This window comes from Mugil cephalus, chromosome 6, assembly GCF_022458985.1.
Source record: "Mugil cephalus isolate CIBA_MC_2020 chromosome 6, CIBA_Mcephalus_1.1, whole genome shotgun sequence".
NCBI classification, from domain to species: Eukaryota; Metazoa; Chordata; class Actinopteri; order Mugiliformes; family Mugilidae; genus Mugil; species Mugil cephalus.
In genome coordinates this window covers 20,653,574-20,774,802 of record NC_061775.1, presented here as the reverse complement: position 1 = coordinate 20,774,802, position 121,229 = coordinate 20,653,574, and the positions used below count along the sequence as shown (strand labels likewise).

At 40.6% G+C, this 121,229-nt stretch overlaps 2 protein-coding genes across 4 annotated transcripts; both read right to left on the bottom strand.

Annotated features, from left to right (window-relative positions):
- Positions 1-6,356: 6,356 nt before the first annotated feature.
- Positions 6,357-37,423, bottom strand: znhit6 (zinc finger HIT-type containing 6). 3 transcript variants are annotated; one of them, XM_047588323.1, is made up of 11 exons: positions 37,209-37,419; positions 36,961-37,026; positions 34,248-34,354; positions 34,027-34,112; positions 31,812-31,915; positions 20,295-20,363; positions 20,070-20,150; positions 17,858-17,938; positions 10,932-11,056; positions 8,449-8,724; positions 7,967-8,410 (listed from the first exon to the last, which is right to left on the bottom strand). In XM_047588323.1, the coding sequence occupies exons 1-11, from the start codon at positions 37,319-37,321 to the stop codon at positions 8,391-8,393; spliced, it is 1,128 nt and encodes a 375-aa protein (XP_047444279.1). In that variant the 5' UTR covers positions 37,322-37,419; the 3' UTR covers positions 7,967-8,390. The 3 variants fall into 3 exon arrangements, with proteins under 3 accessions (XP_047444280.1, XP_047444279.1, XP_047444278.1); XM_047588324.1 differs by lacking the exons at positions 7,967-8,410; positions 8,449-8,724 and adding an exon at positions 6,357-6,535 and having other exon boundaries at positions 37,209-37,423; XM_047588322.1 differs by having other exon boundaries at positions 7,967-8,724; positions 37,209-37,418.
- Positions 37,424-38,535: 1,112 nt separating this feature from the next.
- On the bottom strand, positions 38,536-111,483 carry LOC125009606 (collagen alpha-1(XXIV) chain). Its single transcript, XM_047587683.1, has 60 exons — positions 110,960-111,483; positions 102,662-102,732; positions 99,263-100,614; positions 95,291-95,344; positions 92,701-92,754; positions 89,069-89,122; positions 87,447-87,500; positions 85,759-85,803; positions 85,116-85,169; positions 84,661-84,705; positions 83,460-83,513; positions 83,303-83,347; positions 82,694-82,747; positions 82,265-82,309; positions 78,080-78,133; positions 77,741-77,785; positions 77,348-77,401; positions 76,861-76,914; positions 76,604-76,657; positions 74,471-74,524; positions 74,328-74,381; positions 73,187-73,231; positions 72,942-72,995; positions 72,070-72,114; positions 68,393-68,446; positions 67,082-67,135; positions 65,627-65,680; positions 64,804-64,857; positions 62,751-62,804; positions 62,543-62,587; positions 61,165-61,209; positions 58,393-58,446; positions 57,650-57,703; positions 57,488-57,541; positions 57,229-57,282; positions 56,143-56,196; positions 55,801-55,908; positions 55,119-55,172; positions 54,874-54,981; positions 54,379-54,432; positions 53,221-53,274; positions 53,023-53,079; positions 52,129-52,182; positions 51,063-51,116; positions 50,712-50,765; positions 49,319-49,372; positions 48,248-48,355; positions 46,098-46,205; positions 45,862-45,969; positions 44,579-44,632; positions 44,410-44,472; positions 43,856-43,909; positions 43,728-43,763; positions 42,771-42,806; positions 42,047-42,073; positions 41,204-41,269; positions 40,935-41,103; positions 40,714-40,823; positions 40,273-40,509; positions 38,536-39,899 (listed from the first exon to the last, which is right to left on the bottom strand). Exons 1-60 carry the CDS (start codon positions 111,010-111,012, stop codon positions 39,753-39,755), a joined length of 5,151 nt encoding a protein of 1,716 aa, XP_047443639.1. The 5' UTR covers positions 111,013-111,483; the 3' UTR covers positions 38,536-39,752.
- Between the last annotated feature and the right edge of the window lie 9,746 nt (positions 111,484-121,229).

Here is a 121,229-nt window from a genome sequence, read left to right as displayed (position 1 = left end):
CAAACCGAGTTTTATTACGGTCACATGAACCCTCGTTGACATGCTCCAGTTTGTGTTTGTTGCACGTTTACCTGAGTAACGGTGCTTTTTATAGGGTACATGAGATGCGTACAATATAAAATGTATGATTACAGAACACAATAAGTACCTGTCTGATAAGCACCTTGTGTTACTTTTTTTATTATTTTTTTTTTCACCACAGGCTCTGATGTTTGCACCTGGTACAAATACCGCCGGTACAGTCTGAACCGGGGTTCTGAGAGCAGAGCTCAGGGGCAACGACAGGGAAGGGTTTCTTTTTTTTGATCCAGGTAGAGGGAGCGGCTCAGGAATGCAGCAGTGGCTCAGAAAGCAGACATCCTGATGGGCGGCAGATGTTGGAAAATATTTCAGAGCAACATGTTCACTTTAGCTGAAGAGATTTTCCAAATATACACAAACACTCCCAAGTGCTCTCCTGTATCCACGAGACATTTTTATCTCCGCGCAACTATAAAAACGTGCCCGTCCGACACTACATGTGGCACTCCTGTGCGGCTTTTCCGCATAGCTGCTTGGAATAAGTCTTAATCGAGTGTGTTTAATAAGAGGTTCAGCAGGACACACAGCCTTTGATTGAGCTGAATACCGCACAGGATGTGCCCACTGAGGTTTTACAGATTGCTCACATGAAAGGCTTCTGAGGTTTACCTAATCACAAAGATGTGTGGCTGCCCCTTGCAGCCAGGGTTTACAGTCAAAACACTTTCAGGGAGCCCTGTTGTTACTCTTTCCCTTTCTGCTGCTTCCCTAAAGAAGAACATTCCCATCACAGCACAGAACCTGCCGTGTAATCAGATTCTCATTTATCTTGATAACAGAATAGTGCATCTCACACAGTTATGTAATGCCATCTGTATGTTATGTGAGCAATGCTTTCGGTCATCCATAGCATTCCTTTATAACGTCCAGACAAGCGCGGCGGCGAGGCTCTCAATCCCCCCGGCCTTAGCCGCCTCCCCCGAAAAGAAAATTAAGAAAATCCCTTTAAGAAATAAACTGCTTTGTTCAACAAACAGAACACAAACCTGTAAAAACCCTCAGACGCATGGGCAAACAAGGCTCTCACACACAGGCGCCCGTGCAATTAAATCACTCAACGACTACCTCATTCCCCCCGAACCCAAAGAGTGTTTATATGACAAAGACATTAGCATTAAAGCTTCATCAAGCCTTACGTAATGCAACCAGGAGCTAACAGGACTGCGAGCGTCCATTACGGCATGCTGGACGCCGCCGAGCGCTGATGTCAACTATTTTATAGCCCCCTCGTCTATAACTTCAGGTTAATATTCACTGTTATAAGGAACACAGTGGCGAGGAGAAAGAGAGCAGGGTTAGAGGCTGGCCACGGAGCAGAAATGCAGAGCATGTTTCATGAGGTACCATCTGCTGGAGAAAAGAGGATACAGCACTTCAGTGTGTGAGTTTCACCCTGACACACACCTGTTAACATTTGCACGTTTAAACGACTCCCCGCCATCAAATGTCTCGCTCCAGTTGACTTAACCATTTTTATGCGGATATATCTTTACATACCTCGCGTTAAATTTGGAAAGAGTGACGTAAAAAAAGACAACATGCACATGCCAAATCCTGGCAGGGTGTGGGACCCTTTCATAGCAATCACCATGAACACACACACACACTCAAGAGTGACAGTGATGCAAGTCTTCTCACACACCCATCAGATCCACATCTGCAATTACATAAGAATAACTGATGAGCAGGCTTAGGGGAAAATCAGACTCGGTTCCCTCCCAAGCTGTTGGATTGTTCCTGTTGTCCCCCGAGGGCTGCCGGCTACTGCAGTGATTACTTTTCTGAAACAAGCTGCGCATTGATGGGAGAGGCAGCGCTCGCTCGCTCCCTGGGCGTCTCGGCCCAACGTAGGCGACGCTGGCGCGAATAATCTCCAAAGGAGGCACACATACGTCAGCCGAGCTGCATGTCGGCCGGCACGTGTCGCTCTTCCTATTGTTTAACGATGGGAAAAGAAATGAGGTCACGCAATTAGAAGCTGCGCTCGCGTGTCTTTGATAGCTTTAAAATATTAATAAGCGGATTAACACAGTAATTCCTTTAACAAAAAACTAAATAAAAATTAAATTTGCCTCCCAAATATGGAACTGGATAATTTAGGGTTGTATGCATGATAATTAATGGCCTCTTTCCATTTCTGGTTTCTTTGCTACTATAAAAAACGTTAAAGAAAGAAACAATTCTGCAAAACTGATATGAGGTCCCTAAACGTTATAGAGAATCTGGCTACCAGGTAACACAAAGTGCCTGCAAAGACTCATCAGCTGAATCAGATTCAAGTGAAATACACAGAATCTGACCCACCTTTTCCAGGTACTTGCGCCCAGGTAAATCATCTTGTTTTTATAGAGCACTTGAACCAATTGCCTGTTGCCTTTCCACTTTGAAGAGCCCACTAAGGCCATCTGATCCCTGAATCTATTTGCAGAAATGCGTACTCAAACCTGCAGCCTTCACCATGCACCACTGTTGCTTGCTGATCCTCTGTACTGTTGTGGCGCTCTACATCCTTTTGACAAACAAACTGCTTTCTGTTAGAAGCACATACTTAAAACGTTGAATCATCAGCCTATAACAGCTTCTAACCATCCTCCTGGAAGTCGTCTTGGTTCCACATTGGAGGAACAGTGGTTTGAAAACAGGTCTTATAAAATGATTTCTGGTAATAATTATCTACTACAGATGGATATGCAAGGACCCTACAGGTTACAGACAGTTCTAAGCTGTTGGAAATGTTTGTGTTTGTTCAGGTGATGTGTTAGGTGGACTGTCGTTGCCTGTGTGCACACCTGAAAACACATGGCTGCCATGACATTTCTGTTTAGAGATTTTGCCTATATGCAAACTTCAACAGCAAGCCAAGCTTTTTCTGTGACCGTCTCACTTAATCCCCATAAGGAGCTATTTCTGTTGAAGTGTATACACCGTTGTTCATTTGAACCTGCTAACCATACTTGGAATATGGTTTGGTATGTTCTTTAACTGAATGCAGATATTTTAACGTCTTTGTCTGTCTTAATTTTTAAAGGAATACATGAATTAATCTTCCAAGAAACCCTATTTACAGCATTACATTTCTCCTGGAAAGTGACTCCCGAGGGCACGTGGACAGCATGTGCTGCGGCCTTTAATAATTCATACGGATATGCTTATAATTGACACTGAAACTTTTAGTGTGTGATGCATAATTGCGCAGAAAATCTATTTAATTTCTTCCAAACAATTTAAATCTCCACCACAATAATTGGAGTCCTAAAATACAATTTTCGTGGTTCGCATTTAAAGATGTGCTTTGAACCTCGGAGCCGGGCTGGGCCTCGGGGTTTCGCTGATGTTCCTATGGAACACTAAGTGACAGGAGTGATGTATTTTCCAAGTCTTTTGTCTCCCCCATGCTGGGTAATTGCAGCTTGGTTTCCACTATTGTGAAGGGATAAGGGCTAGTAAGCCTTAGTCATTATATCGCCACCCACTTTCCCCCTGTTATACAGTTTCTGAGTCCTCCTGCATCTTGAGAACTCTGGGACTGACGGTAGTTGTACCATGGAAAAGTGGCTAATGAGTGGCAAGTATGACTTTGGGTTTTATGCACTAAAATGAGCTCCTTTTTGTCACAAATTAGTAATTAAGAAAACTCATAAAAAGATATAAATGTAAGGAAAATGGACAAAAGCCTGACCTTGTATTTTCTACGGTAGTAGATGGAACAACACTGGAGATGTCGCAGGGGAATGAAAGTTGGCGTGGTATTTTTATCTCATAAGGGCATCCTAGTGCATGATTAAGAAAGTTGTAGAGGTTTTCAGCATGTTATCAATCAATAACATGTAATTAAAAAGCAACCTGGTCACTTTTTTAAAAAAATTCTTCAACTTTAAATGCAAACAGGCAGATGCTTCACCCTGGGATTCTTCACATTGTGTGAGCTCTACATACCATGACTGAATTCATGACTATAAACGGGCTCTGATATGTAGATAGATTTTAATAAAACACCAGCATCACTGCCAGTGCGAGCCCTGCACCAGTCTTCCTGTCAAACTCATGCTCCATCTTGCCTTCACTGACTTCCAAATATTTGATCAGAGAAGAAGCTGGGACACTGAGAGGTATTGAGACTCATTGCTTCACACTCAGTAACACATTAATTCAGGGCATGACCAGACTCTCTGACTAAACTTCAACATCCACACCAGCCAAAAAGGAGGATCAAACATGCCCAGATTATGCAACTATAAGTCAGTCACTAGTGAATTTTTTTTCTTTTGGTATTGGAAGGTACATGAGGTGCAACCAACAACTCCCGAAAGACTATACACTGATCAGGAATAACATTATGACCACCCTCCTAATATTGTGTAGGTCTCCCTTGTGGCTCCAAAACAGATGCGACTCATCAGTTTTGTTAGTGGGGGCCTCTGGGTCCTATGGGTTGAGGGGAGGGGCCTCTGAGGATCAGGCTTGTTCCATTGCATCCCACAGATACTTGATCAGTTTGGGATCTAGTGAATTTGGAGGACTGGTCAACCCCTTGAGCTGTTTTCGTGTTTTTGTTTTTTTTTCTTTAGTTTTTAGTTGTTCCTAAACCATTTTTGTGTGTTTGTCTGTGTCAGGCTGCATCCTGCTGGGGATGACTGCTGCCATCAAGAGGTGTCATCGGTGTGGGGTGGGGCTGCCTGGTCTGGACTAGGTGGTTGGTACATGTTTAAATCCACATGAATTCCAGATACAAAAGTTTCCCAGCAGAACACTGAATCATCACAAGATGGTCAGTGTTATGTACTTCTCCTCTCAGTGGTGTTAAGTCAGTGGTTAACTCAGTGGTGTGATCTTAACCCCGCGCCAATCGTCCATGTCCATGATGTGTAAAGTAAAAATTACAACGCAAACTACCTACCATAATTCACATAACACTGAGCTCCTCTCTCTGTGTTTTTACTTTTTTACGATATTGGGGCACAAAGTCGAGATGTCGCTGAACTATTCATCCATTTAGACGCATGAAATCATTAACCGGCAAAAGTGGGTCTCATTTAAATACTGCCAGGTTGTTGGTAATTTCTTCCGCGGGATAAATAGTATTAAAAATGTATTTTTATTATCCAAGGTCATTAAAACCGTCTCCGACACGGAGTGAAACGAGATGGAAAGTAGCAGAGCCACAACAACGGAATGTAAATTTGACTTTGTTTATCCCGTGTGAATCGGGCTACAAGAATAACACAGACATAACGGGGTTATATTTGAATCACAAATAAAAAGTAAAACCAATACCGTGCAAATAGGGTTAAAGGCAACTGAGCTTGTTCAGTTGAAGATGTTTCACCACTCAACAAAATAGTTTCTTCTATTCTAGATGACTGGCGTGAGGTGAAGGTTTTTTATGTCTCTTTGAAAAGATCAGATATATGGCAGGATAATGAGTTGAGGAGAACTCTGGGCTGAACTCAGACAGAATTCTTCTAGCTACACCAACGCTCAAAGAAAATCTGATCAGAAAGTATTCAACATGATTTCACTCCATTAACTGGAGCGTGAAAAAGAATAACAGACAACAAGGAGGCTCTGTTGGTGCACACCGACAGAAGACAGACAGACAGAAGGGAGCAAGTGAATCACCTCCTTTATACAACTGGGGATCAGTCTCCAGGGTGACTGCGGTGACAACATTGCTGACCTGTCTGTGTTGAAGCAACATTTCTCGAAAAGCAGGTTGAAAAGCAGTCACCTAAAGAGTGTATTTGCAGTATTTGACCTCAATCGCCACCAAAAAGTGGTTCTTTAAGTTGTACTGCACTGTTAGGAGTATTTATCTATCACCGGGGAAGGAAGATGAGATAAATACATTGGTTAAATTCCAATTCAGAATCCGAAATTGGAGAGTTGGTTACAGATGGAGCGTTTGATTTTGTACACTGAACATCATGTCCATGTATTTTGGATGATATGTCAGATGAATAATTCCCAGTGTGTCTAATGACTACCAGTCTGGGAAAATATGCTTTACAAATATGATTTTGTGCTTCAGTACCTGCCTTTCCAGTATCTGACTAAGCCCACCACAGCTGAGCTTTTGTCCCCAAAGCAGGTCTCATAAAATCCAGCTCTGCACGCAGCACAATTGAGTCACGCCCACCAAATCAAGACAAATTAAGTGTGAACCAACTTCAGATATTTCAAAGAACAATTTAGTTAAATTGGAGGCACTTATTTGCAATGTGTGTGACTAAAAACAGCCGTAATTCACTTTTAACAGCAAACAGAAACAAAAGCGCAGCTTTTGTGTGGTCGCATTGAGCAACTTTATTGAGACAGAAAATTAAGAGAACCGCTAAAATAAAATGGGTGGTAATTCAACGCAGGCGAGGTAATGACAAAAGAAGGAACAGATGTGCAGCCACCAGAGGTTTCTACTTTCTACTTTCATCCATTTTGTGACATGTTGCATCAGCCCCTACAAGAGAAAAAAAAAAGCGTCCGCTCAAGAGGTACCACTTGTTAAAGTACAGTGTGGTTTTGAATCGCTTCTAAAGTAATTGTAAGATGGTGCGCATAATATCAGTAATGGATTAAATACAAGGAAACTGTAGACATAAGAAGGGCTAACACAGCACCATCATGGCCGAGATGCTGGACGAGGCATTGCTTTTGCTGCCTGTCAGCATCCATGAAATGACATTTTGCACGGTCTGATGCGAGACAGTTTGTGGCACTGGTGGGTGGATATTGTCTCCCAGATGGCCATTTTCAGTTATGAAGCTAATGCGGTTACTGACAAAGAGACCAATAGTGATCATTGACAGATCCCAGTTAAAGCTTTTGAGTACGTTTTTTTTTTTTTCATTTGTCTAACAATTGTTACATAACATCCAATTCCAATTGCTGCAAGAAAGAACAAGACTGAGCCCAGCTGCATATGAGGATTTCATCCAAAACGCGTGGCATACAATTGAACATGTACGTTAAAATTGCGCTTATTTAGGACAAGCAGAGAGGGATGCGCAGTCAGATGTGAGATCATCGCCCTCCCCACCTGCGGCTGCAAAGGGCTGGAAAATGCGTCACCGGCGGCCAGACATCAAAGAGTGGCCGTCCGTAGGGTTAACATTCAAAAGAGGTTAGCAAGGGTTATAAAAACACATCTATAAACACAGGCCCCACCAATGGGCTACACTGTCAGTCATTGCTGGCACTCTGTTGTCGTAATAAACTAACATTAGGTAAGAGCATGCTACTTAGAGGCCCCCTGAATACGTAAGCATGTTCACACAGGGAGACACCCCAGAGGTGTCAGGGGGGAAAAAAAAAGTGCATGTCAACATGAACGTTTATTAGCCGATGGAAAAATGAGACTAATGATCTTACTGGAGCTTGACGGAGAGGGGAACTCAGCGGGGCTTCAAAGGTGATGGAGGCACGGTAAGCTCTGGGCTGGTTTCCATTAGTTTTCAATTAAAACAAAAAAGTCAGAGGGACACATGACCTAACGAGCGTTAAACGGAAACTTTGAGCGTTGTGTTTTTAGGAGTTCTCTTTTAAAAGTTGAGTTCACACTCAAACTATTTACTAAAAAAGCAAGTTCACGTCAAGATCGTTTATTATCAAGACTTATTCGCTTTGGAGGTTTATATCATATAATGTGACTTTGTTTCTTCGAAGTGCTTCCATTCGCTTTTTTGGTTCCAATGTTGATATAATATTTTTTTTTAGGCGTTCTGGGGCTCTAGATCATATCACATGATCTTCACGAACACTGAGTAAATAGATAAAAACGATCAAATGTTCCCAAACAGACATATAACATCATATTAAGTTTGACAATCACATGGAAGTGATCGGTAGCACAGAATGCACATATGGTCATAAAATTAAAAAAAAACAAAAATGTCCAAAAAGTAGTTTTATTAGAAAATCACAAACAACAATGAAATAATTTTGTATAAAATAATACATTTGGTAAACGATCTTAAAGAAATCTCCATGTAAATGCTGTTTAAAAAAAAAACAAAAAAACAAGTGTTGGTGCATTGTGACACATGATTGACGACTTCCTGTCACTCACTTCATCCTCAACATCTGGCTATTATCATTCCACTCTGCAGCTGTCAGCATCGTCAGCTGACTCATTTTCATCTCACCAGTGACGGGTAAGAACAGGCCCTGGCTCTTAAACAGCATCCTCCCAAGTCACGCTGAACTCAGCACTTTCTCTGGCAGCTGAATTGTCATCAGTGGAACCAACAATATCTTCACTTCTACACTGATCCCTGCTTCCATCACTGCATCATCCACACGGGCACAGCTAGCTACTAGTCCATCTTTAATCTGTGTTGCTACCAAGGCTTTTGGCAGCACCGCGGTTCTTATCAGATTGGCTAATTTCGTCGTCCTCCATCTCTTCATCACTACTGTCCGCAATCTCTCCCTCCTCTTGCTCTTCCTCCCCTGCTCCCCTCTTTGCCTTTTTCTGCTGCGGAGGTTCAGTTTCAGCAGTGGCCTCTTGGGTTATTGTCCAGATGTTGGTTCCTCCTGTGGAGCAAGATCCTAGTAGCGATGATGAAACCTGGGTCCCAACATCCTCCTCCCCAGGGTCCACCCCATCAGTTTTGGTTGCACAACTAGTGCAGGCTGATACTGGCTGAGCTGAAACAATATGACAACCGTTTCTGGATAACATGATTAAAACGCGGCCGTTGCCAGCAATAAAACTCTTACATGTCAAAACATTTGTCATTGGCGTGAACGGCGCAAAAATGGTAAGAGCACAGCTGGGGTCATGCTTTAACAGAGGTGGTGAGAAAGAAAGCGACAGTGCAGACAGTTTGGGAAAGATGACGGTATGGTTTGGCTCCCATGCTGGTTCCCAGGATGAGGCAACATGCCAAGCAATTAGTTATGCAATAAAGTTGGGTGGACATGTGTGAAAGAAAGGCAGGAGAATAAATGATTGTAAAACGATAATTGTGACTCAAGCAATTATTCCCCAGCATGATCTCCATGCAGTCTGGTGAGTTATAGAGCACATGCAACTGTGTGCATGAGCCCAGCGTAGAAGCCACTTTAAAATGATCGCCTGTATCCCGAAATAATGGTGATCTAATTGAGCCTTTATTATGAAGGATTAATGTAATTACCTTTTCCTCTGTGTGAAACACAATTAGAAGTTATGCCTGTCTCCTGTTAATATACTGTCTTTGGTACGGACCACTGACTTTAAAGACGGCACCATTTTTAACGTAAAAATCTGAGGGAGGTCCACATATATCACTTAAGTGTTAGAATGAACAGAGCTATATATACCTAGCATTTTTTATAATATTGGCAAGTAGACAAACATAAAAAATCAGAAAATATAAAAAAAAAACGATACATATATAACTGTGGTCTAGTGTTGATTACTGTTTGGTTCAAATACCATTCAAATGATCTCATGGTTACATCTGTAACTTAGGTTCTCCGAATACGATGTAGGATGGGTTCTCCTGCATTTTACACTTAAAAAACTTATGACATTCCTTCACTAGGTGACTAACAGTGACATATGATGTGACATGAGGTGACACTCGCCATTAAAACAACTCAGAAGCCAAACTGAATCTTTTCCAAATCTTTTTTTAGTCTGCTCTCAGCCTTAAAGGCATCATATCAGCAAGGGCCCCTCAATAGCTGAGCTTTAGTTTGTCTAGTCCACATTTCTTCATCATTTCTGCTATTAAACCAACTCAGGGTGCTCTGGCCAATACTGTGACTTTGTTTGCCAATTAGTATGCATGGATTTGGCAACGCCAATCAAGCTAGCAATCAGGACAAGCCTGCAACAAACACTCCAGGGGGTTTATCCCATAGCGAAGCAAACGCTGGGACACAGAACATTATGATGACTTATCATTTTAACCCTTTCCCTTTTTGTAGGGCACAGACTATAAACTAAAAGTTGGATATTTCTAGATCAGCAGCTATAGTTTGCGAGTGTTATTACCGATATGTTGGCTCTGGTTCAGTTAGGCCACAAATACTCAAACCTAACTGGTTGAAAGTAGTTTAAAACTGACTGGCTCCATGCTTAAGAGCCTGCCAGACCCTCAACTTTACTTTATCCTCGGCAGATACGCTGCTTCCACAGTGTCCGATTGCTTGTTATCACATCCTGCCCAGCTTCCCAGGCTGTGGCATGTGCAATTATCAGGATGTTTCTATGGCTAACATTATAGGAAAACAGTGTGGCACCAAGGCCTTATCTCTGAAAACACACATACACAGACTAAAATTACCTCATTCGTCATTCAGCCAGTCTGGGTCTGACAGTGTATTGATACTGGGACTGTGTGGTCTTTTGTGACTCTACCACACAGGGTACAGTTGACTGGGAACAAATCGATGAGCGGGATATTTCGTGATATGCTGTTTTGACACGACTGAAACACCCGACACTGGAAGCTACTAACAAACCGGTGACATGAAGATCGGACTGATGATGTTTTTTGACATCCTCTGTCATTTCATAACCCATGAGGTCAACGTTCAACCATGATCCACACTTGATCCTCTTTTTGGCCAGAGTTGCTGTCGAGGCGACGTCGGTGTGTGTGATGCTGAGCAGAACACGCTAATTTCTGTTGGGGTAGCATGTTGCCATAGTGAAAAATAAGGGAAGAGAGTGTCTTAGAGCCTCAGCTGGACAAAGCAGGACATGATACAATGATGTTGGAATCAGGGAAGCGGAGAAAAGTTGGCGTTTGGGGGCCACGTGGAGTTTTGACTCATGTCATAGCTTTAGTTGATGAAAGGTTATGGTTGAAAATCAGCAGAAACGTGTCTGAATGCAGTGATGAAGGTGTTTTTTTTTTTACCTGGACCTTTCAGTGGATACTCCCTCCAATGATCTTTGAGCACAACATGCAGCACAGGATATTCAATCAGTGTTTTGTAGCTCAGGTTATCCCTTAGGCTCTTCTGAATATCCAACTCATGGTACCTATTTCAGATGGCACAAAAAAAGACAAAAGAGGTGATTACAAAACAATTACACCATGCCGGGTAAATTATGTGGCATTAGGCTCATTATGGGCAATTTCAGGTCTACGAGTAGGTGCGCTGTAGCAACAAAGACACAGCGCAAATCTTAAATTGGCAAGCGAAGCTTTTAATTTCTCGCCGCCTTTGGCACATTGATTGCCAAGAATGATTAAATGATTCATAGAGATTTAAGTCTTGGCCAAATAAGGCCCCTTTCTTGGAGTTTGTCTGAAGAGATGGAAACTGACTTTACCAAGAATCAAAAACATCAAGCAACTCTCTTGCCCCTCCTTTAGCTCTTTGTACTCGATGACATCAGTCTAGTCTTGTCTCAGAGTAGTCCTGTCATGCATTAGATATGGTCATAAATCACTACACTAAATAGTTAAGTGGATTCTTGGGGGACACGGTCCACCTCCACACTTACCACCCAGGCTTAAGCTGCCACCTTCAAGACATCATACATGTACCGTAGTTTGAATAAGTACAGTAACTGGCACCGACCCCACTAACCGTCACACCCCTGACAGACTCAAGATTACTGCGCCATTGTTTGTTCTGCTAAAAGTACAAGGAGTCCGAGAACCGCCCGGGTAGACAACCACTCGGAGCCAATCATAGCACTCTGCATTAATGAGACATTTACAGGTTTTTACAGGAGGAACAGCCTTTAAGAAATCTTCCCTTGTGGAAGAGTTCCACTTAGGTGAGCTCAAGATCACAACAATATAAGTCAAAATAATGGAAGGAGATTGGTGAGAAATATGCCTAAGTATTTGACAAAGGGGTCAAAGGTGAAATGGGAAATGTTTGTAATCTTGCTAACTGCAAATTGAATAAAGAAAATCAAGCAAATGTAGCACATTCTTCCAAGCAAATATGGCTCCCGTGTCATTTCTTTTTATGTCCTACTTGTAATTAAGGAATGTTCACAGATGGCTTTTGTGAATTTTAAAAGCTAAACTAAAACATACGGGTTTGTAAACAACAGTCAAGGAAAGGGTACATGGTGCGGCTCCCTGCTGCGTCAATGGGATTGTTAAAAAAAAAAAAAAAAAAAACGAAAAAAGAACTCTGGCCATTTGTAGAAACACCACCGGCTCACTCGGCTAAGAACACGCACACATCTGGTCTCTATATAATGTTCTTGTGAATGAACAGAGCAGAGGGCAAGACTGATGTTCTCTTCAGGGAGGTTCCCATTGTTCCCATTCCTCTCTGCTGCCGAGACCAATCAGCGGGGAGGTCCAAAATAGAGGGTTCAAAAACACGACGCAGACGCTTTATGAACTGTGATAATATCATGGAAAAAAATGAACTAGACATGTCCACAGCTGTCTAGTAGTCATTTTATGGAACTAGTTAGATTTTTAGCCATTACAGATAGAGATGTACAGGAGGCAGGGAATGGTCAACGGGACACCAAGAATTTTGTCTTTATTTAGAGAAAAAATAAATAAAAATCCACAGAATTTGATGATTAATTATGATTTTTACTTGAGGTGCTGATGATTTTTAATATAACATGGATGATTTTCTGCGAGAACCATCCAAATTATAGTTGGCACGTTCGTCTTAGTCGTTTCTATGAACTATAAACAGTGTAAAACTCGTAAAAGAGACTTTTATCTCAGTGGAACTACCACCACCTACCAAACAAAGATTGATGGTGAAGATTCTTGGGATGGACATTGGAAATTATGTAATGAATAAGGAGATGCACTACATGAAATGACCTGCTGCTCCAGATCACATTAATACTCAGTTACTTTTCTTTCTTTTTTTACAACTAAGCTACGCCAACAGATTAAGCTTCTTAATAAGGTAACAAAGCTAAGACACAAAACTCACCTTTATATTATTTTGGTTGTTCTGTCAAGGACTGCACCAACCAGAGGGATCACAGCAACAAAAACAGCCCAACAACACCGATTCCCTAATGAACAAACTTACATGTCTGTGTGGCTTTTAATGTTTGGTCCAGTTGAATTTTCAGGCCCTCTGACAAAACTGAAAGGGCCATAAAGGGTTTTCCACCTGATTTCTACCTACTCGATTTTAATATAGATTGTTTTTTTTCTTCAACCAGTACACTCCAAAATGCACTTGGCATGTTGGTCTTAGCCAATTCTATGAACTATAATCGCAGAGCCTGATTAAAGGACAGCTGCACTCCCTTGTTTTAATAAAGGTTGATGATGATGATTCTTGGGATGGGCACTTGAAATTAACAATAGCTCTAAATGAGGACATACACTACATGAAATCACTGCTCGAGATCACAATAATATTCAACTTCTTAATATGGTAACACAGCTAAGACACAGAACTCTCCTTTATATTATATTGGGTGTTCCGTCACGGACTGCACCAAAAAGCAACCCAAAAAAAATGTATAAATGAGGTCCAGTTAAATTTTCAGGCCCATAAAAGGGCCATAAAGGTTTTTTTTTCCAATGACTACCAATGCTCCACTAGATTTTTCCAGCAAAGCAGCAGGGTTTCGCTAACTTCTCATGTTTGGTTATCTCTGACTACCAGCCCTCTGCTACTGCCAAAGTTACACTGAATGAGGCTAAGCTCGACTCCTCCCTGGACCGTCCATGAGTTCTTTCCTTTTAGATACATGCGGAAACTTTACCAAGGCTCGGTTACACAGCAACAAGAAGCCGCAGAAACCAGTTTCAGCACACACTTGAGGTCAAGCAGGGCCCCGGCCTTAAGTGGCACTTGTTTACCCATAAGGAGCACAGACCTCTCCACACATTCTCCAAAAAAGAAATATTGCGCATATCTTCAGATATGCACAACTTCCCGACGTTGATATTTTTCAACACCCAATTTTACCAGAAGTTCGACCGAGAGTTTGTTTTTGAAAAACACAGCACAGATTTGACAAATAAAATAAGGCTGGGTAGAACACACAAAACATGTTATACAGTATTGTCCGCTACTATTAATGTCGTACTATTTTAGGAACAATACCCAAAACCAGTCCAGCGCTGCAGGAGACCTGAGGAGGCATCTGTTTTGCAGAAACGAACTTGAACACGGCTTCAGGGCAAGCTGAGGGAGAGCAGATCGACGGACTTAGGACAAAGGAAAGGGTTTGCCACAAATATGTAAGGGAGAGCACTGTCCTACAAGGCCACTACACTGGTTAACACAAACACGAGGAGAAAAAAAAAAACTGTTCGTGACTTCTGTGTGTGTTCCTTTTTTCTCTACATGTGACACATCAAGAGGCGTAGATGTTCCGTGGGATTTGGCTGGCTGAGGGGAAAGGCAGAAGTAAGGGAAAAGAGGTGAGGGCATCCTCAGGATCACAGGAGTGGAAGGAATTAAAAACAAATATTAAAAAAAAATAACACAAACAAACAGGCAGAAATGTGTAAAAGGCTCTCTTGATGCACAGCCTCCCTTCCAGTAAGAGGATGCTGGTTACACAGCAGCTATGTTTAGTTTAGAACAAGAACTCTTTTACTAGACTGGGCTGATATTCCAGCAGTAAACATGCAGTCATAGCCTTTGTGTAAGACGTGGCAAACGACTTCTGTGCAGCCATGATTGCTGCTGTCCATGACTTCATAGCATTAATAATACAGCTGAAAATTAGGGGTTTATCCAAACAGTAGGAGCCTGTTTGCTGCGATCTTTTTCGGGAGCCTTAAAATCGGATGCGACCTCCATCTGGAGGGGCCCTTTCCCCTTAACGGCCACGTTATATAACTGTTCCTAGTTAATTTAAGGTCAAGCATGTTAATTTTGCCCCATTTATCCACCTTTATGGTAATGTTGACAGTAAACATTTACTAAAAACTGAAGTAAAGGCTGTAATTTAGCTTTCAGAAAAGCCATACAGACAGCTATTCCGGTATGACATGAAAAGCCATACAGAGGGACGAAAAGAATGGGGCAATGTGAAAGTGATTTATCCTGATGAATTGCTCGTTACCAAAGGCTTGACAAGACAGAGTCAACACATTCCTTCCACACTTGTCTGATTTACAGCGATGACTGAATCAGGTTTATAGCCGTTTGGATTCACTTGTAAAAAAAAAAAAAAACCTTTCTCCAAAAATGGACAGAGCTGTTATATACAAATGATATCAACTTGGAGGAAGGAGGAAATGCCTGTGGTTATGCAAGTCCTCACCTTGACATGACTATTTTTATGTGGTACAAACCCCACCCCACCTGGACCGAATGCCCCCAACAAAAAAAGGAAAAGAATTACCAGTGCCAACCCGTTTCAGCCTAAGTCTTTCTGTCTAGATTTAAAATATATATAGTGACAAAACGATTTAAACAGAAAATTACGATGGCAGACCAATGTGGACGTCTGACGTTTCAGATATACACCGATCAGCCACAACATTATGACCTCTGACAGGAGAAGTGAATGACACTGACCATCCTGTCACAGTACAGTGTTCTGACAGGAAACTTTTGGACCTGGCATTCATTCATGTGGATGTTACTTAGGCATGTAGCACCCACCTAGACCAGACCAGGCATCCCCACCCCATAGTAATGATACTCCTTAATGGTAGCAGCCATCCTCAGCAGGATGCACACACACACAAATCCTTTAGAAAGAACTCAAAAAACATGAAAAACAGCGCAAGGTGTTGACCTGGCCTCCAAATGGGACGCACCGAAACAAGCCTGATCCACAGAGGCCCCCTCCCCTCAACCTATAAGGCCCCCACTTACACCAAAGGACAGCCTCAGAAGGCCTATGTCCATTCTGATCATTCACAACTTTTTTGGCGTCACAAGGGAGACATTATTAGGAAGGTGGTCATAATGTTATGCCTGATCAGTCTATAATGTCTTGTTCGTCATATTTTGTGACTGCTAGCCTACAAGCAAACCAAGTAAAGGTCTTGAAGCTACAGTAACATGCGACATTAAAAATCATGTTTGAGTATAATAGATGGGAAAGAAACATAAATGCTCGACCTGTAATTATTATAATATAAATTAACTGGTAATAACCATCATTTACAGAGGTGACATTGTAAAGGTGTGTGTGGCATCAAAGATAATGCACATTTTAAGGCAACAGTCTGACAGCTCGTGGTAAATCCAGGCACATTTCCAAACCCCGTCTTTCAGTAATTCCTATCTATATGCTGTCATGAAGTATAATTTATATGGTTAAATAAAAGTGCGTAGCCCATCCCCTCTGGCTAAACAGGGGGAGAATGTGTGCGTTACAAGGATGAAGGATGGGATGGAAGATTTCATGACGCTTCATCTGAGCCAGGGGGGTAATGATTACGAGCCCTGAGGGACATCATTCAATTCCATGAGTAAGCGGAAATGGAAGACGGCCAAAGAATTCAAAAGTAGGAGAGGTAAATGCTTGGTCTCATCGCCACCCCCCCCAAACCTCCAACCCCCCAACCCCACCTAAAAATCCTCTCAAAAACATGTCAGTTGAGATAGGTGAGAAGAGAAATCAGACAGGAAACCGTGACAACGTCAGAGAAGGAAAGTGAAAGAAAGCAGGGGCTAATGGTAATGCTGGGACCAAAGTCAAAAGAGGAGGAGGAGAAAAATTGCCATCGAGGCCTTGTTGGCAAACGTCCGCCTGCAGGTTTGCAGGAATTAACAAGAAAGTGATGTCAGGCTCATAAACAAGTTTCATAAATACGGAATAAATCACTCATCGGACGGTCAAAGCGGTCACACCAAGAGCATGACAGGACTCTGACACACTTTTGGAGATTATAAAACCTAACTTATGCACTGAGGAAAGACATATTGGGTACAGCGTGAACAATAATTTGATTGCTGTATTAGTTTCTCAATAGAAAACAGGACAACTGTTAATGAATTACAGTCCCTTTTAAGCCAAAACAACATGATCTAGTCCCAGCTTCTCCAGTGTGAGGATGTGATGCTTTTCATTGCCTTACGCAAAGATAAACACACTTCAGTGGAAGCAATTGCAACAGCTGTTACACAAATTTTTCCAAATAACAGACTAACAGAAGGACACGGCTAAAGGTTCTCAGTCATCCAGGTCAAACTTTATGCAAAAAAACAAACACAAATACACCCATCAGCCAGAACATTATGACCTAATATTGTGTTGGTCTCTTTTGTGCCTCCAAAACAGTTGTGACTGGAGAATGGACATGGACCTTTTAGGGGGTGTCCTGTGATGTCTGACTACAGAATGTTGTTAGTGGAGGTCTTAGGGTCCGATGGGTTGAGGAGAGGGATCTCTGTGGACCAGGCTCGTCCCAGCGCATCCCACAGATACTTGATCAGTTTGGGGTCTAGTACATCTGGAGGCAAGGTCAACACCTTGAGATGTTTTCATGTTTTTTTTGTTTTTTTAGTTGTTTCTAAACCGTTTTGTGTCTCTGTCAGGCTGTATCCTGCTGGGGATGGCTGCTGCCATCAGGGAGTGTCACTGCATCCGGTCTAGGTGGGTGGTACACGTTGTAATGTCACAGCGTCAGTGTTACTCACTTCACCTGTCAGTGGTTTTAATGTTGTGGCTGATCGGTGTATGTGGGTCATGTTAAATAAAATACAGAAAGAAGTTAATTTAACCATTAATATGTTACTTGTTCAATTTGGAACATTAGTTCTCTGACAATGTGTTTCATACCAAAGCAAAACTTAGATATTATTTCTATTTATTAAAATCTTAACAATTTATCAATGAAAACTGAAACTGACCGAGGACTGAGCCCGTTTCCCTAACTGACTGAGACATCTACAATCGAGAAAATCTCACCGCACTGAGTTTGCCTTTCTCCCCTCTGCTTTCATGAAGACTTTCACGTGATCCAACGGAGCCTGCACATACATCTTCAACCTGAAAGAGAAAATTCACGTCAGTGCAGAAGACTCAAGAAAATCAAAAAACACATCAGTTCACTGACGGTTCGTTTTTAAGGTGTCACCCTTAGTGTAAAAACACAAAGAGCTCATTGACTGAGTGCAGCACAGCAGAGACCCTAATGTACACTAATGTATGCTGACGGATGTACGCAGACGCTCTGAGTGAGGTTTCTGTGCAGGGAACATCATCATCCATGCCACTGATGTAAACATGTAGCCAACGGGCCACGCAGAGTTAAACCTCACTCACTCGAATCTGGACAGAGTCTGTGTCTGAAAGCCTGGCACAGCGCCAAGTCTATTTAAAGTGGTACACCTGCTGACTGCTATCAGCATCGAGCTCAGGTCAGCGGAGTCAGGTCGCCGTTCAATTAGACGTTCAGATTAGAAATCCGGGGCGTTCTGCAATCAAAGGACCTGCCTTGTTAAAGGGCTGCAGTTCGTGCCGAGAGAAACATGAGCCCGGGGTATAAAAAAAAAAAAAAAAAGAAAGCGAAGCAGGAGCAAAATTAAAAAGATAAATAAAGTGGGAATTACAGGGAACAGGGAGAGGCCGCAAACATATCCCGTGCGACTGAAACTGGGATTGAGAGGGACGATAAGAAAGGACACAAGATTACGTTCGAATAACAGTTTGCACATTCACTAAATAAATGTTCTCCTGAGTTGCGGCGAGATAAATTAAACCTATTAAACTTATCTGCACCGGGAAGAACACGAGCGCGGTTGTTGCAAAGTGCGGTGGCAGAGCTCTTAAATGCAATCATGCACAGTCACACTTGACACTTGCTGTGTAGAGCAGGAGCAAAGCAAAATAAAACACTTAGCGTGACTCCATTAGGGCTGCTATATTTGCAGCTTGATTTATTCCTCCTTGTACATTCACACTCATCGGTACTCTGTCGATAACTCCTGCCAGAATCATAATTACGAAAGCTCTGGCCTGTTGTGTCGGTGACAGCAGGACCCGCTACAGGTCGTTATGACCCAAAACTGTGATCATGGAGACGAATGGCTGATATTTTTATAGAACCGAGGCGTGGGCCAAGAGCATAACTCTTTAGATCAGCAGTTTATTGTGTTCTACTGCTGTAGCCAAGGCAGGTGCTCAGTATGTTTTTGTACAGGACACTTTCAGTCAGTACAAAAAAAGCCTTTGGAGTAAGTAAAGTGCTGCACAAGAAGGTGTTGTATTGTGACTCCAGACGGTAGCCTTGCAACCAGAAATGGAGTGAGTAGGAGGAGAAATATTTGCAGAACACTGAAAGACTGGTGGTTTTGAGTTTAAACTGGGTTGTAAGGAAAAGGTGAGTAGGTAGCAAAGGGAGTAGCAGGGATATTGCTAGAGGACTCCACATCAAACTCTTTTAGACATCTAGCCCTGTAAAAACCTCACCCAAACACTAGTCGACGTTGTGTCTTTTTTGCCAGTCAGGTTCATTTTTGTTTTCACCTTCTGCTTCATTTTCACCAAAGACGAGTCATACAAATGTTGGCATCTCTGAACCTCCTCAGTTAGCGTTGCCTAGATGTGTTCCATCTTTATTGATCCAAAACAATCAATTCAAAAATTTTGGAGATGGAGAAGCACCCAGAAATACTAAAGCGGAAACGTGCTACTACCAAGCTCTTGTCATCTGCGTTGCTGCGGCATGTAGTTAAATTTCTGGGGAGGTGCACGTCCCTTAAAATGCTTATTAGTCAAGGAATCTACAAATGAAAGAAAAACTGTTGACGTACTTTAGACAATGCCAACAACAATGGACACAGCTTTTACTTCCACTAGTTGAGGAGTACATATCCTGCAGCTAATCCAACATGCACCATAGAGTTTTATTTTGGCGGCCATCTTAACTTGTTACAAGTGGAACTACATATGACTCAGTACTAATAAGTCTCTCGGGAGGTCATGAAAGTGAACCACCCTGAACGTTTTCTACCATGACAAGCCTTTAAAAAGGTCTATTCTAACCCTAACTCATCAATGTGTAGTCACTCCATGCACACTCCAAGGATTAGGGATGTTTAGGTGTTGCCACTGGAACAGGGCAGGGCTTGGTATCATCATATTACATGGAGCATAGTGTCGACAAAACAAAACTCACTTCTGACGCTTCACAGGGTCCGACTCTGTTGGGTGAATGTAACCTGTCAAGATCTGCTCCAAAGTTTGTTTGTCAGACACCCTACAACAACAGAAAGATTGTTAAGCAGGAGGCAAACGTGAGACAAAACATGTGCTCCGACATCAAAACTGTCATATTCTACTTTCAGAAGACATTTAAACAGTGAAGGTTTAGCAGAAAAGTGAGTGTTGTTGAGCAACTCACCTCCTTTGACTGAACTCTGAGCTGCTCTGAGGAAATATGAGCTTCAGATGCCACAGGAAGAGTTTTTCCCTAAATGACACACAGACAGAAATGCATTTTAAAGTTTCAGCTTATCAAAAAAATGTAACTGCTTGTTTGATGGGGTCATCTGAGCTCTCATGGCGTTCCCTTCACATTCAAACACAAATGCTATTGTTTGAAATCAGACCATAAAATGAATTCAGTCTTAATCTGTCCAAGACAACACGCCTGGCTGCCTCTGAGATCTTGTCCATCTGTGTGACTCTGTGTGCATGTGCAAATGAACAAAAAAAGAAAAGAAAAAAGCAACAGTGTAGCCATGGAGACTCTTTGACATATACACTCAATAGTAGGACAGCAGCTGGTGGATATCACATTATAATCACTTCGTCTGGGGTAATGCTTTGGGCCGTAACTGTTAAACGTGGTTGGGTTTTCTGGGTTGCTGGGCGTGCTCCACAACCAAACAGTTATTCCCTAAACAGCTGCAGTGTTCATACTGTATCTACTACTGTCGTCAGAAACAGCCAAGAAAAACTAATACAACAAAAAGGTTTGGAAGATAAGAACAACAAGAGGCGATTGAGCCTTCATTGAGCTTTATTAGGAACTCTATCTCTCACTGGCTCATACACCAGTTAGTCATGCAAAACATTATTTCAAACCACAGAGGAAAATTCTTATTGTCAAGACAAAACTACGTAGCAAAGACTACTTTTTGCTTTGCTGAAGGCGAGCAATAAACGCTCCTCTGAGTGCTGAACATGACTACAAGAACTTGAATTGACCAAAGCCGCTGAATTTACCATACACACAGGGTGGGGCTGATTCATCAATCACTTCTACAGCAGAGTAGAAGAACAGAGTCCTTGATGGATCTTACGGGTGAAGATGAAAAGTGCCCTCGGAAAGACGCAGAGCATAATTGTAAGGCACAAGCAAGAGAACTTGTTATTAGGGCTTTGGTTCTTGCCGAGAGAGATATTCAAAGCACAGCTCAGAAGTTTCTTTTGATATCTTTAATATAAAGAGTTTTGGGTCTTTTTTGGGCACTTATCTAAAACCGAAGTTTTGCTATAAGATGTCAAACTGGGCTAAAAATGAAAACCATCCCAGATACACCGATCAGGTTTAACATTTTAACCACCTTCTTAATACTGTGTAGGTCTTGTGCCTCCAGAAGGAGTTGTGACTCATCAGAGAATGGACATGGGCCTTTTGAGGGTGTCCTGTGGTGTCTGGAAACAGGATGTTGCTTGTTGGGGGCCTTTGGGTTTTGTGGGTTGAGGACTGTTTATGGGTTGTTGTGCTGTTTTTCATGTTTTTTTTTTTTTGAGTTGTTCCTAAACCGTTTTTGCGTGCCTGTTTCAGCTGCCATCAAGGAGTATCACTGCTATGGGGTGGGGGTGCCGCCTGGTCTGTTCTAGGTGGGTGGTACATGTCTAAGTAACATCCACACAAATGCCAGGGTCAAACATTTGCCAGCAGAACACTGAATTGTCACAAGATGGTCAATGGCATTCGCTTCTCCTCTCAGATGTCATGATGTTCTGCAGTACTGATGTAAATAGCGCTGATTATATGGAAGCAACAGCATATGTCAGGGTCTGGGATATTTTAGACTGAAAGTGAAAAGCTGTTTCTTGCAGAATTCTGTGCAGGATGAAGGAATAAACTGTTGCGTTTGGACAACTCATTTGATCAAGACGTGTTCTTAGTCAGCTGTGGTCAAAGAATAGATGAACCATGAACCGGTTCTTAAGTCCTAGATAGAGTATGATAAAATCCCATGGTTCAAACAGAATGAAGTGACAGAGGTTGCTGTATGATGTTTTCTGGATGAATTTGTCCACAGTTGTCTTGACCTTGATGTGTTCTAGAGTCTCACGCTAACAGCTTTGGGCCACGTACCATAAGGCTCCTTCAAAGGACTTATAGAGTCCATGCTTTGTTAGCATACCAAGACCTTGGATGGTCACAATATGTTGGCTTCTCTGTGTATATCCACATCAAACAAGTTAGTGTATTGTCTTCCAACACATACTGGAGTTTGCATTCATGCAACTAAACTTGGCTAACTGCCCAAGTATATGATTGCTGCAAAACTCTTGTCAAATACATCAGAAAATACCAAAAACCCAAAATGTATATTGAGAGACTAAAGCAGCTAAATTCAAGATCCATTTGTCATTTTTCAAACAGGCACATTACTGATGCTTGTGTTTTTGCAAATCCAGATGCTAGCATTACGATTATCTCTTCGCAAACACAAACTGTTTAGGCAGGAGGAGATAAAAGGTGAACAAATTTTTTGCAGACCACCCAATGAAATGGGGTTATGAGTTTCCGTTGTGAACAGAGGATGGGAGAAGGGTAAATCTGCAGGTAGTAACGATGGCAGCAAGTAAGGGAGGGGATTCCCTTTGTAGGAGGTACCTCACACTTCTAACCCCTTAGTCAGACAAATTTATGTGTTTGCTAGGTTTTTGGCCGAGTTTCGTCTTTGGTGCGTCAGTGTATGCACATGTATACGTGTGCCGGTATGTATGTGTTTGTACGTGCAAGCGAATGAGGGTGGAGCGCCAGGTGGGATGCCATTATTCTGTCATTACAGCACATGGAAACTATGTCTTTGAATGGAAAAAGGGCTTGCCCAAAGACGCATGCAATCATTTCGAGCAAGGCCGCGGCGCATACCTGGGATAAGTGCCATCATTCATTGTCAGGGGAAGAGAAGGCAGGAGCGGTATAAAAAATTCAAAACAGAAGCACCGGCAGTGGAGGACGGCTGCTGTAAATACCAGCTAAACACTACTAGGTCACACTGCCTAGTACTTCAGCAGTTTCAGCTGAAGGGCCTTCAGTGAGGCATTTGAGCTACTTGAGCTTTTACAGTTCTATACTGTGACATGCCCGTTAGACAAAGATTACGCACTTAAACTCTGCAAAGATTAAGTTCAAAGCTTTATAACTCCAACAGGATCAATAAGCTATCAGTTACCTTATACGGCCTGCATTAAAGAGCATTTTTCTTTTATGAGGGATTATTCATCTAACAGCCTGTTGGACAACACGAACTAAGCCTTACTAAATGAAATAGGATTGCTACGAAGCCAGCAACAACTGGTAAAATCTAAACACGCTTCCATGTTAATGCTGGGAAAATGACTAAATGTTTGTCTCCAGGAATAAAATCACCCTTTTTTTCTCATGAGTAATATACTGAAGACTCCCAGTTTTCTAGCCAGGATAGTTCACGAGCAGATCCGAAAATAAAACTGTATAATCTTAATTCAGATTCTGTTTATTTTGCTTCATTCCTAAACACTTGTAGTCTTGGCTAGACACTCATGGGGTTTTGAAATATTTTCTGCAACCTGAGTTTTAAAGAGGATGGAAGCGGTCGCCTCCTGGTTCTTCCCAAGTGGCTGATGTTTCTGCTTTCTCAAATTGGCAACACGAAAGTATTCTGTTACTCTTCGTAGCGCTACACAATATTTACACAATGAAAATAGCAACTAACACTTGAGTAAAAGTTTATGAAAATTAAAAGCGTTGATATTATTTTGAAGACAGCACCACCTTAAGGGAAAAAGTGAACATTAAAGCAGCGATATTCTAGGCGATCAACGTAAAGACAGATGTTAGCACGCAAACTAAACTGAAAAGAGTTGACTGATGATTCAAGACAAAGTTTTGTCTTTAGGATTAAGAGAGAAGTAGTGATTCCAGCAAAACGCTAAATGAGTCATCTTTGGCTTGAAGCGCTCCATAAATACAAGGCCTGGTGTTTAGGCTTCGGTGAGTACTATATCCCACAGATATGAATACAAAGCTGGAAGTGAACAAAAGGTGACATTTAGTTTAAAAATACATAACAAGAAGAGCATTACTCCCATTGGAGTTTGTCATTATTCATGATATTCATGAATGTCAATATTTATATTCAGTCTCCATCACTCCAACCTTTTTATTCCACTCGACTCTACATATTTGACTTTGGTTGGTTTCTCACCAAACTTTAAGTTAGTTAGTTACTCATGCGTTTCGAATCCGTAATACATTTACACGTATATAGTTTATTATCTAACTTAAAAGTCCTGCCCTGCCATCTGTAGAGGAGTGTATATCAAAGAGGTTGACGGGAAGTCTAGTTATCCAGTTATCCAGCTAATACGGTTAAGTTGACAAAAGAGAACTAAGGAGCTTTTCTAAAAATGCAGTTTGCTGAATTTACATTATTCCAGTGTATTATGGACATTTGCCAATCCCATTTTGTCATCCAACAAGCTTTTGGATTAATGAGACAAGCTCATTAATACAGCGCATGTAAATCAGAGGACAGGATTTACACCTATTAGAAATCAGAATTTTTATCTCTAAATTGTCGTTTTATACAGGCAATAAAGACACTGTTCACCATTAACACGATGACAGGCTGCATATGTATGCACAAACCATGTTATTTTAAGCAAAACGAACCCGTCGGCCTTCCTGGATGCAACTTTAGCCGCCTTTATAAAATATCGCCGAGTCCGAACAACTGTCTACGAGGAAGACATAAAGCAGACTCGGAGTAAGATGGATGAATTTATTAACGAGAACATACACCATTGATTAAGTAAGCAATTGGTGTTGCTTGTGCCATCGACACTAGACATCAGACAGACTGACTGGAAGTCTGGCAGTCGGAGCTGAAATCCATCTAGATGGATTAAGAACTGGACACATCCAACAAAGACATTACACTCGAAATGAAACCATGCGTCCTGCGTTTCTGCTCGTGAGAGGCAGATGCCAGGATTTGGGTGGCAAGATTTTAGGGCCTCTTTGCTGAGGCACGAAAAATACATTCAAAATCTGAAGCCATGTTGGGATCCACAAGCTCGAAGGGTGGAGTGGCAGAGGAGCTGATGGAAGAAACGGGGAAATAAGAGACAGATTACAGGCAGCTGCATCTTAAGACTTCTTATTCAAGTTCTGGCTTAAACACTGGTTGTTGGACAAATCCCGCGATCTGCAGTCATGGGTCTGCTTGTCCCGAAAACAAAGATGCTAACATGAGCAGGTTTAAGTGTGTGTGTGTGTGAACGTAGAAGATGACGACTTGTCTACAGCTGTGAAAAATTCTCCATGGGGATGTAACGATCCTTGAATTTGAGGGGAAGAAATTGGTGAAAGGCTGACAAATGGGGAGATATGTTTTCTAGTTTTAGATTAATACCACTAATGGGCCAAAAAAATGTTAATTTTGGCCTGTTCCAGCATGTCTGGTCCTTAGCTTTAGGTTTGTCACGTGTTGGACCGCTGGAAAGTTCAATCTGCCGGTCGTGCTAGATGAAAAGTCAAGGGATAACCCAAGTCATAAGAAGCAATATTCTGGGAAACATTTATGTCTGTACCAAATTATATGGTTATCTAAATATAGTCGTCGATATATTTCTTTCAGTGTAGCCACCTTTAGAGCCAAAGTATTCCTGCAGCTTTACAGCGATGAGAAGTCGAGCCATTTCAAGTCACGCTAAGGCTTAAGTTCGTCTGGCGGAGAACAAGACCATGAAATTAATTTCGAACAACACATGGAAACCTAATTACCAAAGTTTAGTCAACCAAATACAACACATGGCCAGTTTATGTTCTCGCTACTCCATGCGGCACCATCAAGTTTCTGGTTAATTTACAGTTTGAAATTTCACTCGGGGGCCAGAGAGCGGCGTGTTGGCCCACCGTTATGTGACCAATTGCGATGACAGTGTGTGCGACACTGATGCAACTGCTGGTTGGCATTCTGGCGTGAGGTTTGCCTCGGGCGGCGGCTGGACGCAGACCCTGCTCTGCGCCAGCAGGGGTTAATCACGCCAGATACGTCCAGGAGTCAGTCTGTTCGGGTATAAAAACCTATATTTGACTAAAGCTGCAGGTAATTGTTTCATTTGAACCTAATTTCTGGAAAGCAGAAGCGATAGAGCACACGAACGTGAAGTGATGAATATTCGCCCCCTTCCCCTGCATAAAACCTGAGGTAAAATAGGGCTCTCTCCGCTTTAATCCATTTGTGCATCCATTCATCACACGCAGTAGCTCATAAGCCACTCGGATTTCTGCAAACCTGTGATGAATACCGTTGCTACATTACAGCATTTTCAAAATTGCATTAATTGATCTAATGGAGCTACTTAAATTACACCACTTTTCCATGGTCTCAGGCTTTAGCTGTGGCATTCTGTGCATTTCGATTGCACCTTAATAGCAAAGGATGTCAGTGTATTTGTAGCACCAAGTAGCACATGATTCAATAGCACACCTTTCTCCTACCTCAAGTTATTTACAATCAAATAAGTGGAAGACCCTAATTAAGACTGTATTAAAAGAATAGTAGGTTTAATGTGGAGGATCCACATATTTAACACTTTCCAAATATTATGGTTTACATCTTGAACCCACTTTGCAACAGATGTTAGGAGGAGAAGGAGAACCATTAACTCCACCCTTAGTCATGAGGTTTAAATTTTTTAATGGTAACACTCTGTTTTGAGTTATGGGCAGAAGTGATCATTAGGTGTTGCAGATCAGTACAGGGCCACTAACAAAAACAGACTAAGAACATGTGTTTTCTCCGAGCAGCAACCTCCTGGGCTGAAAACAAAGCCAACGTGGCAACAAATCCCAAAACCTGTAGTTGCTCAAACGGCCTCTTGAGGCTGGCTCCAAAAAGGAAGCAGTCCCACAGACTGCAAAAAATAAAACATAAATAAAAACAGTGGACACCATGACAAATGTGAAGCCAAGGCAAGTAGAGCTCCACCTGGTGGTTGGCTGCAGTATAGGTCACGACATCAACCTCCTCCATGTTGGTGGAAAACACAAAAAGAAGATGGTTTCTGTCATTTTAGGATTAGGTAATATAATGCTGATGTATGTTTAAGTCCCGGCACAGTATAAATCAACAAAAAAATAAACAAAAATGCAATTGGGGTTAGCGGAAGTATGGGTGAGTCAGTAACACAGTCTGGACAGTAACACCCAGTCTGTGGTGGCGCTCGTATCCCCAAAATTGTAGCCTCATTTTGACCAACGGGAGGAAGTGGAGACACATGAGTTGAAACATGAAGTTTTCTGTCTCTATAGCTAAATCATTTATTTCTGCACCCCAACAACTGTACTTGGGTAAGTTTTTATAATAAATGTTTGAATTACATCAAGTTGTGCATAATTAAGGACCTGGCTGCTTTGAGTAACAGGTGGGTGCCCTCTCAATTTGCTGGCTGCCTGTTCAGGCATCAGCCACCCACTACAGCTTCACCTCTTAGACAATTTTTTTTATTAGCTTGAACTTAAGTCGAGTCAGGCACTGCCAAGATGGTGACGGTGAGATTTTAAACCCGCTCTTTAGGAAAGCAATGTCTTGGAGGGTTTGTCCATTTTTTTACATACAGTCTGTGGTGTTCTCTGATAACATGGAGAAATATTTTCATGGACTGAGCAACAACGAGGTAGTTGGTCGACGAGTTCCTTATTCACATGGAGCCTTTTCTACTCAGTCTGCAGAGGCTATAGAATCTGTACGTGGCTTATTAAAACTTTTAGTCTGCTACTATCAACAAGTAGCACTTCATTTTGGAGTCTGCTGCTCAACACCTGTCAATAACTGGAAACTTAGCTCTCCTCTAACCCAGAAAGCTGGGTTAATTGAGGCTGAAAGTGATATATGGGGCACAAAACCACAACGGCTCATATTACTAATTATCTCAAGTTATTACAGAAATATGCTCAGTTATTACCCACAGTAAATGCTCCTGCAATGTGTTGTCCAGTCCACTCAAGCCCGTCTATGAGGAAAATGCCCCACCATGCCAGGCTGAGGCTGTAGAAAACATAATTCCGCCCCAACACAGCTACTCTCAATGTTCTGCCAAATGCCAGCTATTATATACTTACCCTCCAAGGGCTGGACTTAGAGGCGGCCTGTAATTTTTTGTCAGTCTCCTTACTGTTGGTGCCTTGTTTTTTAAATTAGCCTTCGGTTAGAGGTGGAAAGAAAGAAGCTGCGCCGCTGCTGCTGCTGCTTCTGCTGCTGCTGCACGGCCATTACTTTGCGTACAAACATTTAATCAGCGAGACACGTGCTCGTGGACTCGTGCGCGAACACGCGCGCACCTACACACCATCGCCAGGCATGAAAGCCCTCCAGTCAGCTGTCTGCCAGTAATGATCCTTCTCTGGCAGCGCGAGTGCGTAGCATGAATATGTCGCTAACCAGCTGCAGTCACACTGCTCACACATCTGCTTTTTATATTATGTACTTGGTACATTCTGAAGCACATTCTCTCCGGATCCCTCGCTATTTTATTGTATACCTTTCATCCCATCCCCTGTGTCCATTTGCCGCTACGCGTACGGGACACTGCTGCGGTTAGTTGAAAAATCTTCACAGTGAGATTAACCAGACTAAACAAAGAAAGGCTGCGCAGCTGGCCGGTGACGCTTCCACAAATACCACAATAACAAAAGAATCTTGTATCTCGGCGCAGTTCGAGGGGATTCAACGCATTCCCCAGGTGGCAACGCGTTCCGACGTCCTACGAAACTTTCTGTCGCCATCTGGCAAATGCTGAGCTGGGGAAAGAGAGCGTGGGGGGGCTGGGAGCGTGCCGCTACAACCTGACATGGGGGGGCGCCTCAAACCCGGGATGTGCACATTTAAATCACCACCTGCAGGACGCCAGAGACAGACATGACAGAATGGTGGACTTTGAGGATGGAAAACAGGGTGGTGAGAGGGAGAGTGACAACATAAAACCCAGCTGGAGGACCGACAAAGGTTTCTTTTAGTGGCGATCCTGATTGGCATCTAATGCTGTCCCTGGGCATTTCAGGCTCGTTAAAATGTAATATGCAGTTCAATATAACCGTCCCCCTCCCAGCCCTCTTCTATTCTTCCACTGTGGGATTAGAGTGGCAGAGCTAAGGCTCAAATGAAACGGTAAAATGAGCGGCAGAAACCTGCTAGGAAAGACAAGACCACCAGTGGAATTTAGCAAATTGCAGATCTGAAATAATTATACATTGCTTCAAATTGCAATGCTGACTCAACAGAAACTTTTCTGATAGGTCACCTCCAACTTTATCAGCAAGCCACTGGCACCAAACATTCGTTCCAGAGAGTGATATTATATGATGTCTGTTTGTGGCGAGTGGAAAATACACCGACACATTTCACAAGGGCCAATGAAAACAGCTACAACTCATCACTTTTATATCTCGGACGTACAGTAAAAAACGCCCCCTGAGGATGCCCCCCCCCCCCCATATCTTCTGTAACATCATCTCAGGCCGGTGGGAAAACCAGCGATACCTAAACCTGCAGCGGGTGCACTGTAATTCATCGTGAGAGGTTCATGTTTCATCACCAAGTTTAAGACGGTGTCATGAGATAACCTGGAGAAATCCTGCACGGCACACAACTGCTGCTGTCAGGGCTTCACAAGAGTGCCATCCTGTGGCAAAGAAAACCATCACTAACCAGAAGCTCCTTTGTTTCTCCTGTAGATTAAGCCCTTTTCACACTGGACTTGTTTTATCTGGAGACCTCCAGTAATCTCCCTGCAGAAGTTTGTCTCTGATCTTAATCCTGTGCAAATCGACTGAGAATTACCCACCTTATTCCTTGTAACACATCGGTGATAGTACTAATCCAATGTAAATCGGCGTCTGTGATTTGGGGGTGAGTTTTTAATTTGTCAAGACTTTTTTTTCTGCCTCTTGTCATTTAATCTTTTATCATTTCACACTTTTTGCAAAACAAAAAAAAATCCTATTTAGGACTTATCCAAAGTAAACTGAATGCTGTTCATGAACATTTTGGGGCTCATGCATGGTCTTAGTCTCTATTGAAAGCCGAGACGTTTCTATCACATAAGCCAGAATCACTCTAAGTGGTATAGTTCCTGAGTAATCAAAGTTGGCACACAGTTAAAAAATAAGAAGTTGCTGAGTTCACCTGAATTATTTTGCTTTGAAAAAAATGTGTTGGTTGAATCCTATAATGACTTTTATCAAAGAAATCAGAAGAAAATGACACATTTCATGCAGCATTTACTCAAACGTCAAGTCGTTTACAGAGCTCTGATTGGTTCAAAAAGCTACTGCTGTCCCATATACCACCCAGCAGAACGTTAAAGGGTTAACAATTATGAAAACGTGCTATAAATCCAAGTTTAGAGAGACAGATTAAGCTGTCAAAGGTGTTAATTGACACAGTGGAGTGAGGCGGAAAGCACCAGACACATAACTATGGATGGTGAATATGAGTAAAACACAAATATATTTATCTCGTGCAAATGTGCCACATGAAACACAGACGTAGGGGGCGGAAATTATAAATCACAGGGCGTCCCCAGACAAAACTAACTGGGCTTAAATTCATCAGAAAACTGTTAATTAATGACAGAATGATCAACAGTCTTATAATGTTTGGGTAAGACTTATACTGGAAATTCAAGCACTCTTAGCGCTGTTTGTATTATATTACTGTTGTGTTGATTTACTTAAAACAGTAATTAGGTTTTAATAATTATCTCAAGATGGTGAGAACTAATTAAAAAGACTTGTTTCCCTTTTTGAAATAACACAGATATTAAATGTACTTATTTAATAGTGAAAACAGAGAAAACTCGCCTCTTTTTTAACGAGGATATCCAGGATATATCAGTGCTGAAGTTAATTATAGTCAATTGAGGCAATAAATTCCTCTGGTCCAGTATCAACAACAGGAATGTCATAATCAGTATCAGGAGACATTAGATATTATTGATATCGGGGTCAATCCAGGCATTTCTAAAGAGATCGGATCGTTATTTGGGCTCGATCTTTTGCAGTTATTTGATTTGTGTCTGCCATAAACCAAAACCACGTCCATGTCAGAGGTGTCAAAAAAATAAAAAGAATAAGAAAAGGAGACAACTTGTTCTTCTGTTTTAGTGGTGGCTGGCAAGCCTCAAAGCTGTCAAGAACCAAGAAGACGAACCAAAATTTTACTGCGTTGTACTCTAAAAGCCTTTATGAGGAAATATTGTTTATTTAAGATCAGATGGGGACCTGGATCGGCCGATGCAGAATATGAAAAGGTTGGTATTGGATTGGGGTCCTGGGGTCCTAAAAATCATTATCAGGACATCACTAATCAAATCAACATGTACCAGGATATATTGTAAGTATGTGTTGGAAGTTTAAAACCCAAAACTCAAAAACAGGCCACGCTGAAATGTCTTGGAAGCAGCTGTATATTCTTGCAATTCTACTGCAGCTGCAGCCTCAGCCTGTCTCCACTGGACTGCTAAATGTCCCTTTGCAGCACATCCTCAGAACTCATATTAATTAAAAGACACAATTTCTGCTGTTGAGAATGTAGTTACTTGTTTGATGAGTTACCTTTACCTAAGGACTGGGCATATTATATAAAGCAATAATTTCTGTTTTAAGAAACAGTTTTCTTACTTTGTGAGGAAGAAGGTGGAGTTCTCTCTGCTCTTGGTGAACGAGACGGGGAGGAACCTCAGCGTGATGTTCATCTTCCTGGCGCTGGCTGCCAACTTCTTCGCCTGGACGACATAAAATTAAAAGGTGGTTTTAGATGAGAAAAGGTTATTTCATGTATAAAATAGTAAATGGACAGAAAATCAATCAGGGCCGAGTTTAAAACAGAGTCATCACCATGTTCATATCATGGTATTTTTCTAAATTCTAATGGCATCACGGCATTTTTTTTCTTTCATGCATAATCACCTGTTCACAACATTTTCTACTGGTTGAGAGAGGAATTAATGCAGTAGATTGACTAAGGATGGACTATTTTACTGTGATGATGAATAAATATTGTAGAATAATCCCATATTAGTAGTAAAACGGGTTTGCATGGTCCCGTGTTAGCATTCCCTGCTGATGTGGAAATCTGGGCACATTCACAGCTCGGAGATAAACTAAATAAATAAATGTTACCAAGATGAAATGAAGAAACAGGGACAATTACTGTTTCATAGGTTTGTTTTGACATATTTATTCACAATTAAACATATTTAAACTGCTATGTCTGTAAAGTCAATAGCAGCGTTACCGGCTACTGTAATAACTGTAGTCTGCGCGCAATTTCTTTTTTTTCTCATTCACAAAAAGCTAAGACTGGGGACACTTTTGGGGACATCTTTAGCTGGGGTACAGGTCATCCAAAACGGGGACTGTCTCCAGAATTCAGGGACGTCTGGTCACTCTAAAAACACCCAAACAACCAACAGACAGACGGTCCTCTCGTTCTGCTGCTTTTTAACCCTACCTCTAACCCTAAGCCTTTTTCAGACCTTTCCATCTTCACCACGCCTCACAGTGATGCAGTCTCACCATGTGTGTTTAGAAGTGGTACATTGAAAATAGTCAGGTCTGAAACAGTGTGTTGCGATACACGCTGTGTAATCAAATACAACAATATGCCGGTATATTAAAAATTCATATCATAGCGAAAGAATTCCGGTATGAATCGGTAGACCACCCAGCCCTACGACTCATTATATTGAGTTTATGATTGTGTCACAAACTAAACTAATAGTAGAACAAAGAGCTCAACAAAGGCTCAAAAACAAAGTATAACCAAACAACCAGGAGACCTTTACCAAATATCTCACAGCAGCATACTTTGAAAAAAACAACAGGATGTAACAGGAAGTGTCTATTCTTAGCATTGAGGAGATTGGATGGGACCACAGACTGGCTGACATCTCAGCTCAGTGGAAAAGTCAGTGGGGGGAAAGAATAAATACGCCCAAATACCAGACATCTGTTCTGCATTAATAAAGCCGGCTGCGCAAGTTTCATCAACAATTAAACCGAAGACGGCCTGAACCTTCATCTAAATTTGAAAGGACAAGGGCCGTTTCTTTCTGGCTCCTTAATAACGTCAGACTTGCAGCCTGAGACGATAAAAGAGATTTATTAAAAAGGTAGGGCTATACGGGGCTAATAACAGATTACTGCACTTGCCACGTCCTGGAGGAAACCCAAAATCCCAAAGCTCATCATGCGCCAGGCCTTTATCTCCCTGCGAATAAACCTCATTATTTTGATTGATTTGCGATCGCTGAAGCAGGCGCTGCCTCTAAAAAATTCCATAAAAGGCACAGGTAATGGCTGGTATGATGTCTTACACAAACGAATGTCTGTGGTTTGGAGTGGCGGCGGTACGCGTTACATAACTGCAGCCACAAATTACACAAGAGAAGCTATAAAAAGAGAGAAATACTCTCATGATGATGAGTTCGTCTGCCTTGAAGTTTTCACAAATATGACGCCCAACACAGATCTTCAACATCTAGACACCACATGCAATATTATAGAGAAGATTCTGATGATCTGATAAGATATAAGTAGAGTCAGGTCAATGTAGAGATGTATCCCAACTTTACAGTCAGCAATAAATTCACTCAATACATAAAAATGACAAGTTTTCAATGTTGCAGCCCTGGTCGGTTCTTATCTGACATCACTGGCCTCTATTATTTATTCGTGCAGTATTTCCTTAATAGCTGATATTCTCCAGTATTTCTGTGGTAGTTTTATCTGCATTCTTTAATTCACATCAATCTAAAACTAATTTCAGCATATAGTCTTTGTCAAGCTTCTTAACATTAGGCACACGAGATGACAGGGCCAATTAATGACTCACTTTTAAAGTGATACGAGGAACTTGGATGAGGTTGTCTCTGGTGGCGCTGTCCGCAAATCGTCCGGTGTCTTCCAGAAACCTGTAATCTACAGCACACAGGACGAACACATATCATGAAAAGAGCAGCATTCATTTACACTATACCAAACACTGCTAATAAAGTCAACTATTTTTTATGGTTGAACAAATAAAAAAGTGCAGAAGAAAAAGGAGACGCTCACCACTGAGAAGATTCATTTCATCAAAGTGTGACAGGGTCACGAACGCAGTTTTATTTCTAACTCCACTGCATCCTGAATCTTCTTTGTGTTTCCTCACACACAACAAGCTGGTAAATATAAACACAACATGTTTTTTTTATTATGAGGCCAAACAGGAATTTGATTTGGTGGCATTTCAGCTTTGGTACCGACAGCACCGAAAAAATAGCACTAAGACAACTGGGAAAAGAGAGATTGATCCACTAATGTCTTTATGGACCTTGCTTTGTGCACTGGTGCCCACTCATGTTGGAACGGGAAGGGACCATCCCAAAAGGGCTCCCACAAATCAGGTATGGAATTGTCCAAAATCTCTTGGTACGCTGGATCATTCTCGAATCGAGGACCCTTTCACTGGAGCTGAGGGGCCAAACCCAAAACGCCAAAGTCAGATAAGAATTATTCTCCTGGCAACCGCCAAATCCAGATTGGTCCATCAGATTGCCAGATAGAGAGATGTGATTCGTCACTACAGAAAACACGTCTCCACTGCTCTAGAGTCCAGTGGCGGTGTACTTTACACCACTGCACCCGACACTTGGTGAAGTACGGCTTGGATGCAGCTGCTCGGCCATTGAAACCCATCCCATGAAGCTCTCTACGCACTGTTCTTGAGTTAATCTGAAGGTCACGTGCATTTTGAAGGTCCGTAGTGACTGACCCTGAAGAAAGTTGGCGACCTCTGCACAAAATGCACCTCTGACACCCGTTTGTCATCTTACATGGTCGGTCACTTTGTGCCGGAGCTGCTGTTGTTGTTCGCCTTATGAGGAGTGTTAGTGGTTATAATACCACTGACAGTTGACTGTGGAATATTTAATAGCGAGGAAATGTCACAACTTGAGCTGTTATTAAATGCAACTATCTAACCTCTAACTTATGAACAATTAACACACATTTCATCCATTATTTACATTCCAGTGAGTCTGTCCAATCAGAACAATTCACAGAAAACAATCTGGTCTTTCAAAACAACAACGTCCAACAACAATGTTTGTCCTCCACCTCAGACTGAAACACTTTTACTGTCTCAACGTATTTATTATGAGAAATGAGAAAACAGCTCCAGCAAAACGAAAACGAGAGCAGAAAATGATGCAACATTTAAGGGCTGGATGAATAAAAACATGCTACTTGCACGTAGTCTTGCCTGCACCTGAAAGTCATCCAGGATGGAAAGTTGGAATGTTTTACAACACACTACTACTGCGTTGGCAACAGTGAACGAAAACAGCCACCTGCCTCCAGAGCAAATGGTGGTTATACATTGTAACCCCGGATTCTATACATCTGTATAGAAGAAGTACATTGCGTTAAGTGGTATCAGCTGTTGTATTGCGTTTGTATAAGTGCATTAGCAAAATTCTGGACAACTGCCCGACGCTCCCTCCTTAAAAACCTATATTTTTCTAAAGTCATAATGATTTTTAGAAGTTTCAGCCAAATACAGAATAACTTCCATCAACTCAGTCCTGATGTTATCACAGCCACTAGCATGAGACGGACAACTCCGCAGAGGCATAAAAACACACACATTAAAAGAAAAGAAAACCTTGGGATTTAATCTGAAACCTGAAAAGGTTGATTCCCAGGCTCTTGCTGAGCGACAGGTATTTGGCCGGTCTCAGGCTGCAGCCTTGAAACTATGCAGGAGGAATGCCGAACGGAGCCCAAAACAACAGGCAACAATGAGGAAAAGGGGAAGGACGTTAACTCATGACTGTTGATAGGTCTTTACTGAATTTTTCAGTTATGACCTTTATTGTGCCATTTACTACCTGAAGGTTAAGCCGTAAAGAAGCGAGTCCTAGACGGCTGAGATTTCCAGTGGCATGTTGTTCCTGGCCATGAATCTAATGTACACTTCAGTCAAAAAGAACAAAAGCACGGCCGTGAGTCAGTCATAAATAAGTTTTTGCACGAAAAGGTGGAAGGGGAAAAAATATATCCGCACATAAATCTCAAGTGTTTGTTGCTTTTATTCTGCAAAAACACAAGTGCTTCTCTGTTTTTGGTACGATAAAACTGTCACGGACAAATATTAAGGGTAGAAAAAGGTTCAAATCCCAGGACTGATGTTGGGAAGAAATGTGCAAGCGTGGAGTGAATGAAAAGTTTCTCTTTAACCGCATGATTCCATCAAGATCACTAAATCTAAACTATCAAAAAGTCACGGGCAAAAGAAAACCAGGGAAAACGGCGAATGCACGGTGAGTCCTCCATGGATTGGACTTATTTGTCCAGCATATCCCACTAATGTTCGATTGGATTGAGATCTGGGGAATTTAGAGGCTGGGCCAACACCTTAAACTTATTGTTGTGCTCCTGCTTTGTGGCAGGGTGCAATATCCAGCTGAAAGAGGCTGCTGTTATCAAGGAATACCCTTCTTTCTCCCTTTCTCACAATGCATCCTGGTGTAAAGTGTTTCACAGGTACGAGATGTACAAGAAAACAGACCATGCCACCTTCATGTCCATCCTGTGGCCAGTAACTTCACCACTTTAACAGGTACTAACCACTGCAGCTTGTTGTTGTTGTTGATCCAAATCCTGCTCATTTTTTTCCTCCTTTGAGGACAACAACTTCCCCTGCTGCCTGTCAGTGGTCATAATGTGATGGCCGATGTGTGTGTTTGCTAATAAGATTTTACTGCTTTCTACTTGATGATCTCACCTGCACGAGTGTGTGAGGCACGCTGGACACCTGTACTTCGCCTCGTCTGAGCCACAAACGCCACAGCTGCGGGACAGACAGCACATCAGAGTACAGATTACAAACTGTCAAACAGGTTTACGCGGGAGCACACGAGAAATAAACTTCAGATGAAATGCAGCTGCGCGGAGCGATAAAACAAGCAGACATGAGGCAAACACGAACACGTTGACTCCACTTTTCTGCTCACGTCCGGCTCAATGACCCACCTGGAGAGAGAAATCTTCCTCTTCGTGCCTCTCTCGTCATGTTCGCTGTCGTCCACTCGGCTCTCCGCAGAAGACATCATCGTGTGCGCCGTCGGCACAATTATTGAGCACATAACACAGACGAGGAGTTGTCAGCTACACGTTTGACAAAACGGCCGGTGTGGGCACCAAAACAAACCCGTCTTCCGCTTGCAGGGACGGCACGTGGAGATGACTTCCGGTTAGACGTCTGCTCGCTGTCGCCCCCTGGTGTCAGACTGTAAGAACTACAGCGCTCTGCATCACTATGTACTAGAAGTAGCTCTATTGATAAAAAATGAAAAAATAAATAATAAATGCAGATCTGGTTTTTGTATGCTCAGCTAACCCTGCTTTATTTCCATCCTCTGTGAATACTGATTGATTGATTTCTTTATTTGAGTGCCATGCACATTATTGTGCCTAGCCTATAGGCTAACAGGGCACTATACAATATATGTTTAAACAATTCAAAGATGGCAAGCAATAAAAAAAGAAGAAATCTTATGCATTGAGCAGCTCATACAACAATAAAAAAAAACATAAAAATACAATAATAGCCTTGATATCCATGCTTTTTAAATAAATCTGTCTAAAACACAAGTCTCCTCCTTGAAGAACCTATTATTGAATAGAACCAACATATTGTACTCAGACATCTAAAATAAATAATAATAATGAGGAATGTAAAAGGAGGACTATACAGTGCCAGACCCTCTCCGTTCCTGGCCCATGGATATTAAACACGAGAACATATGAGGCGTGTTTATAGACATTTTAACGTGTCATAGCAGGAAAGGTGTAGGTGTATTAATGATGGTTCTATTCCAGTTTGCTGCTTTTCTTTCATAGCTTACTGGGACACCAAAGGAAATTCAGACATTATTTATGTTAGTGGTTCTTCCTGTGCTTTTCCAGTTTGTAAAAAACCCACTACTGTTGAGATTTCTTTGAGACATATTTTATCTTTCTCCGATGTACGCACATGCATTGATCAGCAGTTTGCATGTCTGAAACGGTCTAGTTCTGTATGAGATTAAGTTTTCTTTCTTAAGTGTGCGCGCTCACTTTCAAACCTGGAAACAGCCCCTAACGACTGTTGTCTTTAACTATCGGGTTACTCAGAGCAAATTAAAATGAGGGGTTGATAGATTTAAGACCAAGCTCCAGGGTACTTCAGTGGTGGTACTGAGTGAGGGGTAGGTGGGTGCACTACTTTCAATTTGCCCTTTTTAATTTATCTGCATCCAGGTCGAACCTTTCATTGTGCATTCAGTAGCATTCAGTCAGAAAAATAAGTACCAAACCATTTGTGGATAAAATGCTCCATTTATTTGTTTGTAAAATTATTTATTATTTACACATTTGCATCCCGTCCTATGCTCCACAGACTTAATATAATGACAATTTTCTGAAATTTAACTTAAGAGTATGACGATAGTTTTCTTTTTTTGTCAGACTCCGACCTAGTGCCAGTCCTTTGAATGAACTGAGAAATGAATGAACATACAGTCACAGGTATGAAACTCCTTTTAAACATAAATACTGTTGTTAGACTGAGTTGTGGCTGAGTTCTCTGAGAGTACAACTTACTGTGTTACAGTAATGCAAACAAAAAAAAAGGTTATAAATAAACATACAGTATGCTGTCAAAATATACACAGGAAATGTCACTGATGACTCTTCTTATTCTTTGTTGCAGCACCAATGATAGGTTTCCCATGAGGAACCCACCACATAGAAGGAAAAGCTACAAAAATATGTAGTGTATCAAAAAAAATGGTTCATAAATTAGAAATGACCAAATCAACATAAGTACTTATACAACATAACAAATCTCGATGTAACCGGTACATACAACACAAATGACTAACTTGACATTAGCAACTATTCTATAAAGTAAATAAGCAGGTAGAGGTAGAGGACCATCTGTCACGGTGTACGGGTCCGACTGAGACAAAGACAAAAACATTATGAAAACAATGTCAAATAAAGTCTCTGATAGGAAAATTAAGTATGAAAGCAGTCACACATTACCCACATGCTATTGCACTCATATTAACCTTTAGTTAGACAGTGCCCTATGCAGAGGCTTGGCACGACCTTCCGGGTTGGGCTCCTGCTCATGATGGCCTGGGTGTGTTTGGGTGAGAGGGGAGACTGAGTGTGGATAGGCTGCTGCATTATGAAGCCATACCCTGAGGTCAGGGAGTACTATGGGTTCATATGCAGGGAACCTAACCACCGCTCAACTAAAATGAAACTAAACGTTACACATTTATTTGATAAATATCTGCATATATTGTTCTCTTCTGGCCTCTCTGCGCTGATGTTCCACAAAGTTCTTCCACGTTAGTCTTGCACGCGATTGGACATTGGGCAATTGTTACTCTCAAAGTCCCAGCCAACACAAACTATCATGGACACTCGCTCAGGCTTGCCGTGCAAGGCTCTTTGGTAGGGAGGCATTTTTAAATGTCTGTAAGTGGTTTATGTAAGTGGGTTCTAGGAGGAGCAGTGTTGGTGTCAGAGGAAGCAGACCGGACCGGTTTCTATGTGACGCTGACTTCTGAGCTGTGAAGTGGGAAACTCCTGAAGTTCTACAATAGGTAGCTGACAACTGTCCTGAGTGTGGAAGAAGAAATGTGACTGGTGCCAGCTGCCATCTTGGATCTGAAACAAGAAAAGTCCAGGAGAGGAAAACAAACAGTGATTGATGTATTCCTCATCCAAACATTTAATAAATTCAGAAAGCATTTTAAAATTTGCTCATCTGTTTAAAAACAACTCACTGAATTTATTAGTTGACATCTTGTGTGACGTAACAAAAACAATGCTTCTCAGCTTTCTAAGCATGTGCTGAGTTGTATAGTCGAACTGTCAAATAACTACTAACTTTTTTCTATCCAATCAGCAATGACTGATAGTAGCCATACCCACTTCTGAAAGCCAACAAAACAAACGTTTTATCATCATGCCCGTTCAGTTCTGTTTCATTCAGTGATGCCAAGTAAAGTGATGGTGTCTCTGCTGTCTCATGTGTTACCTTGCACTCATCTTGTAGCACATGTGGTTCAAGTAGTGTGTCTTTCTCAAACATTTGTTTGTTCCAGCCACGAAACCGGATCCTGGTGTTGTCTCCGTGTATTGGTCCGGCAGAGCTGAAGCTGTCTGTGGTGCCGTAGGGTGGATCACTCAGGCAGTGGAGCGTGATGTTTTGGCTAGCCTCTGTGCTCAGTAAATGGAGAAACTTCATTTGGACTTTGCCTACACCAAACACCATCTGTGGGAGAAAGAACAGACAGTTTGTACTCTGATTATTGAGTCATCATAACCACACTGGATAATGACCTTTCATGTGACGCAACGTCTCCGGAATCTGAGCAAAAGTGTAAATTATTATTGAATTCCAAAGTTTAGGTCATAATGAATATTTAATTCTTCTGGATTAAACATGTGGGCCTGCTTTTGACTACTTCAGTATTACCTTATCAGATGTCACTGGATGTAAACAAGTCTGCCCCCCTGCAGTGAAGTTGCAGAATACTCTGAAAGCATCAGAAGTACAGCCCAGGTTTGGATCAACCCAGAACCAACCTAAAAGACAAGATTTAAACAGACAGAGGGAGACAGAGAGTGAGACCATCTACTTAATGACAGCACAGTCCTGTCATCCCACCGGTGCAGTATAATGGAGACAAAACTCACCGTCTTTGATCTTGTGCTGACAGTCCAGCAGGTCTTTACAGACCCGAGCCGGGTTCTCCCTCGTGCCCAGAGGCTCCTTGATGCTCTCAATCACACTGCTAAGGTAATGTAAGGTCTTAAGGATCTCTGTGTTCTGGTCCGGCAGGCTCATCTCCATGTTCTGGAAACTCTGGTTAAGGAAGGAAAGACAAAACAATCAAATAAGTCAAATAAACTGGAGGTGCCTCCATTACAGTTCCAACACATAGTGGCCTCAGTGAGAACTCTACCTCTGTCCTGAGGACGCCACTGGAGTCAGATAGACTGTAGACTGCTGAGTCATCATATATCTGCCTCTGTGGATTCAAAATCAACATATAATGTTCAGGGAATAACAGATTCAGTGCCTTGTTCATTATTAAAGATTTTAATCTGTAGGCTTGTTCACCGGTTATAGTCACATAACCGGTTTAATACACGTCCAGTTTAAAGAGAAAACTTTCATAGAATCAGAATACACATTAATTCCTACGAACAGCAGTAAAATAAGTCTTGTGTCAACAAACCGTCACATTCCTGACTTCAGTAGGGGAAAGAAAAACTCATTCAGCTCAGTGTAAACACCCCAGCTATCACCTAATGTGCGTAAACATATGGTCGTGTTTCTGCCTTCTTAGAACTGTTCAAACAGGAGAACGTTGCTCAGAAAAATGACACCTGATCGACAGCTACTGAAAAGGATCAAAGTTCCATTTAGTCAGTTTTCTTATCATTTTAGCAAATTATTTGTTGGCTCATCTACAGCAAGAAAGGAAACAGGTGCTCGCCCTGCTTTTATCATATCCCGGAAGAATTTTTCCTTTTTCTCTGAAAGTCTTTTAAAGCTTGGAATGGCACATATCTTAGGTTTCCGGAAAGAACAGAAATATAACACACCAACCAGAACGATATAAACATATAACTGGGTCAGGTCACTGGGCTGCATGAAAGAAGATATCTTTTTTAAAATTACGCAAGCGCTGTATATTTTTAGTATTTCTGGTCCAAATCCCCTGTATTTGAGAACAGAAACAAGACTCCTCTGTACAGCTGATCCTGCCTGTCTCTCTATGTTACTGACACTAAGTACTTACTGTTGGACCGGGAGCACCAGGGGGTCCCTATGGTGGGAGCAAAGAAGAAGACAAAATGAATAAGGCAGTGAAAAATGATCGTGCTGTGGTCAGTTCACTTCCTGGTCTGTCATGTACAGTGTGTGTCAATGGGTTCTGTGAGGCTATATTACAGGAACAAGTTTGAGTGTGCAAACCGCTGAACTGCCTTATCCTGGCTGAATGACTTTGGGGTGAAGTAGTTTCTTAATCCTGGTTTTTACTTGTGCATCCGCCCACAGGGCAATCAGATGTGGTGTGTTGATGTGTTGGTATCCTTCTGTAAAGGAGTTTTTCTTTGTACTGTCATCAGAGGTGACTAGAACTGAGAAGTCTGAATTGGAGCTAATGATGAACAGCAGTTACCTTTACTGAAATCACTGTAACAAAGAAAGGATGTCTGAGTGGGTGGTGAATGGGAGGCAGAAGAAAGGAGAAATATTCATGTGGCCGCTGAGAAATGAACTTCCAAGTAATTACAGCTGTTGTGGTGTGTGTGACATGTAGTCACAGTTCTGGGGAAGTATATGTAAGAACCGAGACAAGAATCATAAATCTGGTTCTAGCCTTGTAACGGTTTAATATAACTAATGACAGCAAACTGTTACATGCTTTCCCAGAGTCAAAAAAATAAAAGGTACCTCATCATAAGTTACAATTTAAAATGAAAAAACGCTGAAATGTGATAGTTAAAGCTGACACTTACTCTAGGTCCTGGACTTCCCTGTGGTCCTTGAGGCCCCTGAAAGTGTAAGACAAGTAAAAAAAAAAAAGCGTTGAAGTGATTCATAAATTACATTTTCTTTTATTCTGGTGAAGACGCCACTGCTTTCACTTTGCTTTAACTACACCTTACATGAACACACACAATAGATAGAGCTGAGATGTATTTGGATGGTTATGGATTTAACAATCTCTATGATGCTGTGAGGTTCAGTAGTAGTATTCTTCAGTATGTGGTCACCTAGTGCCCCCTCTGGCTGACCAGGCACCAAACACCTTTCTGTAGTGGCTACCAGGGAAGCTGGACTTTCTTAGTCTGTTGGTGGGATTTCATGTAGTTCCGGTCCATAAATGTGAAAGTAAGCACATATTTGACAACATCAATATTGAGAGAAAGGGTAGAATTAGGGGGCCACTCAGTGAGTGTGCGGTAGTGTGAATTGCGTAGGGGTTTCAGGCTGAACTAAGAACCTAACTAGAGTTTACATTACAGACTGGGAACAGGGATATAGAAGTGACTATGAGGACTGGTCTGTGGTTTGCCATGCTAACATTTTGACTAGGCCTTTCCTCAACGGTGTTTACACAAGAAGGTCTGAAAGTAGCGTTAGGCCCCACAGCAAGCTCCAGGAGATGGAACAGCTGTGACTCATCCAAAGTGATCTACAGATCACATAAACAGAACCACCACTAGACCCCAGCTTAAATTCATGCATCTGTTAAGCACAGTTGGCATCATCTACAGCATCTATTTCTTACAACCACAACCCGGCTGATAACCAGCTCAGCACTTCTTTCTCAGTAACTCTTTCTCAGTAACTCAGTGTTACTGTGATGTAGTTATAAAGTATATCTTTATGTAATTACACATGTGGAAAATTATTGCACTGATCTTAAGAGACTTTTTTGTTTGTGACTGTCGGCCTGAATTACATCTTACCATTTCGCCATTGTTTCCTTTTGGTCCCCTCGGCCCCTGCAGAAAAGAAAAAGAAAATATAAAGACATTATATCCCATAACAACCATCTTGTCGTATAATTCTCACAGGCAGACACATGGAAACCTACAGGTTTTCCCATTGGGCCCATTGTTCCTTCAGGTCCTACAGGTCCAGTGAATCCCTGAAACAAATAAGATTGAGAATCAACAAACAAGTTTGAATTTACACCTTCTAGACACTGATGCTGAAAAGTAGTAGTTACAATGTGCATAATCTCAAGTGTCCTGAGCTAATTAATAAATCTATTACATAAAGTCAGTTTGGTTTCTGCTGCTCCATTACTTTCATCACTTAACACACTGTCAAAATCAGTCTTAATTTCAACATCCTGACTCTTGTTCAATCATCTGTTCGCTGAAATCATCAATTCCAATGAGTCCCAAGTTCCTTTAAATTCAATGCAATATTGTCTCATATGTTCTCATCCTGGTTGTCCAGTGCAATCTCCACCCAGGGGCGTCCCGTCCCTTTCTGTCCCTATGAAGTCGCTTCTCACTGGAGACTAACTATTCGCACAAACTTCTGATGTGTGCCAGTGTGGGGTTTGACTTCCAGCTGTCCATCTGAAAACAGTACCATGGTGTGTCTACCTAATATTATTTTGAATTGTAATAAACTTACCAGAATCCCTACAGGGCCTTTAGGACCAGGGAAGCCTCTCAGTCCCAAATCACCAGTCGGCCCCTGTTTGAATGTAAAGAGTTCTTATAGATTGGCTGGGATTTTCATTTTTTTTTTTTTTTAATCATCTTTAATAGTTTAAACATTGGTTTGCTATTCAGTCTCTTACCTTTGGCCCTGGAAAGCCCAGCAAACCAACCATTCCCAGATCTCCAGATTCCCCCTTAAAGCAGAAAACAACATCACACAGCTGTCGTAATGATACTTAGTGATATTTAGTATGATTATCATATAATAAGATGATACAGTGTTTTATTTTACAGCTCCAGACACAGCAGGACTGAGAACTAAGGGATAATAGCCTTTATAAAAAGAATGGTCCTTTTCAAAGAACTAGGACACACACAAAGCTTATGTGTGGAAGTACAGTATCCCCAGCAAAAAACTCACATACCATTCCTAGACGAACATTTTGTGGGGATGGATATCTTTATTCTGTATCTGAGCACTGTCTGCGGTTCAGAGTTTCAGACACTGTGTTTGTACAGCCAGTCATTCACGTCCTTTAGACAGATCCACTTTCAAACCAGTGACTTTGGCTGGGAAACTCTATTCACTGCAAAGTGTAAAGGGATCCGACCCAAGAGCCTGAGTCTCCTCTCTGTTTCACGAGCATCAATGGAGATGACTAGAGGAGGGAGGTGAGAGTGAGGGATTGAACATATTTTCTTTTTTCTCATTCTTTGAGAAGTTACATAAGTAAAGTGGAGCACCTCTTTTCCAGGTCCCTGGAGTGTAAGGATCTTACATAACTTGGCCTTAACAGGCGGAATGTTTCCATTCCAGGTTTCGCCCAGATAATTTGTTACTCCACTCATGGTGGAAAAGTGTCAAGACGCTCACATTTCAAACCCCACCACAGAATGGCTACATGGGCCCCTGAAGCTATATTTAGAGAGGTATTCAAGAATGAATATAAGCTTATAAAACCCTATTTTAACAAGAACATTCTTAGGGATGAAAAAGAAAAGTGGGGACCTCCAGTGTTATGACTTGAGTAATTAAAAAATCATGTGGAAGATGCAACATTTAAAAACATTTTTTAACATAAAAACCATTAAAAAAATATATCAGTCCAATGGCAAAACAGGGACAGAACAGAAGGACAGCGTTTCATCAAAAGGAACATTTTTACATACATGCCTTTTTATGTTGCATTAAAATCCAACGGGACTACCCATTGATTTGCTGTTGATGCACAGTTTAGTTAGAAAATGCTGTTTACATATTTGAACCTCGAAGAGTTTCAGTCAAATTTCCAATAAAAAAAACACCTGCCACAACGTTCACAGCATTCTTACAGGAAAACGTGTTTTACAAACCATAGATAAAAGCTTATTTTAAGGTAGACTTTTGTTCTAAATCACAAATGCCTGGATTTAATGAACTCACTGGTTGTCCTTTAGGTCCTGGATCACCTTTTCTGCCCTGGTCACCTGTAGCTCCCTCCATGCCTTTTATTCCAGAGGCTCCTCTGTCCCCTGGGAGGCCGAGTTCTCCCTGAACCAACAAAGACAGAGGATAAAAAATATTCATGAAATATTTCTTCAGCTGAGATGTTTTTTTTTTTTTTTTTTCATCTGTCAAAACACACTGCAACAACATAAAACAGATTAGGTCATTTCCACCTTCTGGCCAGGCGGTCCTCTTTCTCCAGGTGGTCCAGGAAGTCCGAGCTCTCCTCTGGGACCTGGACGAGCAGCAGGTCCCTCCGCTCCCACCGAGCCTCTCTGGCCCTGAATGGAATAAAAAAATTTGTTTCCAATGTTAAACAACAACAAATAATTTACAGGATGGTTAGTTCAATTTATACACAAAGAGAATTAGTTTAATGGATTGATGGATTGTTTAAAAGACTGAAGCAAAATGGTTTTAAATGTAAAAGGTTTAAGGGTCATTAGAAAATCCAATTTTTAAATAATTGCCTCTGTGTTTACTGAGGTTTCCTGTGGTTACACTGTATTTGCTGATGCACTGCCGATTTCAATTATCTGCAGAGATAAATAATCTCCTTTGATGTTATTTGAGGCCAAGGTTTTTCATTGGTTTGAATCCCAAGAAGAAATGTGCAAGGGTGGAGTGAATGCATCCATGGCAGTTCTGGCCTTAAGTAAGGGTTCTCCCTGAACCAATAAAGACAAAGGACCAAAGGAACCAAATCCCCTGAGCTACCAGGACGCTGCATGTGGACCCACTGGTCCAAGTGAGCCTACTACCTTGCAGTGAGAATATTCCCTGTATACAAATGGATGGATAGAATGCTGAGGAAACAACTCCAAGCATTATATATAGCATTATATCTAGGTTATACCTATGCAATAGGCTAAGTACTGAAAAATAAAAAATGAAACCTGGAAATGTGATTTCACATTGTTCACTTGTTCATGTGTAAAAACAAATCTAAATGTGCGGTACATGACGGCCTGCTCTTAAAGTGTATCCATACAGCTCAGTGCCTGTTACTGAATGACTGCCTCTCATCGCAGACCTCAGCAGGTTTCTGCTCCATCAGCAGTGCGGTAAGGCAGAACGGAGTGAGTGATATTGGAATAACAGATTGAGGTTGTCGCCTCACATATAGCTTCTGTGCCTTAAAGTCAGTGAGGAAAGGAACCAAGTTGGAATTGCACCATTGTCGGTTTACAGGGTGAGACTAGCAACAATCTGCTGGTGCTGAGAATTAAATCAGAATAACCTATTCAACCCTCACACATGCTCTGACAAATGAGAGGAAAAACATGATGTTATAGGATTACAGAAATACTATGCAGTAGTTATGGATCATAATTAAATATTGTCACAGTTGATGAGATGGTGTTTGAAACACCTGTGTGATACCTGAATTTCAAAATAAGAGTGTGGATCTTAAAATGCAGCTTAATATGTTTGAAACCAGGGAGTGATTTTGTTGCTCACTATTTTCACACAGTCCAAATGTGGAAAAGAATGAATAAGATGACCATTGTTATGTGACTTATAACTACCAAGGAGAGAGGGGGTAAGGGCTGTAAAGCCTTCTGGTCTGGGAACTGTACACTTGTGGAAGTCTTCTAGTGAATAACAATATAATTCCACCCCAGCTGAAAAACATGTGTTGCCAAAATTGCTTGACTTTTATACCAAATTATTAATTTTGTAAATGAAAGACCTTGGCTTTCCAACTCTTGGCAGAAAAAGAAAAGACAGAGACATTCATGCAGGAAATCCCAGTTCATTCTGGTTTGCTTGAGTTAAGCCACTGCGTTGCAACCAGAGGAAGCCAATCAAATTAAACAAAGTATTTAATGATTAGTCAAACTAAAACTCCAAAAACAACAGATCGAAACAGCTGAGGCAGGCTGGGGAAACAGGCTACAAATGAAATACCTGTGCTAAGCGGACAATGTCGTAAAGGTTAGAATGACGAGTAAATGTTTAGTAAAGTTTGTATAGTGTCTCCTGAGACGTCAGTGCACTTGTGGACTGCTGCATTGCTGCATGAGCCTCCCTAAATCTTTCCAATACAAACCACAAGTCTGCTATAGAGATCTAAGGAAATGCCCTGTTGACAGTTTAGTTATGCAAGTTAAGCCCTGTCTCCTTCTGTGGCCTACATTTATGATGGTGAGAAAACCCCAATCAAAAACATTTGCCCTTTATATTTATAATAAATATATAGTTGTCAAAAAATGGAATGCAAACCAACCAGGTCAATATTTGCTGGTCATCCAAAAGTCAAATAAACAAATAATTATCTTAAGCGATGCACTGCTGTTGATGAGATAATGTCACCAATTACCTGCCGTCCTTTTATTCCTGGTAGTCCTGGTAAGCCAGTCAGTCCTGGGGGACCTTCTGGCCCTGGATAACCCCTCAGTCCCATGAGCCCAGGTAAACCAGTCAGGCCCTGGAAGATGACAATGTCAGTCAAATGCAATCTGATAAATATGGCTTAACCTGTATGTGGTAACTATCTTAACGTTAAAGTTTTTTTTTTTTCTTATTCAACTTTATCTCAGTTAACTGGTTGTTTACACACTATTCACAACTTTCATTTTAAAATCTTAATTAACTTCAGAATCCTATTTAACAGCCAGAAGTAGCTGCAGTTTCATTTGATTGCTGCAGTCCCTGTGATAATGCATGTGACAATTCAAAACTTTGAAAATCTGCCTCAGGCACATTTCCAGGCATGACCACCTCCACTCTTACTACTATACACGGTTTCTACACTCATATTCTTTGTCTGACATTTATCATGAGGCACCAAAGTTCAACATCTGGAATTCTGAGACTGAAACAACATCCGAATAATATCTGATTATCCTTTTCCTGACCCTAACCAACAGATGACGTGGTTTAGCAATATATATGTACAATATTGCTGAATGCGACAAACATTTTCTTCTTTACATTTTACTTTTACAGTCAACACATTTTATTTGACTTGTTCAAATGTAGTCAAACCTCATGCATAACTGTGTTGGTTGGGTTTTTAAATTAAGTGAGATTAGTGTTAAATGCTACGCTGTACCACTTAAGCATCGCATGACATAGAATACATGTAGCGTAGCATTTAGGAGGTAATCCAGCATTAAGAGTTGGTTCATTTTCTGGTTGTTGTGTTTTGTGTGCACTGAGATCATTCATCGCTACTATTTTTTCCCCCAATTACTCCCACCTATTGCACTTTTCAGTAGCTCTGTTGAATCTCTGTCCTTTTCATCTGCAGTGCTGGTAAATTGTAAACAGACAATACTTTGGTGAGGCTGAAATTACTCAGCTAACCACTGTGAAATGTTGCTTTCTGTTTTACTGAATCTTCTGTTTCTCTTAGCCATGCAGTTAGTTGAGATGGTGTGATACTCACTTCAGTGCCAGCAGCTCCAGTCAGACCCCTTGCTCCTTTCTTTCCAGCTGCACCCTACAACACAGAAAGAATAAAACATACATGGGTACTCAGAAAAAAAAAAACCCACTGAGAACTATATATCTTGTTCTTCACTTAAATTTTAAAGACAATGTCTAATACAAGTCTCATGGAGACTGGAATGTATTAGACCAGGCAGTCAAAGAGATATAGTGTACACATCTGTTATATATGCCAACTCAAAAGGTGTGTGTGGTGTAAAACTATCACAGGAAACTTCCACTATTTACATACATGTGCATACTTCAAAGACATAACAATAAAATAAAATAATATATATTTGGATGGTTATTTATCTACAGTCCCAATCAGATATCCTTCAAGGAACACTTTATTGAAGCCATCAGTCTGAAAGAGGAGTACTGCAGATCCAAAAATTTCCAGTGTTTCCTGGCAAGCTACAAACGTTTCTAAACAGATGGGTGTACATGCTGACATCCCGCACAAGTAGTGAGTAAAATTGTTCAATAAAGTTGTTCAATACTTTAATTACAATCAGATAAACAAATCATTACTAATTTTCTTGATTTTCTATCCTTCCTTAGCCATCATGCTAGCTAACTTCCCTGCCAAGTTGACACTGATTAATCTGAGGGCAGCTGATGATCACATGGCCACTGGGGTTCTACTTTTCAGGATCAATGTTCCAACTGCAAATGCTAAATTAAATAAATTAAAATCAGTCCTTTGTGATCAGTGTGTTGTCCATATGCACAGTAAAAAATCAAACTTACATGCTTTCTTAGTATGGGAACTAATCATCGATGCAATCTGTTTCATACGTGAAGGAATGTCAGAGATAACTATCTGGAAACTTGTGTTTCTTCACTATAAAAATGCTATATGTACCCTGGAGGAGGCTCAAAGTTATTTCACGGGGGAAATAAAGGTAATCAAATGCCTGAGACAAGTTTGAGGTCTTTGAGGAATAACAGACAAGACAAATAACCTGTTAGTTCAAGAAAGCACACATTACAGAAAGATGATATCTAAGGACCAAAGAACAAAAGGAACTTATCCTTCATAACATCAACAGAAACAAGGCTGTGACGAGTTGTATTTCCAGAGTGGCTGTCAAGTTCAAAGCGTTGAACTTAGCTCAGCAGAAATCATCAAGCATGACATGATGATCAATTAACACAATGAATGGTGGTGCTTTGCTAACAAATGCATGGTTGGTCTCATTCTGGCAGCAAACACAAACAGATTTCTTTTCACTTGTGTTAAGTATGAACCCGTCCCTCCATCTCATTAGCAGAGAGAAATATTACACTCTTTTATCTTTACTACACATGAGTGAAAAGATGAACATGCAATTTTCGCAGTGACTCACTGGCACTCCTATTTCTCCTTTTGGACCTGGTTCCCCAGCGAGGCCTGGTGACCCCTTCACAACAAGAGAACAAATAGAAAACACACAAAAACAAACATTACAAAATTAATGAATCCACAAAATTAACAACAACAATAAATGACAAAAGGGCAAATATACCTAAATACAAGAGAATGAATGGAATTACACTTTCTTCTCTTTCCAGTTAGTTCACTATTGGTTATTTCATGTGTATAAAAAAATGCTGATACAGTGATTTAAATACACTAACCAAACATACACAAAGACCAACGAGTATAGTATTATTATCCCATATTGTAGCAATTGTACTACAGGCATTGTCTGACTTACGGGGGGGCCTTGTGGTCCAACAGCCCCACGAGATCCAATGGTACCAACATGGCCCTGAAATATAAATTTAATATATGGTTATACACACCTGTCATTCTCTGTGTTTCGCTAAACTAGCAGGACCATACTCAAAGCCAAGTGACTGCATGCGTACTCTCAGGAGCACTATTTTCACATGAAGTAAAGGACTCAATTACAAGCTCGACAGCACTAAAACAATATACAACGGTTTCCAAGTCAGGTTTTTATGTATACCATTAAGACAGGCCACTGGTGGCTCATACTAAGACATCTATAAATTTGCCAACAGAAAGCCAAAAGTGACCTATTACGGTATTTAATTTAAGTGTAGAGGGGAATGGTGAAACAAATGCCAAGCTAAGTATTAGTTTTTATGGCTTTAACCTCCACTGGAGATGGAAATTGGTTGAGAATAACTTCGAGTGATTCCTTACAGAACTGTGCCTACGATGGTTATACAACTGTTACACAATTGTACTGTGGTATGAGATACAGGCTCAATTCTGGAACATATCAATCTAGAAAATAATGCTTGTACATGTACAGTATTCTGAATCTTTGAGTTGGTAATTTTATAGTTTTTGTTAACTGTCTTATGTATAAAATCAATCAAAAGAAGGACAAGACATTAAAAAGAACCTACAGAATAACACATCAAAAGACACGTGTATTCAAAACCCTCAAAAACTTGTCAAACTTGTTGCCCTCTCAACATGTTGCAGCCTCACATGTTGATAGATTAGACTAACATTACAAATGCCAACTTGTCAAAATAAAATAATTAAAACACAAACTCGCTTGTTTGTAGCGGTGAACGTTTGATTTGTCCGTACCCTCTCTGAGAGCCAAGAGTTCAGAGGCCTGAAAGGCATGAAGCAACAAAAACACCAGATTTTCCCAGCCTTATTGCTGGGGATCTGGTAATCCTCTCCAACATGTGTGGTCTGCCCTTATCTGAGCAGAGCAGTGTTTCAATAGAGCATCAAAAGCTGGCTGAGTGGTGTCTGTGCGATATGCCTGATGTTGACTTAATGGTTTTGTCTACCTGATATCCTTCATCCCCTGGTTCTCCACGCTCTCCTCGTTCACCTGGAGGCCCCTGTGTAGGCACAAACGCACGCACATGAGCACACGCATGGCTTCCTTTCACGTACCTTCAGCTGAGCTGTGACTTAAAGGCAGTAATTCCTCAGGCCAACACAAACAAAACATATTCTATAAATGTGACCTACAAGTCTTAGTTGGGGCTGCAACAAAACAGAGGCTGTCATTGTATTGCTCATACTTTCTACTGCATTTCTTCTGCGTTTCTTTGCCAACTTGATAATCTAATTTTACTCATAAGGAAGGTTCCTTTCTATACCTGAGCAGACAGCCAGTAACCCTGACTGTTCCTGTTTAGGGCAGTCTCAGTGGCCACATCCATCCTCAGAGAGTATTATGGTCATGTTACTGTATAGCCGTGAGCTTTCCCAAGCTGCTAAGACTCTTTGATATGTCCTGATCCTCTTTTGATATTAGTCTAAGACTTTGGTTTCTTGGTCACAGCAGAATAATTCTTGAGGTAATTTGGGGTGAATAATCACCTTCCCTGGCGCTTGTTCTCGTCTTAATTAAAACATTTAAAATTTTGAATAATGAGCTTTCAGTTTCAGTTTTATCAACATTTATGTTTATGACAGTGTTGTGATAAAACCTCCAACAAAGCTGGTTAATTGTTCCGTCTGCAAGTGCGACACACGGACTGATAATCGGATCCTTGTGCATGACAAATGAGGAAAAGAAACACCGACACAAAAAAGAGAGCGCATTTGGTGCTGAGCTCAAGAGCTAATAGGATTAACTTTTACTTCCAGTGTCAATCTGGTATTTAAATGTCTTGGGTTAAACAGAGCGAGGAGTGTTCAGAAAGGAGAGTTTAAAGGAAAGCAAGACCTACTGGTTCACCTAAGGGCCCTGGTGGTCCTGGGGTCTTATTGTCCTCGCCTGGATACCCCTGGAATGTACCAAAACACACACAATCACACACGTACAATCACAGGCGACCACACTGTACTTTGAAGTACTTTGCATTAATGTACCAAATCCAAGTATGCAAATATTTCTATTTCAAACACTACTTCAGGTATCGTATTACCTTTTCACCTTTGGGCCCTGGTGGTCCAATGGGCCCAGACTTGCCAAAGTGACCCTTAAAAAAAGAAAGAAATGTGATGACTGTATACAGTAAAGTTGCCATGCTTCCACCGGCTGCAGCATGTTTCTTTGAGGAACGCGAGTTCCTTGTGTAGGCTGTTAACATAGTAATCAGAACTGTTTGATGTAAACAAAATTCCATGTAGAGAAGCTCTTCTTATCTGTCACTTGAGGATTTATGTTCTTGGCACAGATTCAGAAATCACTCTGCAATCTGAGTCAATAATGAATGAGAATAGAAGCTCTGACATACACACAAATACACACTCACAAAAAGGGACAAAATGAGCTGTTCAAGTTATGCAACATAAACACTGTATTGTTGGCATGACCATGCTGTGAACCTGTCTGGAATAATACATTCGTAGACTTTCAGTTCAGTTCCACCTGCTCTGTGTAGTACTAACCAAGGTTTTTATTTTGTTCCTTGGATAACACTGAAGAGTAATGGGAGCTATAAAACGTCCCCAAGTTTCACACTCAGGATTTCCATTCCACATAGTTTATGGCATAACGCTAGAGAGGAGGCTACTTAGCCATGTTGATTTGAGATCCATCTCTCCAACTTTATGAATAAGAATCGAGTCTGATCAATATACAGTCCTTTATACTCCTTAAGGTTCTCCAATTTTAGGAGAAAGTGTATTTTTACATACCTAACTAAGGCCCTCTTCTGAACTGATATGAACAGGTATCCAGAGTGACACGATGATTGAACACGTGACGATTAAAAGTGGCTTGTTTTAAGTACAGGTGTGAACGAACCTAGAACACATGAGGAGACGTTTGAAATCCAATCACTTGTATCCCATTTGGGGGTGACCACTTGTGACCACTTCATTTAGCAGTGTGAACACACAATGTGTTGACAGACCACTCAGTCAGCTCACATCCTCTACATAAGCCTCATTTATTCAGAAAACACACACACACACACACACTATTATTGCAGCCGCTGGCATAATATTCTACTGCAAGTCAGAAACTTCCCAAGTTGTAGCTTGAGCCGCATGTGGACAGGTATTTTATGCTGTGTGTTTATGCCATGCCATGTAGTCCAAATAAATTGCAAATTGCCACCATGAAACCAGAAACTCACTGGGTATCCTGGGAGTCCTGGTTGCCCTTCCATCCCCATGACTCCAGGTTGACCCTAGAAGCAATGAAAAAAATGCACAAGCAATTAGGTGGTAAATCAGTCCTGGTGCTTTAGGCACCTTTTCTCATTGGTTCAGATACATATAACCTCGGTTTCAAACAGGAACACCAAGCGTGATGAAAGTTGTTTCATGACATCGATATAATCCTTTGTCCACGACTATAACAGCCATTAAGCTGCCTTTCTATGTACTTGTTGGCTTTCACTTCTCTGGACTTGGCCACTCTCAGAACTAGAAGTCGATAATAATTTGCTTCAGTTTTAAAGTTTCAAGACTTAAGAACTAAATCTGATTTGACTGTGTCCATGTTTCAGTTACCAATTACAACACAGAAATCATTGAGTCTTTGACAACAATCATCTTTGTCTTTGCGTTTTCATTTGATTCAGGGACAAGACTATGAGAGAGGAACAACATATAGAATGAGAACTAACAGGTGTGCCTCGAGTTCCTCTGGCGCCTTTCAGCCCCACTTCGCCCGGTAGGCCAATGTCTCCTCTTGCGCCAGTCTCACCAGCAACACCTGGAGGACCCCTCTCTCCCTGAAAAGATTGAACATCATTTCTATTGAACAGTTCTTCAGGAGGAAAAAAACAAATAATAATAATTTGTCTTTAATATTTTTTCTTAAAATGTTGAACACACTGTCCTGAAAAGTGATGATGAACAAGGTCCTCACCTTCTTTCCATGACGTCCTCTATTCCCTGGAGGGCCCAGTTTTCCTTCTGGCCCCTGAACAACAAAACAAAACAAGACAAGACACATGTATTTTATACTGAAAGGATTTGATTACTGTAACTGTAAAGTGCTGAATTTTGAATCCTGATTCTGTCGCTGACTTTCTCGCATTCTTAAGTTTCCTGCTGAGGACTTCATAACACGAACCGGCAGATCCTGACACTGCAAGATCTTTTCCGGGCCTTATCAGTTGGCCCATTTGTACTGCGATGTTAACAGCTCATAGGTCTTTAATGTTGTTCAAAATTTACTCACATTTATCAGCGTAAACCTTTTGGACAACTGGACTAAACAACTCTGCACACTCAGAGCTCTCTATCTGTGCCCTGAAGTGTCTCTCTTTCGTGACACCAGTGACCTTCTAGCTGCTCTTCACACAAGCCTAGACCTGAATCTGTATCCCAAAACAAAAAAGTACTTAGAAAACACTGAACACTGACAGCCATTGGGCAGTACTAAGCATCCAAAATCTATGACAAGGTACCTTTTACTGACCCCATAAAGAGTATTTGTTGAAGAGAAGGCTGACCCCTACTGGGATACATGGGTATTTAAAATTGTAAACTAGACAGTAAGAAATCATCAACATGAGACTGTTTTGTTATCTGGCAAACAAACTTACACGGAAGCCCTGTTTTCCAGGTTCTCCAGGAGGTCCTGGGGGCCCAGGGTCTCCTTCTTTCCCTTTGTCCCCAGGCTCCCCAAATGGGCCACGCTCACCAGGTTCGCCCTGACAGTGTGATAGGGACACAAACAAAATGTGTCACACTATTCAAAATATAGTAAGAGCTTGATTTTTACTTCTTTTATATATTAGAATGTGAATTAGACTCAGGTGTAGTGTAAAAGAGAGTGCGATGTGTGAGTGTTGTGGAAAGATTCCTTTCATGATTTAGGTTAACGTTTTGTTAAAAAGGCATATGAATAAGTTAACAAAAAGCTACAAGCTGTGTTTTCTGTTCACCTTAGCTCCGTCTTTCCCCTGAGGGCCATCTTCACCAGGAGGACCAGGAGGACCCTATTAACACAATTTACAACAAAATGTCTTCACTGAGAAAGTTTGTAGAAAGTGACAAACTGTTCACACCTTCTTTGTTGATATCACTGTATGAAAACCTAACACATGACTGAGGAGCCATGTGTCACTATCCTCTGTGGTTCAAAGCTAACCACATATATATATGGCTGCATGTGGTCAGAAGAGAGCTCTGTTGCACCTGTGCATTAGCAGTCAGTTAAAAATAGCATTTCAGATCCACCTAGATCGTAAAGACTGTTGTGAATAAATCATGTGCTGTTCAAAATAATATTCATGTATAAGCCCATCATCTCTCCTCACAATGGCATTTGACACTTAGTTGATTGACGGACGGCCAGTCTGAGATCTCCAAACACATGTGCAGTCTAACAAACTGCTGAAAAACAAATGTATTGAATCGCTTTGTGCCACGGGGGTTCATGTAGTTATGCAAGGTGTGCTAAATTTGTAATAAATACACTGCTAACAAGTGGTTTAGAAGAGTAATTAACAAAAGCTTCAATACTGGCTGAAAAAACACCAAAAAAAGACCAATTGTTGTATGGAAAACAATCTTGTAACACTATCTCAAACTAAATGTATGTATTGAGAAACTTGAAAGATGAACTTTGAACTTTCTTAGTGACCAAAACAAGACTCTTTCTTCAGAGTATTAATGAGACTATACATGCAGTCAGAGAGATGAATTTCACATCTGATCCATTTTTTTCCTTTTCCAGAATTCCTTGGAAAGCCTTGGTTATCCAGTCAGATGAAGCAAGTACAAAATGCACTGTGTCTGTGTAACCTTGTTAAATAATGATCCATCTAATTCTGTAGAAAGATGAGACTCTAGCAGTCCAAGGTCTGTTTGTTTAGTCCATCCAGCAAAAACAAATTCATCCTTCTTTTTTTCTGGTAAATGGATTCAGCATCATTCTGAAGAATGAGGGGGAGTATAAGTAACAACTGGGATAGGTCTACCCAAACACAGGAAAGGAAGGAATTAGTGGATTGTTTGCTGTCACTCACTCGAATTCCGTCCTGTCCTTGCTCCCCTTCAGCCCCTGGAGGCCCAATGTCACCCTATAGGAGAGAACGCACATTAATATTGCATCCTGCATTTGACTATAGTTTAGTCTACAGTTATGTCATATACACACTGGCTGAGCAAGTCCATGGATTTCCACATCACCACAGGGTGCTAGGAACCTAACTTGATCAATATAAGTTTACTAAGGGCAAATATGGCAGAGGCTGTTTTGAGCAAATGTAGTGAGGTTGTACTGGCCTTTAACCCTGGCTCTCCGACGGCACCTGGTTCCCCCTCTACACCTGGCACACCCTACAAAGATTTGGAAGGAGCAATGAACAGGAGTAGTAACCGGGTTATCAATCTATTATCCCTTAAAGGTGAATCGTTATATAGTTCTGAATATTTAATGTGAAATACTTCAGTTCCTTGCTCCCCATCAGGTCCCGCCTCTCCAGGAGGTCCTTTGGGTCCCTGAAAGAAAAATAACCATCATATGATGTCTTGATATAAAGATACAGTGCTCTCAATATTCTCACTAGAATAGACAAAATAGACCATTCAGGCATATGATGACAAGACAAACACACAATTAAACGTTTAAATCTGTAGAAAAAAGAAAGCTGAGAGCAAAGAATGTTGGAAGGAACGGTTGAAAATAAGACTGAAGACCAGCCAAACACAAGATGAGACCCATAACATAAACTGTGCCTCTGGCATTATTGGAAGCTCTCGCCCAAATAAAAATCTGGATCTGATTGTTTTACATTCTCTATGTCCCCGAGGGGCTGGCTGGTTTCCAGGAAAATCAAGAATTTGAAGTCTAATCTAAGACAGGAGGCAAAAGGCAGGTGTGTGTGTGATGAATGTGTAGGAACAAAAGCAATACACTGACACAAATTTAAAAATAATTACTTTTACTCAAACAGACTAATTTGTGGTAAAGATGAACATTGATAATGAGCATCTTAAGTGATACTTAAATAATTCATTCCTGACAGCTTCTGTCTCATGAAACCTTTCTAAGCAGTTATGATTCTGTGTGTTCTCCCCCACCACAGGCATGGCAGATTCAAAACAGACCAGTTCTCACAATAAGAGGTTTGCTTGCAGCTTCCTGAAACGACCACAATAACACTACAGTCAGAAGGTGTCATACTTACTGGTCCACCTTGGGGCCCCCTCTCCCCTGTGCTCCCTGCCGTTCCTGGTTTACCCTGGAAACACAATCAAAAGCTTGATCATTACTAGCAGTGTAACCACAAACATGATGAGTGAGTCTAGTGTTTCAGCATTCCTTCAAACAGGACATAAAAACTCTTTGATGCAGGACCAACACGTTAGATTTTCTGCAAAGTCAGGACTCTTTGGTGTAATCCAAACAATGTGTGCTAAGTTTAGACAAGACTCCAAACAGCAGACTGACTTCACCTGGGTAAAGCTTAGGCGCAGCCTGCCAGTCGGCACACTGTGCAAATCACAACCAAGTGGCTAGGATAGTGTACAGGAACATCTGTACCCAGTATTGAACAGAAGTACCAATGGGTCACACCACAGAAGGTGGTTTAGAACAACAGAGTCAAGGCTCTGTGGGACTTCAGCATGTGGACTGACAGCTCCTGGCTAACCAACCAGACATATTGGTGGTGGACAAAGAGCAAGAGAGGGTGGTGTTAATTCATGTGGTGATGCCACCTGAGGCCAATATCAGAAAGAAGTAACATGTAAAGGCTGAGAAGTATCAAGGGTTGAAAGAGCAGCTGGAATGGATGTAGAAGGTTAGGGCGAAACGTGGTCCCCAATGGTGGTAGCAACAGTCGGGGAAGTGGCCTCCAAACTGGGAAAGTGGCTCCAACAGATCCCAGGAACAACACCTGAAGCCTCAGTCCAGAAGAGCACAGTCCTACAAACAGCTGAGATACTGTGCAGACATTCAAACTCCAAGGACACTGGTAGAAAACCCAATCTTGAGGATGACAGATACCAACCCGTGAGGGTGAAAGGGACGTTTTATATATATATATATATATATATATATATATATATATATATATATATATATATATATATATACACACACGCTTATGATGACTGAAGCTCAAACAAGTGTTGCTTCTATTCACAGACACCACACAAAAGATAAGAAATTAGTATTTAAGTGTCTCTAGCTCTTACAGGCAGATCAGAACAAAAAGGAGAAAAAACGCTGTGTAAAAACTCTATTGTCTGCTGTATTAAGCTTAATGGGTTCCAAGATCAGGGATAATATTGTTGTCACACGAGGCATGATCAGGTTTGAGGGAGATTTTATTGGACACAAGATGGCACTATGAGGCCAGAATGGACAGTGGAAAAGTTGCTGCCTTCAGCAACCAAATATGCAGTATTTACAAAACATAGAGTGGCTTTCTCTGTCTTTGATTTCAATGGGCAAGTTCTGCGTTTGTGCAGATGCTCTTCATTTAACATCAGCCAGCAACAGAGAATCAACAGCTGCTCTAAGGATTAAGATCAAAAACTCAGAAACGTACTTCAGAATAAACTAATGCAAAAGACCTCAGCGAATCACAAACAGGTCACAACTAGTCCAAGGTGCATGTTGTCATGTCCAAAGAGAGCATGGATGCACTGTAAATGTTTGTGCCTGAGAGCAAGAACACAGGCCTGCGCGTGTCTTTGTGCGTCTGTTGAGAGTAATTACCAGCAATCTTGAAACATCAAATAGTTAGCCGATACATGGTGACTGAAAGTGGAAAGAAGCTCATTTGTCAGTGGAGAACAAGACAAGCCAAACAACTGTGTGAAAGTCCAACACTGTGTAAGCATGCATGTGAGAGATCATCTGTAAATCCAGACTTAGTAGTAGAAACTACCATGGATATGCTGAAGGGATCAGCACATGAATATTGGATGACCCATGTGGATCAGCTTTTGAATCTAGGTTTAATCTGTTTTTGTTTGCATGTCGCTACCATCTGTGCAGCATCAGTTATTTTATCCATTCACTGCTCAAAAGCGTTTCACAACCACAATCCATCATATTCTTAATGGCAGAGACGGCGGAAAAACAAAACAAAAATAATTTGCAGCCAAAACAGAAAATCAAAGCTGCCAAAAGTCTGTCTATGTAGTGGCACGAAAACATGACACTGCAGTCAGGGAGAGCTGTTGTTTTTATTATTAACATCCTCATCATTATCATTATTATTATTATTATTATTATTTGCTGCTAAAAGACAAAATTTAATCTATGAGGTTATTAAAGTCTTAAGTGGACTCTGACCTATAAATCCTCTAGCCAATATCATCCACCACTACCAGCAAGATAGATGGATATTGGCACACGCATATATATTGACAAATAGGTAGACAAACATATACGTAGAAAAAAATACAGACTAAAATAATAATAATTTAATTTCTATTATCTATCCGTGTTTGAGGAACGTGGAGGACCGGAGGGTATGTCACACACAGAATGATGCACTAACTCACACCCACAGCCAATTTACAGTTTTATACCATGAAAGCATGCATCTAGAGTACACTAGCACCTCACAGAAAGGCGTAAAAAACGTGTTATGTTATTACTGACTCTAAACTCACAGTGAACTGTTTTCAAATTATACACAAAAGATTTGAGGATTTACTATGTGCTCATCAATATTAAAATCATAAACTGAATTTATTTCTCACATTAGATGAAAAAAAAGGCTCAAAGCACCACTCATTTTTTTCTTTTATGCATGACAACTTCCTCTTGGGTAACTTTATTAGTTTATATTATATATATTCAGTTGGAAAAAGGATGTGGAAATCTTTTACAAGTCTGTTTTTTGTTTGTTTGTTTGTTTTGTTTTGTTTTTGCATGCCAAAGTGATGCTTTTTGGTGAAACAAAGTTGATAATTTAAACCAAAGTTTAAACATTACTCACAGGCTTTCCAGGAGGGCCTCTCTCTCCGGGACTGCCAGGCTTGCCCTTGAAAGAGAAAAAACAGTTCTTCAATAACCAACACGCAAACCAACCCAACTTATTTACATATTTATGAGGAGAATACTGAACACACAATACTCCTCTACTCCTGATAACAATGATGGTAACAAATATGTGTATTGTCTGAGATGATTACAACACGCAACCATTATAAATGTTAATAGAAAGGCTAATTTTGCATCTAGTGATACAGTATTAGAGAACACATGCTGTACGTGACAAAAGGCAGGGTGCAGATCTATGAGATCAATATTATGTAATAAACTCATAGTTTGAGTGATTGCAATTCAGTTTAAAAAGGTTCAATGTATTGGTTACAAATTACTGAAGTTAAGTCAAATCACACTGATTGACATAACCATGGCACCAACGACTGACATGCAATAGATGCACTAACAAGGACTTTCAATGAGTGCATTCACCAGACTTGGGGAGTATTTTCATCTCATGTTTTGTAGGTGTCACTTTAATTTGTCAGTCAAGAATAGTAAGAATAACTTTGTGGAGTTTTGTGGATTAGTTACGATTAGACTGTTTGTTAGCAACACTGAGCCAGGAGAAAACATTACACAGCCAAATCAATGCTTTAACAATCGATTTCAAAATATAAAAAAGTGGCAGTTAAATAGTATCCCTTACATAACAAGACATTTTTAAATCTTCACATTACAACACCAGGGTACATCAATAGCACATGTCCTTTTCCTTCAACCAGTCAACTAGTCAACCTAACTTGGCATCACATAAACACAACAGCACACAGTTAAATTCACATTACAGCCCCCAAAATGATTGCGTCTAGAGAGGTGATGCCAAACCCTCTCAATTAAAACACATCTGCAGACTCCATTTCACTCAGCTATGTCAGTTAAACACTTGCATCCTGCTATTCCTTATTTAGCTCTGGTTTCCTTTCCTTTCCTTCAGTAATCCTTACGGATGCATTTGCATTGCTTGCGTTTGGGTTTAACCTGAAACGGAAGATAAAGGCCTCTGGTGCAAATAAAAACTGATTAAAGACCAAGCTTTTACAGAGGCCAGAGGGTTGCTGGCATGATGTTTGAAATCACATGCGGGAATTACTTTTCCATGAAGTGAAAGCGATGCATGTTCAAAGTGGATATATGTACTTGTTAACGTCCTGCAGCTGGATGATGCCTTTTTATGAGAGACTATTTTTGGCTTGGGATAAATGAGGTTGCATATAAATGTTCCTTCGTATCAGAACCTAAAGCATTCATCCAGAACAGGTATGTGTTAGACATAAAACAGTTAAAGCATCTGAATTATAAATGGGCTGTATTATAAGACTACTTACTATGAATCCTGGCTCTCCATTTAGTCCAGTCTCACCCTTATCACCCTGCAAAGAATATCAGTACATTTCAATACAGCACATTATAGAGTTGAGTAGGTAATACCATAGCTAATATACATGGAAAGGAACTTATTTCATGCAAAATGACTGTATTTATTCTATACTCATAGACACATAATATTTTCCACAAAATGATGTGAATGTTTACCTTGGTGCCCTCAGGACCTGGTTCTCCCAAAGGGCCATCTGGACCCCGCGGTCCCTGTTCAACAGCAACATAACAACACACCTCTGAACAACATAGAATGAGCAGTACATTTGTTTCATTAAATATGGCAATGAAAAACAACAAGTTAATTAGTCTGTGTCCTTTCCTGCTTGAGGATTTTTCCGTCCTGATGATGCAGTCTACCACCCCCACAGACAATCTGTGATAAAGATCTGTAAAAACTGATGCACACCCTCCCCTTTCCCTCCTCATCTACTTGTCTTCAGGGCTTTTTCATTTTCAGTCAGTGGTTTCCATCTCATCTTTCCTCTTTTATATATCTTCCTCTGATGACTGGTCAGCTCCCTCAGTCAGACCACCATGCCTCTTGTGTCACTCCGCTCCCTTTGAGCTTCCAGACAAAGAAGTCTTTATCTTTCTATTTGTTCCTTTGTCCGATTTTGATTTAAAGGTCATTGTGGCATTAACTTCTGCCATACTTTTAAGATGAACAATGCCACTGTAACTTGTGGTAACTAATAGATTTATAAGAACTTCTGGTCACCGGCTGAGAATGTTCAGTTCATCATTGGGTACGTCAGCTTTTCCAAAACTGACTCCAAAGAATGACTCTTGAAAAGGCAACATCGTGTTTGTGTGTGTATTCAATAAACAGAGTATTTCCAATAAGATGACCTTATCCACTGTACTGTGATCACTCATTTTAAATGTCAATATCAAGTATCAGCTGCATGGTCCATTTCACTCTCACCAGATGCTGGCTGTGAAAGCAATGTTGCTTCCCCCAGGACAAAAAAAGAGGGCAAAGAATCAAATCAAACAATAATTCAGGATAAAGTTGCCATTTTTATGTTGTTAAGACATTTCACTGTGAACTTGCTTCAAAATAGATCAAACCAAAACTCATCTAAAAACAATGACACTCGTGAAAGACTACACGGGTTAAATATAATCAAAGGACACGCTACCTGTCTTTCCACAATGACAACTAATGCCAGTAAATACCAGCAACACTCACACATAATTCAGCTCCAGGTCATAAATCTGGTGTTGTATTTGGAACTTAATCTCTTTATGAATAAAACAGGATTAGGAGATACGCCTACCTACTTCTGACATTCCCTGCAATACCAGCTAAAATGGGATTATGAGACTTTGGTTCAAATGATTAGTTTTTGCAGTTTCCACTGGCCCATGGCAGCTCATACGCCTCGACAATCGAGGCAAAGCATGGATGAGGAACGAGGGGGGATTTAGGGATAACTACCGTATGTCTTACCTCAGCAAGAAAGGAAATGCAACCACAAACTGACACATGTGGATTACAGTAAACAACAAAGTCAGACCACATTAACTGCTGCCATGTGTTTTTTTTGTTTTTGACAAAATGTTGAGCTGGAGAAACGTAAAGTAACGGATGATAATAGGAGATGATTACAGATTAGTGATGGTGTGTGAGAAGCAGAGCAGTAGTAAGTTATTACTTGACTGACTTATTAGTGCTTCTCATCCGTTGTCTTGAATGACCTGAAATGGACACATAGACACTCAAATAGGGATCTCTGCCTGCCAGTACTGTTACTTTAACAGATTAACGTTGTATTGTATCATCAGTCAATACGAAATGGATTTCATATTTTAGCAACAAAAATCAAAACAAATCTGATGATGACAAATCTAGGGTGCTGCTGCTTTTCCATTGTCTGATTATTAATGATTAAATCATAATTATAATTAAACCTGTTATGTTCAGGTGGTGGTGTCATTCTCCTCTTAGCCACACGGTGTCCCACCAGTATCACCCCACATCATCCATTTGACATTATAAGGGATTCTTAGAGCTCATGAAACAGTTGTAACTGCATCTATAAAGAGCCTCAGGCCAAGTGGAAACACAGACATGTGTCTTTTAATTGCTTTAATCTCTGGTTTATGGGAATGGAGTCATGATGTGAAACAGACCAAAGGTCTGATAAATGAAGCCTTTGTGGGACTGGTAGAAATGATGCTCAATAGCAGAGACAGCTCTTACCATTCTACCCTTTGGCCCAGCAATGCCCGGTCCACCCCTCTGTCCCTGTGGACCCTGGGAGAAAAAAAGAAAATGAATACAAGACAGACGGCAAAAGAAAGAGGGAATCAAGATTAGGAACAGTTTGATATATCACTCTATATCAAACAGTTAGAATATTTAAACAAAACTAAGAAGGTTCTTGTTTGAATCCATCAGCCGTGATTCTAAATTGGCAGTAGGTGTGAGTGTGAATGGTTGTCTGTCTCTCTGTGTTAGGCCTGCGACTGGAGACCTGTCCTGGGTTTACCCCGCCTCCCACCCAATGATAACTGGAATAGGCTCTAGCCCCCCACAACCCTCCAGAAGATAAGCAGTAACAGATAATTAATGAATGATAAACATGGCCTAACCTCACTGTGCGTGAACACACATCATGACCAGTCATGTGACCTAAAGTACTCGAAGGATCCATCAAGAATAGAGACACACTGCTCACAGAAGTCTAGCTTAATAGAGGAAAACAGGACAACTGAATACGATGTGAGGTTTAGTGTTTACAAAAAAATCCTCTTTCTCAGTTTCAGGGCCAGTTTCAAATTAATTTTTCAATTTGTAATATCTAGCCAAGACACTGAAGATGAATGTGCATGTATGACTCATTCTAAAATGCAGAGTGAGCAAAGATTCAACAGAGAAGACAATAAAAAACGATTATCAAAGGGGTAAGTGTGTGTCTTTTCAACTCATGCTTAAACTATAGTTACAGGTCGTTTCATCTCAGTGCAAAGAAGAACTATTATTTGTTATGAACTGGTGGCAACGAGGGTACAACAACACTTACAGGTGCTCCTTGAAGGCCGATGTCCCCTGGACCTCCTGGCAACCCTGGATAACCCTTATACCAAAAATGACAAAAAAATATTGTCAATGTTTACCGCTATCTGTAACACATGAAACAAAGCAAAATGGGTTCTTTTTTTCAAATGACCAAACCATGCTGCATCAGTACTTCTGGATTTAATCGTGACTAATGTGGAACATCAGTGCAGCAGCAGTGCAAGACTGCAAGGTAAAAAAAAAAAAAAATGCAACTAGAAAGTATTTGAAGTGTCTTGTAGAGTTGTGTTTTATATTAGAATTGTGCCCCAAGCCTTCAAGAAAAAAGCTGGGTTTTGGCCACCTCTCTTTCCATTCTACTCCTATATTAGTCTATATAGGAGCCATAGCACAGTAACAAAGAAAGTCAGAAAATGCTAATCCCTGAAAACCATCTTTAAACAGAAACAGAACTTCAGGATCTGATCATTGTAATCTGTGATGCAACAGAACAAAGTATTCACATTAAACTGACACTCCTCCCTAAAGTGGCTACATTAGAGCTCTGCTTCTCTCTCTCTCTCTCTCTCTCTCTCTCTTTCAGTCAGACACACACACTGGCAGCGATTCAATCATCTTACTATTTAGCCAGCCACCAAATTAGTCATCCTCTCCTCTAGCCAGCCAATCAGTCAGCCTGCTTGCCACTCTGTCAGCCAGTTAGGTCAGGAATGAAGCCCAGATCCACAGACATGGAATTAATCCAAGGCTCTGGGACAGTGAGTGATCCAAGCCAGCCTCTCTCTAAGACTCACGCAGCACTACATCACTACAGCAGACAGCGGAAACACGGCTGAACTGGACGGCAGCATTTTTTTTTCTCCGGAGAATTAACACTGTCAAAAATGATGCTTATGCAAGCACATGTTTCACAGAAGAAAGTACAATAATATTTTAACCTATACCTATTAACTTACAAATATGCATACACAGGTAAGTTTGATACTACACTTTGTAGAGTTTGTAGGGGATATAGATACATGATCACACATGATCTTATTCATCCCGGCTCTAAGACTTGACTGATGGGCTTTTCCTGTTCCTGTTAAACATCTCAATTGATGAAACACTGAGTAATCCAAGAAAGGTTTTTGAATTCCAATTCTCAGCAACTGCGGAAAATCTAATCTGACTGAATTTTGCAAAGATTTTACAAAAGTTATAACATTCAGGAGTCTAGAGGCCTCTAGTGCCTTTGCTTTAATTTCCATGAACTAAATCATACAACTACAAATAATATCTGCAATAATACATAGCAAAAGTTGCTCAGAGGTTTACATTCATTATCCCTAGACATTAGTTTACTTAACGCCACATTCACACTCTGAATGGAAGCGTTGTAATATTGTGTATTTCTTGGGGAATTTCTTTCAGTGGACACTGTGGTGGCGCTGAGGTTTACCAACACTTCTGTGCTTACCCTCGGCCCCTTCTCCCCAGCTGGACCCGTTGGACCCGGTGGTCCCCGGTCGCCCTGGAGAAGGACAGTAAAACAGAAAGAGAGACAGAGAGCTGATCATTAAAATGTGACCTCAAACCTCCACACCGAGAAACCCAGTGCAGCTTCACATATGCTTTTTCTAATAAAAGCCAAGTAACTGGAGAGCAGCTTCTTAAATGCAGAAGGTTAGAGTGACAGCTGGCTGAGTGGAGTTTACAACAAGCAGGTACTTTGAAACCCCTTCGGTGGCGTACTGCACAGTGTGTTAAAGGCAAAGGTAACCTTGGGTGAGCAGTAAAAATGTCTATGTCTTTACTGAATCCTTCTAACAATTGTGTGACTGACGCATTAATCCTCTCTGACTGTATCGACTGAACTGTATTGGAAACACTAGAATCAGGGGATGGCACTGAATTAATATATATATAAATAATGTAAATAGAATTTGATGTTGTCAGAGTATAGCTGGAGGAGGATTTTGTTTTGTGTCATTGGCTATGGAGTTCAACGCAGCAGCCGTTGTGTCCAGTGGTTTATTCCTGCAATCAGTTGCTAGTGCTGTCCGTTTCCGCTGAGCTGCCCGGAGTGAGGCCTGAGATTCCCGCTGAACTTCAGAAGAAGTGCTGGGGTTGCCAGGCTGGAGTTGGAGCAGGATCGATGGACTGTGTGCGTGCTTGATGGGACCCAGAGGGAGTGTGTTATGAGAAGTGCTTTGGAGATCTGGTTCATAGGACCCGGTACATCTGTGCCCAGCTTCAGACTCTATGGGCGGACACACTCCAACTACTTCTTGTATATTTGTTCATAATGCTAATTCTGTATTTTTATTTATTTTGATTACACTGTTTATTTTTATTTTACTTTAATCTAATCTTATTTTATCTTTCTTGTGGTTTTTATGAGTGTTTTATGTGCAACCAAGCTACGGTGAAAAAGTAATTTCCCTCGTGGATCACTGAAGTCTGTCTAAGTCTAAGAATAAATAAAGAATTTAATCTGAGTGCATCTGCATGTGAATAAGCCGTATAATGTTTATAGAGGTTGGTCAGCTGCTTCGTTGAAATTTTCTCTTGAATTACCTACATCAGCAGAGATGTGAAGAGGGGGAGGCAGTCATGGTGCCATGATTCGACAAAATTGACATTTATGTGGACATGAGAGTTTTTGTACAGTGATGTTTTCCGGTGCCTCCGGGGCCTTAAGCCTTGACTGCTTAACACAGGTTTAATTACAGTGGTGCAGCAGCTGATGATGTTTGACAGCCTAATGATGGAGAAACACACTCCTTACCTTTTCACCAGGAACTCCAATCACCCCACCTATTCCAATCAGGCCTACCGGACCCTGAAGAGGAAAGGAAGTATTTAGTAAGACCTGATCTTCATCATCACTAAGTTACTTCTGCACCTGCCATGACACCTGGAATGTAAGAAAGAGGTCACACTCCACTATGTAACGCGCACATAAAAAGAAAGGAGGAGATTCTGACTTGAGGAGAAACGTGTAGAGATTCACATGTTGATTTTCATTTCCAAAAGTATTTTTTCTATATTTCACTGTCATAAAATGTATATAATGATTTTATACTTACCTAAGAGTAAGACAAAGAAAAACATTTGTCAGTATACTAATACTGATTCCTGATATTTTTTCAAGCTCATATGGAATTGAACCAAGAAAAGGTTGCAAATTGCTGAACTGAACAACTGTCAGTCAATAAAGAGGAATAGTATATTTATAGACTCACTTCACAGCACACATACTGTAGTACTTCAGTCTCTTCTAGTAATTACAGATGCTGCCAGGAGGAAGGTAATAATGGGAAAGAGTCACATGGTAATGGTTTAGATGTAGATGGGACGTTGGCAAGAATTGTATTGATAATTGGATAACTGGTCCAATGTGACCTGAAACTGGCATGACTGTTTTATCATCCAAATCCAAGTTTTAATTCTGCATTAATAGCATAGCATTAGCATAGATACCATAGCATAGATAGTATTAGCATGAGACAGAGCTTTTACCTGCTGCCACAACTTAGCCTCTAATATAACATCACAGAAAGCTACAAAATCAACCTCAGGATATATGCAGGAATCCTAAAGTTAATTTCAATACGTTTTAAGACTTTTTTAACACCTCCCAAAAAACCTTAAGACCTCATTGCCACTTCAAGCTGTCAGCAAAACTTTAACTTACTAAACAGTTGTAGTTTGCAATTAAATCTTTGAAGTACAAACATACAACTGAACGATGAGATGGAATACAGCTCAAAAGAATTAATTAATCTTGGCAGTAGTCTGCTTAACTCCATCTAACCCTTGGCTAATTAAAAAAAAAAAAAAGCAAAAAGTACAGTAGAGGCATGCATCCACTTCCTCAATACAGTTTAAATGCTTGATTTGTATAAAAACTGATACACCACCTCAAACCTAGTGATAAGCTAAAGAATCAACAACGGTTGTACTTGGCTATTAACACCTTCATGTCTGCTGGTTGGAGATTTTAACATAGAGATCTATGAGGACTGACTTACGTTTGAAGCCAGTCTCAAGTTTCCCAAAGAGAAGCTGCAGTTTTTGGTACTCCCAGGTAAACTCCATTATCACTCCTGTTGCCAAGTAAGTCACAACCAGCCCAGACACCTCAGAACTTGTGGAATATTGAATATCCCATTTGGACATTACTCACCTCCTACACAGAGTACTTGAACAAAAATATATTCAATGACGTAGGTCTCTTTTGCTGAAGACTATCGAGCCAACAAGTGATGGTAGGTGTTGAACATATACTTGGCCCATGTATGTAAATGTGACTCTAACTTGGAGACGTCTGAGATCCACTCCTGCTGCCAGAGGACTACTTGTGGGAAAAACACTCGCTAATGTAAATGTGGGAGTTATCAGAAGAGCTTAACCACTACCAGATCAGTCATCTGGGATCGAGGCTGTGGTTTGGACCAGTGCCAGCTCCTTCACCGGACAGTCTGGAGTTCAGGACCAACAGCAAGATGCTGCAGTAGTATTTTCTGCAGTACTAAATGCACTAAGCTCCCAGGATGCTGAACCTAAGTGTAAAAATTCATATGACTGACTGAGTGCAGACCACAGTGGTCAACCACTAAATCCAATGTGGTCAGGGTGCTGCCATCTTGGTTGTGTGGGCCAAATTCCAGTGTTGCATTTTGATATATTGACTTTTATTATAGATAACAGGTTATAAGACTACTTTTACATCTACTATTTAGTACAGATTCTTATTTACGTTTATTTTTCTCTACTCTTCCCAGTATCTAAAGAAAGAGAGCGAACACAAGAGCGAACGTGAGACAATGTCAAAGACAAGAAACAGACCACTAAGATAAACACTACGAGACCTTGTTCCATTTGCCATTTCCAGCCCAGCTACAAAGCCGACAGCCTGAAAGTGCTACTCATGTATCATCACCTTAAAGAGTATTATCCTGCTGAATTTAAGTAAAGCAGTTGTGTGTAAAGCAGTGGAAGGATGCAGCCTGCAGACATGGGAACAGGAGCTCTAAATTGACCTCAAATCCCTTAATTGGGAAATCAAGTGGTAACCCTGTATAGTTTAACAGGGGGAATGGTTTTAAAGGGTTTTCCACATGACAGGGTCTTGACATGGGAGCTTTAACAGTAATGTTTTGAAGGTGGTCTTGGATCTCAGCCAGAGGTCGGGTTGGAAAACTATTAACCATTAACCTTAATGTCATGGAGGAAACACAGCCCAGGTCACATGTTGTTAAGAGGTTCTCCCTTATATGTACGTGTAATTGCACAGCATATAGACACGTGAATTTCATTTAAAGCCCACCTGTAGGTGACTTTGGTCACCAGGGACCGATAAGTGTTTTATTAGACGTGGACTGCAGGGTGCTACAAAAATGGAACACTCAGCAGCTAATTCAATCAGCTAAAATACACAATGCTCCTAAAAACCTCCAGTAAAATTTGAGTTGGAACAGTTTATGAGAGACCTCATGGTGACACACGGGCACTAGGTGAAGACAGGTGGAGAAAGTCCTCATTGCATCAAAACCATGTAAACTGTGATTCTCAGTTTCTTACACATTTAATTTATCTAGAGAGTGATGTAATGGTATTTATTAGAACCTCCATATGTTTAGAGTTTTTTTTTTTCTGTGCACAGCCCCATGGTTCCTGTTTGGCTTCAAAGGCCTCTCTACTCAGTAACTGCTTAATGCCTCTCATATGTGCACTGCGGCAACACAGTACAACACGGCCCACTTCGTTGCCTCTACTATGCACAGAATGCAAATATTAACATTAAGGGGCCTCCGGGAAGCACAGACCTACTTTGGATCTTCACAGCAGTTGTGTACATCTAAGGGTTTAACAAAGGTGAAATTCAAATGACATTCAAACATATCTTTATGGTGAATGTGTTGATTATAAAGCTTTTACCCAAACATACAACAGACAATATAACAGTAATGATTGTTTTGGGACACTTGCAAAATGGACAAAAAACTGCATCTTTGTGGATCACCACCTCCCATCAAGTGACAATATGTAATGTGAGCATGAGTTCTTGGAAACAACAGACATCTAACAAACTTTCTCTAGTGTTTGACAGATATTGGGCCAAAAAGAGGTAACATCCACAAATCCCTGATTTGTGTTGCTTCGGTTCTACAGTGGTCTTCTGATAATGTTGAGAAGAGGATCCAAATGTTTCTTAGGATTAAAAGTGGGTCAGGAAAAAAAAACGAGCAGAGAGTGCTACTGTAACTTCCTCCACAACTGCCACACTTGAACAATTCTGGTAAACGCATCTTTATCTTAATGTGTTATCAGTAATAAAAGCTGACAACCCAGGCCCAGACTCAACACTGACACTGTTAAACAGGGCTTTAATGAAAAGCTACTAAGCCCACACCATTATGGCTGTTGGTTGATGTTATTACAAGTGTGAAAGCAACTTACTTGTGGTCCAATTTTTCCAACATTTCCCATGTCGCCTTTCTCTCCCTGCAAGCAGTAAACATCAAACAGTATGCTGGTTAGCTTCCTGTAATTAAATAGATCTCAACCACCACCCTGCCCTGCTACTCAGGATATTAAGTATAAAAAGGAACACACACACACAGACTGCATGGGAATGTGGATAACGTTGTGGTTTGCCATCATGTATGATGATGGAGCTGGAAGAAATAATATCCTCCCTTAATTAAGAGCGTGTTTACAACACATTAAGTCCAGGCAACAGTGGCAAACACCAAGACAATGGCGCTCAGATGTAAGCACTAGAATAATGAAATCCAGAAACACGTGACATGATGATTATGGCACTGTGGCAGGTTTGAAATCTTATCACAGCCAATAAGACGAGAATAAAACAAGCAACGAGTGCTAAAGAAAACACACTGACTGAAGATGAAGGTATTCAGTAATGTACACTGTTTATAGTAGTTTATTCTATTTTGCTATTGAAGCAGCGCAAAAAAAGAGCAGAAGTCTTAGTGCCTTTTTGTCACATTTTTCTCAATTTCTTCTACTGATTTTGATCAAAATGTCCAAATAGCTGGCCAATAGTCCTACTCTAGACAGTAATAAAAACACAAAATATGTCAGAAAAACGTTAATGTAAGTTTACCAGTGACAGCATTGACACTTCTATTCATAAATAATCTGTGTAAAAAATTATCTAACTTGTTCTTTCTACTGAATACAACTTAAGACATGCAGATATACAAAAATTATCACTGCCACAAATGTGTATATCTATAAATCTAGCAATACTGTAGTCACAGCAAAGCACTAACACAACAGTTAATACATATTGAAGGTGAACCCACCTCTAAACCCTCAGGGCCAGGTTCACCTATGTAGCCTTTCCTTCCAGATCTTCCCTACAAAGAAATGCGGAGAGACACGTGCACACACTTACAAGTACTGATCAAAAGATAGCAAAGCTCTTAACGTGCATATTGCAACAAATCACAGCTACTTCCTAATACAACATCCAATCAAATTGCTTCATTCTGACCACCTGCAACTGTGAGTCTTTTTATGTGTGCATATTCAAATTGTGAGTTCTTACAGTGGGTCCAATGCTGCCGGGTGGGCCGAGAGGTCCTTCATCACCCTGAGGAAACATAGCATAGTTTACTGAAACACAAATACTCAACATACACTCATGCAACAAAAGCCTTCTGTCAAGTAAATATGAGGGGCACAACGAACATGAACAACAGATGCATACATGAAAATGTTGATCTTGAAAAAGCTCATTGTTTACAGAGACCATACATTTACAAACAGTAATTCCTGCCTCTTCCTGACATGAATTTTCAACAACACAGAACAGAAGCAGTTAGACTGAATTCATTCACTACGAAGTGCAAATTGAGCTTAACTAATGTGATTAAAAAATGCATTTATTATCTGACAATTTAACTTCTTACACATCTAATGTTTAAGGATTAAAAGGGGCACCTGGTAGCTTTAGCTTAACGATGAGAAAAATACTGATTACATAATAACTACAGCATACCTGGTTCTAGTCTAACCAAGGGTCCTAAACTAAAGTGAAACAATTTCAAAGCTCTGCCTGTAAAGTATATTCTACAATAAACATATTAATTTCGTTTAAGAATATATAATTTACTCGACTCAAACAAAGAACCCTTGGCCAAAGTAATGATAAAAATTGACGTAAAAGTCTAATAAAATTAAATAAATAAACAAAATAGAAGAAAATAAATGAAGGTGCTTCATTACATTCCATCTATTTGCTTTGGGGTATTAAGATTTGTCCCTGTACTCTGATGTGACTCAAGTATGTGTCAGTTCACGAGGCAGCTCCACACCTTTGTGAATGGGTGCCAGGTTTTTGCTGTAATGTTCAACACAGTAGAAAACTGTATGTATTGTACACCATCTAAAGGCTTTGGTTCTTCTTTCCAGAGCTGGAAAAATATCAGTCCTGTTTCTTTAAGTGCTCAGTGGTGAATCATCACTTCACCTGGTGGAACGTGCCTCAAGAGATATCATAGAGGAAAAAAAAACTCCAACTTGGATCTGAGCTGCAACAGTTTGAAATATGACTTGATGCTACCTGAGAAGCACGAGGCAATGTGTTGACAGATCTTGATCAAATGAAGACACATTTTCCACCTCTACGTATCAGTGACTCAAAAACCTGAGCACACATGTTGAAATTAGGTGTTAAACTGCCTCACCTGTATTCCTTTTGGACCTGGTGGGCCTTGGGGACCTCTTGCACCAAGCAAACCCTGAAATGCAATCATATGCGTGAATTCAGCTGGATGCACAGGAGGAGTGGAAGAGTGCATGGACAGAAAGGGAGACAAAGAAGAATTACCTTTGGTCCAGGTGGACCATTGGGCCCTGGCACTCCAATGTCTCCAGGAAATCCCTTAAGAAAAAAGGAGAGAGATACTATTATTACAATGAATATATATGTATGGTTACTGTGCCACCAGAGATGCATAATACCAAAGATTAATCCAACTCATTGCACCTCTAGGTTTAACACACTACATTTTACATACCAGTTATGGCTGCACTAGGTCTGACAGTTGTGGTTCTACTTATGTGCTGATGTACTACAGCAACGCCTCCTTGCAACTAACTGCAGGTGTCCTGCATAAATCTGCATCAGACAGACAGAGGGGCAGTGCCTTCCTTGAGTGTAGGCGGGCCAATAGAAAATTTATGTAAAAACAGTGATGATTGCTACTGCTGAATACTTCCAGGCATACCTGCGATGACACAATCACTCATTTGACAAGATATACCTGCTAGCAGTGGCCTATGTGACCTTCACTCATGTAGCACTCCTGAATGCAGCATGTCTTTGACAATTTCCATGCTTGTCACATGCTGCGCAGCATCAACAATGACCTTTTGAGAAAAGGTGAAGTATCGTACAACCATAACACAGGCTGCTTGAGGAATGTTCAAGAAACAGAAAAACAAATGTCCAAATGTTGTTTTAATGCTGTGAACGAAAGTTGACTGGTGTCTTGAATGCTTGCAATCAAATAACCCTTGCATAACTTAAGAGCGAATAACTAAAGTGCAAGGCAGGGATCAGAATCAAATATATTATCTGATCTTATTGTGCTAGAACGTGGAAGGCTCAGTAGTCACCACTGCAGGGATGACTGATGACATAAGAGCATAAGGGCAATAAAGTTATGTATGAAATCTCTGAGTATTTCCCATAATAACATCATCTTAAATGTCAAAGATCACCTAAAACTTAGTGTCCAAGACATGAGGTCATAGATAAAAGTGAAGTAGTAACAGCAGAAAAATCACACAATCGCGCATTCATTACTAATTAACTTTGATCATGAATGTCTAGCAATCTTTGCCAGTTAACAATTGTTTATATACCAAGTAATCTGTAGATTGTTGTCTCAAAAGAACAGGAGTTCAAGATGTCATGCCAGTTGTATCAGTACAGAGTGTTTATTCCTCAGGTTGGTTCCTTTTCGCTGAACACAGCAGTCACATTCGTGAAACAAATGAACCAAGCTGAGCAAGGCTCCTCAGAGCACTTCTTTCACACTGTGAACACATGTTGGCTACAGTGTGATGCCCTCATTTATAATTATATAACCAAATTCCAAATTTCTGTCTTCACTGTAGGATAAATAATCCCACAGGGGGATCATTTTTTATTATCTCATCTAATCCCAGTCTGAAGACTGCTGCTCCAACAGAGGTGCCTGGCAGCACATTGCTACTCTTTGGGAGGTGTGTGGCAGGAGCAGGGCATTTTGTCATCCTTTACGTAAATGTTGTTTTCTACACACTGCCTATATGCTGGATCTCAACATACTGTCTTGTAATGACAACTGGTCCATGAACCACAGGGCACAGTAAATGCCAGCACCTAGCTAGCTGCCTCTGCTGCCCTGGGGGGGCTCAGTAAACCTCTAAGCATTAGCATCTTTTATTTAGCTACATTTATCATTAATGAAATGACCTAAAACTAACTGAAACTGATGCTAGTCCACTTTTACAAATCCATACTAGTTTGTATGGATCACTGTCGAGGCCAATTGTCATTAATTTGCAAGGCGGCAGAGACATCAATGCATACCCTCTATTAGTATTACCCTGTACGTCTATGTTTCCTGTGTGCTTCCTGTGGCACATTCGCACAGCATGATCTCTACTGCTTTCCGCCTACTGCTTTCCACTGCGAGTCAGTGGGCAATTTACAGTTTTGACAGCTTTAGTTACTTTTTAAATTACTTTTTAAATTTACCACTTTTACAGATGAAGACATTAATGCTTGATTTAATGCTTTTATCCATCGAAATGGGTCAGAGACTTTCACACTGGATTAGTTTTATCACAGGACCCTCTGTGTTACTAGAAATATGGTAGGTAATTCGCAGTGTAAGTTTTACTTTACTTTAGGCAGAGACAAATATTTAATATAATAATAATGCGACAAAAAGAAAACTTAATGTCCTACCTCTGGTCCTGGAGGCCCAGGTGGTCCTTGTGCCCCAATTTCTCCAATTCTACCCTGTTTAAAATATGGAAAAGAAAACTGAAACAATAGGTACAAAAAAAAACTGCATGACAGTGATTATGTGATGAAAAATTATTTTCTGACAGCATTTCACAAAAATAGAACAAACACGCAGAGACACTAATAAATACACCTTCAGTAATTTCTACACATGCACTCATATTTGCACAGACACATACACACTCACACGAACATACCGGGGGTCCTGGTTTCCCTCTGGGTCCACTAACACCTGGTGCACCAAGGGCACCCTGAAACATATAGACATAGTACTCCTGAATTGGTCATACACACCCTTTGTGCGTGTTTCCATGCAGTGCATGTCTGGATGTGCCTCCCTCATCCACATGGAAAAAACCTTATGTGATGACTTCATATGATTAATGAATCATCATCTGCATGTATTTAAAGAAACACCAAGCATTTCTGAAAATAAGGAACTGCTTTACTTATTTGATATTTAGAAGACAACTGTTCTTTTATATTTATTGTCCAGTTATTAATAACAGTTGGGAAACAAAGCTCACGTCAGCCTGAAACAATATGTATGAATCATAGACGTATTACCAGGTCATATGTGACTGTGTGTTGGGGTTATTGTAGGAAAAGACGTCATGACCGATAAAAGCTACTGATAAGTTAGATGTTGAGTAGTATGTTATTCTTGTGAGACAGAAGACCTACCTTATCACCTTGGTACCCCGTCTCTCCTGGCTCGCCCCTATGTCCTACTTCACCCTGGATTTCATGGTATCATACAGAGATATAACACAACACCACAGATTGACAAAACCGCTGCATATTGTACAGTATATTGGAAAACATATGCACAGTACATTGTGTAGCAACACCTTTAAACTACCAAGATCTATTGGCCACATTGTAATCAATTATATAGCAGCAATAGTAATATTTAACATACTCTATCATTATACTGAACTTTATATTGAGTTCATGTTGGTGACTGTGTTATAAAAAAACATCTTCAGGGTCTCTCATAGTATGTCCAATTATGTCAGCAAAGCTAGTGACACATTACACACAGATGCACTGCAATAATATAAATATTTAGATCACCTTATCACCTTTCAATCCAGGCAGGCCGGCTCGTCCTGCTGGGCCCTGCCACAGAGTGAATAGAGGAGGAGGGAGGGAAAGTTGAAAAATCAGTCAGACAGAATGAAAGAAGAGGAAGGATGCTGATAAAAACTGTGGAGAAAGCTTGGAAATTGATTTGTTATTTACGGATTTCTTATGAACTCGTTTATTACTTTATGTTTATACATGTCAACATATCTATATGGTAACTCTAGACTTCTGCCTTTCAATGATTTACAGATTCATTATTAAACTAACAGTATTGTACAGTGTTTTCCTAAAATTTAGAGCATTAGCAGCAGCCAATATCTAGCCTACCTGAGGTCCCACCAGACCAGGCAAACCTCGTGGTCCCTCAGGCCCCGGATCCCCCTGTGGAGAAAATGACATAATATTTATGTATCACAAATGCACAGAGCCATTAATACTTTTTGTACTGGACTAACACGGAGTAACATTATTTACACAAAATATTTCTGATCCCTTCTTGACACAAGCGTTCCTTTTAAAGAGTGCTGACAGTGTATTCTGTAGATCTGTATTGGTCTGGACTTGGCCCTGCTCACCTCTACTGGCCCACATCATCCACACTAATTGACAGAGGTGAGGTGAGAATGACCAGAAAGTGTAATCAGGTGGTTTTCACTGTGTTTTTGTGTTTTGGTGACAACAGTGTGTGAATGTCTGTCTACATTCATGAAGGCACATGCACATTGTTCCAGTGACAAATGGCAGTACTGTATATGGGCATGGATTCCTTTGGTGTTGTAGTAAAGGTTTTATTTATTGAGAAAACCAGTATGCTGCTTAATTAAGATTTATTCATGCTTGAGACAGAATGATGGCTTGAAAATAATCAGAGTATATGTACAACAATGTCTTTGTCAGAATTTGTTCCTAGAAAGCCACAAGGAAAGTCAAGGTCTGTCAACGATCACATCACAGTGAATGTCAATGATTATAAAACAACTAAGAATCCAACATTTTTTACCACTTCTCTGCAGACTAAAAGATGTTAAGATGTGTCAGCTGGTCCAAAATAAAGGCTGTAAGTGAGAGGTGAGTAAGAGAACATGGCCTATGCTGTGTCATTCAGACATGTGACTTAAACTAGGAGGGAGTCCATCTGGACCCTGTAAGATCTGTGTTTGATGCTTTTTCAATAGCGAAGACATAAAAAAAAAAAGATCAGCTGAAAAGAGGACAAAGGCTTTATTCTAAAACTCTGTTTCCACCCATCTAGCTGTAGTGATCTGAAGTGAAACCCTTGCTCTCACTGCTGACAAGAAGAAGCCTGACTGCCAGGTGGTTAGAGATCATCCAAACCACTATCTGCCAGCCACACGGGAAGACAAGTGATTCAAGACTAGATGAAAACCAGATTGACGCATTCCTGTACTTCTTGTTTCAACACAAGCATTGTACCCTCAAAATCCAATGAAATATTAAATGCTTAGATAATATCCAAATCAGATTAAAGACTGTTTCATTTACACTTGGCCACATATACAATATGTGCACCTCGTAGCCACATTACAAATTTAATTGGCTGCATAACAGCCAGAGACGATGTTCCTCCACTCCGAATGCACACTGGAAGAATAACTTCTGCACTTGGGCAGTTTAAGTAAATATTTATAGGTATAAGAGAAAAATTGTTATTTACGGGCAAAATAATGGTCTCGCAAACACACACCTGCGAAGAAATCGCTGGACCAGTTTTGCTGCTTTCATGAAGCAGAAAATAACAGCAACTTACTGTGTTTCCTGTCTCTCCACTACTATTGTCAAACAAAGAAATACATAATAATATATATATATATATATATATATATATATATATATATATATATATAGATATATAGAGAGAGAGAGAGAGAGAGAGAGAGAGAGACAATACTGTTCCAATCTGCCCAGGATGGATTATGTAAATGGTGTCGTTCCTCAAAAGGAAAAATACCATTGGAAAAATTTCATTTGGATTGCACTGTGTGAGTGGACAAAGCCTTTCTGTGTGGAGTCCACATATCTGCAGGATGAAGTGAGATAATGGAACTGTCACATGAATGAAGCATACATAACATGCATGGACACTTTTCTTTTCAGCTACAGCATTTTGGAAATCTGTCGTCATTACAAGATCACAGTCCTATCATCGGTTCCATCAATTTATTAGTGGTGCGTACTTATTCAGTCACATACCACTAAAGCTCCAAGCCAAGCCAAAATACAGTGTAACCGCGCTTGCATCAAAAATTATGCTTAACATCACTGAACGAGGTCAATTGTGGTTCACTGGCTCTGTGGCACCTTGACAGACACTTGAGAGGTATAGAAAAGAAAGGACTCTGACAACATCTGGTTTTATTACCACTGTGGTTTCTGCCTTATGATTCAATTTGTGGCAAAATACTCTTTCTATACATCAACATTAATCTTATCTTGATAAAATGGACTACCATGCTTGTATGGAAGCAGCACCAATTCCCTTTCACCATTTTGGCAGGTTTCATAAAGTGATGGACAGAAGAGTAATTGTGACGTTGTGACGATGTGACGTTGTAGTGTAGTGGTGCTGTGGAGTTTAATTTGCTGAAATGGCTCTGATTGGTTGCAGGAGTATTAGTAGTAGTAGTATATTTTCCTCTTTTAAACACAGCCCATATTGAAATCCTAGTGCCGTGTCACCATACTCATATTCTGAAGAGATTCAAGTCTTGTTACGCCAGGCTAGTGGCACGCCAACAGGGGCAATAAATTACAGTAGCTGACATCTCTAAATCATATTCCCTGCTGTTTATTTTGCTATTTTTTAATTGCTGTTGCATTAAAGCACATGTATCACGCATATTGATATCAAAATAACCTGACCTCAACATTCAGATATAATTACAACATCTGTAGGAAATATAGTATTACAATGAATAGCAGACTAAGACTAAAATGAGGGCAAAATTATCAATGACCGTGTATGTGTGTAAGTACATAAATTAATGCGAGTGTGGACATCTGTGTCACATTGTCATAGCCCATAAACAATGATCTGCTGTATATAGTCTGACTGAAACATTGGACATTGGTTTCTGCTGATCTGAATTGACAATGATTTGTTTTTACACTTGTTAAAACCAACCAGCAACACACCATAATATTAGCAGAGTCATATTGGTTTGCAACTCAAATTCATTCAAAAATGAATTATTCAAATTTAAGAAAAACTGTTTATTTTAAAGCCTTCGTATTCTCTGTATATTTCTATCTGTAACCATGTGTTAGATGAAAGCATTGTTTAAGTACAGACAAAATACTTAAACGTAGTGTCCGAATATTTCATGACTGACAGTGTTAGTAGTTAAGGTGATTTACAGCGAGAAGCTAAGGGGAAGGTTGAGGAAATCCCATCTCTCCAGATGTGTCTAGTGCCACAAAGTGACCCTTTCTAACACGCCTATAAATCTGCTGAGGACTACAAACTAGCATAGAAGCTTGAAAGGGTGGCACAGGGAAGGTGCTGTTTCTAGCTGTATTCAATTTGTTAACATTTACATCTAGATGTTTAAGGGACCTCTCTCAAAAAGAAAGAAAGAAAAAGTTAATTCTCTATTAGACATATGACATCAGATCTCTCTCATCATAATGGTGCGAGTGTTTTTTTCTCAAACACCATGCCGATTTATAAAGCAAGATATTTCTAAATAATTTTGCTTTTGTTGTCCAGGTATTCGTATGTTTTCAATGTTCCAATCTGTATGATGAAATTATTAAAAGGTGCTGCTTGTGACATAACAAATTATCCGTTTTACTAACGCTAATTAATGGTCAAACATCTTAACTGGAATGCTGCACATTTTATGCAGACCCATTTGTTTGATTAATGACAAAGATAAGGGATACGTCACTATATTAGATGAAAACAAAGGTCCAGCAGTAGTCACAGTCCTACAGTTGTAATGCAAGCTCCACTCTCTGTAAACCTGCCCTACTATCCACACAGGACATCTTCATAATCCGAAGTTGAATTCCTTAATTTCCTCTCTACCTCTTAGCTGCACTTCCTAAACTGTTTCCAACATCTGGACCTTTTAAACATGCTAAGTCCATGTTAAAGTCTAAAGCTTTTCATATTTACATTCTATTTGTTTGAGTCCCTCAGGATTACTTAAAGCCTTAACAGTGGCCAACCTCTGAACACACAGGAAATAACTATTGGCAGTCACAGTAGCAGTAGTGGCAGTTGTTCACAGTGAGACTCATAATGCATCTATATAAAAGAAGCAATACTGCAAGTCTAATCAAGAAATAGCTGGCAGCAAGAAAATCATCCTGCAATCAATCATCCAAGGCTCACTGTAACTATTAGAGACAGGCAAACAAAACGAGAGATTGACAGACGAGGACAGACAGACACAGAATCGTGAGCCAAGTGAAGATACATCTAACAAAGTGCTGATTAGACATTGGAAATGTAGTATTAAAAATTGCCTCTGCAAAATATAAACTCACTCTCAGACCAGGGAAGCCGCTGATGCCAATCCCACCAACAGGGCCCTGTGAAACATCACAGCAACATCCTAAGTACACAGGACAGGAAATTTACAGTAAAGAAAATTCCTTATTCCCAAGGCTACTGTACAATACGCAAATGTAACCTCCTCAATGACAAAGCATCTCAACACACACATTAATGTATAAAACCCTGGACTGCTCAGTAAAATTAAAAGAAACACAAAACAAATCTTTGTTCATTAATATCAAGCTGTTTCCACAGTGTACTTTAACATCAGCTATTTATAAAGTTATAAACTTTAATAGAATAATATGGTTTCTGTTCATCCATTGTGATGCAGAGTAACTTGTTAATGCAGGAATCAACTAGATATTGCAGAATAAGAGGTAAACTGAATTCACCAGGAGCCAGATACGAGTTCTCACCTCATTGCCATCTGGACCAGGAGGCCCCCTCTCTCCTGCATCACCCACCACACCCTGATAGGGAAGTACACTCATGTCATGCATATGATGTGGCATTCAGTTTGTATGTTACATTCATATGGTGCAGTTTCCTCAAACTATGGTTCACGATTAACTTTACATGACTGAAAAGTAGTATTTAATGAAGCCATATAAGCCAATATGGCAGCCAAACAAAACACTAGGCCTGCTTGGCAAGTTCAACACACAAAGATAGTTTTAAAATCCTAACCTTTTGAAGAGTGAGGATTCAACCCACACAATGCATCTGCCCCTATCTTCATCTAACTGAAGTTAGTAAACCTTGAAGGATCTATGTCAAAATCCATGTGACTAGTGTAGTATAGAATAGAATAGTATGGCTCTCTAGTCTTACTCTCTCTGGAATATTTGGTCCTCCGTGCTTGAGCACATTCACAACAGTGAAGTCCTCTGTGTCAGGAGGAAATATTGTATATACTGTCACGTAGATAACATTTTTAAGAGCTTTTACATAATATTGTGTCTTTGTTATCCTTCAAACTACAAACCATGGCTGAAAAAATAAGTAATAAGTAGATTCATTATTACGTGTCTTCCTTTGGGGCCACGTTTTCCAACAGGACCAGGAATGCCCTAGAAAATAAAAACAAGTTGAGAAATTACTACTATAAAAATGTAATCAGTGGAATCTTGATTAAAGGGACATTCACACGATGTGCAGTTAAAACAAATAAACATCACTTACTTTCTCTCCCTCCAGTCCAGGCGGCCCAGCAACACCAGGAGGTCCAATGAAACCCTGAAAATGAGCAACATTTCATTTCAGAGTTATTCCAACACCACAACAAAACAGTACGTGTACAGTGTGACACAGACTTTGATTGGGTAAATCATTCCACTGTGCTTCTATTGAACCTGACACTGAAAAAGCAAGTATGATAATCACACAGCATGTTGAAGGAGGCAGCGCATCAGTCTCTTAATCTGAGGGTTGGGAGTTTGAGCCTCACACAGGGCATGTGTTTGACAGAATTTTCAATAGGATGTATTTATCTAATAACATGAAGCCTTCACGTGCAATGATGGATCAATCTTGGGTTGAGGTGGAAATGGTGGTGCAGACAAAAAGTGAGTCACCAACATACTCTTATCATTTAGAATTAAGTATTTCTAAAACATCTGTGGTTATAACTGGAAGAATATTGCCTTGATGCCAGATATGTCTTGAAACACACATTTTAAATTGCTGTGCATCTTAGTGAGGTTTAGAAGCATGTGGTTTTCACCCAGGGAATCAGAGAAGATCAAGGAGACGCCCTCGTCAAATATGGTCTACAAGGTCCACCTCTGGATGAATGGTGAGCATAACTGCAATATAAGGTGCCATGAGGAAGTGGCCTAACAAGTGTCCGAAGAACTACCTCTGCTGTATTCAGGTTAGTTAGTATACACTTAAGGTGATATGTATGAGTCACTTGTGCATTCTTGTCCCACCATTTCATTTCTTTTCGCTTTCACACATTCACACTCCAGCCTCCTCCTTTTCCTCAATCTGACACAGTAATCCCGGATATCCTTTCTCTGATCAGCAATGCTGCAGTTAAGTCCCTTCTCTCACCAGCTCATGTGACCCCTTTCCCTTTGCTTTCATACTTTCTCCCATCTGTTTCTTTTCCATCCCCTCCTCTTTCCCTCCTTTCTCCTGTCTTGCAGCATTCCTTACAGAGGAATGAACCATAGTAAGGAGAACATGTCAGCCTTCGTGGTGACAAACCAGAGTTCAACCAGCCCCCACAGGCAGACTCCCATAAGGCAACATGTCAGAAATACAAGTCAGACCCTCGCCAGTCCGTCTGGAGCAAGGTCGATGGTCTGACGCTGTATTAATCCTTTCAGAAAACAAATTGTTCAATCAAAAACGAGTGAAGAGAGATGCTTGCACTCACACGGACTCCTTTAGGTCCAGGGCTACCTTGTGGCCCAGCTGAGCCCTGCAAGAAATAATAAAAAAAAGACTATGATGAGCCAGAAACAATTAACAACTCATCACACTCTGAAAAGGACTTAGAGAAGTTGCAGTTGGCTGTGGACAGTTGACTGATAACATATTCTGTGTATACCCCTAATTACAATTTATATTTTGTCGTTCCTGCTGCGGCAAATAAAAATAAAGGAAATAAAGCCCGCTCATGTCCGCATGGTATTGTAAGCTACAGCACATTAGAGCTAACAACAAATGTTTATTACTTATTTCCAAACCCAAAATGACTGTAATGTTCACAGCTGCAGAAATCAGCATGCATTTGAATGTTATGATTATAAACTCTGTTGGATTCTCAGTGAAGCAATAAAGAATCTTAAAGGATTCACAAAGGAACTATTTTTGTGTTTTTCACTGCACCTGCCTGCCAGGGTAACCTGCAGCTCCACCTTCTCCGGGAGGTCCTGGTATGCCCTGCAGCCAAGACAGAGAATGAATGAATGAACAGTGAAAAGGGAGATTAGGTGAATGGATAAAGTGAAAGAAGAGAAACACCGACTTCTACCAACTCTGCCAGCAGGAATAAAACAAGCACTGTTCATTCCAGACAACCCTGTCTACTAACTGCACTTTCCTGCACCCCTCCAACCCACCCCTCCCTTACTGTCTCACTTTGCCTTTGTGCCAGCCCACTGTAGGGTTTGTTACCTGTTAGCAGTGTGACGAGCTGAAACGTTTTTGCATCAAACCAACAGGGAGAAATAAAAGATAAAAGGAAATACTGACAATATGGGACAGCTAAATTACTGATTAACTGGTTTACGACATAGACAAGCTGTGCTTGTGTATCTGTACAGTATATGAACCACTCCAGTTCATGTATACTGTATATATTCGTGTATGTGTGACACAGTTAACTAGCATTAGTCCATCTAATGCATTGTAGACTTTATGCCTTTTGTTAGACACTATCAGTACTACTAAGAAATGCAGTGATGAACTTCTGGCAATATCAAATTGCTGTTTAAGAACACACACATACTGTACACACAGAACTACTTACCTGTTCTCCGGGCATTCCAGGCGGACCTGGATAACCTTTGGGACCCTTAACAAATTGAATTAGACAAGTATGTTGAGTATTTCTGAACCAAAAACACAAGACAAATAATTCATGGTCAATCTATCTGCTTTCTATCAACTAATTACACACTGATTACAATGCAATACTAAAGGAGATATACTGTGTAGACTGTTCACAGGGGTAGTTTGGCACAAAATACCAACTGAGGCCAATGTTGATGCCCAGAGGCTGTGTCATGAATCAAAGCCCAATATGAAAGGTCAAGAAACTGCCAAGGCGCCTCAAGAGACTGAAGCGAGCTGATAGAGAGGACAGGACACTGAGGGTGGGGGGGGGGGTCAAGATGGGATGTGTTTGTTGGGACTCAAATGGGACAATGTATTCACAACATAAAGAACTTCTGTGGAATTAAAACACAATAAGTTACACAACTGGAGAAGTTGGCTCATTCTCATCTAAAGCTGGTTCTGTGCTCCAGCCAAATCCCACATTTAGTTAAATAAGCACAAGTTCTTTGAAAATTAAGCAGGATTTATTGTTCAGTAAATCAGTGCTTTTCTTATTTTAAGCACTCTATTTTTCCCTTTGGAGTGATTATCAACAACAGATGTTCGCAGCTACAAAACACAAGGTCAGGGCCAGGTCAGTATCTCTTTGGGGCAGTGAGAGACGTTCTTGAAGAGTCCTACCGACTCCATCGTGCACTTCCCAGGTTGTGACACATGAACCTTCACACTCAATAATAGGCCCACATAGGGGTTAGGAGCATAGGCTCCGAGCCAGTCATTTCCTCTGAAAATATCTGTTGGGGCACAGTTCATGTGCTGGGTATATTAGGTTCAGCTACTGAAAACAGTGGTGTGGCCTCCTGGGAGGAAGGTTAAGGCCAGCTATGTGAAGACCAGCCTCAAGAGATTCAATAAGAGGCTACTTAGATAACTGTGCAGACATAGCCATGTCAGCAGCAAGGTCATTAAGTCTATTGATAATTACAACTTGGCCCTTAAAGTCAGACAATGAACAAACTAAAGAATTTCAGTGAAGTATTAGAGAATTATCAATGCCTGTGTGAAGGATTGATATAGGATGGATGTCAGTGTCCTTTCATTTTATTTATTATTTTATTAATGGTAAACGGTCTTGCTTTTATATAGCGCTTTTCTACCTATTGGTACTCAAAGCAATTTTACAGTCACAGACACATCTACCCATTCACTCACACAAGCACAAAGATTCACACATCGGTGCTGTGCACTGGAAGCAACTAGAGATTCAGTGTCTTGTTCAAGGACACTTCGGCATGTGGCACATTCCAGGGAATGACAATTGCTGATCTAGGACCTGAGGAGGCGTGGGATATGACCACCTGACCCTGGGCAGGGTGCCTTTCCTCTTTCAGATGACCTCTGACCTTGGCTTCATGCACTATTAGATTTAAGCAAGGCAGCAGCATATCTTAAACCCAAAATGAGAGAGGGGTGAAGGTGAAGAACATAGTGTATGTCAATACACAGGATTTAAAGAAAAATTCATTTTTTAAACTTCAAACTAAAATATAGTCCCAAACAATGCATTAAAACCTATAAACAAATAGACCAAAGAACTACCACAAGTTACAGAAAAAACAGGCCTGTAGTTTCTAAGCAGTTTAACATATTATATCTTACCGGTGGACCTGTGAATCCATCTGGTCCTGGTAGACCTGGTGGACCTCTGTCACCCTAATGAAACAAATGGAAGATCTTTGTTATTTAAGAGAATAAGACGATAGGACCGATGGTGATCAGATCCCATTGCTCATTAAACATTATAAAGGTAAGTTACCAAGATTTTAATGCTTTTGTATAGTGTACATAAAAACTACCAATAACTTTACCTTTTTTCTATCTCACTTATTAATACACAGGATTCTTATCCTGTTACTATGCCTTGTGCCAAGATTCCAGGTTCCACAGCCCAGTACAACTGAAAACTGACCAGCAGGTTAGCAGCCAGCTGGCAAGCTACCAAAGCTACCAACCAACAAGAAGACACAAGATAACTGGCCTAGTCATGCCGTATGTCATTGGGGTTCTCAAGTGGGGACCTCCCTTCTCCGATGTTTCGTTAAGTTAGGCCCCCAACAAGAAGGCTCAAGAAGGCTTAACAGTAAATTCCAGCATCCTGGAGTCACCCCCTCTATGCTGCCACTGCACAATCCCTTTCATCAAACTAGAGACCATCAAACCTTCAGATGATTAATGCACAAGACACTGAATCAACATACTTTTCACTATTTAAGATAAAAAAAAAAGTAGTACTGAATTTTCCACAGGCTAGTAAGATGGACAGTTCAAACGAGATGAGTGCCTCAGGCGGTGTCTGCCATGTTTTTATAAGAGGTATGGCTGGCTCTAAAGCAAAACCATATGTTGCAAGATTTTAAGCTATTCTGAAAAATTAGGAAGGACGTCTGGTGGGAGGGTGAAATGAAATTTGACAAATTATGTTAATCTAGACAAATGTGCTCATTTTTATCAGCCCAATACAGAATTAGGTACATTACTGTTTTCAGTTCTTTTCAGTGCAGTTTATAACTCAGCATACATTTCTTTTGATTATTCAGTATATACAGTGCAAAAACCGGGGATGGCAGCAACACAGTTTTTTAAGTCTCAAGTTTTATGGAGGTTTTATGGCAGGAAAAACCTTCAGAGAGGATAACAGGTCTGCAATAATTTGTCTGATATGACAATGAAGAATATTCATATGAGAGGATTTCTATACATACACAGATGTTAATTAGATAGATTTAGCAGCGCTGCTCAGGAAAATCATTATTGTAAGAATGTTTGGAAGAAAAAGAGACAATGATGGAATGAGACCAGATGTGGTGACACCATATAAATGAGATTTTCCAGTTATCATACATCAAAGTAAATAGAATTAGTTGGAAATGAAAAAAAGAACATAGGGAGGAAACTGCTGAATGAATTAAATAAGATGCAGAAAACCAGACCCATTTCATTTTACATTTAAACTGAACATATCTTATTAGATTAAAGTCAAAGATCTGGTTTTCAACATCTATGCATTAGATTATTGTGCCTTCTGTCACTTTAATTACTGTTAATGTAATCCACAATTGAGACAAAACCAGTCAGTAAGCAGACACTAAGGAAGGTGAAATGATATGATACATAGGGGAAGAGAAGATACCATGTGGAAAAGTGGAAATGTGGAAAAACAAAATGTGAGAAAAATTAAAGGAATAGATGGACAGGAAGCCAAACACAGAGAGATTTCTTACCTTATCTCCTGGTGGAGCCTGGCCTGGAGACAGCCCGGGGTCTCCCTTTGAGCCCTTGAACAGAGACAGCCACAAGGTCAGGGTGCTTTATGTGACTCAGATTTATTTTTAATATGTTACTTACAGCCCGAGATTTTTTTGAATGTTTCTTGTACATTATTTTCTGACAGCACTACTTAAGATATGGAGGTTAAGCAAGTAGGATTAATTTGCATGTTTTCTCTATTCTAGGTTGAATATGTCAATCCAACATTCACAGGGTAGGTTAGGAATGTAGGCTATGAGAACACTTACACTGACATAAACAAACAAAACTAGTTAGTCAGGAAATGGCAACGGTTTAGACCAATCCAAAGGGTCAGAAGTATATTGATCAAAAATGGCAAACTGCAGTTATTTACAAATAACACATTTTATATTTGCTAAAAAAATGGAAATTAAGCAATTAATCTAAAAGAGTTTAGGTATTCAGGATGACACAGACATTAATCATACAGCTACCATGCATGCAGCACTGTATGGCATTAAAAGGACAGTGGCTGTGAAAACTGTGAAATCTGTGAAATCAACCAAAATCAGTCGCTTTCCTGCCTCAGGGTATGGACAGTTCCCCACTGTATCAAGGTCTCTAACCGTATAATATTGGGACGGCTGTCCACCAGCTGTAGCTTAGGCACTGGATGATACAACAGGTCAGTTACCCTTAACATCAAAGTACAACTACTACAGAATGTCTGTCAGAGTCCAGGAAACTTCTGCAACATTTAAACAGCCAGAGAACTAAGGAATTTTGTTTCCAAACTGACTGATTAAATCTTCCAATCTTTTCTGCTTCCATTCTACCATTTTTAAGACAGTGCTGCCTCTACAGAGGTACTATGTAAGTCCACAGCAACTATGCTAATGGGCAGCCACGTAATTTCCCAATAACCATTTAATCTGACCAACTAAATAACTTGCTGTTGTTAACAAAAAATTACGATCAAGAAACCAATTTCTATGAAAAAGCTACAATATGTGTAATCTTCAGTACATATACGAACTGGTTGTTCAAATATGTAGTGAAGTAGTGTAGATTTAGATTAGTAGACATTTAAACATTTATCTACAAAACTTTCAGTTTCAGGCCACGTTTGACACTTTAGCTCAGTAGTTGTCTATATCCACTCCAAACCAGTATTACCACCTTAAATCTTGAGCATCGTGTTTCCGTAGTTTTGACTGACAGTCAGTGAAGCATACAAAGGCTCAGGGTGGGAGAGCCAAAAATGGACTATAGCATAAAACCAGAGATCCTTCCTGTTTTTACAAAACAATCAGCAATGCATGAAGCAGATTGACAAGCTTATTCAGGGTGAGAAGACATGGTCATAACATTTCAGACTGTGCTTAAGACACGTCAACTAAGCACTAAGCTCAGCATAAGTGACTAGATTCCTTTGTATTTGTCCTATAAACCAAAGACAGGAGATGTTTTCCAAAACTGAGACAAAGAGTCTCTCAATCTTCTTCCCGCCTCCATGAAGGGCTTTTTGGGGGCGGACGCTGAGTCACGAACAGCCACTACGGTATTAGACACACTTGGTATTAGTCCTCACGAATGTGGGTGTACAACCTGAAGCAACAGATGGTGAGCCAGTATTTCATGATAAACAATCAATGCACCTCAACCAAATATTCCCAATTTCTGAGCAAGGTGAAAAGAAAGAATCTGTCTTTATTTCTTTAGTTCATTTAGTTTTTTCATAAATAAAATCCAGATGTTTAAATGTATAGTGTATCTGCCTACCACAAGAGAGGAAGTATCCAACCTGGTAAAGAGGGGAAGGCGGAACATTCACTTTATGCAACTATAGCATGACCTTTTATTGCATACACCACTGATTGCATGGTCTACGCAACCACTCTGTGGTAGTCAGCCAGGAATACACCCACCACAAACATCTGCATAAAGCTGCCCACATCCTTGCTCAGTTGTACTAATATATCTGGTCCCATGTTGGCAAAAGGCTTTCCATAGTAGCTTTCTTTTCATTTTTTCCCTTTTTTATGAAATCAGTTAATGAGCCGGGACTAGCACATTTAGGCCCTGTGGTGAAAACGAGTGTAATAACAATCTAAGGGTATGTCATCTAAGCCAACAACCACCCTTGTTTCCTCCCGTCTTTCCTGCTATACTGTGACAATACGCTTGATCATTATCATCACGATAGTCGACATCTGGCCGTGTTTGGCTTAATTCCGTTTGCACATGCTCTCTCTCTTCAGGGAACAACACGTCAGTTTCTATAATTGATGCCATTTGTGGCAGTTAAAGTTTTTACTATATGGCAGAATACATTTCCGTAAGTGTGCAGGATTTAAAGGATAATTGAGTGACCCGGTGACATCACTACAAAGTGTCTTGCAGGACAAGTGACATGAGCTGTAGAGGTTTCCTGTAGAAGTTCATGAACCAGCCTGAGCCTAGCAAAACCCAAGAGGCATGACCACTGATCCATCCTTTTTCTTTGTGGAAACCAGCTATGTTTTATTTTGTTCTTCAGACATTAAAAAGCACAACGTTAGATGTAATTTGCTGGCAAACTGTTTAATAGACTATGATAAAGTTTTATCAAATGATAACTGGCTAACTGACTAGTCAGTGTGAAATACAAGCAAATGCTAATATTTAAATTGTTACTGTGAATTTCACTACACTTTACATGTTGCAGAAATCTTAAACAATAACTTATTCCAGAAAATAGGACCAGTGATTATAACCTTGTAGTGATAAAAGATGACAACTTATTTTTGACTGTTTTTCACGTTTCTGTGTCAGAGCAGATTGATAATGCAGTAACATAACACAACATGACTAACACACTCTCAAATGTTAGTATAAATTATTAGTCTACTAAATGACACCTGGTTCATTTCAGTTTTTAAACTTTGATCTCAATATACAGTCAACTATCTGAGGAATGCATTTTTTTATGAGAGAAAATCTGGAATTTCATAGCAAACCAGCTTGAACCTTGATGCAGCACCATCCTCAATCTCCTGCTTAAGTAGTATTTCATATTGTTGTTTTAACAAAGATTTAATGTGGATGTATATATGGTATATAATTATTAAAGAGGATTAGATCTCTTTATACAATCATTATCTGTACTCTAATTCTTTGAAAGCCTCTCTACAGAGTCAAGAATGCTTATGGCCTTGTCAGCAGAAGACACAGCATCAATACAGACTGTTGATCTGCACTGATAGACATTTTTAATCTATATCACACTCATAAAATTGAAGTTGTTGTATCATAAATCAGTCATATATAACTTGTGGTATGACAAGTCCTTGTCAAACATCAGGTACTTCATTACTGGCTTTTCAGTTTTTTACTAATATGTTTAAGATTCTCAGACATTCAGGTATTCATGGTGTATTCATGTATGTTTCTTGGCAGAACCCTGGACTTAAATATGTTCATTTCCAGTAACTAGAGGTACAAGTTGGGACCTATTAAATAAGTGTGTAAGCAAAGTGTAATATTACCATTCTTGGCTTTTGTATTAGTCCACACACATAGACAGGAGCCAGAACGCTAGTTCTCTTAGGGAGCTGCTTATGTCTCCCTGGAGAATGCCACTCACCTTGGGCCCAGGTGGTCCAGGCTGTCCTGGGTTTCCATGTGGACCAGTGGGACCCTGTAACACATCCACACAGGAGAAGAACACATACAAAATCAAATTACTGCACATTACAACATATAAGTGTTTCAGATGAGTCATAAAAGAGTAAAATTTACAGTTTCAATCTGAAGAGAGGTGACATGAACGTGAGAGTAAACTGTTTGTCGAACAGTAATTTCATCAACTTAAAATGAACGAAATGAAAAATGAATGATTTTTATTTTATCTTCTTTGTACTCATTGCAGTGTAATGTAATTAGTTGAACCCAGGCATTTAATGACTACACAAGCACAGATAAAGACACATCATAAATAAAGTGCAATGCAACGAGAGCTGGGACGATTCGTCCTCCTCTATCTTTTTTTTTTTTTGTTAAATGGTAAATATCTGAACCACAGTCCATAGAGATGAAAGAAAAGAAAATATATTTGTGAATCTTTTTAAGTCATCTTTTATTCAAAGGCAGATATGACAGTGAATATGGTAAGTTAACAACTTACAGAAGATTTCACTGAAGTCAATTTGAAAGACCAAATTAGCTAATATTTGTCAAGAAAAAAATGCTGTGGCTACAATAAATAAAGCATAAAGCATAAAGCATAAAGCAGTTGATTACTGTAACAATCAGCTCCTAAACAGTGTCGACTTCACTGATTCATTCATTAAAGACCTCTAACGCTGTTTCTATGATGAATGACCACATCAAATGTTGGGCCTTCATATGCCTAAAGTCTGATAAATTAGAGGCAGAATAATGAGTCTGCTGTACTAGGCAGAGACAGCAGCGAGTCAGCCACAGTACACTGCCCTCAACTTTAACCATATAGTGATCCCAAGCCTACTCTGTTTCCACTTTATGACTTAGCCTGCGGGGTTTAGAGTATGTTCTGTAACAACCATGTGTTTTCCAAACAGTCAGACAGAATGACAACTCTCTATTTCATTTGAAGGGAGTTTACCCTTAAAAAATCAGCATAGGGACAAAAGGTCACGTGGCTGTAACATGTATCCTTGCTGGAATCAGTGGAACCAACATCACATCATATGCCAAAATGCTGCAATGACCACTGAAACACATACAGCCTACTTTTTATGCGACCACCATATTTCCACTATTGACAAAATAACAATATGCAAGAGGTTTTCAGTCATTACAATTTTCCAGCATTATAAAATTCTCTCTGTTAGCAATACAAAGTGCTGTAAGGTGTTCTGGCTTCTGAGAACTCTTCGAACACATCCAACTAATGCATCATCTTCCAATGTCTGCAGCTTAAACAACTCTCACCCACTTACCCTCTAGGCAGTGCAGATACCCTGCACTGTTTTAATGCAAAGAAGCAAGACTACACCTGTGTGTTCCTTTGAATTAAATCTATTAGATAAACCCAGACATAAAACCACATACTGTATGCATGGACACAAATAACATCCAGGGAGACGCAACCCCACACATTTAAACTACACATGCTCATGATATTTCCCACGTTAAGATGAGACCATTAGTTAATGATACATTAGAAGCAGGCATTTAAAACTAACTATAAGAAATAAAGTTGTTTGCACTTCATGCTGTCTTCTACCAGGACCTCAGGTATTTACATTCCACAAGTTCGATGAGTCATGATGATGTGGCTGTGCAAGGCAGAGAGCAAGAGTCAACTTCTTTATACGCTTCTAACACATACCCCATCCATTAAATAATGTATCTTGTTCTGTTTAAAGATGTCCCCAGGGCTGGTGGCATGATCACTACATTGCATCATGACTGCCAGGACAGAGTAATCTCAAGATCAGAGTAGAGATGCACCTTTTCGCTGCCAATGCTGCTGCTGTTTGCAGCTAAAACAGTCTGGCCACTAATGTTGATGCTACTATGTTACCGCTATTACGTTCCCTCCACTCTCAGTGCAAAGCATCTCATTGTCATGCAAACCCAGGTTGATTCCTGAGTATAATCACGCTAACTACAAACATATCTGTTAGAAACATGTTCTTGAAGGCTGCAGCTACAATTGTAAATAGGGGCAATGCATATGTGACTAGTACTTGCTGAACTCCATGGCAAAAGATGTCATCATGATTAATCTAGTTCAATTTTATTTATATAGCATCAATAACAATACAAATTGTCTCAAGACGCTTTACAAAATCCAGCCTGAAACATCTAGAGCAATCCTGAAGGCAACGGTGGCAGAACCCAGCTCATAGTTAACATGGTTAACAAGTGCAGTCCGTTAAGAGCCAATAAACCTGATGTTAACCTGTTTACAGTCCTTTCATAATCATTTCTGAGCGTGACAGCTCCTGTAGATCAGTGTGTCTCTCGAAAGATCTTGCATCAGTGTTCAAAACAAAACTTCACTTCTTGAATCTATACTATTCTGTTTTCGTTTAAGGTCTACTTGCGTGAGGAAGAAAAAAAGACATATATTGGTTAGTTTTATTTTGAATCAACTCCCCCTGTTACAAACACATTAGTAAAATCCTCCTGATCAATAGATTACAGCATACTGTGTGTGTACCATCACTTTTGCACAGATTACTCACCCGAGAACCTCTTTTGCCGGGAGGACCAGGTAAACCAGGGGGACCGGGAGGACCCTAAACCAGAGAGACAGAGGGGAGAGAAAGAAGGGAATGTTGTACAGATAGAGAGAGATAAAGAGAGAGGATGAGTGAAGGGGAAAACGAAAAGAGAGATAGTGTGTTAATGGCAAGCAATAACATGTAGCTCACTGTCCCAGGCACTGCAATGATGAGTATGTGCTATATTTATGTAAGAGCTACGAAGTTCAAAGAAATGAGCCAAGTGTTCTCAACTAAAAGCTCTATTAAGAAATCTCGGAGCAGGAGGGTCTGGTTACAGTCTCAGGAGGATGAGATGGACACTGGCAGTCTTTGGTCAGTCTGTGGGATTAGCATGTCCTTCATCATGAAAAATCATGCAATGAAATGAGTCCTGTAATACTAGGATTTTGTAATAACACAACTGTATAAAGGCACAATTACCAATAATAATAATATTAATGCTAAATCAGTATTGATTATTTGTTCATTCAATCTGATCTTGTTAATTTTTACAAATTCTTCATTAAAAGACACAAATACAACACATTTATCAAGCAGTTTACTACTCCTTAAAGTGATCCTCCAGTGATCCCCGACTGATTGCATGAATGTATGAAAAGCTGACAATATACAGAAGACACACTCTATCCTAGCATTTAATGGTATATTATTTTGTTATATTATTTTGCAGCTCTACTGTCCTTATAAACTTTCTTTTTAAATTCATTTTACTTGTGTTAAATCACCAAGGATAAAAAACAAACAATTACGTTTAAGCTGAAAAGAAATTTCAGACATTCTGCTGTTCAGTTTACCAAGATAATAGAGAAGTCATATGACATGAAGAATTTACTACCACACTTACTATTGTAAATAGACTATACATAGATAGCAAAATTAAGCAATGTTTGTTTGCAGGCCTGTTAAATGCCAAAGTAAATGGTGTGTCCATTGTAAAGGAGCCTGGCATGTCAGTTCTGATCTTAGATGGTGTCCTACAAAAGTAGCATGATGACAAACGGATAAACTTCAAACAAGCAATAGTAAAGAGTCAGTCAAATATCACAAAAACTAACAAATCAGGCTTCATTACTGACATTTCTCAAAGTAAGCTCAGCATGTATATAGAATTATGTTAATCATTGTTAAAGGGAAAGGGCTGTCAAAGGGCTGTTGCCATCATAACTCAAAAGTCAGCTTCTATTACATACATTATCCATACAATTAAATGAAAAGTGTTTACTGCTCTATTTACTTTTTGTAAGACTTTTTGCTGTAGCCAGTGGTTACAATGTGTTGTTCTGGATCATCCACATCCCTTATCAGAGCAGTACATGAGCACAGAGGGAAACATGAATAAAGAAACAGCTGTTTGTGCCTCTTGACTCCCACACACTGACACATGGAAACTGTGAGCACACCACCGCCTTCACCACAACAACAGGGACTGAAGAAACCAGATACTCATACAGTAAAATGATAATATTCTGTGCTGTCAAGTCAAAGGGCAAATCTTCCCAACAGAGTCAATTCAAGGAGTAAATTTCTCCAGAAAATTGAAGCGCAGAATGAAGATAGTCAACTTTTGAATCACAACACCCCAGGGACTGGATCAATAAACTAGATTTCCGCTGTATGTATCTTACATCTTCATATCAAGTAGCTAATACATTACCTAGAGGGGAAATGTATTAAAGAGGTAATGACTAACTGAAGTTCATCATATAAAACATTAAACACTCAACCTCAGTATCATATCCTCTTTTAATGCATTTGTTACCCGTTTTAATCTCCACTTATGTTTTACATTCAGATGAAGCTGAAAGAATTTTGTGATAATGAAATTTGATGATTTCTCAGATGATTGTTGTAATGATTAAAAAAACAACACACAAGTATCACAGGTTTTTAAAAGACTATGCTAAAGCTTTGTAATAATCAAGTTGATTAAATTTTATTTGTTTATTTTAAATTTATTCAGCTACCACAACCAGATGGATAAACCAACATCAGCTCTCTGCCTTTTGAGTATCATATTTGTCATATGGCAAAACCAACCAGATGCAGAGTATCTGCCATGATGCAGAAACTACATTAGCTGAGCATCAGTATCGGCCAATATTCGTCTCATTAGTTACCATTAGCCATAGACCAAAACAGATGACATGACCAATGTTAGTGGTCAATGTTTGTTTTTTGACTGGCATATGGCACAAGCGCTGCGCTCAAGTGACACCGTTCCTCTCTCTCTATTTTTGAGTTGCAATTGATGGAAGGCAGCGCACCGCCCACGCATTTTCCTTGATCAGCTGAATAAGATGTCAATTGTGTGGTGAAACTTCAGTCTCAGAGAAAGATTTGCAACATGCAGTTTGCAATACATGTGCCATCCACACTTGTAGAGGCGGTAATGTAAGAAAAGATTTTAACACATCAAATCTCATAGCCCATCAAAACGGACGCCTGAAGAAAGTTCAAACTACTGCCAGTAAGACTCAAGGTGCTTTTAGAGTACTGCAGGACGCAGTGACCTACGCACCTATGCAGAAAAAAACTACCTACAGACAGCGTTAAAGCAAAACAAATAACTGTGATTTTTATTTATTATTAAGAGATTTTATTTTCCCATTGTTTTTACATTTACACTTAATATATTTTTGTTTTCACAAAAAAAAAAAAGAATTTATTGGGCAATGCAGGAGCTGAAAAAAATCTTCTCATTGTTCTAGATCATGCTAAAACCAGTGAAAGGATTTTGTTTGGCAATGTAATACTGACGATTTCATTGAGAATTGGCTGAGGAATTTTTAAAGTTAATTTTTAAGAAAAGAACTTCATGTGAATTAAAGTTGCGCTCACTGGGATGATAGGATGAAGAGATGAATGACTTAAAAACAGTTCAGCAATGTGTAAATAACAAAGAAAAAATTCGGCATCGGCCATTAGCCATATAGTTATTCTCAACATCGATATCAGCACAGAATTTCACAGTCAGTGCATCCCTAGCAAAAACCCATTACATTGAATTAATTAGGTCATAGGGTTTGGGAGTCATAGCCATCCCTGGTTATATGTTTCCTAAACACAGGCAACGTGTTACAAATGGGCACAGACACAGTGACATCACAAATTAAATTATATAATTATATAAATCTGTGTCTTAAAAATGACTCCTCTCCTTTCTTACTTTCTTAACACCTGTAGCAGACAAATCAATACATTAAAAAAATATATATTTTTATAACACTACAACTGAGGTCTTCTTTCGTTGAGGACATCTTTGACCTTTAGCTGACCCAGCATTCAAAACATACTGTACCTGCTTCTAATTGTAGCTAACTACCGTAGCCAAGACAAACTGTTTACGATAATTACAATTATATCAAAAAAGAACACCCTGGCCAATTTAACATCAGTCAGTGCTTGTTTAACTGTGTCCTATCCACCAGTCTGTAGGAATTTCAACACTGAAGGAGCATTATAGAATCGGGAAGTTGAGTCCAGACATCTTACATCATCAAATACAGTCTTTAGTTCAAACTTGACACCTCTCACTCAAGGAAAGGTATGAAATTCTTAAGCCATAAAACCCTGTCTGGAGGCATAGATATCCTGATAGATGGCTTACATCATAAAGCTGGATTAACAGCAAATGATTTATTAGATATTGCTTAAAAAAAAAAGTCTCCTACTCTCAGGTGAGTTGTCTTCTCTAACACAAGGACAAGAAAGTAGTTTGCAGTATTTCAGCAATGGAATGACATGTCATTTTAACAACTTGTACATACATGTTAAAATAACCACACATGGACATGCCATCAACTTTAAATCACCACACCGCACTGCCAAAACAATTTTGCTGTTATCCTGGGTTTATGGAAGAGTGCCAATTTTTACACTTAAAAGTGTGTTTATATTTATGCTTGTCATGTAATAAATTCAGTCACTTACCGGAGGACCTGGCTCCCCTTTGGGGCCACGGAATCCATCTTCATAATCGTAGAAAAAGTCTGGCTCCTCATATCCATAATCATATCCTCCCATATCTACATCATCATAGCTGCCATCCAGATCATGCTGTTCTGAGGAGTCCACCTGATTTTCCCTGTACAGAGTGGTGCTGTTGGCTTTCAGATTAGTCTCCAAGACATGATGAGTTTGTGGGGGCTGGTGACTCAAGCTGGTGATTGAGTTGTTCCTGAGCGTTTCCTTCACTCGACTTTGTTTGACTGGGGAGCCCAGACTTGGGGTGGCATCTAGAGTGTGCTCGATCCATGAGCTGCTCTCCTCCTCTGTGCTGTTTTCTGAGTGGTCACTGTCCCCCTGGGACCTGCTTTCCTCCACCAACACATGTTTGGGAGTAGCGACTGTTGTGCTGTACGGAAGATCAAGAGCTGCTTGTCTACTTGGGGTCACAAAAGTGGGGCCGTCAGACTGGACTGAGGATGTGGCTAGGTGGTCGAGTGGTTCTAATGTGGAAATGTGGCTTTGGTCCCTCAGATGAGGTTGTACTGTTAAATGCTGTGGGGACAGTTTGACGACTGCTGTGGCTTTGATAATGGTATGATGGGTAGCTGCAACTCCAGGAAGGGACTCTGTCAGAGAGGTGTACGGGGGATCATTAACCTGAATATCCAAACCAGGATGTGGCACAGGCAATCGATAAGTGTCGGCCAGCCGGCACTGTTTTTTAAGGTAGTTACAATAGTGCGCGGCAGCTTTGGCTGAGGGATAGATATCTAGTTGGCAGACTCGACCACTGAATGGTGCCCCTTTGGAGTTCATCCTCCCCAGAGTGAATAGACCCCCAGAGCGCCCCAATGTATGAGATCTCCCCAGGGTCTGTTCTTGCTGCTGCACCGCTCCACATTCCGCATAGAAGGACACTGAACGAGCGCGAACACCAACAGCAAAAGGGTGCTGACGCCCATCCTGCCAGTCGTAGTTGAAGAAGACGGAGGTTTTCTCGGCAGTATGTACCACCACTCTGCGTGGTAGCAACTGGATGCCGAAACGTAGCCTGTCCCTGCCATCTCTGACACTTAAAAGAAACGCATTGTTTGCTCGCCAAGTGCTTAGGCTAACCACAACGGAAAACTCCTCGCCAAACTCTGGTGGGAACAGACTGCCTGCTGGAACCTCATAGAGAGACGTAGCGTTGAGTAGCACCCCATATCCAGAAACGGGGACATCCAAAGTTGAGGGAACATCGGTGTAAGTGATGGGAGGAGAGCTTGTTCTCTCGTAGGGATTTTCTGTGCTGCTTTGAGTTGTAAGTCCCAATCGATAGAGGATATCCACTCCTGAAGGACAGAGGACATACTGGTAAGCTTAAAATGCTGACATTCAATCACAAAGCAGGAAGGCTAGGTAAGGGTCAAGAAAATGAAGAGAGTCACTGTCAGAGTGGTTCAAACTCATTTAATTTTATAATCTAAAGTCTTATTCAATGACAAAAAAACACATTGGTGAGCCATTATGCTCAAACAACATGACACCATTACTGGGATGCCGGTGATCTTATCCCTACTTTTCTCTAAGTAACAGATGGGCAGCTGTAGCCCAGATGAATAGAGGGGACTCAGAGATGCATGGGGCCGACTAAGATACAGGAAACTAGTCCACACAGCCTTTCTGAATCAAACAGTACTGTCATACTTTTGTCATGCCACTGGTATTTCTTCAAAGAATTAATGCTAAGTTTGCTGACAGGGAGGAAAAAGCACTTCAACATCACTTGAAGACAGAGGATATTGTGTTTTGGTTTTGAGTAAGAAGCAATGGACAGATAACTATGTTATCTATGTACGATTTTGTAGCGCTATATATAAAGAGAGAGGTCAGTAAAAGAGGACAATACAGATGAGACATATATAGAGGAAGTGTGATAAAGAGAAATACAGACAGACACATAGAGGTGGAACAACAACACGCTACACTGTCCTGGATGTGGTTTCACAAAAAAAATGTATATTCTTGCAGTTCAGATAGAAAGACTGTGTATCTGAGCTCCCAGTGAAATGTCCTTGACATTCTTTGCCTAAGGTAATGTCAGCCCAGGTTTAAATTAACCTGTCTGGTATGTTAAGACAAGCTGCACACATACTCTGTGTCCCCCAATCACGCAGATTGATTCTGCATGCAGTGATTTCACACAAAGGGAGATGACAAAGCAAGCTGGAATAAGAGAACCTTAAGTTGGTTTACTTCATCTGTGCCCGAGGCAGAAGACAATGCACACACATGTAGGGATGTGAACAAATATGTGAGGATTTGTCATGAGGTCAACCTTAAATATGTGACAAGAATGTATTACATGCATTTCACACATGTGCATGTAATAATACAATGTATTGTATTTCTGGTGATATGTCTCCCAAAAATACTCTGTATACTAATTCACAGAGCATTGATCAACCATCTGTGAAGCATTCTTTAGATTCTTTTAAAAACATAAATCCATGTTTAGGTGACTGTTTGAGATTATGTATAAACTATCCAACTGCTATTGAGAAACTAAACTGGAAAGGCAAAAAAGTAACTACATCAATGATCTACACCTTCTGTGTTGCTTTGTTTAAGAGTTCAGATGGATATCACCTTATCCACAGCAACTGAGAAGCGAGGCGCACGTGCCAAAACAAACTGAGTTTTTACTTGAGATGATCCTCTTCCTATTTCTCTGGCTGATTTGTGTACTATCTGTAAGCTTAATGTGAAGCTCAAACTGCTTTGTATGTAACAAATTTATCGAATTGACCAGGGATGAGAGCTCTGCAAACACAGAAAATACGATGGATAAAAAGCGTAGGAAAGGAAAGGCTGAGAGGTCACTTTTAGAGGACAAACAGACATACTAGAGGAGAAGGTAAAAATGAGGAAAAAGGCAAAGAGGTAGGAGTTCCTATTTACAGAGTCTGTCCAAGAAGTACAAATAATTTATCAATACTCTATTTTCCCAATAATGTAAATCTATATAGTTTAACATACATTTTTATGGAGGAAATGTTAAAATTCAAATAGGGTCAATAAATCTGTCAAGCACAGGTGTTATTAATGAAGGGTAATATTCAGTTGTCACAGAAAGTCATGATGGTGAACCAGCACGGACAAACTTAGGATCCCCAAAAATGAAACAAAGTCGTCATTAATACACCTGTTTATTCCCTACGAATTTAAATGTAGGACATGAAAAAAAAAACAGTTTATTATGAAGAGGACAAAAGCAAATTTACAAATACATTGGTCCATTATACACTACATATGACAGAATGATCAAATGTAAGAGAGAGATTTCATTCAAGACAAACGAATTTAAGAAAAACAAAAGTGATTAATGCTGCTGTTTACCTTGAGATAGATAGTCTTCTTCTCCGGAGAGTACTGCTGAGCATGCTGACAGGAGCAGGAGAAAGTTCCACCTAGACAGAGAAAAAAAATCATCAATTAGGCTAAATAACAGATTACCTATATGTTTAAGATATAATAAATGTAAACAATAAGAATTATTACATTAGAACAAAGCATATCAGGCGTCTCAGCGAAACAGGAGACATACTTCCCCCTCAGTTATCTATTAGATGTCTATTTTTTTCTTGGTAACACTAAGGGGGAATATTATCCATAAAATCTATAGGCTTAAGTTGAAAGCTTAGATCTCTTTGAAGTAATAACTTTGGGTGATGACTTATTTGACAAAAGTACTTCCTGTAGGTCAACAGAAGCGGGCAGCATTGGTTAGAACATGAATACTCACTTTAGGGATAGGTGCGTGGGCTACAAAGAGGAATAAAAATAAGAATAATAAGAATTAAAATCTTTTATCTATCTATCGATCTAAGCTGATGTTAGGTGCTTATTGAAATGCCTGTTAGCCAATATGTAAGTAAATATGAATTCTACACTGAAAGGATTGTCACTGCTATGGAGTGGGGGTGCCTGGTCTGGTTTAGGTGGGTGGTACATGTCTAAGTAAATATCCAGATGAATGCCAGGTCCAAACGTTTCCCGGCAGCACATTGTACTGATACAAGACTGGCCAATGTTATTTACTTTTCCAGTGAGTGGTCATAATGTTATGCCTGATTGGTGCACATGTCAGTCAAGTTGTTATAGTGGCAAACTCTCAAACAGTTTGAGGAACTAGGAACAATTTCACATCACAATACCAATTGTTTGGAAGTAATGGTCAGTCATTGATTGGCAGTAAACACGAGCTTTGTATTTAAGTGAAAAAACCTTTGATAAAATAACATTAGCAAAGCATGAGAGGAGCAGAAACCAGTCACAATCATTAGAGCCAACTGGTAGTTAAAAGAATATGTCGAAGAAAATTAAATTAAGGGCAGTTGTAAAAATTTCAAAATAATCCTGGCAAACTCTCAAAGCCTGATGTGAGACCCTACTAATAGGTAAAGAAAATTACTTAACGGTCAATAACTGAACCGTAATGGTTGTCCAGTTGACTCGGTTAGCGGGCTAACGTTAGCTAATGTGTTAGCCAAGGTAAATGTGAAATTAGTTTATAAGACCTTACTTAACATTTAAGAAATAAGATGTGTTTTTACAAAAAATGGTAAGAAATTTTGACAGAAGAAGTTAAACTTAGCTTTGAAATATAATTTTGGTCAATACAACCTATAACGGGTCGATAGGATTCTTTAACTTTCTTAACTGAACAATAATTAGTCGCAACGAGCTCTCTTTCCACGGGTACCGAGAAGCTGCTGTATCGCCACCACTTTTAGGGAGGGGGGAAGCTAACGGTGTTTGACGTAGCGTAACCTACCTCAATATGTTGAGTAGTCCTACAATAAATGACACTCCCAACCGTTGGAAGTTAATTAACTATTTTTTACTGATATTGAGAACACCTGCCAACATCCGGGCTCTAAAATTTGCTGCGTGATACACTTTGTTTTTTTAATGTAGTATTGAATACCTCTGTGGTACATTTATTTGTACCAAACAGTAACAATGGTTTTTCAGAGTTTGTAAATGTTACACTGCAGCATCTAAACAACCCAACCTATCCTCTGGATACATTATTTTTTAGTAACATGTGAAACCACGTAGATTTTAAATATCATTAAATAGCCAGTTACTGTTTTCACCCTTCCAAAGTATCCTGAAATTTAAGTACATTTCATATTTAATAATTAAATAAAGAAACAGATAAATAATCTCTTGATGCATTGATAATAACAAAAATAATAATAATTTCCAGCCATCCCAATCAATATTGAGATGGAACATTAGAAAATATAGTTAAAGATAATGCAGAGAGCATTTGCCATTGTTTATTTTTTTCCAGGCTATGATGGATTTTGTCCCAAAAGCACAGTTAATTAATAACATTTCAGTGCTATATTAGTGGAAGCACGCCTCAGTAAAGCTGTGACCACATAGATGGACAAGCCCCTGTTAAGATTTACAGACAAGTGTCACGCTTGCCTTTTAAGATAGAATTCTCTTAAGCTCTTAAGTCTTTTCTTCATAGATCTTCATTCCCAAAGGCCTTGTAGGGGATGTTCACCGTGTTGTTTTTGTTACACAGAACTAAACAGCCACAAAAACAATGTGAATGAGAAAATATGTTTTTCTTTTTCATGTACTGCCTTTGAAAATGTCTTCAAATGGCATCTGGATCGTGAAACATCATTGACAAAAACACTTTTATTCAAATTGCATTCCACTAATTTAAAATGTATCTTTTTATTTTGAAAAGTACTAATCACACAATCAGATGTAGAGGCCTCTGTGTTAGTCATACTGCATATTGTGACCTTTTAACCTTTGCTGACCCAACCTCTAGATGGCACTGCCCTCCATATAGCTACTGGGAAAGACCATCATGTTGCTGTGATCTGTAAAGGGCCACAGGCACGGCACAATATACTGATCATTTCTTCATTAATATAAGATTTTCCAAACATGTGTCAAATATTATACAGTAGTTGTCAAAGGGGTTTGTGTGCACTGACCCAGAAAACATTGTTATTGATTTATTACTGTGACTTATTTTATTATAAGTTAGATCTCAAACAGCTGAAACAAGGGCAGTGGGCTTGTCAAGATTAGTGCACTTTAACAACACTGTTAAAACCACCCAACATTTTACACTGATTAATAGATATTTTGTATTTTTAACTTATAACTTATCGTGAAAGACATGTCTACTTTAATACGCACTCAGAGACAAGCAGTTACACACACCACCATGTTTAACTTGCCACTCCTGTTTCCAGCTTTTATTCACACAGTTTCGTAGGATTTAGAGAATAGTAGTACTTTACTTTGGTTGTATAACCAAACTAACTAAACTAACTAAAAATCGCATTATATATTGGTAGTGGCAGTTCCCAGAGTCCACCAGGTTTCTACAGCTGCCCTGAACAGACAAGCGAAACACCAGAAAGGGGCTTTCATAGTTTTTACACTGAAGTGGCATCTCGAACTTGGTGGTGCCATTTGGAATCAGATGCAATTATGTTCTAGTGGTCCTTTAAGCTAAAACTGTTAAAATGTGTGTCTATTTACAGCAAATATAGCCAGTAATGTTCTGCCCCCCTTATTATAAAATTATAAACCAGTGTCAAAGACAAAAAAGAGTATCTTTATCCATAGAAAATAGTGAAGTTTTAGTTCAGATTGGATTTAAGAGTAAAGTCTATCATAAAACCCACAAACAAGTAAGAAATAACTATTATAAACTGTGTATTCAAGCTAAATTAAGGGTGGATTTTTAGAATTGTCATTAAACAGACGTCTAAATTGTTCCTATGTCTTCCCTTCAACACAGCATGCTCTGAATATTCAGAGCCAAACCTATCACGTCAGCAGCCCTGTACACAGCAACAGCTGCTTGAAGTCGTTCTGGCAACTAGTGTCATCATTTTCAGCACTGACATGGTGTGGTGACTGTACAAAATAAATGAGGAGACAGTAGGCCTGCTATTTTAATATTCAGCTGTGTAAGACTAAAAAGGAGCACTATCAATCATGCTCTGCTGTGGCACCTTTAACCTTCAGGGATTGTTTTGTGAGCGTGATGGCTGCAAACAGAGTGATAAATGTCTCGCAAACATTTTTCTGCTGTGGCCTTTGAGCATCGGATTAACCAAGCAAAAAACGCTACAAGTGTTTGTGCAGCTCTGTTTGACAGAGAATCACAGACAGATAGGCAGGCATATTTGTTTTCCCAGAGCAAAGTGGCCCGGCAAACTTGAGGAAAAATAACATAATTGAAGACAGAAAGGAAGAGGAAAATGAGGGCAAAAAGAGAAAACAAACAAAAAAAAAAGAAAAGAAAAGGCCTAGATGTGAGTAGAAACACCACGGGTTGTGTGTATCACCTGTCCCCCATCGAGAAAGTAGTGCGACATTCCACAGCCGGGAAGAGAGACATACCCACACCAGGAAAAAGTAATAGAGAAAAAAAAGTGTTGAATATATGAATAGTATCACTCATCTGCTGAGAGAGGATGAAACTGACATTTACAAGGCCCAATGAGGGGCTGGTTCTGCTTAAGACCTGGCAGCTTTTAAAAGTGGAACAAAAAAAGGAAAAAACTAAATATAACACTTAACATTCCCTTTAGGAGTGTGTGTGTGGGGCCATCTGATGCTGATTCAGACAGCTTTTTCTGCTGTCTGTCTCAAAGTCTCCCGGCTATTTAAAGCATCCCTGAGGCTCTACCACCAAACAGACTCAGGTCATCACTTCAGCACATCTATAGTGACGTAACTGGTGGGAATGTTCCAGCACCTTAACTATTTGCCACCCTACTGTTCGCCAGATTTCAGCCCCAGCATCACATAGTGAACTTGATTTTTACATTTAAATCTTTAGTGGAGCATATTAGACTAATCCATCAGTCAAATCTTCTCTTGTTCCTGGTTATTTATTAAATCCAGAGATAAATGTCTGTATAAGTGACAGTACACTATGACATGTTTCCCACTCCTGACAGTTAATGGAAAAGACTGCTGAATGCAAGACAAAGCTCCCCAAACATTGCTGTGTTGACTAAGGGAAATACCACTATGTGGGGAGTGGGTGTCATGTCAAGACTATAAATAATCACAACTCAAAACTCCCCCCTTGCAATGAAGCTCTCCAGCAGTAACAGATCTCGCCTTTCTCCCCTCAAAATTAGCTTGGATCCCTAACAATGGTTCATTCAGCCGGGGAAAAGGCTGAGAGGCAACTGGGGAGGCAAAGTGCCCAATTAGGTTTTGGCAAATAGGAGCAAAGTCACTTAAGTTGTGTTTGCAGTCCTCATAAGGAAGCGGAAACAATTTTCTTGCGTTCATTGTCGATGTCAATCAAGAGATGGCCTTCACAGTTTACATGTGTAATGTGGCTCACGGCTTACAAAATCCATTAGTGGAAACAAAACATGTGAAGCTGTTTATCGACCCAAACAGCTCTGGAGGATTACCAACAAGGTCTAACTGTCGAGGTAAAAGAAAGTACAGCTGCTCTTCTCTGTTTTGCTTTTGGCAAAGGTTACCTGATATGTAAGGACATGTTGGGCTCTCAAAACAAACCGGGCAGGAGTCACCTTGACTGACCCATTCCATTTCACTCCATTCTGCTGTCTGAGGTTTGTTTCAGCCACCAGAATATCTGCACAGTAGAAGCAGCACTCTTTGGAAGTGCTCCACATAGAGTCATTATTCAGAGAATCGAGGTTTATAGAGCTTGACCTTGGAGCATTTGCTTAACCCCTACTGTTAAATGCCCCTTTGGCGAAACGAGGACGAGTTGAGCCCGAGTTAAAATGAAATTCAAAACAGAGGGAAACCAATAACTCCGAGAGGCATAAAATAACATGGAGCGCTAAGGAGTCATATTAAGGCTCGTAACATATCTGAAAAGTTACATGTACCGCATGAACGTCGTGGTACGAGTCTACCGGATATTTATCTCAAAGAAAAGATGAATTTCTCGCAAATCAGGTGTTCTGTTCCTGCACGCTTAGCTCAACATTCCTGGACATGAAGAGGGAACTGATCTACTGCCAATATCTGCTCCCGCTGGCCGTGTTTCAGGTTTTGTACCATCATCCAGATCATAATGACTTAAACACGGAAGAACTAAGTGGGTTTGTCTTCTCCTCTCCAAATGGTCATCAGTGAAGATTAGCAGGTCAGCAAGTTTCCCGGATTCAGTTGCCTACTTGCTGTTCTTGATTTCCCAGGACTCAAACTTATAATGGTTTCCAAACCACTGCATGTAACCCGACTGATGAATACAAATGTAAACCTACACATAACTGTCCAGAAGCAGTATGTCACGTTTGTCTGCTTCCGCTCTGATAAAGAGCTGGCCTGAAAGCTCACTCAATTGGTACTCAGAGTCAAGAGGTCACCGCAGACCAGAGTAAAGATTGACTTAGTCCACAAGACAGCGAGCAGACAAAGGGCTGTGAGTAAACTTCCAGTGGCCTTTATTGGTTTGCCCTTTCCTGTTGCAGAGGGACCTGCAGATGTTAGGAAGGTTAAACACACTCACTCATACAGACAGACAGGCCAAACTCCCTTAAGCCACTGGTGTGGAGAAGGTGAGGAGGAGGATGGGGATGGCTCTGATCCTACCATGAATTATTTTCTTCCAGGATTACCAGGGATTATCAGGCTTAGTTAGAGCAATCTAACACAAATAAAGGTACTGTATGTTTCCACCTCAGCAGTGGTTTGTGAATGAACAAGTCGACTTTTAGTTTAAGTGAAGAATAGCTGTGTTTGCGTAAACCAGGACATTGTTTCTGCACTTGTTAAGTTGTTCCCATATCTTTCCAATACTTGAGACCAAAACCTTTAATTGGATGTTATGTCTAAGCAGCAGGGTGCCGAACAAAAGCAAAACCCTCTACATGGCTATGGGGGAAATTTGAGTATTTTTGCTATTTTATTTAATGTAACCAAAACCAAAGTTGTAGGCCATAAAGTGATTACAATGGTAAAAGTTGATGAAACGGTTGCGTTATCTGTAGTCCCTGTCATAAGAATAAAAGATGGAGAGAGCACTGGACAAGAAAAACATCCCAAATAGGAGCATCAGTGGTCATTAAACACGGATCTGCTATTTCAGCAGAATTATACCCAACACAAAAGCCATCACACGAGAGCTCGTAGCCTGCACCACGTTCAATTTAAACCCACTGTCATCATTTACTGTTGCTGATATGACTCCAAACATCTTTCCCAACTTCCCTTTCAAACCAATCAAGATGCAAAGAAGAAACAACAAAATCCAAAAGCAACACGTGGAGGTGATTTCCATTCAGACATCTCGCTCCTGATCTTAAAAACATATCGACTTATTATGGGAACCATCAGCCTGCGTGGAGGAGACAGCATGCATGTGAGCGGCTGTATTGGCAGCAGTGGCACAGCGATGCCTCCAACAGTGGGTGATTGTCTGGAGCTCAGGAGCCAGTTAACCACTGATGCATATACACAGAAACTCTGTGAATTCAAGTGAGGCCAGATTTATTCTCAACTCAATTCCCCCATAAGGCTCTAATTTTCATTCTCAAGGACAAAAACAAATGAATCTCACAGGATTTCAGCTCTGATTTGTTTTCCATCTAACAAACACTATCAACACAGGAAAACAGAAAGCTTTGTGACCTTTCTCTTTTTTTTAATGCATCATATCTGGATGAGATTTATAATGGAGTGCAGGCAACTTGGACAAACTTCTGATAGAAGATAATGAATTCACTGTTAAGTATCCTTTGAAGACATGCACATTTCTGATGTTGCGCGGCCCCAGCTGAATGTAACGGGACAACAAAACCTGCATGCTAGATGTCAATAACACACACTTCCATGAGGAATGTTTGGGTTTAAGGGGGCTAAATAGTTTTTTTGGGGTGTTTTTTTTGCCATTTTGGGTTGAAGACTCCAACATAAATCAATAAATCAATCTGTCTTCAATACAATTGCTTCCGATCTTTTATTTCAATACGCTATGACAATACTTTACAACATGCTGACTAAGCAAAATTGCTTTCAAGACAGCATCATCAATCCCCCCCTCTCTCCGTGTGTTTATTTTCCGGCTTACCGTAGCTATGTGACTGAAAGACAGATAAAAAGGAGGTGATTCAGTTCAGTTGTGGACCACATGGTACTCAGGTTATAATGCAAGGGATCCCAGGCTCGCATGTTCATATGCTGAGTTCAAAGCCAAGACTTCAGTTGTCAAGTATAAGACTGATGAAACAGAATTGCTTCTGAAATATTTAACCCCTTCAAAGTTGCGTATGGAACAGTTGTCAGATGGGAATAGTAAACCTGGACAACAGTGAGTACTGTGCACTAAAGAAAGATTGGACCTTATGGAAAACAAGAGATATGGCTGGAACTATAGCCTTAAGGGAAACAATCCTAATACGACTAATGACCCTAATATTAAATCCGTTTTTTAGTTCTGTGTGGTGTCAGTAAGGTTTTGGTGGCAAAATAATTAACTATACTGTGACTTATTTAGTCAATTCACAGCGCTGTCAGGGAAAGATCATGGACAGAGACAAGCTTCCGTTGCCATTTTAAATGAAAACCCGTTTCAATGGCGCCAATGCGCACAGATAGTCTGACATCTTTACAGTGTAATTTAACCGAATGTCCACTTACGTTGCTGCCGCGGAAACGTGTCCACTCCTTGTCCGTTGAGCTCCTAAATGCATTTGTATGCATTTGTCCAGGCAGCAGAGATCTGGGTGAAAACAGAATCACACTCAAGGGGATACCTGCACATGGGCTAGCCCTTTTGGGAACAGCCAAAGGAAGCGTAAAAGTGGACGGAGGAGTGCTGCCACCTCAGAATTTCCTCATCGTACTGCAGTCCGAAGGAGAGATCTCTCCCACTCTTTCAAACCGAAGCCTCACGGATCCTTTGCGCTCTGCGGCGCGCAGTGATCAAGCTATTTCTATCCAAAGTGGAGACGCGCGACAGTTGCATAGAAAAAAATTGGCTCGGTCAGCGGCAAGTCGGTTTGCAGCGGTGTTAGCTCTACTGCTCTGAGGGATACAAAGAATCAGCGCTCGGCTTCTTCTTGGTCTTCAACACAGCAGCAGATTGAGCTGTGTGCGTCCTTACCTCCAGGCGGTGGTTCCTGCTATGTGCCTTGACTTGCACTGAAGCAAGGGGATCCGTATTCACCCCATCACAGCTCCTTTCAGCTGGTGGTGTTGGGTTTCACTAGTTACCGACTCGTGACATCACGGATGGAGTATTGGCTTGTGTTTGTCAATGTCTGCTGTCTATTTTGACTACTGTATTAGCCCTACTGCCTACTGTATGTGCACAACGTGATCGGCATGGGCGAGTGCATGTGCTTAGGGAGAGAGAAGAGTAAAACCTTCTTGCAAAGACACGTACAATGGAATAATAATCAAATCACGTCAGCTGGTTAAGCCTAAAGGTGTTTGCTGACATGCAAACCTGGAAAGAGCTGCAGCTCATGACTCTGTGGCAAAAAGTCCTATCCATCATCTAGCATTAAACAACTTACATAAGGGGCATTTTACAGTAAAATATATCAAATCAGCAAGTGGGTGCTGTGTCATTTGTCCACCTCAGTCTATGACTAGAAAGACATTTCCCATCCAGCAAAAAGTAGTTGAAAAGACATTGAAAAGACGTCGCTCATGTGCGTCTTAACAACATTTAAATTTGGTTGAAAAGTGAAAGGTGAAAAGCCGTCATTTTCATGTCGTTGAAAAGACGTCTTCAAAAAGACACAACCACAATTTTCAGCCACTATTTTTGGACTAAATTTAGACAAAATCGGACTGACCAAACACAACCCAATTTTCAACAACTACTTCTGGACTAAATCAAGACTATGACGGACCGACCAGATTTAGCCCAAAAACCAACATTGAAATGACGTCTGGTGTTTGGTGGGTTGAAGCGTTCAAAGCTTAAAGGTTTTTGGGAGAGCGGTACTTCCTTAGTTAATGCTTACCTGTGATCTTAATTGGTTCAATCTTTTACAATCTCCTGCAATAATCTTCTAGCAGTTTCAGGGTTGTTGTGTGAAACTGCGCAGTACGATGCCTTCAAGAGATATGCGGCATCGCTGTATATGAAACAACTCAAGTGCGTCGTGATCCTTATTTTCTTTGGCGTGCACACACAGAAATTCAGACTTAAACATAGGCCTCCTATTAACCGCATTTGCACTCATGTAAACAAACAGTTATGATGCAAAGCACATGCAGGTCTGAGAAAGCTGAATGTGAAGGTGGTTCGTATAGGATTTTGCAGTATTGGGGACTTACTGTACACAAGCACTGATTTATTAGGTGTATCATATCTACTGCTGCTTTGCTGTGGCACTGATGTGGAAATAACCCCTTCTTTGTTTCATTGTAATCAAAACCGCAGAGTTTCCCCCCGCTTGAAAACGACACTGTTTCTTTTCGTTATCTCTCCCATCAAATTTCCCAAACAAACAGCACCCCCCCCCCCACGCCTCTCCCATCCAGGCTAACCCATTAACCCCGAACAAACAGAGCTCTGTGGGTCCCCTGGCCCCCGGTACCTCCACCCCCACTCCCGCACCCCTGCATCCTCCTCTTGATGTCCGCAGCTTCGGTTCGAGCATGGACAGCGAAGGAGTACATATGGTTTGCAGTTTAAGAAACTAGAGGTGAGGGTGGGTGAGGTGGGGGAGCGCTACTAGGAGACAGAGCAGTTCCTGCATAGAGTCCCAGGTGGAGCACAGAGGGTTCCTTAACCTGAAAACCACAAAAAGACAGTTACAGTGAACAGTTACAATGCCCAAACATGGAGTAATGTGAGAGAGGTCAAAGCGACATGGAAACTCCGAGTGAGGCCGCCAGCCAGTATAAACAATGAGGTTAATAAAGATTTCGTGGTGCCTGCAAACAAGGTATCTGAGCCTCTTTGCGCTAAGGAGGACTGTCTGCGGGAGTGGGTCAATCCCCCCGTCATAAAAGGTGGTTGTCTCTGAGGAGGAAGCATGTGCACGGGATGGACTTTTTCTTTCCCTTTCTGGCTTTGCCATCAACCAGCATCTCAGGATAACAATGTTTCGACCAGATGTTTTCTTCCACTTCCAGGAAGCAGAAAACGCAGAGATGCTGGTCCTCTGACGAAACTGCGAATCACCAGTATGGACAAATTAATTACATGATTGTTTTGCGGCACGGAACTGACACTGATATCGGAGGCTTGAGTCATACATCCCTTGAGTTTGAACTCAGACATCATGTTTATGAAACCTGATGAAATTTTGCCTCTCTCTCAATAAAGATGTCTTGTAAAAACCTTTTATGATATTATACTGTCTTCTCCCACACATATACAGTAAACTTTTCACGCTCTTTTTTTTCTTTTCCACGAGCCCAGATGTGCACTAATCAGTCCATTGTGCAGCGAGCGCCGAAACGCATGGTCCAAAAAGCGTCTGATGTCCGATAATCGGAATCAGATCAGCCGTGTCTCTCTTGACACAGATGAGTGAGCGCTGACACTGTCCTGACACAAGTGGTATTCCCCCTCCTGCAGTTTCACGACCTTCGGACAGTAAAAGTGTTGTAATCGAATCACAAAACAAAGACCCGTGCTGTAGGACGATGACTACAGAGTTTTTAGAAGCACACAAAGGCCAGACAGGAATCTGATTACAGCTGCATGTGGTCACAGACAAAGTCCTTCCATATGATCAAACATTACATAATGCACACATGTCCAAAGCTAACCTGACTTCTTAACGCTCCAAAGTACTTCATTACTATTAGTATTACTTTGACATTGAAGCTATTTTGTCTTATCCAGTTTTGCATGTTTCAGAATTAAAAATTGTCTTTGCTGGTAGCATGATGTTTGGAGTCTGTACTTGATTTGGACACAGCTTCATTCCTGGCCCGAGTCCCAGAGAGAGCTGCATGTACGCGCTCCTATCTGCACACTCCCCTCTATTCAGTGACTTCAAATCCAGAGCTCACCATTGGAAGGCCTGGATCCAAAGGCCATGTGCTGGTTGCAGAGCGCATCGTCTTTCAGGTTCAACATTTCATAGTACAGTAACCGCTTGTAAATGTGGGGAGCTTAGGAGTCAACCGACCTGGCTCGGGAAACAAGAAAAATGTGCGTTTGGTTAAACAAAAAAGTTGTCTTGCAAGCTGCCAGCAGACCAAATAAAAATGCGCTTTCGAGTGTCTGCTGCGAGCGCATTCTGATGCTGCAGACGCGGTTTGCGGAAAGTGTGCCTCATTAGCTCATCAGTAACAGGGAGGGGGGAGGGTTGGCATGCGTCTGTGCAGGAAGGCTGACAGCTGACTCTACCTGCAGACTGACTGGATGCTGAACCTGCCCCTGTCTCTAATTAGCAGACACGGGCCTGTGTAATTTCTGTCCTGCGTGCGTGTCACCGGCTCGTAGGGCTGTTATTTTGCCGAGCGGGGAAGAGAGTGGGCAACAGCTGGGAGAGTGCTTAACAGATGGTGAAATACAGAGCAGTTGATAGCTGAAACAATGCTCCGTGTAAGTGTGTGTGTGTGTGTGTGTGTGAGAGAGAGAGAGGTTGTATGTAGCGAGGTGGTTTGCAGCGCTTTAAGGGATCATGAGAAAGTACGACAAGAGGGGCCAGGGGAGTCCAGGGTGAAGGGGGTGTTTGGGCAGGGAGGAAGTTTGGGAGTGTGCAGGGAAAGCGAAAGTCCCTTCGGGGGTCATGTGGGTTGGAGAGGGGCACAGCGGAGGAACACACACAGTGCTCAGGGAGGCGTGTTTGACTTTTTAAATCTGTCATGAAGCCTCGCAAGCACAACCAGTGTGAGCATGACTCTAGAGTCGCATGAATGAGTCTTGAATAAATGCCTAATTATTTTAATGGTTCATTTGAACGGAGTCCAGATTAAGTCCTACAGTATATTTAAGTGATGTTCTTGCTGTATGGAAAGAAAGTGGCCATTCTTCACTTGTACGTACTGTCTGTACGTATAGCTGCACCCATAAAAAAAAAAAAATGTGTCTGTAATTAGTTTTGCACATGTCGAGCAGAAGTCAACTAAGCCCACAAAAACAAACCCGTTTGTCAACTTTTAAAATCCCCTGGCATCTAAATGCAACCAAAGTCATATGTTGCAACATCATAAATTACTCAAGTTTTAGATGAGCGTTAAATAATTTATGGCTTTCCCAAACATTGTCAATTAGCAGTCGTTAGGAACCCAGTGCAGTGTCTGTGCTTGAATTCAGCTATAGCCAGGGAACAGAATAGCTGACTGGAAAAACAGGTAGAGATGTAGGATGTAGGAGTGCTCTTTAAGCTGTGGAAGTAATTAATGTGGCAGCGCTGCTTCTTTGCCGCTGCAGTCTTTCCACAGTGGCTCTAACATCACCTGTTGCGAAACGAGGCCTGGATCCACAAGTGTTCGGATGGTTTTCTCGTCTTTCTTAGAAACAGGGAGAAAGGAAAGTTGTACATTCTCCAAATTAAACAAATGCGTGTTCCAAAGAAGAAAATGAAGGGAAGTGGTTCCACTGAACAGCCTGTTAAGTTATTTACATTACATTACAGCTTCCAGTTCCTCTTGGTTAAATCTCTACAGGCCATGCACACCTGGACTTTGGCAGTTTATCCCATTCCTCCCGACAGATCCAGTCAAGTTCTATCAGACTTGATAAGAAGCATCTCCCATCTTTGAGTCTCTTCGTAGATAAAGTTAGATTTATGCTTCTGTGTTGAATCACACCCTAAGCCATAGTTTGACGTGTCCAGTTGTTACTTGTTACTTCTCGGAGCATGGACATGGGCCTTCCTGAGGGTGTTCTGTGGTGTCTGAATTTGGAGGCCAGTTCAACATTTTGTTCTGTGTTTTATGTTTTTCGAGTTGTTCCTAAACCGATTGTGTGTGTGGGTGTGCCTGTGTCAGGCTGCATCCAGCTGGGGAAGGCTGGTACATGTCTAAGTAACATCCACACGAATGCCAGGCCCAAAAGTTTCCCAGCAGAACACTGAATTGTCACAGGATGGTTAACGTTATTTACTTCTCCTGTCATGTTGTGGCTGATTAGTGTACATCTGCTGCAGAAGTGCTAACCAGTCTTAAGTCTTGGCTTTGGCTGGAGCACTTAAGGATAATCAGAGACTTGTTGTCTTGGCCCAAAACCAGTGGTCTGAAAGGTGGCCAGTGCTCACAGTCTCAGGAGGCTGCTTGATTTTGGAGTGGGTTTTATTCAGTGACCTCTCTGTATTTATCAGCAATCATTCTCTTTCTATTAGTCTCCTTGTTGCCGGTGGATGAGAAGGGCTGCCACCAATATGCTCCACTGTAGAGCTGGTATTAGCAGGGGATGCCTGGGCTTCAATGGACACATATTTTCTGTTTTTGTGTCATCAGCCCAGTCACTATTTTCCTCATGCTCTGCCATTTCTTTTGGACTTTTGGACTTCTGTCTTGGATTGACATTAAATTACAGCTTCTGGGGAAGTCTTTGCACACCTGTTGGGTTCTTAGTCTCTCCCAGACCAAGCCTCTACTTCCTAAGCTTCTTCATTTTAGCCAAATCTTGGACAAGTGACTGCGTTCCAAACCTCTTCAGTTTCACAATCTCCGAGGCCAGACTGTTCGTGGGAAAACTAAAAACTTTACAAATGTTTTGTAAATGAGCTCACTAGTTCTCATTCTGTCTTATTTTAATGGTCCGCATTGCGTAAAGCAATTCTGTTTTGAGAAAATAAATGGCTACGTTGCTTTTAGTCCAGATAAGGGTTTGACTTCTGCACCATAACTAGATGGGGGTTAAGGTTTAGCCCGAATGTGCGTTCCCGTGCATTAAGTCGAACAACAAAATGGCGGCATTTGATGCAAAAATGACGCCAAAACGATGATAAAAACATTACAAGTGAACAGTCGTTCCAAAACATCCATTGATCTCAGCAGATGTGGTGATGGTGCGGTTAAATATCTTCATTCAGACAACCTGAGCCAACATTTGGCAAACGCAGTCTCCCTACATCAACATCATCCCTCATTTTCCAGAGCTCTGTCTGCTCTCAGTTTGGGAACAGAAGAGGAGTAGCCAGAGAAGAAGCTTGATTTAGGGAGGACCAGAAAAAAACAGAAAAAAGCCACCTTGACCTCACTTTCATCTCTGGGGCTGATCCTCCGTCTGGCGAGAATCCTCCGAGGACCTGGCTGTGGAACAGAGAGTGGCTTTATGCCTGCCAACTACAATGTTCCTCTTACAAAATCCCATTTAATTTCTGGGGAGGGTTGAGAGGACGGCTTGAAAGGCGTGTTTGCTCTTATCTCCAATGATGCTATTAGGTCACGAGTAATTTAGGCCCGATCCCGTATACTTTCTTTCTTCGAGAAGTGAAACCAGAGCCGGTGACGATAATCCGTGTGCGGGGATGACGCGTTGAACAATCAGGACAGCGGCTCAGAGAGGTTCCCGACTCCTTTTTGTTTCACCTCACTTTGCAATTCCTGTATTTGACAACTAGGAAAATGTTTTGTTTTGCTTCGTTGCCAAGCGATTGGATGAGAAGATGAAGGTGCAGCCAGCGTCCAACTGCATAGCTTAACATAAAGAAACAGTCTGGCGCATTCAGTAACGCCCCATAAAAATGCAAATTGATGTTCTTCCACTTTTCATACGCTCTTATACGCAAAGAAATAAAACATGTTAGGAAGTGTAAAGTGAATGTAGTGCTCTCTAGAGAGATTTTATTGCCTTTGGATGAACCCAAGCCAACAGTTTAATTCTGTTTTATCTTCACAGGGAGTCCTGTTTTTTTGCAGAAAGCAGCATCAGCCGGCTGGTGGTAGTTAGGGTTAGGGTTAGAGTTAGGCTTCTTATTTACCAGACAGATAAAAGAGATCATCTCATCTCACCAGGACGAAGAAACGACCGTATGCGCCGCCTCAGCTAAAGCAGAAAAAGAATGACACATGGTTTATGATTCTGGGAAAGGCTCCTCGGCCCGAGCAGTTTTATAATATTTGGAAGTATCTGAAGTGCAATTTACAAACACTGACCTAAATCTCACAGAGGCACTTTTCACAGCAGAGCTCAGGATCCAGTTTCAGGCCGAGGGTAGCTGTCAGAGGAGACGACACAGGTGCCACACCGACAACAGGAGACAGTAGCTGCGAGCTGGCCCTGCACCAGAGTGACCTTGGTGGGACCGGTTCAGCAATGCACGTCCCCTCGTTCACGGACGGAAGCGTCCAACCCAGAAAAGACTTCACACCAGCTCGCTGCTGCCTCTCCCCGCACTTTAAGAGGGACAGAAATATTTCACATGTCTGCTCTGACCACAGGCCTGCCTTACCTTTCAGGTCAACCCCCGCCCAGCCCTCTCTCTCAGCCCTCTCGTCCACTATCATTCATCTTGTAATTATGTTTTAGCAGAAGTTGGGTCGGGCTGGGAACTCTTATTGTTTTCTCTATATTTTCACGCATGCATTTTTTGCACTTTTCAGTTTAGAGCTGGAGATTGAGATGTCAAAAACTAGAAACCATTAAAGTCTTCCCACATGACAGGTTTTTAGAATTTACAAAAAATTTAAAAAAAAAATATATATATAAAAAAAAAACAGAAGCATACCTAGATTTTGGAGTGCCTCTTTTTTTGTGGCGAAACGTTCCAATAATCTCAGAGAGGCAAGTTTTTTTTTAAGAAAATACTCTTTTCTATGTATACACGCCCCACATCCAGCACTCCAAATGGATTCAAACAAACGGTCCGTTAAAATATTATCTGGCACAGGCTTCGACGGTAGAGTGCTCAGAGAAAATAGACAGGACACAGTGGGAAACCTCCATATATTTTTTTAGTGACAGAGTTTATGGCGTCTTGACAAATAAGATCTCCCTCTCTGTAACTCCCCTGTTGGGACACTGGAGGGAAACGTCCCCTCCTCTTCTTGTCATGTTAAGAAATGTCTGGCCTCACCCGTGTGTAACACTGCACCTGTGCAGGTCCAAGTGCATCCACTTAAACTGTCCAACAAAAACAATGACAAACAGACACAGACATGTTTGTGTGGGAGAGGATGCGCGTATGTCTATGAGTTTCATTTTTAGATCAAGCAACAGCAACGCAAAAAAGGACGCGTTTGCAGCCTTTAGGTTGCTGAACTTGTTTGTAATTGGTTGCCTAGCTGCACTTCTTCATCATTCAGAGAGTTGTTTGTGTGAATAGTGGATGTATTTATGAGAACAGTGAGAGCGAACCAAGAAGACCTGGTTTCAATTAGTTGCAGTTGTTTATGTCGGCCTGCACATTAACGCCTCTAGTGAGGAATTGTTTATTTCTTCCAATTCTTACAAAGATAATTAACTCTTTTTTTGAGTTCTATACACGCAGTTTTTGTAGTTTGTCAGATAATGTTTTAGGCTGTAATTTGCCAACATCCCTATAGTGGCACATTTTATTTCTTTTTTCGTCCTTCTCATTCTAAAACCACATCAGAAATCCCTCGTATCTAAGATATACTGTACGATACATGGTGGCTTTACAGTGAGAGCTGTCTGAGAGCTGGAAGTGGAACCTAAGGGTCAATTGTGTGAGCATATATCTACCTTTAAATTACAGATATCTGGCACCCAGGTAAAGATCTATCTCCTAAAGAACTATCTCTGCTAACCCTTCTCACAACTTAAATAACATTATTTTCACTTCCATCTCCTTCTATTTATCCATTGCTGTTTCAGTGACCTGCCCTCTTTCATTAAAGCCAAAGACCATTAGGCTTGCTACCAAGTGCTACCAAATGGCATAGTTTGGGCACGCCTGATGCTATCCTTAGAAAAATTTTTTGTTACTGTCACATTTGAAATAGGATAAAGTAAGACTTCAATCAGTCCACACCACCAAACTGCAATTTGAATGCAAATATTGTGGGAAATAGGCAGTAAAAGGATACATGTTTCCAACTATTTTTATTTTTGTTAAATTATTTCAGCCCCCCACAAACCTTTCCTAAATGAATGCCTCTCCTCTTATAAATATATTTTTAATATGGTTTAATTTTATTTTTGCATGTTTAATTGTCTGTGTTGTTTATTGGATCTTGATTTTTTTTAGTTCTATAGTTCTATAGTTCTGATTCTATAGTTCTATATACATGTTGTTCTATAGGCCACTTTGTCTGCTTGTAAGAAAATAAGGAACTGTGGAACATTAATTCTATTTCCCTAATTCTAAGTAATTCAACACCAAAAGCTAAAAGGGGCTAAAACACTCAGAAGACCAGAGAGGAACAATGGAATCAGGCGACATCTGGACCTGCTTTAAATGTAAAATTCATACAAAATGGTCACAGCAAAACGCAAGGAGCTTTTGTTCCTCGCGTGTCAGGCCTGGTTTAAGCCCTCGACACTTCTCAATCCTTCAGCTGCCCCCGTGTCAACCTCTACTGTCACCAGGCAAAAAATAGCTCCGACTTCCTGCCCTGCAGCCCCTGTGTCCGCTGAAGCGAAGCGGTGCCACCTGTCAGTCCGAGCGCAGGTTAAAAAGCCAGGCTCCAGACACAGATGGACAACCACCACTACCTCATGTGTTTGCTATCAGGGCTACAGCCAGGTTTGGTGTGGCTGTCTCGCAGCTAAAGACTTCCTAATCATTACCTCATATGTGTACACCATCCAGGCTGCCAGAAGCAGTATTACAAACATAAAAGTCTTAGGTCACTTCTTGGATTTAAAATGACGTTGGATTAACAGTTTCCTTCAGTGTGAGTGAACTGGATCAAGGACTCATACATCTCCTTAATAGCCTGGATCTGGTCCGGGGTCACATGTTTGTATCTTTGTCGAATGATTAAACGAGATGACTGGGGTTAGGCAGGAACCAATTTGCAAGAGCTTCTTCAGTCTGTTCTCAAAGGCCCTGAACATTGTGGTGTTGCCTCATTT

What these genes read in the sequence shown, in the direction of transcription:
- znhit6 (XM_047588322.1), bottom strand. Translation starts at nt 37,321, where the DNA reads ATGTGCTCAATAATTGTGCCGACGGCGCACACGATGATGTCTTCTGCG. An exon ending in TGCCTCACACACTCGTGCAG is followed by an intron (nt 34,355 to 36,960) that starts GTGAGATCATCA and finishes TATATTTACCAG; the next exon opens with CTTGTTGTGTGTGAGGAAAC. An exon ending in TGAAATGAATCTTCTCAGTG is followed by an intron (nt 34,113 to 34,247) that starts GTGAGCGTCTCC and finishes TGTGTGCTGTAG; the next exon opens with ATTACAGGTTTCTGGAAGAC.
- LOC125009606 (XM_047587683.1), bottom strand. Translation starts at nt 111,012, where the DNA reads ATGCATTTAGGAGCTCAACGGACAAGGAGTGGACACGTTTCCGCGGCA. An exon ending in AGGGGAAAGACGGAGCTAAG is followed by an intron (nt 55,909 to 56,142) that starts GTGAACAGAAAA and finishes TCACACTGTCAG; the next exon opens with GGCGAACCTGGTGAGCGTGG. An exon ending in AAGGAAACAATGGCGAAATG is followed by an intron (nt 42,807 to 43,727) that starts GTAAGATGTAAT and finishes TTACACTTTCAG; the next exon opens with GGGCCTCAAGGACCACAGGG.